This window comes from Pipistrellus kuhlii, unplaced genomic scaffold (genome assembly GCF_014108245.1).
Source record: "Pipistrellus kuhlii isolate mPipKuh1 unplaced genomic scaffold, mPipKuh1.p scaffold_m20_p_7, whole genome shotgun sequence".
NCBI classification, from domain to species: Eukaryota; Metazoa; Chordata; class Mammalia; order Chiroptera; family Vespertilionidae; genus Pipistrellus; species Pipistrellus kuhlii.
Genome location: NW_023425573.1, coordinates 69,806,877 through 69,937,234, shown reverse-complemented (window position 1 = coordinate 69,937,234; position 130,358 = coordinate 69,806,877). Strand labels below are relative to the sequence as shown.

The window sequence follows — 130,358 nt, the reverse complement described above, 5'->3', positions numbered from 1 at the left end:
ACACAAATAAGATTCAAGTTCTTACAGCATCTCCTCAATGTCATAGCAAAATGATGTTGAATTCAACGATGTTTCTTGAGGACTTGCTGCCAAACCACATCTGGGTGATAATAGGTTCATCTGAGTTCTGAAACCAGATCTTATGGAGAAAAAGTCCTAAAGGACAGATTGGATAGAGGAATGTGAAAGAAATAGACAGTCCCATTGTTTTGATTTAATATGGAAGCAGAGCTCCATAAACATATCAGCTTTGGGGATTATATGATGATAGAAGGATATACTTTACACCATCTGGCTTGCTCAACAGCTGCTTTTCTCATTTACCAAATGAATAATATTTATCATTCTTGACTAAACCCAGGATTTTATTGTAGGTTTTATAATAGAAGTAGCATGGAATTTCGCTTCAAGTTCATGACAAAGACATGTCTTGCTGAGGATGTGACAGCTCTGATACTGAGCAGTTTAACTAGAGGAGAAGCTCCACATAACGGCACCTCTGGAAAAACAATCAACTAATCCTGTGATTGTCATGTGGGATTTATCAGCTGAGTAACAAACACGTGTTTGAGTTTCAAAATAACAAAATGCCTTTGGCCTCTGGCAAGTTGTAAAACACACACACACACACACACACACACACACACACACACTAATACAGTCAGAGTAGATAAATAGGAGGAAGGAGGGGAAAAGGAGGGAGGGCGGGAGGGAGAAAAGGAAGGAAGGAAGGAAGGAAGGAAGGAAGGAAGGAAGGAAGGAAGGAAGGAAGGAAGGAAGGAAGGAAGGAAGGGAAGGGTTTCTTTTCTTATTAACAGCTTTATAAACTATATACAAATTAAGTCATTTTTGGTCAAATGCCTTTTCTATGTGTAACAGCTAAGAAACCACGAGTTCATCATGTGAAAAGGAAGACTCTGGCATTACATCTTAAATTATAATAATCTTCCCATGACTATTAGAGAAAAGGTTTTTACATTAGTTTATTTTTATAAAACAGTCTGCTTCATTGACTCTAAGACATCACTTGGATGAACTACACAGAAGCTGAGCAATTGTCCAGGTAGGCCTATATCATTGGTGTTGCTATTCCAAGTTACACTATCTTTTGCATAAAACTTTTCTACTACTTGCTCATTTCTGTCACTGTTTCTTGTTTAGTATATAGGTGTCTGAATCAAATTCCTGAAAAGTATACTTAGGACCTATTTTCAAATGGCTGCTTTTTGTTGTTGTTGTTGTTGTTGTTGTTGTTGTTATTCTTTGTTTGTTGCTATTGTTTATTCTGAGGTTCCCCAAACTCAAAACACTAATGCTTCTCATTATCAACAACAATAATAATAACTATATATTTCCTTAAGTATTGGTAGCTCTTTATGAATGTAAATTCTTCCCTAAAGAATGCAAATAGTTTAGGTTTGATGGATAAAATGTTTTTTAATGTTATATTGCCTTATTCTGAAATTTTTGATTTGGGTACAATTTATAGATTTTATTAAGTGAGTATTTCAGAGAGTTATGATTAGCTTCTAGGAAATTTTTAGCCGGAGAAGCACACAGGAACTTGAAAATATCCCTTGTTAATAAACACCTTTTATTAATAATTTTAGCTTTGAGTTCAAATGTATGATTTATTTGGTGAGCAAGCATTTTATTTATACTACTAGAGGCCCAGTGCATGAAATTCGTGCACAGGGGGGGGGGGGGGGCGTGTGTCCCTCAGCCCAGCTTGTACCCTCTTCAGTCTGGGACCCCTCGAGGGATGTCCAACTGACCATTTAGGCCCAATCCCAGGACATACCTCTCACAATCCAGGACTGCTGACTCCCAACTGCTCGCCTCCTGACTTCCTGATTGCCCCTAACCGCTTCTGCCTGCCAGCCTGATCACCCCCTAACCACTCCCCTGCCAGCCTGATTGATGCCTAACTGCTCCTCTGCCAGCCTGTTTGCCCCTTAACTGCCTCCCCTGTAGATCTGGTCCCCCCCCCCCCAAACTGCTCTCCACTGCAGGCCTAGGTCCTCCCCAACTGCCTTCCCCTGCAGATCCGATTACCCCTAACTTACCTCCTGCCATCCTGGTCACTCTTAACTGCTCTCCTTTGCTGGCCATCTTGTGCTGGCCATCTTGTGTCCACATGGGGGCAGGATCTTTGACCACAAGGGGGCAGCCATATTGTGTGTGGGAGTGATGGTCAATGCATATTACTCTTTTATTAGATAGGACAGAGGTCTGGTGCACAGGTGGGGTCTAGCTGGTTTGCCCTGAAGGATGTCTTGGATCAGGATGGGGTTCCCTTGGGCATGAGGTGGCCTGGGTAAGGGACCTGTGGTGGTTTGCAGGCCAGCCACAGCCCCCAGCGACCCAAGTGGAGGCCCTGGTATCCGGAGTTTATTTTTCTTCTACAATTGAAACTTTGTAGCCTGGAGCGGAGCCAAGCCTTCTGCTTGCTCCATGGCACCAACCATTTCTGTTGAGGTTTATGTATCTTCTATAATTGAAACTTTGTAGCCTTAAGCGGAATTCCTGGGCCAGCCAGGGTGTGCAGAAAGCTTGGCTTCCTCCATTGCCGGGAACAACCCTAGCCTCCCACTCCTTCAAGCTTTGTGGCTGCTGCAATTTCTGTTTGTATTTCTTTATCTTCTATGATTGAAACTTTGTAGCCTTGAGTAGAGGTCTAGGCCTCAAGGGCAGGTGTAAAGCTTGGCTTCCTCGTTGCCTGGAAAAACCCAAGCCTCCCTCCAGCTCTCTGTGGCTGTAGCCATCTTGGTTGAGTTTATTTGCATATCTGCTCCTGATTAGCTGGTTGCCGTGAGTGGTGAATGTGGCTTAGGGTGTAGCAGAGTGATGGTTAATTTGCATATTACTCCTTTTTAAAAAATATATATTTTATTAATTTTACACAAAGAGGAATTGAGAGGGACAGAGAGTTAGAAACGTTGATGAGAGAGAAACATCAACCAGCTGTCTCTTGCACATCCCCAACTGGAGATGTGCCCACAACCAAGGTACATGCCCTTGACTGGAATCGAACCCAGGACCTTTCAGTCCACAGGCTGACACTCTATCCACTGAGCCAAACTGGTCCCGGCATGCATATTACTCTTTTATTAAGTAGGATGTAAAAGTTTTTGTGACATGTTTTTAATTCTTTTGAGTACTTATTTATGAGTGGAATTGCTGAGTCATATGGTAACTCTATATTTAACCTTTTGAGTAACTTTCAGACTGTTTTCCAAAGTGACTGCACTATTTCACATTCCTACTTATAATGTATGAGGGTTCTAATTTCTTTACATCCTCAACAAAATAATTTATTTTTTATTTTTTATTTTAAGAATCTTAGTGGATGTGAAGAATTACCACATTATGATTTTAATTTGCACCTTCCTAGTGACTAATGATCTTGAGCATCCTTTCACATGCTTATTGGTCATTTGCGTATCTTTTTAGGAAAACTATTCAAGATAACTTCTACTTAGCTAAATCAAATCAAACAAAAGCAAAACTACTAAGGTGAACTAAATTGTTAGTGGCAGAGTGGACAGAATTTTACATTTCCTGAGCACCAGTTTTTCTGTGACTTTTTTAATTTTTTTAAAAAATATATATTTTATTGATCTTTTACAGAGAGGAAGGGAGAGGGACAGAGAGCTAGAAACATCAATGAGAGAGACATCAATCAGCTGCCTTCTGCACACCCCCTACCGGGGATGTGCCTGCAACCAAGGTACATGCCCTTGACCGGAATCGAACCTGGGACCTTTCAGTCCGCAGACCGATGCTCTATCCATTGAGCCAAAAACAGTTTTGGCTATCTGTGACTTTTTTAAAAATATAGTTTTTATTGATTTCAGAGAGGAAGGGAGAGGAAGAGAGAAATAGAAAACATTAATGATGAGAGAGAATTATTGATTGACTGACTCATGCAAGCCCCTTTCTGGGGATGAAACCTGGGACCCTTCAGTCCACAGTTCAATGCTCTACCCACTGAGCCAAACCGGCTAGGGCTATCTGTCACCATTGAGAGCTTGTTTGGAGGTTCTAGCAGGGTTGCGCAGCTACTCATACACCCTTAACCAAAGAACGGTCCTCTCCTCTGGAGGGAAGGTCGTCCTCTTCAACCAAGTGTGCAGCTTCGGGAGGGATGCACACATATCAGTGAGGGAAGAGGGGGACACCAGCCTAGCCAGCCAGCTCAACTAAATCAACCCTGGTGATCAATGGGGTGACAGATCGCCCTCATATTCACCTTTGAGATAGAGTAATCTTCTGACAATAGAACAGTTGTCACTTATCTCTGGTCCAGTTGCTCTAGGGTGAAATGATAATCAGATCCAAAATCCTTTACCCAGCAACTCCACTCAACTTTTGTGACAGGTTAGATTTAGAATTCATGTAGAACTGGTTGGTAGTATACCAATCAATCTGTTCCTTGACCTCTCACTCATTGGTCAATTCAAGCATTCAATACAATTATTCCTCCAATGACAAATCAGCAAGAACGAATTGATGAAGTCAACTATGGGGTGGACATTAGAAAGCCATATTGGCTATTTTAGGAGAGGCTGATCATTGCAATCTTAGTTGGTTACATTAAAGCTGTTAGGAGTGAGGGCAATTGTGTTACCTGGAAGAGATAATACTTTAAACCATTTTTATATATCAGTTCCTGTGATTTAGTTTACCAGCTTAGAAAGAACTGTATAATACTAAGCAAAAAAGTTTGGCTGTGTAGTGAAGAAGTAAATAAAAAGTCCTGGAGGACACAGGCTGGAGGCGGGGGAGGAAGGGGAGAGAGAGACATGTGCTGAGAAGTGGAGGTGGCCAGGGAGTGATTAATGGGGGGGAAAGGAGACTTATAAAATACTTTAAACAATAAAGGATTTAAATAAAAATAATGTCCTGGAGTGTTGAGTGGTAGATGAACTCTATTGAGGAAAACATTAGGTTCCTAGAGATGGCATTTAAGTACTTGGGTACATTTCAAGGGAAACAGAGGATGCAGGGGAATTGTGTCCATTGCTGATCCTGTCACCCACCCAGACGGCAGACTACTAGAGGTCTTGTCAGATGATCCCTCACCTTTCTTCTCTAGTTCAGAAAAAAGTAAGTTAGGAAGAAGATTCTTTTAAATAAAGGAGACTTCTGGGATTGATACATCAATAGTTGACAAAGGCTTTATTTGAGGCATATCAATCCAGGAATCCTTCAGTTTGTAACAACCTGCAGATAAAAGTCCTCTAAGATTTTCCCCTGAAGCTGAATTTCTTTGGACCAAGAGAACCTGAGCCTTGGGGCACCTCAACAACCTTGTGAAGAAGACTGGTTTTTCAGTTCATTGGTATTTGTTTTCTCTTCTTAACATAGAGAGTGCAAGAGTGGACACTGAATACACACATCTCTTTAACTGCAACAACAATAACACTGCATTACCACCATTTGCCTACCATCCAGAACTGAAATATCATTGCTGGCATGTACACATAAAGAACTGTTTGACATTGAAATTGGGTCTCAAAAGAACTGGTGGCTCAGAAAGAAGCTCACTACAGACTGATTCATATGTCTTTCAGCATAATGATTATTGCTTGTCTCATTTTTTATTCTTATAAGTATATTTCCAGTAGGACATGATCTCACTCATCTAGGGGAAATGGTGAACAACATAGACTGATGAACAAGAACAGACCCAAAGATAAGGAGCAAAGGGCCAGACTGTTGGACCTCAAAGGGAGGGTGGGGATAAAAGGGAGAGATCAACCAAAGGATTTAGGTGCACACATATGAGCCTAACCAGTGGTCAAGGACAATAGGGGGGTGGGGGCATGAGTGTGTGTGTGTGTTGGGGGGTTGGAATGGAGGGTTGAGAACAAATATGTGATACCTTAATCAATCGATAAATTAATTATAAAAAAAACAATGATAACAGTTGGTTGAAAACTTACAATATTCCAAATATCCCTAGTTTTTTAGGCATTCTTCTCTAGTTAGCTTTCTATTTTTCTATTGATATTTTGAAACCCTTGTCAAAGTAAGAAACATTCAAATCTCTAGAGAACTTTTATTTTATTTATTTTTTTAATTTAAAAAATATATTTTATTGATTTTTTACAGAGAGGAAGAGAGAGGGATAGAGAGTTAGAAATATCAATGAGAGAGAATCATTGATCAGCTGCCTCTTGCACACCCCCTATTGGGGATGTGCCCACAACCAAGGTACATACCCTTGACCAGAATCAAACCCGGGACCTTTCAGTCCGCAAGCCGACGCTCTATCCATTGAGCCAAACCGGTTTTGGCTCTAGATAATTTTTAAAAGAGTTTATTTCAGTCAAACTGACAACATAGGTCAAGGAGCAGGGTCACACATGCTCAGGAAAATAAGTTTTACAGCTTCTTTTATGCATTTGAAATTAAGGAGGGAACATATGGACAATTACATGGAGGTGAAAAAAGTAAAGCAAGGATTGAATTACAGGACAGTTAACAAGATTGTGTGTGTGTGTGTGTGTGTGTGTGTGTGTGTGTGCATAATTGATTTTTGAAGAGAGAGAGAAACGAAAGGAGAGGGAGAGAGAGAAACATTGATCAGCTGACTCCTGAACACCCCCTACTGGGGGTCAACAATCCTGCAACCCAAGCATATGCCCTAACCAGGCATTGAACCTTTCAATGCGCAATACCCATCCAACTGAGCACATATGCCAGGGCAAGAATATGTGCTTTTTTGAGGCTGGTTCAACATTCAAAAATCAGTCATTTGATGAATTCCAATACCCATTCATAATAGAAATTGTCAACAATATGTCATAGAGGGAAGTTTTGTGAATGTGACAAAAAAAATGAAAAATATGGATAACATCATAATAATGAGAAGCTAGAAACTTTCTAAGATCATGAACAAGACAAGGATAATTTTAACATCGTATTGAAATTTCTAGTTAATGTAGTAAGGCAAGAAAAGGAAATAAGTGGTATAGATTGGGAAGAAAGAAACAAAACTGCCTTTGTTCACAGACAACACAATTGTCTGTATAGACAATACAAAAGAATTGACAAAAAACTTCTGGAACTAATAAATGATTATAGCAAAGTCACTCTCAGGGGCTCAGCTGAGCTGGAAGAGAAAGAAAGAGGTCAGCGTAGTCCTTTAAAGTAAGAAAGCCAGAACTCAGAGTTAAGCCTTCAATCACTTCCTGTGACGGTACAAGCAGGAGTCTAAAGTTGGAGAAGTGCAGAGTCCCTCCCTGTCCATTCCCCATGAAGTGGCACTGGAGGTGGATCCATGCAGCTGTGGGAGTCTCCGCAGGTTTATGAGCTCTGCAGTGGGGCAGGGCGTGGGAAAGCTTAGAAGTATAATAGAAAAGTGCTGGGTACTGAGTCAGAGTGGGGAAAGCTACTTCAAGGTTCCTCCCTCTCCCACCCGCTTCATAAGGAGGTAGGTCCTAGCAGAGAAGGAGACCTCTGCCCCAGAGACCTCTCAGATAGAGACCTAGGAATGAAGGCCCAGGTTTGGAGTGTACATATGAGAAAGAGCATGACTGGCCAGGGGGCTCTGAGTCTGGACTGCACCTCCCTTCAGAGACTGGGATGCCCTGGCCGGGAACCAGGTCTGCTTTCTCCCTGAGGTTTACCCGGAAAAGCCTTTGTGACCACCTATGGTCTGGCCTGAAAAGTCTCATGTGAGTTTTTAACTGGGAGCTCAACACTCACCCACATTCTAAACAATAGATAGGAAAAACACATGAGCCGGGACCAGTTTGGCTCAGTGGATAGAGCGTCGGCCTGCGGACTGAAAGGTCCCAGGTTCGATTCCGGGCAAGGGCATGTACCTTGGTTGCCAGCACATCCCCAGTAGAGGTTGTGCAAGAGGCAGCTGATCGATGATTCTCTCTCATCAATGTTTCTAACTCTCTATCTCTCTCTTCCTCTCTGTGAAAAATCAATAAAATATATTAAAAAAGAAAAGAAAAAGAAAAACACATGAAATACATGCTAGATTAGATAGTGGTAAGTACCAACTAACTGACTAAGTACACTAATAAAGCATTTAGGGAGTAAACGAGAGTTTGGGAGAAGGGGTGTGGTAGGAACTTTAGACAAAGGAAGGCAAAGGAGGCCTCACTGAAAAGGTGGCAGTTAGTATAAGACCAGCAATTGAGAAGAGCGGGTCATGCAGGGGGAACAGAAGTTACAGGTTGGCTGAAGTGGCAGCCTATGTGTTGGAGGAGGCCCATTTTCCAGGATTGGAGCAAGCAAAGAAAGAGGAGCAGGGGACAGGGTCATGGGACAGAGAGCTATTGAGAGTCCCCATTCTAAAGGACCTCGTAGCCTCTGTAAGTACTTGGGCTTTTTCTATCTGAGTAAAATGAGAAGTCATGGGGATTTTCAACATGGGAATAACATCATTTGACCCTAGCTACCCATTTAAAAACGGATTTAGGGAAGGGGAGGAAAATATGTTAAGGGCAAAAGCAGAGAGATCTGTTGAGAGGCTACCAGAATTATCTAGGAAACAGATGGTGTTGGTTTGGGCCAGATGGTGAGACTGGAAGTAGGGTGAAATGGTTAGATTTATTTTATTCTAAATACACATTTTCCCTTTATATCATATTTGAACATGTCTAAAATCAGAATGCATCATATAATAGGACTAGAGGCCTAGTGCATGAAATTCATGCATGGGTAGGGCTCCTAGGCCTAGCCTGCAATCAGGGCCAATCTGTGGGGCAATTGGCAGGGTGATCAGGGGATCCCACCGGCTTGGTGCCGCCCACTCACCGGCCCCACCCCCTGATCCCCCACTGTTGCTGGTGGTTTCCTCCTTGGCTGGCCTGGGGCTTGTGGGCTGTGAAAGCTCTTGTGTTGAGCATCTGCCCCCTGGTGGTCAGTGCACTTCATAACAACCAGTCATTCCACCGGTTGTTCTGCCATCAGGTCTATTTGCATATTAGGCTTTTATTATATAGGATGGCATCTTATGACTGCTAGCAGCCAGTGGCAGTCATGAAATAGTTGTTGAGTTAGTTAAAAACCTTCCGGTGATACCCTCTGGTAATTGCCAGCATCAAGCCATAGATACAGATACGTTGTGAAAAATTCTTATTTTAGGCAATTAAATTTAAACATTTTATACCTTTGCTCAGAAACACATCATAAATGTGACTTCTCTCCTTACTAGTAATCAGACTTTATTTGTGGCTCTCATTTTCTTGTACCTCCTTTTGTACTTCCCTCTAGATTTCTCCAGGCTGCTAGTCTCTTGCCTCCAGTATGTATTGCAGACTGGTGCCCAAGTCATGTTCCTGAAAGTCACAGTTGAGTGTGTATTAGTTGCTCAGTGTGTATTAGTGTCTGATACTGCTGTGTGGCTACAGAGTCCATCCCAAACTCTCCAGCTTCATACAAGACACCCACAACCTGCTTCTCACCTATTTCTCCAGCCTTATTCCCCACCACTTCCTAACCTATACTTCCACTGTAAGCCGCACTGAACTCTCAGTTTCCAGTGTAACCAGGACCTGGTCCCAGCTGTACATCTGAGCACCCATTTTCTCAGCTCATCCCTTTTCTCCCTGCCCCTCCTTCAAGCTCCAGCTCAGATGTCACCTCCTTTGTATAACTTTTTTGACTCTTCAACCAGATTTATATATTCATCTTCTCATAAACCATGCTGCATTGATATGCTGATCATCTGTATATCCATCTGTCTATCCTCCGGAGGCTGTGAGCTAGAGATCTCATATTTTCCACACAAAGTCTCTGAACACAGTAATATATTTGGCACTGAACAGGTAAGCAATTAGTGAGAGTCTGTTTTTACTTTATTGGATTTGACAAAGTGTAGGTAATAATAGAACCCACCTTATAATGATGCTTTAGAAGTTTTGAGGATTATGTAAAGTAATGCATATATCAGGTGCAAAGAACAATGTTTGATGCAGAAGTGCTCAATAAATGTCTGCTCTTTTAAAAAAATAAATAGTTTTATTGGTTTCAGAGTAGAAGGGAGATGAGAGAGAGATAGAAACATCAATGATGAGAGAGAATCATTGATCAGCTATCTCCTGCACGCCCCTACACTGGGGATTGAATTTATAATCCGGGCATATGCCCTGACTGAGAATCAAACCATGACCTCCTTGTTTATAAATCGATGCTCAGCCACTGAGCCATGCCATCTATAATCTTTTAAAGATTTATATTACATTTTGAACAATATTACTCTTAACATTTAAAATTATCATATTATATTTTAAACTTTATCTTCAATTTGTAACATCGATTGTTAAGCCTTAGACTTGGATCTGACTCGCCACAGCATCTTCTGGTGTGTTCAACAGAAAAGAAAATAAGCCATGAAAGGAGATGATAACCCCATTTTATTTCTCTCTTGATGACAAAGTGCTGGAATCTTTGATTATTTGAAGATTCTAAATATAGAGCACTGATGACCCAAAAGCTCTCCTCAAATTTCATTTTTCTCTAATAGCTTCTGAAATAACACTCCCAGGAGAATCAGCTCTTAGTGTCCACTTAGGTAGTTTCTGCAATTTACAGCAGAGTGTTGCATTTTATCACGTTGACTCTTTCTCACAGAGTCTATTTATGTCCAGTCTGCTTTGGTCATGATAAATGCATCATTGAGCTACTCAGACTGTGTAATATGAAAATAAGCAATGTGATGCATTGGTTAAGTCACTAAAACAGACATCATTAGATTTCTATTAATTCTAACTAAGATGTATGAATCTGAACACTTTAATGGCTACTTCCTTCTATAACTTAGACATTTTCCTGATTTTGGAATTGATGCTGGTGAATTTTGAATCATGATTATTAGGTTCCCCTAAGAGTTTTAAATAAAATTCTTCAATAAATGCATCTTAATTGTGCATTCTTGCTCTAGGTACTTACAATGGCTGCCCCTTCGTTCTTTTTCTTGTTTGGAATATTGAGAAACTAGAATTTATTGGGTAAGTGAGAATCAACATACACATGCATAATTTTCAAATTAGTGTAATCAACACAAGATATAAAGCATATTTGGGGAATATGTTTTTCTAATCTTCCCCTTCCTTTCTCTCCTTCTTACGATGACCTGGAGTCAGACTTCCTGAGAAATAGAAGCAAGCAGGCACTCTTTCACCTTCCTTCCAGAACATCTGTTTTGCATTCTGCTTCAATAGGAGAACACATCCCCACTCTAAACTTGGTCAACCCTTCCCTTGCACTCTGGGTCTCATCTCCTTTCACCTTCTCAAGGAGTTTAAACTTGCAAATATACCATTCTCCTTTGCAGTATTGATTTTCCCGGTAGTTCAGGTCCCTTGGTGATAATATAGCACCCAGTAGTTTTCCTTTGTAGAAATCAGCACACTTATCGTCTGTATGTATGACTATCTGTTTAAGGTCAATCTTGATCCTTTAGTTTCTAAGATCCCTGAGGCCAGAGATTTTCTGTGTTGTTCAGTATATCCTCATGGCTCAACACAGTATTTTGCACATATTAGGAGCAAGATAAATATATTTATTTATTATTTTTGTACATCTAGATTGTTTTCTATTTTTCACCATTATATGCAATTATAAATGAGCATTCATGTGGCTAAATCTTTGGCGTGTTTTTAATCATGTGCTTAGAAAAATTCCTAGAAATAGAATCACTGATTTTATTGTGACATGCACATTTACAAGGCTTTTGTTACAGTGTGTTAGTCTGCAAAATAGTCACCATTATCTTCTTTCCTCCTGGTACAAGCAAGCCACTCATCCATCAAAAGGTGATATTTCCTTCCTTTATCCTTGGATGACTTGCCTTGACCTTTAAAATGTAGTGAAAGTAAGATTGTCAGATAAAACATAGGATGCCCAGTAAAATTAAAATGTCAAATAGACAGAAAAATTGGATATACTGATACTGAAAAAAAGTTATTTGTTGCTTATCTGACCTTCAAATTTAACTGGGCATTCTAAATTGTTATTTGCTAAATCTGGTAACATTAGGCATGATGGCACTACAGCAGCTCCAGGCCTAGTCTTTGGGAGATCGGGCAGTTTCTACTTTGTCCCTCTGGAAGCCATGGACCATGCTGTAAGGAATTTCGACTGGATCCCCGAATGAAGAGAGGCCACCTAGAGAAGCCCAAGAGGATGAGAAGTCATTTCAAATGTTCAGCCCCAGCTGGGCTCCAGTCCTGGGAGTAGAGGGTCAGACAACATATACCCACATAGATTTCACACCTGCTGTAGACCTGCTTTCCCTGTTGTGGAAAAAAGCGTCTATTGTGGCTTCCTTATCCCTTTCTCAGTATATGCCTGGTTGGGGTGGAAGAGCTGGGGGAAGTTGGGGAGTAGAGGAACAATTCATAGCTTTCCAGGTCCAGAGGGGATACTTCCATACCTGGGACATGATGCGGATTGTGAATATTAAACATGGAGCCTGATGCTTTCATGGACGAGGTTTTGAGGTAACTTGGGAAGTGATCAGGGGTTTTTCTTCTTTCTTTTTCTTTTTCTATGTGTGTGTGTGTGTGTGTGTGTTTTGCAAGTGGAAAGAAAAAAGTAATTTGTGGGCAGAGAGCAGACTGTGATGGATTAAATATGGCCACAAATTATAAGTCTGTTTCCCTCCCATGGAGATTCTGGGCTGGCCTGTGACTTGCTTGGATAAATAATATTTGGTAGTTGTGAAGCTGTGTGACTTCCAGGAAATAGTGTTCTGGAAAGTCAGGGCTTGGAAAAAATATATTTTAAAGCCTCGATCTATAAGATTTGCCCATTCCTATGGTGTCCTTCCACCATGATTGATTTCAAGCTACCAATGTTATATTACTGACCATGAAGCTGGAAAGAGATAGACATACTTGGTCCTCATTAGCCTGTACAAATGGGCTCCTGCATACCACTGCTTCTACATCTAGTCTTTCAGTGGCCTGCCAGCTTCCATGTTTGCTTTCTTGGCATCCAGTGGACATGAAGGATCCTTGGGCTAGGCTCCTGAGCAATGAAAGGCCACATGGAAAGAAAGGCCAACCCCCGCTGGTTTGGCTCAGTAGATAGAGAATTGGCCTGCAGACTGAGGAGTCCCAGGTTCGATTCCGGTCAAGGGCACTTGCCCAGGTTACAGGCTCGATCCCTGGTGAGGCATGCACGAAGCAGCCAATCAATGATTCTCATCACTGATTCCTCTCTCTCTCTCTCTCTCTCTCTCTCTCTCTCTCTCTCTCTCTCTCTCTGTCTCTCTCTCTCTTTCTCCCTCTCCTTTCCTCTCTGAAATCAATAATATACATATATTTTTAAAGAAACAAAGGCCACGTAGAGGAGAAAGGAAAGGAAGCCCCAGGCATTCCATCCTGGCTGAGCTCCCAGCTGAGTGCAGCTGCAGGAGTGGTCCAGCCAACTAATTCCATGGACCATAAGACCACCTCCTAGCCAACTCACAGACATGTGAGGGATGATACATTGTAGATTTAAGCCACGACATTTTGGAATGGTTTATTAGTCAGCAATAGGTAACAACACCCATATTGCCAAGTTCTCATAAAAAAGTTGTCTCAACTTTACTTCCAATGTGTGAGAGTTTTTTGCATATTAGCTCCAATGTATGCATTATCATCACCAAGTTGGTAAGAAAAAAAAAAAAGAAAGAAAGAAAAAAGGAAAAAGTATATTGCAGTTTAATTTACATTCTTTGAAAATGGGTTTAGACATTTTTTTCCTATGCTTATTGGCTATAAATTGGCTATGCTCCCTGCCCATTTTTCTCTTGATTTATAAGAGCTTTTAATATTTTAATAATAGTAACAGCAAATAGGGAATATTTTGAAATATGTGTGACTACAAATTTTGCTTGTATGCTCTTGTATGCTCTTTGGAGTAAAAAGTTTAAACTTCTTGTATAAAAAAATGGTACCTAGCTAGGCAAGTTTATGAGTGTTTCTTATAACATGATCATATCCAGTTTGGGGCTTGTTTATTTTTAGTATTCCTTAAATTATCCTAATATTTTTTATGGATTTTCTTACTAGTAATTTTCTTCTAATAAAATCTTCAATTGAAACCTAATACAAAATACACTCTCTCTAATCCCCTCACCATTTCAATTTGAGCAAAACACTGGCCTAAGCACTGCAGTAGGTTAATTCTTCAGCTAGTTTTGCATTTGGAAAATCTTTGGATAAACAATGCAGTTATATTTCATACCAATTTAAATGTTTCAAATTTTAAACAGCATAACAAAATTTTTATTAGTTTGTACAAATTTCAAATAATGTGAATGCTTCCAGAACTAAAAAGTAATTTAATTGGATTGGATCTGGAACCAAAAAAGAAGCATTAATGGAAAAACCAGTGAAATCTGAATAAAGTCTTTAGTTCAATTAAGAGTATCTTTGTTGGTTTCTTCATATTAATATATACATCATGGAAATATTAGATGTTAACAATAGGGGAAGCTGGATGAGGGGATATACGGAAACTCTCCATATTATCTTTGTGAAACTTTTCTGTAAATCTAAAATTATTTCAAAATAAAGTTGTTGAGTTTTTTGTTTTGTTTTTTTAAAGCATTCCTCCACGAAATGGTCTATAATGTTATAGGCTTATGTGTTCGGAAAATGCTATTCCACTTACATTATATTGATTCCTCTGTGGAAACAAGCTGTCTAGAATATGAAAGTTTTTAAGTAAGTGAGGTTTTTAGGATCTTATCCCATGAATACAATTCATTGCCATGCAAATTGCACATTTGCATCCCATTTAAAAAAAAAAACTGAAAGAGAAAAATGAAGTTTAAACTTAAATCATAAGCCAAAAAGAAATCCCTCCTCCCAATAAAAAACAAAAAATGAAACAAAAGTAAAATCTCCCTCAATAAAAACAAGAAAGGAAACAACATTAAAATCTCTCTCTTCCGGTCTCTGACATCAGCACTATGGCAGTAAAACCTTACACTCTATGTGACCTTTGGACAGGATGTGATTCAAGGCATGGCTGTGTGTGTGGAATCTGGAAACAAGGTCTCCAGGTAGGGCTTTCGTGCTCTCTTCCACCAAGAGTGTCTTGGAGTTAAAGGTTTTAGTTTGTCACCATTTCACAATTCTCTGTAGGTTCATTTACAGATAAAATTTTCCCTTTTATAGGCTTCAATATTGTAAAAGAAATGCCAATCATTTAATTTCAGGATTTACAGTTTCTATTGTTTTCCTCCCTCCTTAAAGCATGCAGAGATGGGCAAAAGTAAGTGCACTGTGCCATTGTGACATTCTTTTTTGTGTTAGTCATGTGATTGCAACAATCAGAACCTGCATGTCTATTTCCGTACAAACAACTGTAAGTGTAGTTTTGCTCACCTCTCTTGAAATCCTATGATACACTCCCCTATGCCTCATTTCTTAGGATAGCCTCTCTCTGATTTTGAATGGCCTTTGGATAAACAGTGCAGTTATATTTCACACCAATTTGAATTAGCAAATTCAAAACACTGAGTAATGAAAAATATTATTAAAGTCTCACTTTATACACAACACATTGAAACAATGTGAGTTCGCCACACTAAAATTTGTTTATTGTGCATTAAAGAATAAGTTTGATATAGGGAATGCATTACAATGGCCCAGGTTTATGTGCACCGAGACTGTGATTTCTTGCATTACATTTATTCTTAAGGGTAAAATCTATCTGGATGTCTCATGCATGTTTTGAATTACGTGAGGTTTCCAGGAGCTATTCCTATCGTGCCTCTCCAGTGGCTTGGATGATCTAACTCCCCTACTGTGAATCTGTTTTATTATTGTTGCTGATGTGATTGCCAATGATAACAGTGATTGATTGCTTAATCCTCTGCCAGGTACTGTGTTGAGTATCTATGTACTCAACAACATGGATTACTCCATTATCTGTGAGGCAGATGTTATTTTAATATTATTTTCATGTGAATGTAGAAATGTCATACTCAGCACATTTAAGTAACTCGTGTCCAAGGGAATATCTTTGGACTTAAGGCTGAATAAAGATTGCTTTCTCTGTCAGTTCCAAGATTTTTGCTAACCAATTCAGTGTAAAATATTTAGTATGCTTCCCGCTGTTATTTTAACCCTGTTGAAAAATAGGTAGGCCTTTCCTTCTGTATGATGGTCTTCCAACGTTAAGTTTTGATTTGTTTCTTGGCTCCTAGAGTAAACCTCTTCACCTCCAGAATTGTTGAATACTAAAAAAGCTGATTAACCTTTTTGGAGGGGTTGGTTTTTTTTGCTTGTTTTTCCTTGTTTCTTTTAATGTTTGAACTTTTCCACATGAATTGAAATTGCTGTCTTTTTCTAAAAGGAGCTGCTTCTTTAAACAGCTGTGTCCTTAAACATTATTTTTCCTTTCCCTAGAAGTGTTTGATATTGTTGGTTATAAGATGAAAACAAATAACTTTTGCATCGGCAATTTTTTTTTTTTTTCTTTTAGGATATTTTAAAATGTATTTTAAAATCTTGAAAAGAAGCAATTTGGCTACAATTTATCTGAGTCATTTCATGGCCTATGATGTGATTTCCTTACCTAAATCTTTCCGTTTAGGGAGGTAGGCTGACCCTGGGGCAGGGAAGAAACTAAATCTTTTCCATGTTTCCCAATCTTTGCATCTGGTTAAACACCTGGAAAGGAGGAAGGTGGGTGGAGCTGGAATTGGGACTTGTATACTTCACTCAGTATTATCATTTCTATCCAGAAAGGGGTGACCACTTTCATAAATTCCTGTTAACCAAAATACTAAAGTCCAGCTCCATTACTGTATTAATCTTTGCAGAACCTTCATTATTAATTTAATCTCTGTCATTCAAATGAAAGCAAGCTTGTCAAAGGTAGGGACTTTGTCATAAAAGATTGCCTAACACATAGCAGAAATTAAGTTTATGTTTAATGAATGGTTGTGGTTCAATAACAGATCTCCTTAAAGTAGCTTCAGATAAATTTAAGGAAGGAGGTAGGGAGCACCAGCGCAGAAGGAGCATAGTGGAGGAGTCTGGGATCTACTTTCAGCTCTACTTTCAGCTGGTGAATTGTGTAACTTTGGGCAAGTCCCTAAACCATGTAAGTCTTTCCCGCTCTAATTAATCTCTTTGGATAGTGACTTTTGCTTTGCTTTACTCTCAGAATAATCTGATTAAATGTTCTTACAGATTTAGGTGATGAAATACTGAGGTAGTGCACTTAAACAGAGATCACACATTAGCATACCAGTATTTCTTAAGTAAAATATTAAGGCTATGACTTATACTATAGACTTAATAACTACTGCATTTTATGCTGTGTCAAATGTTACTTATTAAATAGAATTTAATATATTTTAAAAAATATTTCCCTAAGGCCTTCTATACTTATGTTTGTACCTACGTGTTTACTTCAAATGATCCCACATTGTTCCTTTACTAATTTAAAGGCTGTTCATTTGTGGGAGGTTCATTGTTGTTGGAAGGCTATGCCCAGAGGGAGAGATTCACCCTGCAAATCCAGGATATCAAGGCTGTGCTTCAGACTGCCTATCTGGAATGGGAATTACACCTGTCAAGCAGCCCCAGGGGAGATCATGTCCCTGTTGGGAGTCAGTATTTTCTTATCTTCCTGACACCTGAAAATGCTAAAGGCAAAAGACCAATTGAATCCTGCTGTTTGAGATGCACATAAGTGTTTAACTGCTCTAAATGTCCAGGATGATGATGTAACTGAGACTCTTGATAACTGGAACTCCAGCTATCTTTATCCAATAAGTGCATTCCTAAGAAAGGCAAACACTTAAAGACAAAGAGAAAGCAGTTCTTGAGTGTTCTTTTATTTATATACTAGAAGCCTGGTACACAAAATTTGTGCACTGGGGGGAGTGGGTGTGTGTCCTTCAGCCCAGTCTGCACCCTCTCCCATCTGGAACCCTTCAAGGGAAGTCCGACTGCCTGTTTAGGCTTGATCCCACCTACCGGGATAGGGCCTAAATGAGCAGTCAGACATCCCTCTCACAATCCAGGGCTGCTGGCTCCCAACTGCTCATTTGCTGCCTTCCTGATTGCCCCTAACCACTTCTGCCTGCCAGCCTGATCACTCCCTAACCCCCACTGCTCTCCCCTGCAGGCTTGGGTCTCCCCCAACTGCCCTTCCCTGCAGGCCTGGTCACCCCTAACTTCTCTCCCCTGTAGGCTTAATCTCCCCCAACTGCTCTCTCCTGCTGATCATCTTGTGGCAGCCATCTTGTGTTCACATGGGGGCAGCCATCTTTGACCACATCAGGGCAGCCATCTTGTGTTTTAGAGTGACGGTCAATTTGCATATTACTCTTTTATTAGATAGTATAGAGGCCTGGTGCAGGGTGGGATTTGGCTGGTTTGCCCTGAAGGGTGTCCAGGATCAGTGTGGCGTTTCCCTTGAGACATGGGGTGTCCTGGGTGAGGGGCCTGTGGTGATTTGCAGGCTAGCCAAGCCCTCCAGCAACCCATTCAGAGCCCTGGTATCTGGGATTTATTTATATTCTATAATTGAAACTTTGTACCCTTGAGCAGAGGCCAGGGCTGGCCACAGTGGGCAGGAAGCTTGGATTCCTCCATTGCCAGGGAAACCCAAGCCTCCTGCTCACTCTGTGGCCGCAGCTATCTTGGTTGTATTAATTTGCATACTTGCTTCTGATTAGCTGATAGGCGTGGCTTGTGGATGTAGCAGAGGTACAGTCAATTTGCATGCTTCTCTTTTATTAATGTAGACTAGAGGCCTAGTGCACACATTCATGCATGGGTAGCGTTCCTTAGCCAGGCCAGCGATTGAAGCCTATTGGGGGACCAGCCAGTTGGCCAGGGGGAGGGGCTGCAGGAGGTTGGCAGGCCAGGGAGTGGGACCATGGGAGAGGCTGCTCACTGACCACCAGGGCGCAGCTCCTGCATTGAGCATCTGCCCCCTGGTAGTCAGTGCATGTCATAGTGACTAATGGTTACTTAGGCTTTTATATATATAGATATATATATAGATATATGCAGGCATGCAAACATGAGAGCATGCATGTGCGCATGCACATACACACACTGAAACTGTTTCCTAAAAATGTCTCTACTAACTACAGTTGAGCCATCTGATCTTTTTCTATGTGATTTCATTTTTTAAAAAGTATTAACAATGAGTCACTAAGTTAGTATCATGACCTTCTAATTTCAAAACAAAACAAAACAAAACAAAACACACTGTTTTACATGCTTTCAGGAGATTCAAAGAGAAATTATGGCCCTTGACTAACTAAAAGGCAAACAGTTCAACAAATAATCAACAGAAAGGCAAGCATAATAAATAATATCCTGGGTGCTGGGACCACTAGATATCCATACATTATAAGAATGACTTTTGTTCATATGTGTATGTTTTTATTACTAATTCAACCACTTTATGTGTAATAGATGTGTATTTAATTTATTCTTAATTTTAGTAACTTGTGTTTTTCTAGGAATTTAATAATTTCATCTATGTTTTGTATTTTATTGGCACATAATTGTGCACAGCATTTTACTTATTTCTGTACTGTCATTTGTAATGTCTGCTTTCTCATTCTGGATTTGAATAATTTGAATCTTCTTGTTCTGTCTAGCTAAATATGTGTCCATTTTCTTGAGTTTTTCAAGTAATTGATGTTTCAATTTGTTGATTTTCCCCATCGTTCTTTTATTCTATTTCATGTTTTTCTTTTGTAATCTTTATAACTGCTTAACTTCTGCTTGCTTGGGTTTTAGTTTGATTGCCCTCTTCCCATCTCCTACTCCCAGTTTCCTAAGGTAGACAGATAGGCTTTTTATTTGAGATCTTTTTTTTCTTCTTCATGTAAGTGTTTATAATTATAAATTTCCCTCTGCATACTAGTTTGGCTACATCTCATACATTTTGGTTTATTGTGTTTTCATTGTTATTCATGTCAACATATTTTCTAAATTACTTGTCAGTATTTTTTGATTCATTGGCTAATTGAGTATTTAAAAATATTCACATATTTCTGAATTTTCCAAGTTTTCTTATATAATTGATTTCTAATTTTTTTGCACTGTGTTAAAGAATATGCTTTATGTAGTTTCAATACTTTTAAATTGATGGAGACTTACTTTATGGCCTATCCTGGATAATGTTCCTTTTGCACTTAAGAAGAATGTGTATTCTGCTATTGTGTGGAATGTTCTGTAGATGCCTATTAAGTCTAGCTGCTTTACAGTGTTTTTCAACTCTTCTATCTCCTGTTGATCTTCTGTCTCATTGTTCTACCTATTGTGGATAGTGGGGTATTAAAGTCTCCAACTATTGTTTTTGAATTGTCTATTTGTCCTTTCAGTTCTGCTACATATATATTGGGGCTGTGTTCCTTGGTGCATATATGGTCATCATTGTTATATTTTCTTCTTGATTGACCCTGTTATCATTATAAAATTTTCTTTATCTTTATCCTACAATCTATTGTGTTTGCTTTTAAGGAGGAGAGAATTTTCAGGAACCAATAACCACCATTTCCATTAATGTAATCTCATATTGTTTATTTTTACATTTTTATTTGAGAGAGAGAGAGGGAGCCATCAATTTGTTGTTTCATTTATTTATGCACTAGAGGCCCAGTGAACTAAATTTGTGATTTGAGGGGGGGAGGGGACCTCAGCCCAGCCTGTGCCCTCTCACAGTTCGGGAGCCTTCAGGGGACGTCCATCTGACAGGATGTCCCATGAGGAGCCAGCCTAAACTATCAGTCAGACATCCTTAGCACTTCCATGGAGGCCAGAGAGGCTCCTGCAAGCACCACTGCACTCGCCAGCCATGAGCCCAGCTTCTGGCTGAGCATCGCTCCCCCTATGGTAACACACTAACCACCAGGGGGCAGCTCCTACAATTGAGTGGGATTGGGTCAAAACTGGTTCTCTGAAATCCCCCAAATTTTGAGAGGGTGCAGGCCAGGCTGAGGGACCCCACCAGTGCACAATCGGGACCAGGGATGGATGCAGGAGGTTGGCCAGCCAGGGGGGGCCACAGGAGGGCCCCAGGGAGAGTCCAGCCCATCTCTCTCAATCCGGATTGGCCGGACCCCAGGAGCAAGCTAATCTACTGATCAGAACGTCTGCCCCCTGGTGGTCAGTGCACATCATAGCAAGCAGTTGAGCAGCTTAAGATATTGTTAACATGTTATGCTTTGATTGTTGAAAGGATGACCGGACAACTGGACATTTAGCATATTAGGCTTTTATTATATAGGATTCTTATATGTGCCCTTACAGGGGATGGAACCCACAGCCTTGGGGTATTGAGATGATGCTCTAATCTAGGGGTGTCGAACTCAATCAGAGAAGGGGCCAAAATCTAAAATCCAGCCTAAATCGCGGGCCGAATGGTTTACTGAACAGTCATAAACTGTCATTGTGATGGAAACGCAGCGGAGTGCAGTGATGACAGTGCGGTGCGGGCCACATTGCAAGGCCTGGCGGGACGGATTTGGCCCGCGGGCCTTGTGTTTGACACATGTGCTCTAATCAATTGAGCTGCTCTGCCAGGGCACAAATATTATTATTTGTGTAATATCTTGAGAATTTCTTTAGTTTTGGTGGTAGTATAAAAATATTTTTCTTGCCAAAACCGGTTTGGCTCAGTGGATAGAGCGTCGGTCTGCGGACTGAAAGGTCCCGGGTTCAATTCCGGTCAAGGGCATGTACCTTGGTTGCGGGCACATCCCCAGTAGGGGGTGTGCAAGAGGCAGCTGATTGATGTTTCTCTCTCATTGATGTTTCTAACTCTCTATCCCTCTCTCTTCCTCTCTGTAAAAAATCAATGAAATATATATTTTTTAAAATATTTTTCTTTACTGTTACTAGGTTGTACCTTGGGAACATATCTTAATTTCTTTGAGAGATCTTTTTGATAAACTTTTTTTCTAAATAGATTTTCTGCAAAGATTTTCTTAAGAATAAAATAAAGAACCCAGCAATACACTATTAAATGCTTCAGCTTATAATTTTTGAATATTATTAACTAACTGATACTTGTGTGTTAATATAACTTGAACACCTTATTTAAAATTATAAGTCTCTCTCTAAAATCCTCTGTCTTCCCTGTTTTACACTTTTCCAATTAACTATTTATATTTTACTTACTTATTGTCTGTCTTCCCACACTTCCAGGTAAGGATCATAAAGGTAAGGATTTTTATCTGGTTTTGTTTGCTTACTTTTTCCTGCTTTAGTTTCAAGACCTAGAATTTGGACTGGTTTATAACAGGCACTCAGTAAATGAAACGATGAGATCATTATATTCCCATTTGAGCTGCTCAAGGGCAGAGTCTCCCTTAGATCCACAAACATTTGCTGAAGACTTGTCTGCTAGTCCATGCCCTGACCGCCACGTGGTAAACAGAATTATAATAAGATATTACTAAGGCTCTAATATAGGTCTTTACAAGAAAGAAAGCAAGTGGGGAAAGGAAGGAAGAGTGGCTAGTGTCTGAGAACTTAGTAGAGGAGAAAGGATTAAGATTTCCTCGGTTGGACCTGGTATGTAGGGCCGGGAGAGCAAAAGACCTAAAAGAATAAGCATTTGTATTTAGGACACTGTAATTTGTGTGAAGTTGAATAGAGGGTGGCTCTTTGGATATTGTAAGGAGGTTATAGGGTAAAAAAAAGTCAAAGGTTGAAGGTCTTTGTCTGCCATGTTAGAATTTAATCTCTATATAAAGAGCCAAAGGTACCCATTATTTTTTTTTTGAGGGGAGTGCTGTTTGTATTTATTAATGAAATGGTCAGTCAGATGTGGCCAAATGACAAAACAGAAAACAAAAATAAAAACCCCTAATTTTTTTACCCTCCAAGTCCTAGGAGCAGTAAGCACAGCATGTCATGTAGGGCCAGATGGGAAAAGCCACCAAGTAGTCAGGAAGCAGAAGACAGGAGCAAGGGGAAAGTTCAGGCTACGACCTAGATTGGGGTTTCCAAGGAAAAGGCAAGTCAAGGCAGGTAAACAGTTCAGGACTGGCTAGTCTGAATACTATGAGTGTGCTCTCAGCTGTCAGAGTACTCTCCAGTTACCTGGCACCTAGCCTAGAGATGAGTAAGGAGAGGAGTATTGCCTCCTGGTGCACAGGCCCGACGGAGGAGTCAGGGCTCTGAATTGGTTAGATTGCATTCCAAAGACGTGGTCTCACCTGAGCCCTTTGCTAGCGCTAAGCATGGGTTTGCCCAAGAAAGGGATGTCTCTCCCAACCTGAAAAGTTTTTTACAATGTCAAAACACATGTAAAATTAAAAATACTTAAAATACAGTTTGGTTTTGGTTGCATGAACAATGATGCTTCAGATATACCTTAGGAGATTGGTTAATGATGATTGTTTCTGTTCTATACTTTCACCTGAAATAAAAATAATTGTTTTTGTTTGTTTTTTTGGTTTTTGGTTTTGACTCCAAAAGGAGCTTTGTGCTCCCAAGTCCGTGGAGAATCTTGTAAGTATCAGTTAAGCACAAAAATTATGAGACATGTAAAATGTAAGACGGATTTTAAGCTGACCGATTCTGGTTTTGTGGAAAGAGGCAACCACAAATCACTGCAGCTGTTCAAAATTATTGCAAGTATGTGCTTCAAATCAAAACCTATATGCCTTCTGATAGGAGGAGCAAAAAAGTTTTGGATGGAAAGAACGGTCATTCTCATGCAATAATCCTGAGTATCTGTACCATTTCCTGTAGTTTGAACCGCGTTCAGAGAGCTTTTAAAAAGGCAGGTTACTAACTGGGCGTAGGTAGCACCTGCCTACATCATGAAAGTCATGATGACTGTTCTCATTCACATCCCTGCCATCAGGACCTGTTGGTCAGGTTACTGTCCCCAAGGCAACATTTTACGGGCTCAGAGATTGTACCTGAGCTATATTGCTATTCTTTCTGATGGTACCAGCCCTTCCAGCACTGTTCTTTCCACACCACACTCCTTTGTTTAAATCCATAAAGAAGGAAAAGAGAACACTGGCATCAGTCATCCACCTACTAGCAATAAAAATTAATAGTAGTAAAATAGGAGTTAACGCCGCCAAGTGTGTGCCCTGTGCAATCCTCCTTACAGACCTTACCTTGTGCTCACGAGGCCAGTACCATTCTAATTCTCACATTTTAGAAAACAGAAGCATTGATCCCATGGCCTGGGATAAAAATTTTACTTCTCATTTTTATTCTGTAGAGTGAGAATAACAAAGAAGAAACAGAGTGAGAACAAAAATCTTGAGGCACAGATATGTCCTCTCGGGATCCCTTGTGCAGCACTGGGTTATTTTTTAGCTCAGGAAACAGAGGCAGGAAGCAAGGCCTTGTGTGAATTTCAAGAGCACTCTCCTGTGATAAGTCATTGCCATGGAATGTGCAAATGTTGAAGGAGGAGTGGACCCTGGTCCAATTCCATCACTGAGTAAGGGAAACAAAGTCCCAAGAGGTGCAGGGACTTTTTCAAAATCACATGTCCAATTTGAAAGAAGCTTGGGTTAAAAGAATTCAAATCTCAAATGAGTCAGGTCAACTTTGGAGTTTTGGCGATTAATATAATTATAAAATAAGGGAAAACAACACAGCAGGAAATAGGGGACATAAAAAATACAAAATATACCTTTGCCATGGTCTTTTGGACACAGTCATGGGTTTTGCATTGTCTTAAAATAGAGTTAGAATGGGAATAACACATGTGGATGTTAGGCTAGAATTACTGCCTGAGTACATGGGAACAAGTTAATTTTTTTTATAAAGCAAAATATTCATTGGTGAAAATTTAGAAAATACAGAAATGAAAGCAAAGCTTAAAAGTTGCCTTTAGATCCACTACCTGGATATAAATATTGGTAATATTTTAGTGTCTTTTCATTCAGTCTTTTTTTTAAATATATTTTATTGATTTTTTTTACAGAGAGGGATAAAGAGTTAGAAACATCGATAAGAGAGAATCATCCATCAGCTGCCTCTTGCACATCCCTACTGGGGATGTGCCTGCAACCAAGGCACATGTCCTTGACCAGAATCAAACCTGGAACCCTTCAGTCTGCAGGCCGACACTCTATCCACTGAGCCAAACCGGTTTTAGCTTCATTCAGTCTTTCAGGAGATTTTTTTTTAATACACACACACACACAGATATATATAATTTTAAAATAGTTAGAACCAAGCTATATATGTTATTACTTGTTTTCACCTAACAAAGTAATACTACTACTTTCCTATGTGATAAAGTAATCTTCTAAAATATTAGTTTAATTATCTTGAATATTCAATTATTGTCTAAAGTACCAAAATTTATTTAAATCATTAACCAGTATGAAATATTTGTGTTGCTTAGAATTTTTTGCAAGTGTAAAAAAATGATACACTGAATGTCATTGAACCAAATCTTTGCACACATCCAGTAGTGATTGTTTACTCAGAATAAATTCCTAGAAATAGGTCAAAAGCATATAAATAAGCACAAATAATAATAAAATTCCACAATATATATCAAAATATATAATTATTTTGATATATATTGTGGAATTTTATTCCAGACAGGTTATAGAATTTTACAGTCCCATTAGTAATATAAAAAAGGAAACGTAAAATGTGTTTGTGTGTTTGCATTTATTTCTTTGTGTTTTTTTGTCTATAACGTGTGTGTATATGCATATGTTTCTTCTAGTAGGGTGGACTACTACTTAGCTTAGATAACTACTGTACATTGGAGTAATTCTAGCTGCTATAATAAGTAAAACATAAAATTGCAATGTATTAACATAATAGAATATTATTTCTTGCTCCATGAGGGGTTTCTAGTTGGGAATGGCTTTCCTCCATGGAATGATTTAGGATTCAGACCTTTCATATTGTGGCTAGGAATTTTCAAGTCCTTTACCAAGGTTGTATCCACACAGTGGTTTTATAGGGAAAAGAGAAAGCATGAAGGAGCCACAACTATACATTCCATCACTAAAACTCAGTCATATGGTCAAACTGCAAGGGAATGTGGGACATGAAGTCAGGAAGAGCCGTCACACACAGTGGCCAGAAATGATAGACTTACATAGAACAATACATCAGGTTCATGGAATAAAATAACCCAATGCTAGCTATATTGACAGAAGAGGCCAATTGCAATCGTTAGTGATTTCCTTGCACATGTTGAAATTGACATTTTAAAATTTTAATTAGCTTTATTTAAATTCTCAAAAGACTTTCCATTTTCATATTTGGGTTTTTTTTATACCTAAGAAGGCCTTCACACTCAATATCATTCTGTCAGCTTATTAATTTAGTACATTTATGTGATAATTAAACGATGTTAAATACCTAGTTAAAATAATCATACACAAGCATGGCTTTTCATTTGACAATACTTAATTCAGTTATCTGATGTAGTGTTTAGACTGATAAGCAGGTAAACCTACAGGTTTACCGTGAAGGCCGTCCTTAGATTTCATCGGTGTGTTTCCTTTTGTCCTCTTTTGGAAGACAACCCATTGCTTCACAATGATATATTTAATGTCAATTTGTGGAAGTATAAATGGCTTTATGTTTTTTCTTTCATATTAAGTGAAACTTAAGCAGTTTCTGTCAAGATAATTAAATAATCTCAGACACGTCATTTTGTTGTAGAAGACTGAAGAAACCCAAGCGATGCTTAAAGAAATGGAGTTACACAGCTTTATTATGCTGGCAGTCTCAGCGGAGTCACCTCCAAAATCTGAGCAAACCAATAGGGTGGAAGCCCCTTTTTTATCCCCTTTTGGTGTCTTTCTCCCCCAAATATGGATTATACTTCTGGCCTTTTTTTGGGGCTTTGCAAAAAGCCCTGTAGGTTGGGATGGGGTCTTGAGATCATATCTAAGGGCCTGGCCTGGCGCCAGCACTGATAACCCCCTCCAGGGGCTGTGTCATGGTTTATGGCCTCAGGTCTTGCAAGACCAGATTCTGGGAAAGGGGCAGTGACTTAATTATAGGTTATTAAGAATGTACATTAGATTTTGACATAGATTCAGATTGCAACCATCCTTTCCCCTTTCCACCTCCCCCCCCCCCCAAAAAAAAAAAAAGTCTTATTTTCCCCATTAATTTTAGGAGATTTTTTATAGAACTTGCAAAAAAAAAGTAAAAATAAAACACCCCATCATACCTTCTGTCCTTAGGTATTAGCTGCAGCATGTCTGGTTACATAAAAAGATTTATAAAGAATGGTCTGTGTCGACAGGAGTGGGGACTGGGTCTGGCGCAGAGAGCCCCTCATCCTGGGAAACAGGGTGCTGCCCCCTCGCCTTTCACAGAATGCATGTTTGTGGGGAACTTGGTGCTAAGCCATTTCTGGACGACCTGCTTCTGGGTCAGGATTTCATAGGTAGTAGAGCAGCTCCCTTGCTGCAATCTATTGAAAGTCAGTCCTCTACCCAAGGGTTTGAAGAAGAAGGAGGAGGAGGAGGAGGAGGAGGAGGAGGAGGAGGAGGAGAGGAGAAGGAAGAGGAGGAGGAGAAGGAGGAGAAGAAAGAAGGAGAAGGAGGAGGAGGAGGAGGATATGGAAGAAGAGTCGTTGATGATGATGAGAAGAGGAAAGACTAAAGCGACGAACTGAAGGACGTCGTGACGCCGCCTAAGTCAAGTCCTGAATGCTTCCTCCAACAGTCCGCCTCCCATCCTTACACAGCCAGCTGCCTACGCTGACTTCGCGCTCCCTCCATCCCTCTCTCTCTCCTCTCCGACCTCTCCCACTCACCGCCCTCCCTACCTCCCTCTCAAGAAGAAAGAAAGAAAGAAAGAAAGAGAGAGAATGGAGTATAATTTCAAGGGGTAAAATATTGTTTTTTTCTCCCATAACAATTCTCTTGCTTCACGATTATGTCATTTTTTGTTCCCAGCTGAACTGTGGTAGACAGAGCAAAGACGGTTTAGCCTTCCTTCAAACCTTTTGGTATATCAAAGGGAAGGGGCTACATAAATTCAAAGCATGATTTGAGCATTTTGTGGCAAATAGTAATTTATATGCACTAAAGTCCATGCTGTTGAAATAGGAATTTTTAGGGGTGAAATAGGCAGATTTAGGAAATTTTAAAAATTAAGGGATAATGGAAAAAACATAGGGTTACAGAGCAGAGGTTACATTTCCATAACACAAGGGAGCCAGGTGCAGTTACATTTCCTTAAGACAAGGGAGCAGCAGGAGTTACATTTTCATGAGACAAGGGAACTGGGAGTAGCCAAAAGGTCTATATTTACAAAATAAAGAAGGAGGAAGAAAGCCCAAAGGGAACGGAAAACAATGAGGAAAGAGGGCCTCACATACATAAGGTGACCAGACTGTCCGGCTTTTGGGGGGACAGTCCCGATTTTTAACAATTTGTCCCTCATCCCGCGGCGTTTTAAAAAAAAGTCCCTATGTTTGGAAAGATTCGAGACTTTTTTAAAACGCCGAGAGACGGGGGACAAATTGTTAAAAATCGGGACTGTCCTGCCAAAAGCCGAACGTCTACTCACTTTACCCGTATACCATATGATGTTTAACCTTTGAGCTCAGCAGTTGCTATAGTGACTAAATCAAAGGGAATATTGACCCTATTGGGGGGATATCAGGACACATAGTCTTGTAGCCTTTATAAACTGGGGGGGGAAGGAACTGGGTGAGACCCTTTTCCCTTCTTCACATAGGAGTCGGTGCTGTGAGATTCTTTTCCCTTTCCCATGTGGGAGTCTATACTTGTTTGTCAATAAATTTCCACCTTTGCTGTATCATCTTCCGCTGTGGATTCTTTCTTCCCTCCAATGGACAAAGAACCCGGGGAACCATGCTGCCTGGGGGAACACTGTGTGTTCCATCCAAAAATCCCATATCACTGTTAATGGATGCTTTGTTATAATTTACCTGTTTTTGCTGAACAACAGTGTTTTATAGACAATGAAAGTGTGAAGTAGATAATGAAATAGGCATTAATATTTGTCTTATTGAAAGAAAAGGAGGCTTTGATAAGGAAATATTCAATAGTGTTACTGCTCAACTGTTAAACTAGAGATAAAGAGAAGAGTTGATCCAACTGGAAAAACATGGAACTGATAGTATGTTAATGGAAACAGGAGTCAAATCATTGCTTTCAGGTTTTTAACAAATATGTTCAGCAGCCATAGACCAATAAGCTCAATAAATATAAATAGACAGTAGTCAGAATAAGAAATATAAATGAAAATTAGGTAGATAAGAATATACTAAAATATTTTAAATATATTTTAAGGGATAAATGAGGTTTTTATTTAAAGCATATGTGCCAAAATATTTTTAAAAACAAACAGACAAAAGCCCACTTTTTTAAAAAAAAAAATTTATTTTTATCTTTTTGCCCTGATTGCCCTAATTGCCAGCCTCTGATTCTTTCCCTTGCCTGTGTGACTCAGTTGGTTGAATGTCAACCCATGCACCGAGAGGTTGCTGGTTTGATTCCCAGTCAGGGCACACGCCTAAGTTGTGGGTTGAATCCCCAATAAGGGCATGCATGAGGCAGCTGATAGATGTTTCTCTCTCTCCCTCTCCCTTCTCTCTCTCTAAAATCAATAAAAACATATTTGTAAAAATACTTTATTTCTAGAACTTTCTTTATTTATTTGTTTGTTTGTTTTTTAAAATATATTTTTACTGATTTTTTACAGACAGGAAGGGAGAGAGATAGAGAGCTAGAAACGTCACCGACCAGCTGCCTCTTGCACCTCCCCCGTCCCCCACACCGGGGATGTGCCCGAAACCAACGTACATGCCCACCTGGGACCTTTCAGTCCGCAGACCGACGCTCTACCACTGAGCCAAACCGGTTTCAGTTATTTCTAGAACTTTAAATAAGAGGCTCTTACTACACATAAGTGGCCCATCCCACATCTATTTCAGAAAATTCCTATTTTTACTCAAATCCTTGTCTGTTGCTGCTGTTGCTAATGCAGTGCTACTCTGGGATAGGCATCAGGCTGGATTCTCTTTGAACAGTTGTGTTTGAACTGCTTAGCAGAATTCCTGAAAGCTCAAACTTTTACCTGGAATTACTTGAGTGTTATGTGGGATGGAATAAACATATATTTTAAATACATGTTTTCAACAATTACTCAGTGTATAAAAAAATTATATACTCGGTGTATAAAAAAGTAGTTATACACTGAGCAGAAATGTACTAATAAGAACACATTAACACGATGAAATCCTTTTACTTACTATTGAACTCTTTAATTTCTGAAATTATTTTTTTAATTTATTTAGAATACTTCATGCTTGGTGAAAAATGCCCTAAAGCTCTCCCTTATAAATGCCATGGCTTTCCCTTGGAAATCAATCTTCCCTGTTGATCCAGTCCCTCTTTGTTCTCTTCCAAGCTGTAATTATGCATCCCTCTTTTTAGTGTAATTGCCTGGACCAGTGCTGGAATACAGCATCCCCAAAACTCCCTGTTATTATCATCTCCAAGGCACAAGTTGAGTCTCATATCCTCAGCCTAACCCCCATAATTTCATAATGAACTTCTGCTCACTTTTGATTTCATTTCTTCCTTTATTCAACAAGTATTTATTATCTACTGTGAGACAGACACTATTCTTGGCCTGAGATATAAAGCCAAGAACAAAACAAATCCCTGCTCTCAAGGAGCCTACATTTGAACATAGAGACATAGTAAGCAAACAAATACATAAGAAGGGGGATGGGGAAGGGGGGCAGAGGTGCGCTAGAAGGGGTCAATGGAGGAAAAAGGGAGACATTTGTAATACTTTCAACAATAAATATGTTTTTTAAATGCACACACACACAAAAAGAAATATATAATTTGTCATCTGATTAGAAATGCCAGTGAAGGAAAACAAAGCAGGGGAAAAGGAACCAACCTAGTGCCATGTGGGGAGAGGGTGCTATTTTTCCATAGGCGGTCAGAGAAGGCCTTATGACAAGGAGACATTAGAGTGGTGTGCAAAGAAGTGTGGGAGACGTAGAAATTTGAGATAAAGTATTTCTGCAGAAGGCATGTGAAGGCCTGTATTATCTATCTATTGCTGCAAAACAAGTTATCCCAAAACGAAGTGGCTTAAAATTACAGTAAATATTTTATTATCTCACAGTTTCTGTGGGCCAAGAATTTGAAAGTGACCTAACTGGGTGGTTTTGGCTCAGGGTTTCTTATGAGATTGTAGTTAAGATGTCAGATAGGGCTCTGAAGGCTTGGCATGGGCTGGAGGCTCCAATTCTAAAGAGGTTCACTAGCAGAATGCTGACTCTCAGCAGGAGGCCTCAGAACCTCTCCACATTGATCTTTCCATGGGCTGCTTGGATGTCCTCATGATATAGTGGCTGGCTAGAGTGAGGAAGAAGCCACATGTCTTATATGACCTAACTCAGGAGTTACACATCATTAACTCTGCAAAATCCAATTGTTTCACAGGTGGACAGAAAAAAAATAAATAAATAAACTCACAAGGTCATCTGATCATAAATTCCTAACTGGGCCAGTCATGGTGTTTAGTCACATCCCAGGCACATAACTGTTAGGGTCGCCGAAGGAGGAATGCATGAGGCCAGAGGGGGGCATCTGTATACCAGATGGCTAGATCCCAAAATGGCACCAGTCCCTAGGAACTGGGAACCAGAGATTTTAATCAGGGACTCTATAGGTAGACATTTTCTGGGCAGAGAATTCTCTGGATGGGTGTGGATCCTGGGAAGGTCCAGAGAAGAGAGATAATGGTCTTAGCAAGTGGAATGTGGTTCTAAGTGAAAGGGAATGTCTATTGTGAAGTGGCCTGAAGGTCAGTTCTCAGGGGAGGGGCATCAATTCAATTATTTGACCACACTTAACAATAACATTTTAGTAAAAGATTTATTTGTCTTAAGCAAACTCCTTACATTGTTGCTGTGCATGTAGGTTAAGACACCTTTGGAATAAGTGCCCTCAGGAAAGCACATAATTTTCACCATCCTGTAATCCAAGCATGTCAAACTCAAAGGCTAACACAGGCCAAATAAACAAGGTTTAAGTTTATGTACGTGGGCCGCAAAAAAAAGCAAAAGTTTCAATTTTCATAGAAACGTAGGTTTATTTTGATAGAGACATGCTGGATACAAAGGGCTGAAATAAATGAGTAATAGAACATAAGATAATAGAACATTTTAATGAAAATTAATATTTTTTTCTTGAATGTTAATTTACCACTGAATAACTGCACAAATTAATAAATGTAATGCAAATAAACCTATTTTTCTTGTTTTTCGAAAGCGAAATATGTCCTGTTGCACACACCAAACAAGTCAGTCCAAAACTAATGATGAGGCAATGGGCTGCTAAAATATTTGCTGCTAGTATTATTGGAGAGAAATAGTGTGCCTGTGGGTAAGGCGCATAAGGGAAATAAATGCAACACAATTATATAGTAATCAGTCATTAGCAAACTTTGTAGTTCATTATTAATAATTATGTATAACAGGATATTATAAAAATTAAGTTATGAAATTTTTATTAAAATGTTTTTTACAGCCCAAACTGGTTTGGCTCAGTGGATAGAGCATCGGCCTGTGAACTGAAGGGTCCCAGGTTTTATTCCTGTCAAGGGCATGTACCTTGGTTGCAGGCACATACCTGGTGGGGGGCGTGCAGGAGGCAGCTGATCGATGATTCTCTCTCATCGATGTTCCTAACTCTCTATCCCTCCCTTTTCCTCTCTGTAAAAAATCAATAACATGTATTTTTAAAAAGTGTTTTTTACATACTGTTATATTGGCTGGGCCACAAAAATATTTGTTGTGGGCCACACGTGGCCCTCAGGCCGCGAGTTTGACATGCTTGCTATAATCTAATCCCACCTTGTTTTCTCCCTCTATGTAGTCTTCCTTAAATTTGCTTCTTAATTTCAGTACATGGAAGAAGACTCAAAACTGTTATTCTCTGGAGCATTTGAGATCTTGCTCCATGGCATATGTCTTCAGATTGGCTCAAATAAACTCTTTTAATGTTTCTTAAGTTGACACAAAAATCAACCCTATTCAGTGCAGGAAGGGACTCTGTAAGGACATAAATACCATGAGATGGGCCCATGGGGGATCCTTCTGGAGTCTGACTACAACAGGCTCTGATAAGGAGAAAGGTTGGTAAATTCAAGAAACATGAAGAAGCATAGTGTGATTACAGTGGGATTACGAGGGGGTGCAAAGGAAGATCAGGGTCTGAGGGGGAACAGAAGGCCAAGTCATGTGAGACTTTATAGGTCAATTGTCGCTGAGTGAAAGGAAAGCCATTGGAAGGTGGCAGGATAATTTATTGAATCACTAAATTCTGTTTGTTCTTCCAATATTTTCCCTTCCCTCATCATCCATTTTCTGATTCTGGGCTTACATTGGGCTGAAAGTAGAAACAGCATGAGGCTAAGGAATCCTGCTGATCTGGTAGAAACCCAATGTCAGAGGGGGCTTCTGCTAGGTTTCCTTGAGGAGAAGAGGAGGAAATATTGATTGATGAAGCCCAGGCTGGGGAAAAATGTTCTCTGAGGCACTTCTGCAATCCTGGGCCCTGACCTTGCTGCCTTGTGGCACTGGGATAGCATGGGAAATAGCTTTGTGGGAGGGGAGAACTGAAGCAGAAATGCCACAGGACATGAATGCAGCTTGTGCAGTGAATGAATCAACAATAATTAGTGTGGCACCATGTCAGCCCAGGACTTTTGCATATCTCTCCTTGAGAGCTAGGCCCCCAAAGTCACTGAAGTTGAATTTCTCACCATTCTGGTAAGAGATAGGTTCATAATGATTAGCAAGTTCATTTCAAGGAATGTAGTATTCTGTGCTTGCCTTAGCAGCACATATGCATCAGTCAATCAATCAATCAATCAATCAATAATAAAATGATACAGAGAAGATTAGCATGGCCCCTGAACAAGGATGCCATACAAATCCATAAAATATTCCATAAAAAAAAGAAATGTACTATTCTTAATCACATCACCTCACTTTGTACACTGATAATAATGCATAACATACAGCCAATGTGTTTTACCTAATTCCATCATTGTTAATGTTTGGTGATTGAATGGGAGATAAAGTTCTTGGCTTACCTTTAAAGATATCACATTGGCACAGGAATTTTGAACCCAGCTAGATTCCCACAAGGATAATCCACCTGCTTGATTGCATTGATGTGAGATGCCTAGTCTGCTATTCTTACTTATAGCAGCGGAGTCTCTCCAGCTTGGGTTTCCAGCTGCAGTACTGCAGGTATTACCAGACTAAAGAGGTCTGTTTGCCTACACACATCAAAGCCCAATAAGAAACTAACAGGTGTTTTGAAGCCAAGAAAGTAGGATTTATTAAGGAGATGGCACCATGCCCGGAGTCACAGGTAGCTCATGCTCAAAGACCTGGCTTGCCAATGGCTTTCTGGGGATGGATTACATAGGGAAAACAATCTTTCATCATAGTGACTAAAGGAGTTAGGGTTGTGGTCTCTACTGACTGGTTGGTGTGAGGATGGGGGTGACTCATCATTGCATCTGGTCTTGATGTTGGCCATGGAGTTGTTCTGTCCGACTTTACAAGGATTTGTTTTGTGGGATCATTCCACTTTCCTGGGTCTGGATCTGAAATACAACTGAGACCAAGATATTTTCTTCAGATTGATTGAAAACTCTGTCTCTTAGTCAATAGACCCAGAAACTTGTTCCTAAGACTACTGGATGCTGACCACAGCCTCATTGTCCTGAGAGTTTAATGATTAAACAAGGGAGAGGAAGGTGGGTGAGTCAGGGTGCTGGGTAAGGCCAGTTTGTGTCAAAGGAAAAAAAAAGTGAAAATAAAGGACAGACTAAAGAAAATAATTTTTCTGTGCAGTTACATAGACATTATCTAAAAATTATGTAAGACAAAATGCCAAATTCTGAGCCCTGGCTGGGTAGCTCAGCTGGTTAGAGCATTATCCCAATATACTCAGTTCTGGGTTTGATTCCTGGTCAGGGCACATATAAGAATCAACCGATAGCCTGGCAGGTGTGGCTCAGGGGTTGAGCATTGACCCATGCACCAGGAGGTAACAGGTTCGATTTCCCATCAGGGTACATGGCTGGGTTGAAGGCTCAATGCCCACTAGGGGGTGTGTGAGGGACAGCTAGTTGATGTTGATGTTTCTCTCTCATCAATGTTTCCATCTCTCTCTCCCTTCCTCTCTAAAATCAATAAAACATATTTTGAAAAAAGAATCACCCAATGAATAAATAAATTGAACAACAAATCTTTGCTTGTTCTCTCCCTTTTTCTCTCTCTCTAAAATCAACCAATCAATTTTTTTTTAATGCAGAACTCTGGTTTACATAAAGCTATCCTTGCCAAGATGACTCAATGACCAGACCCACTCTAGAAGGGTATTCTTGGGTCCAAGACAGAGGATTGGTTGCTGTACCGTGCTGTAGTTATACCTTCATTGTTTCAAGCTGGCCAGTGATAGCAGAGGCTCAGCTGTACAATGGCAAAGGCAACTGAGAAAGTAGTTGCTGCTTTTATGGGTCAATGCATGTTCTAGCAAATATTTCCCATATATGTACTGGTGAAGTTTATTGAAGTTGAGCTGCCTGGATTCACCAGTGCTCATGAATGACTTAGATTTGAGAAGAGAAACTTGATGGCTGGCAAGAAAATTTAAGTCTGGCAAGAACTTTCAGAAATGTGGTTGGAAGGGTGACAGAAACAGGTGGCTAGATTGTCTTATTCTATCTAATAAAGAGGGAATATGCTAATTGAACATCACTCTGACACAAAGATGTCTTCACCCACATCTGAGGCCAAGTTCCCATAAGGAGCCTTAACTGGCAATTAGCAGGGACCTGAGGCTACACCTTTTGCCCTTCCCTTCCCCCATGGGGTTTGACAGGGGACCTCAAGGTGCACTTCCCATCCTGGTGCTGGGCTGGGGGACCTCAGGCTGCTTTCCCACCCCAGCGCCAGGCTGGAGGATCTCAGGCCATGCCCCCATCCTGGCACTGGGCCAGGGGACCTGAGGCTATGCTCCCTGTCCAGCAGGGCTTAATAAGGGTGAGACTGGCCAGGTCTGGATCTAGCCCAATGGGGGGAGGGGGGGTGTGCAGCCAGGTCTGGATCTCATACTATTTTGAGGTGCATGTGGGTGGGTGGGGACTTTACTTTAGGTCCCGTGGTGTGCCCCAGACTCTGACAGGAGGAAGGTTTTCATATACATTTTATTAATTTTCTTTCATCTCTGACACTTCTATTATAGAGAAAGGGCAAATAGCAATATTAAATTATTTCCTTTAATTAATCTCCTTTTGATGTGCACAAATTTCATGCAACAGGTCACTAGTTTGACATAAGAACGAATGTGTTGTTTCAGGTTGCATTCCAGAGAAAACACTGGGAATCTGAGGTTTGCATGGAGGAAGTTTATGGTGAGGGTGCGGTGGGGCTATTGTTAGTGTACCACCTATGGGTGAGTGAGGGAAACAGAGATAAGCAGAAGGGAAAGTAAACTGCTTTCCAGTCACAACAAAGAATACAGTCTTCACTTAGGAGCTCTGGTCCTCTATATTGTCCCAATTGAGACAAGGGCAACTTCAGTCCCATCCTCCTCCCAGCCCATCTTTAGATGGAATGGACACCAGCAGCTACTGCTGCTGCCACTGCCATTGTCAGTACCCCAGTACCACATGGTTCCCCACCTCCTCCCTCCTTCCCTCACTGCTCCAGGACAGTGACCTTGGTGTTGATTCTCTCCCAGGAGCTAGAGAGTCAAAGGCTGTGCTCTTGAGAAGATAGTGCTGGGGGAAGGAAGAGATGGATCCTGCAGCACATAGCCACCTCCACTGGTGTTTTTCATACTGGAACGCACAGATAGGAGATGTTTATTCGAGGATTATAAAAATAGGCAATCCAGGAGACAAAGAAGACCTCTAAGCAGCTGATGTACTGACCACATGTAATACCTAACATCATACAGAATCAACAATAATTGTGTTGCCCACTGGGCTTGTGGCCACCTCAGAAGCAGACCCATGACTCCTATTCTTATGACGCCACTCTAATTGAAATTTAGATGTTCTCTTTGTACGTGTCTCCCTCTACTAGGCCTCCATATCAATTGTTTGCTCTCCACTTATTCCAACCGCTCTTCCTTTTGCACTCATATCTTCTTCCTAAGAGAGAATCTATTTGGGTCCATGAATTGCCCACCAAAATAGATTGTCCCAGGTGGATTGATTTTGGGGATAGGGCTGCCTCCACCTATAAACTGGCTGCCTTTGGTCAACAAACCAATTTTTGCTTTATTTCAGCTGTGGCCAAATGACAAAGCAAGTCAAGATATATATTCAAAGACCCTCCTACGGTCATCTGCTCAGAAGGAACCAGGAGCCTGACAGGTATGACTGTTCATACTCTTCTGACAACAAGGGCCTCCAACTTCTCTCTGTGAGGGCAAGTTAAGGTCAGCAAAATAGAAACAGGCACATACTTGCACAAAATTAAGGTGTTGAATTATATAATAAATGCATTTTTAATGATATTTGTGAGGATTATTCATACAAAATAGGGACTAGCTATGCATAAGATGGAATGGAAACACTGAAAATATTATTGTGTAACAATAACTATCCAAAAAATTATTTTAAAAGCAATTTACTCTTTGGAAAGGTAGCAGAAGTAGCAAAAGGCTTAAAGGTTTAGAATATCATAGAAATAATCTATCCCTTAAGGAAAACAATAGGACTCTCTCCCACTCACTGCTCTTCATTCTGTGCTTGTAATCTCTTAGCTGTTTATTTTGTTTGTTACAGATCATAATGTTATTTCTTCATTTATCGATTTTAGACATTATCTGATTTTTATTATGGCATATGGGGATTGAGTTCTCTTAGCTCTTCTTTTGATTGGGGAATTATATTAAATTTAACCATCTGTAAAGAGTTTTGTATTTTTTTTTAGTATTTTTTAAATATATTTTATTGATTTTTTTTACAGAGGCAGGGAGAAAGAGAGTTAGAAACATCAATGAGAGAGAAACATCAATTAGCTGCCTCCTGCACACCCCCTACTAGGGATGTGCCTGCAACCAAGGTACATGCCCTTGACCAGAATCAAACCTGGGACCCTTCAGTCCCCAGGCGGATGCTCTATCTACTGAGCCAAACCGGTTAGGGCAAGAGTTTTGAATATTAACTTACTATTATCCATTAACACTTTAATATGAATAAACCCTTCAAATTTTTCCATGTTTGACAGCTAACTAACAGAAATTTTGGAAAAAGTTTGGTATCTTCACAGAAAAGTAAGCCTGGCAGAGAGACACACAGTGAAGAGAGACATGACAGGAAAATGTGGTGATTTCTACTCAAGCTGATTGTCTTGATGTTTACCTACAAATCTAAATAATCTGCTAAAATCATGGACATAGTTATGAGATCATAACTACCTATAATGGGGGGATGGCAGGAAATACAGCCTTTTAGTGGGTACATTGTCACTGAGAATAAAATATTGGTTCAATTGGAATAAAAGGAGAGAATATATATATATAAAATATATTTTTATTGATTTTTACAGAGAGGAAGAGAGAGGGATAGAGAGTTACAAACATCAATGAGAGAGAAACATTGATCAGCTGCCTCTTGCACACTCTCTACTGGGGATGTGCCACAACCAAGGTACATGCCCCTGACCGGAATCGAACCTGGGACCTTTCAGTCCGCAGACAAATGCTCTATCCACTGAGCCAAACCAGTTTCAGCTAGAGAGAATGTATATTGAATAGTCACTCCTATGTCCATTTAATTTAAAAAAAAATCTATTTTAAAAAATAATGGCATCTGATTTTCTAAAGAAAAATAATGGAGGATATTAAAGAGATTGAGAATGAAGAATAGGCTGTTCTGATAAAAAAAATAAGCTCTAATTTTTTGTTAAGAAAAAAATTTTTGTAGATATTTTTATTGATTTCAAAAAGGGAGAGAGAGAGAGAGAGAGAGAGAGAGAGAGAGAGAGAGAGAGAGAGAGAGAGAGAGAGAGAGAGAAACATCAATGATGAGAAAGAATCATTTTTTTAAAAATATATTTTATTGATTTTTTTTTTTTGCCCCCCTCCAGAGAAAGAATCATTGATCAACTGCCTCCTGTATGCCCCACACTGGGGATCAAGCCTGAAACCTGCCAGGAATCGAATCCTGACCTACTAGTTCATAGATTGACAATCAATCACTGAGCTACACTGGCCTGGCCAGAAAATATTTTATGTATGCAGAATACTACTTCTAGTAATATACTTAAAAAGAACTATAAAGTTTTCACAACATGTTAGAGAACATTATATGAATTGACGTCCCTGAGAGTCCTATGAGTCAGACAGAGATTGTAATCTTTATTACAGAGATCATGAAACCAAGGCACAGAAAGACTAAGTGCCTTCCCCAAGGCCATATGGCTATGAGTTTTAATTTATTTTCTAGTTCTCTTACTTTGGCGTCATATGGAGCCTTGTGGGAAGGAGACTCTTCCATGAAGGGCCTTGGTAGTGTTGAAAGTTGGTGCGTGCAAACAAGGCACCAATGTCAAAGTCATTTAGCTTCTCCTCAAGCTGTTCTTCCTCTGAACCACTGCACATCTGTCAAATGAAGCTGGAACCTTCTATTTGGGACTCCCATTCACTGCAGCGTAGCAATAACTCTTAGCATCAAATCCTGTTGTACAGGTACTGTGTAGATTTTGGATCCTCCATAAGGCACAATATTAATGTGGTAGTTATATAGTTAGTAATGCATAGATGAGTGGCCTGGCCTTTGTGTTTTTATACATAAAGAGAGATCAATAAGAATGGATTATTTATGTTGCAGATTGTCCAATCAATATTAGATATAGTGAATATAAGAGTAAGTAGTTATAGAGTATATTTTAGAGAAACTGAAAATACCATGTGCATTTTACATATTCTGATGTAATGCAATTCCTTCTTTCATTTAGTTATTCATTTGAACTTTGCTTTTATTAAAGACTTTGTGAGAGATCTAAAAGAATGGAAAAAATTAGTCATGGTATTGTGCCTTAAGAAAAGTGGGTTATTATAGAATGTTAATTTTAAACTGAAAAATAGTTGACTGTGTTCCTGAGGTAATTATATCATTAGAGCTATTTAAAAGTAATAATATAGTCAAGCACCCAATTGAGGTTGTATTGTACTAGGTATAGAAAGCACTTTCAGAACATTAAAATGAATGGCAATTGTAGAGAGTGCCTGAGAAGGCACATGGGCATTTCTTTAGTTATTGTCAGCTGAATCCAGTGGCGTTGGCAAAGCCACGTCCTGGAAACACGCTTTGCCAAAAGGCAGAAGTGTTGTCAGCTTGACCTTCAGCCCAGGTTCCAGGGAGTGGGTTTTGTTATTTAAATCCAGCCAAGCACCAGGAATGAATTGGACCAACCAAGAATGCACATAATCTCCTTTGTCTTGACTTTTAGTAAAACTTCCTGTTTTTTGCTGTGTAAAATAAGCACGCTGTATTGGCTTGGGGTTTCTGTTCCTGTCCTTGTCAGAGGACAGTGGTCCCATCCGACCCCAGCCTTTTCCTTCCATCTCTGTGTCTGTCCCTTTCTTTCGTTTTCTCAATCCCCATCCTACTCAGGAACCAGATGGCTCTCTAGCCACACTAGATGTGGAAAAGAGAGAAATATTTACAGACAATATTTCAAATTCACACTGTACATAAAATTGCACATCAGTAATTTAAAAACATTCGAATTTCTCTTTCAAACATCAAATACCTGACTTCCTACCACAATAGTAATTTTTTTACACTCTCTCAATGTCTAATACCAATAAAGATACACCAAATACATAGTACCAGAGGTATTTCTGGTGGTCTTGTCTTTCATACTACAGAAGGGTGTTTTTTTTGTGTGTGTGTTTGTTTTTGGTTTTTTTTGGGAAGGGGGAGCTTAATCTTTATTCTTATGTTTCTTATTTTGGATAATTTCAAACACCTATAAAAATAGAATAACACAATGAACTCTCAGGAACCCATCATCTAGCTCTAGCAATGATAAATTTATGGCTTATCCTGTTTAATTCCCCTCCTCACCCCAATTACTTTGAAGTAAATCCCAGACATCATACCATTCACATGTAAAAACTTTGGTATGTACCTCTGAAAGAGAAAGCATATCCTTTCAAAATATATGTAACCACTGTGGTAGATTACATATAATTTTTACCCCTCCTTCCATTGATAGGTGCAGCCTAATTCCCTTCACCTTGAGTCTCAGCCAGAGGAACTTGTTTGGCCAAGAGAATGTGACAGAAGTATCATTCTGGCATTTCCAAGGACAAGTCCTAAGAAGCCTTGAAGCTTCCATCTGGATCTCTTGAGACAAATTACCTGAGAGCCCTGAGCTGGCCAAGTAAAGTCTGATAACCCTAAAACAGCCACCCTGAAGAGGCCACATGCAAGTGCTTTGGTCAAAAGTCTCAACTGAGCCCAGTCTTTCTTCTCTCCAAAGCATGGACATCTTGGACCCTCTAGATCTGCCCATCTACCAACTGAATTATTTTCGATGGTACCACCCAGAGCAGAAGAATCATACAACTGAGCCTTGCTCAAAATCCTAACCCACAAGGTTTTAAGTTTGCTAAGTTAAGCCACTCACCTTGGGTTATTTACTATGCTGCAACAGAAAAAAGTGAAACAATCACAAAACCATAATCACTTCGAAAATAATTAGCAATGATTACCTAAAATATCAGAGCCAGTGTTTAATTTACAAATAATCTTTATTGTCTCATAATCTCTTTAACATTTGCTTCAATCTGCATCTAAGTAAAGTTCATACATAGCAATTGATTTTTGTATCTCTAAAAATCTTTCAATTTATGTTTTCCTCTTTGTTTTTGTTTATTTGTTTGTTTGTTTTTGTTTAGAAAACTGGATTATTTGCTCAAAGTTTCTTATAATCTGGACTTTAGTATTGTTTAATATGTTCAGCTATCATCTGTGATTTTGAAAATCTGTAGAGGCTTGATCAGTGGCAGGTTTGGTGTGGCAAAGCTGTTTTATAGGTGGTGGCTCCACTCCAGGATACAAAGTTTCAATTGTATAAGATAAATAAATCTCAGATACCAGGACCTCCACTTGGGTCACCAGTGGGTGTGGCTGGCCTACAAACCACCACAGGCCCCTCACCCAGGCCACCCCACACCCCAAGGGAACCCCCACCCTGATCCAGGACACCCTTCAGGGCAAACCAGCTGGACCCCACCCATGCACCAGGCCTCTAGGCTATCTAATAAAAGAGTAATAAGCAGATTGACCATCACTCCAACACACAAGATGGCTGACCCCATGTGGTCAAAGATCCTGCCCCCATGTGGACACAAGATGGCCACCACAAGATGGTCAGAAGGGGAGGGCAGTTGTGGGCAAACAGGTCAGCAGGGAAGTGCAGCTGGGGGGCGGGGGGGGGGGGAGTACCAGGCCTGTAGGGGAGGGCAGTTAGAGGCAAACAGGCTGGCAGGAGAACAGTTAGACATCAATCAGGCTGGAAGGGGAGTGGTTAGGGGTGATCAGGCTGGCAAGCAGAAGCGATCAGGGGCAATCAGGAAGGCAGGCAGACGAGCAGTTGGGGGCCTGTAGTCCTGGATTATGAGAGGGATGTCCGACTGCCCATTTAGGCCCAATAATGGACCAACCCCCTCCCCTGCACAAATTTCATGCACTGGGCCTCTAGTACTTCTACAAAGAGAAATGTGCTAGTCTTTCAAAATATTAGATTCTTAGCATTTAGAAGTTTTAAAAGATTTTTTAAGTTAATTTATGAAGTTCAAATATATTTTGGTATTTCAAAATTTATTGCAATTACTATTCTGATTTTGCTCAACTTGTCCCATCTTTTGCTAGAAGGAGCTCTGTGAAGTTGCTTCTGAGTCCTTTGACATGAACTAATCTCTTACAGCTTCCTTTCTTCTGGTGTGACAGGATGCTCCAGACCTGAAATTGGGCTTTCAACACTTAATTTTATCACATAAACACAGATCTAGAAATGGAGTGTCAACAGCAGTTTATTTTTAGTTGTTGACTAAGTAATTTTGTTAAGAAGAAAACTTATGTATGAAATATGATTTAAAATTTCAAATTGCTTACTATGGTGGTGTGACTGTTTACACTGTATTTCTGAAAAAAAGGCACACCACAGAGAGGGAGGGCTGACTTCAGAGAGAAAAAGGGAGCAAGATCACCACCATGTGTCATGTCAGCTTCATCCCCTCTTCGGTCTGGAACCTGAAGCAACATGACTTCTATGGAGAACTGGAATCACCTTAAAGACAGCTGCTACATCTTTCTTGCAGTCAAATATATTTAATTCATCACTCAATTTAATTCAACAAGTACTAATTGAGCTCTAGCATTGTGTAAAAGCAACCAGCTGGGCGGAGTGGGAAATATAGAAGGAATACATGAGAAAAATAAAATATATTCCCTGATTATACAGTTAAGCTTGAGAGACAAGATGAATGCAGGAAAAACTAGATTATGACCCAGGATAATATGTCATTATGTGTTCAAACAAGTGGTACTAATACTTATTGCTACAGGATTTCAAAGGAAAGAGAGATTAGTTTAGCATGACGGATTTATGGAGGAGTTGTTCCTGGATCCAAACCGTGAACAATGAGTGTTAGTTCCAGGGGCTGGGACAGTTACAAAGGTGAGAGTAGAGATGGCACAAAGGACAGTGGGGAGGTTAGCTACCGGCATGGAGGGCTCAGGCTGGGATGTGGAGCAGATACATTTGGGGCACATGGGCCAGAATCAGTCCCTTGGCAAGTGTGAATGTATGGCTGAAGAGCTCAGATTTCAGAAATGCATCTATGCCCTTCACCTCTGCTGCCAGGGTTTTTGCTGTTAACCAGTTGCTAGCATTTTGTTTCTGGGAAAAAATCCAGACATACAATTTAATTAGAAAAAGAACTATCAGAACTTGAAGTGGTAAAAAAAAAAAAAAAAAAAATGCAGAAGCTTAGACAAATGGCAAGAAAATAAGGTAGTAGCCATAGTTGGTTTGGCTCAGTGGATAGAGCATCGGCCTTTGGATCCCAGGTTCAATTTGGGTCAAGGGCACGTGACGGGGTTGCAGGCTCGATCTCCAGTGGGGTGAGGGGGCATGCAGGAGGCAGCCAAACATCTCATCATTGATGTTTCTATCCCTCTCTCCCTCTCCCTTCCTCTCTGAAATAAGTAAAAATATATTTTTAAAAATAAGGTAGTAAAGTCAAAGAGGGGAGCCTGCCCATTTACTTAACAAACTAGGGGCCTCACTGAGCCACTCACCGCCCCACCTGCCACCACGAGCCGCAAGCTCCCTGCTTCCTGCCAAAAGCCATGAGCCGCCTCTCTGCTGCTGCGAGCCTCTGCTCGTGGGCCGGGGGAGAAGGGGAGGGACCGAGAGGTGGTCAATGCACCTCATGGTGACTGGTCGAACGGTCATTCCGCTTATGGTACCTGGCCTTTTATTATATTGGATATTTATTGGATACATATATGGGCACATCATGCACTGAGGATTGAGAAAAAGGTTGTTCATTAAGGACTTACGAATGGCCTGAATAATTGAAGAAAGAATCAATACCTTGATGTAGGTAACTTAATAATCTAATCATTAAGAATAGCATTTCAGGCCATGTAGTTGTTTAGTGGAGAAGGTATTTTTGTCACAGATGCCTTTTCTGTCATCTTTGATGATCCCATGTGTTTGCACACCTACTCTACCAGCAATGTATAATGCAAGCCTGAGAAGTGAGTGAATCTCCTTCGAGCCATTGATCTTTTCCTCTACCCTCTCATACTTCTAGCCTTTAAGGGCTCCCAGAAGGACAAGGGAACCGTAAAAGCAAGACTTCTGAAAAGCTGAGGAATGTGGCTCTGACTCCATTAAGTGCAGACCAGCCGCTCTGGAGCACGCGGCTTCTTTAAGAAAATGTGTCAGGGAGAATTTGTCATGCATGCATTCCATCAATAAGTAGTAATTTCATTCCTTCTATGCTTAAACACGGATCTAGATTAGCAATATTCAACCTTTTTCATCTCATGGCACACATAAACAACTAAAATTTTGCAGTACACACAAATATATATTTTTTGCCAACCTGACAAAAAATAGCTATAGTTTTGATTTATTCTCACTGGATGGCTATTATTGTGTTGGCTGTTTTTATTTTTTAATTTAACAATCTAAGGGAAAAGAGGTCAGTGTCCCTCACTATATAGTCAGGTATTGCATATATTTTAAAAATTCTTGTGGCACGTTTGTTGAAAATCACTAATCTGGATGCTGGAATGCAGCAGCAAACAAGACATAAAAAGTTCCTGCACTTATGAGGTTGATATTCTGCTAAAAACGAACAAATAAATATACAGTGTGCTTTTGGTTAGTGGTAAGTGCTATGAGAAAAGTTTATACTAGTCAAATAGGAGAATAAAAAGTGGTAAGAGTGCATGTGTATATTGGGGGTGAATGGTAGGCCCATTTACTAAGATGGTTAAAGGTTGGGAGAGGAGAAGATTTGGCACTCATTAAGTATTCATTAAATGATCCAGTGAATCAAATAATCAATGATGCTATAAACTTGGGGTGATGGGGATGATAAGCAGTTGACTTATTGGATATTCAGAGATGATCCTATATAATAAAAGGCCAATATGCAAATTTACCGAATGGCAGAACTACTGGTTGCTATGGTGGGCACTAACCATCAGGGGGCAGACACTCAACACAAGAGCTGCCCCCTGGTGGTCAGTGTGCTCCCATAGTGGGAGTGCCTATCAGCCAGAAGCCCTAAGCTGGGCTCATGGCTGGCAAGTACAATGGGGGTGGTGGGAGCCTCTCCCACCTCCACAGCAGTGCTAAGGATGTCTGACTGATGGCTTAGACCCACTCCCTAAGCCAGCAGCCGGACATCCTCTGAGGGCTCCTGCAAGAGGGTGCAGGCCAGGCTACAGGTGCATGAATTTCATGCACATGGCCTCTAATAAGAATATATAATGGTTCGAAATTACTCCAGCACATGATAGAGTTTTTAGAATTTCAGATGTTGGGGTATAGAAACCTTTGATATTTTGAAAACCTTTGATATTTTGGAGTGCCATAGCAGAAAAAAATTAAACTAATCATCTAAAAGAATTAGCAGAGTATTTTCAGGGCTTGAGATGAGAGACGGAAAAAAAAAAAAAAAAAAAAAAAAAAAAAAAAGAATTAGGCATTTCCCTCTAAGACTTCTGACTTTTACCTCGAACTACCAGTTTAGAAGTTAGAAGAAAAATGGCAAAGTAACATTTTTCTTGATAATGTAGGAATAAGCAATTGGATACTGTTTCTTCAGCTGAAAAACAAAAGTTAGAAAATTTCTTCAAGTTTTATAGGCATCTATCCTAATGTAGCTTTGGCATGTGTTGCCTAATAAGAAACACATGACACTTCCTTAGCTGGCTTAATCCCTCTCACACATGAACCTTGCTGTAGCCACATAAGTAAGTCATATTTATAGCAGGTGGCAAACACATAAGTTTTATTCCAGGAAATGACCATTCACTTTTGTTTTCTGTATGCATTTAAGCAACTGCCAAGCCAAACTTAATTTTCTGTAAATATTTTCTCTCAATATATAATTTTAAATATTTTTCTTTGAAAAATTTAAAGTTATAGAACAATTGCCAAGAATAGTACAATACCCCTTTCTTTGGATTCTCTAATTGTTAGCTTTATTTGCTTTATCACCATCTCTTTATAGCTATATATATACAATGTACACATACACATATTATTATCAATACTATTTATGTTACTGAACCATTTATAAGTAAGTTGCAGATACCATGACTATTTAGTCTTACCTGATGTATCTGCAATGAACAGGAACACTGCCTTGCATAACCACAGAATTATGACCAAATTCAATAAATCTAATGTTGGTACCGTATTGCCATCTAATGTACTGTCTATAGTCAAATTGCACCAGTTGTTCCAATAATAGTCTATTTAGTGTTTTCCTTCTGAACCATTGGATTGTGTTTAGTTGCCATTTTAAAACATATTTGATGCTCCCCTCTCTTCCTATCTCTACATTCAGAGCTTTTATATTAAGATTAGAGGCCCAGTGCACAGATTTGTGCATTGGTGGGATTCCTGGGTGTGGCCTGCGGGGATCCGGTGAAATTGGCCATCCAACGCTGTCTGCTGCTCCCTTCCACTGATCCTGGTCCTGCTGTGCCTGCCAAGGACTCATGCCCAGTCAGTTCTGATTGGGAGAGGCTCAGACCACCGCAGCAGCACTTGCCAGCTGTGAGCTCTGTGTCTGGCACCAGTTGGTCAATTAAGCAGCGCTCCCACTGTGGGAGCACACTGACCACCAGGGGGCAGCTCCTGCATTCAGCATCTGCCGCTAGTGGTCAGTGTGCATCATAATGACCGATCAACCAGTCATTTGGTTACTTAGGCTTTTATATATATAGATATGAATCTTGACCTTTCCTTAAGCCATTAAATACAAATTATTTAGCACCTGTTAAATGGTTAGCATTATATTAGGTCAGGAGAAGACTAAAAAAAAAGTAGAGATGAAATATCCTATTGAGTCATCTCTTGGGATGATAATATTTGTGAAATGACTAGACTATAAGAAAGGTAGAGAAGGAGGCAAGAAGAGAAGGAGGCAGGAAGAGAAGGAGGAAGGAAAGAAGGAAGGAAGGAAGGAAGGAAGGAAGGAAGGAAGGAAGGAAGGAAGGAAGGAAGGAAAAGGAGAAAAAGAGGAAGAGTGAAGGAGGGAGGAAAGGAAGAGGGAGCACTAATGAGCACACTGTAGGGTCAGGGTTAGCCTACAACTCCCTGTGTTGGGCCTGCTTTCTACTGCCTACAAAAGTAAAAGTGCAACCTTGTCACCAAAAGTTTTAAAAACTCCCATGTCTGATGATCCATTGGGTGGAGCATCATCCATGTACCAAAAAGGTTGTGGATTTGATTCTGGGTCAGGGCACATACCCAGGTTGTGGGTTTGATCCCCTGTCAGGATACATTCAGGATGCATACAGAAGGCAGTCCATCAAAGTTTCTCTCTCATATTAGTGTTTCTCTCTCCTTTCCTCTCTCTAAAATCAATAAAAGCATATATTCTGGTGATGATTAAAAATATCGAAAATAGCCAAAACTGGTTTGGCTCAGTGGATAGAGTGTCGACCTGCAGATTGAAAGGTCCCAGGTTCGATTCCGGTCAAGGGCATGTACCTTGGTTGCGGGCACATCCCCAGTATGCAGGAGGAGGCTGCTCGATGATTCTCTCTCATTGATGTTTCTCTCTATCCCTCTCTCTTCCTCTCTGTAAAAAAATCAATAAAATATATTTAAAAAAAAATACTCCCCATGTGGTTCTACGTTGGTCTGTAGGTTGATAATCATTGTACTAGAATCTGAAAACATCACAATAAGCAAAACCAGTTGGCTGGACCTATTACTGTTTGCAACTTTGAGCTGTCTAAATTGACCTAAAATATTTCATTCTAAGTTAGTGTTCCCAGAAGGTGGAATCCTTCAAGGAGGATTCAGTTTACCTATTTAGCAAATCTAGGAGTAATGTATTTCCATTCATTAGACTGTGTTATTGCACCCTCAGGACTGTTGGAGCTTTTGGGCTGGTACAGTTTTTGACACTATTGACATTCTTTGTTAGGGGGCTGTCCTGTGTATTAAAGATGTTTAGCAGCATCCTTTGCTTCTACTCACTAGATGCCAGTAGCACCCCCACCCTTGTTACAACCAAAAAATATCTCCAGATATTGTCAAATGTCCTTTTTGGGGTGTGGTGGGGGGGTGAGGGAGGGAGAAAGCAGTTAAAATCAGGTCATTGAGAATCACCACAGCAGACTGAGCTCCTCAGAGATGGGGCCCATTTCTGATTTATCTATTACTGTGTGGCAAGCAGCATACCTGGCACAGAGCAGGTCTGTGATAAAAAGCAAGTTAATGAATCAAAGCCCTAGATTTCTGCTCATGTGCTCTGTGTCCCTATTATGTTCCTATTGAATCATCTCACAGATAGTCTCAGGAATGGAACACGAAAGGGTTGTTTTGGCTCTACGTAATCTTTATGATGAAGCAACATTTCAATCAAAGGTCAAGGCCCTACCCATGATAAAACACAGATTAATCCAGCATGGTATGCAATTAGTTTTTATAAAATATCTTTTCAATTATTTAAGGAAAAGCATCATTGACAGCTTAAGTCTGACAAGGACAGTGGTGCCATGAAGGCAACCTACATATCTCACTGAATAGAAAAGGCTTTCAGGGATATGGGGAGGGGCTGGGGTATGATCAGCTTGGTCTGTGAGGAACATTGAAGAGTCAATCACACTGAACTACAAGAGACTCTGTCTTCACTGTAATGAATGCACATTGGGAAAAACCATCTTTTAATTGCTTTAATTTTGTTAGGCTTTAATTTTGTTAGACAAAAGAGGCATGGAAAAAGTGTGTACATGTCGCCGAGACTGGTTTGGCTCAATGGATAGAGCGTCGGCTTGGCGACTGAGGGGACCTGGGTTCGATTCCGGTCAATGGCATGTGCCTTGGTTGCGGGCATATCCCCGGTAGGGGGTGTGCAAGAGGCAGCTGATCGATGACTCTCTCTTATCGATGTTTCTGTCTCTCTGTCTCTTTCCTTTCCTCTCTGTACAAAATCAATAAAATATATATATATATATATATATATATATATATATATATATATATATATATTTTTTTTTTTTTTTTTTAAGTGTGTGCATGTAAAATCACCACATTTAAAATGCTATCTTCTGGTGTGGGATGTTGGTAGAGGGGGAGACTGTGGTGGAGAGCAGGGAATATACTTCCCTCTCAGTTTTGCTATGAACCTAAAACTGCTGTTGAAAAAAAAATACTATTTTAACATTTGTTAAAATGTTAATACTAAGCGTAGTGGACTCTAACCATATTTTTCAAAATTTCCTATTTCATGTGTCCTTTTCATACTTAATGACCTCAAAACTCATATTGGTTCAGTGATAACAGCTGCTTCAAGGAAACATTAATGAGGCCAACTCCCTGGCAGGGGGAGAAGCTGAAGTCGAGGTCATTCTAAGACAAGGACTTGCAGAGAGCTTTGGCTGCGTGGTCTCACCACCCGCAAATTTCTGATTTTGAAAGCCCCTAATTTGTATCTTAATTGAACTCCAGTTCAAATCTATTGAAAGCACAATATAGGGGACTTTGAAAGATGCAGCAGAATTTTAGGTATTTTTAATTTTTTAAGGCACTGCTTTTTAAAAATCTACCCTAACAATATCCACATATGCATTAGCTCACTGCTGAAATATATATATATATATATATATATATATATATATATATATATATATATATATATATATGGAGGAAAATCAAGAATGTTTTTAAAAGAATTTATATTTCTGTACTTTCTACAAGGCAGTTTGGGGTTGCTAAACCTTATCAGTAGTTGATTTTTTTTTTTTTTAATCCTCACCTGAGGATATTTCTCTATTGAGTTTTAGAGAGAATAGAAGAGAGAGAGAAAGATGGAGAGACACATCGATTGGTTGCCTCCCACACTTGCCCCAACCAGGGCTGGGGATTAAGTCTCCAATGGAAGTACAAGCCCTTGACTACAGTTGAACCTAGGACCCTTTAGTCTGCAGGCTGATACTCCAACCCCTGAGCCAAACTGGGTAGGGCTGTATTTCTTGTTTGGTTCCTACATTTCTAAATGCTCAACCAGTTTTATTCATCCAACATACATGTGCATGTTTTGAGTACTTTTTAGGCATGAAAGATATGAAGATTGCCTCTGCTTTAGGGATATTTAATACTCTTTCTGTCAATGCCACATCCAATTTATTAGCAAGTTCTATTCTCAAAATTTATCTCAAGTCTGTACATTTCTTTACATTTGTATGACTCCTTAGATCCAAGACATTGTTCTATCTTTTAGGGTTCTCACAATAATCTTCTAATGATTCATTTTCTTCCCTATCTATCCTTCTATTCTTTCTTCATATGAAAGCTTGAGTAATTTAAAAAAAAAATCACCCAGAATATTGTTACTTCCTTGTTTAAAATGGATCAATAGCTTTCCATTGCACTAAGAAGGAAATTCAAACTTTTTACCAAGATGCTTAGGATCCTGCCTATTGTCTGCTGCCTACCTCTCCAATCCTATCTAATACTTCTTGCCCACCAAGGCTTTAGTCACACCTGGTTTTCTATTTAATCCCACCAGTTATGCCCTCCATTGGGCCGCTCTCTCTGCAAATGTTTACATCACTGGCTCAATCTCAGTCTTCAGAACAAAAGTCACCTCTTTAGAGAGGCCTCCTCTAACAGATCCATTGAAAAATGGCCTCTCCTAGTTACTATCACATCTCCATGTTTATTTCTCTTAAAGTATCACAATCTGTATTCACTCATTTTATGTATTTGCTTGCTTATTCATTGTCTATTTCCTTCTCTAGAAAACAAGCTCCAAAATATAAGGGCTTTATTTGTTTTGTTTATTGCTATATCTAGTACCTTGAAGTTAAGGTCATTCTACTAGTAAGATGGTCCAGTGTTGGTCGGGGCATGCGCAGGATGCAACCAGTTGATGTATCTCCCTCACATTCTAGTTTCTTTCTCTCCTCCCCCTCCTTCTGACCTCCCTCCCTTCCAAGCTCTCTGAAAATCAATGGAAAAAAATCCTTGGGTGAGGATTAACAACAACAACAAAAGAGATGGCCCAGTGTCTTGAAGGGAATATGGAATGTAGCAGACACTCAATAAATATTTGCAGAGTCAATTAATTCCCCCACATTGTCTAGCTCTGGTTATACAAAAGAGCATCAATAAATACTTTTTGATCAATTGACATAGAAGGGCCTATGCTAGGAATCAATGCCTTTGCAGAGTTATGTTTTGAGTTATAGTTCTATCACATTTTGTTCTTCAGAGTTACTAGGATTACAGCATTATAAATTTATGGTGTAAAATATATAGACTAGCAATATATATATGCACACATTTTTACAAACCTGTATTGCAACACTTTCTAAAGGATGCCATAGGCCTCCCCCACCTTATTGTCTGTGTCCATGGTTTATACATATACTAGTATGCATATAAGTTCTTTGGTTAATCTCTTCTAAAGCACCCACCCATCCTTGCCTTCCCTCTGAGATTCCATAATCTCTTCCATGCTTCCATGTCTCTGGATCTATTATATTCAACAGCTTATTTTGTTCATTAGATTCCACACATGAGTGAGATCATGTGATATTTGTCTTCCTCTGACTGGCTTATTTCCCTTAACATACTATCCAGATCCTTCCACACTGTCTCAAAGGGCAAGAGATCCTTCTTTTTAATGCTGAACAGTATTTCATGGTGTACATATATCATAGCTTTTTTATCCACTCATCGACTGATGGGCACTTGGACTGTTTCCAGATCTTAGCCATTGTAAATTTTACTGCTATGAACATAGGGGTGCATATATTCTTTCTGATTCATGTTTTGGGTTTCTGAGGATGTATTCCTAGAAGTGGGATCACTAGGTCAAATGGCAGTTCCATATTTAATTTTTTGAGGAAACTCCATACTGTTTTCCATAATGGCTGCACTAGTCTGCATTCCTACCAATGGTGCACTAGGGTTCTTTTTTCTCCATATCCTCGACAGCACTTGTCATTTGTTGATTTGTTGATGATATCCATTCTGTTAGGTATGAGATGGTACCGCATTGTCATTTTAATTTGCATGTCTTTTATGATCAGTGACTGAGCATTTTTCATGTCTCTTGGCCATCTGTATTGTCTTCTTTGGATAAGTGTCTATTTAGGTCCTTTGCCCATTTTTTTAAATTAGATTGTTTGTCTTCCTTTGGTTAAGTTGTATGAGTTCCTTATATATTTTGGATATCAACCCTTTATCAGATATATCATTGCTAAATATGTTCTCATACAGTGGGCTCCCTTTTCACTTTGTTGGTAGTTACTTTTGCTGCACAGAAGCTTTTTATTTTGATGTAGTCCCATTTGTTATTTTCTCAATTTCCTTTGCCTTGGGAGATGTATCAGCAAACATATAGCTACGAAAGATGTCTAATATTTTACTGCCTATGGTTTCTTCTAGGATTTTTATGTTTTCATGCCTTACATGTCTTTTATCCATTTTGATATTATTTTTGTGTATGGTATAAGTTGGTGGTCTAATTTCATTTTTTGTGGTGGTCTAGTTTTACTTTTTGCATGTATCTGTCCAATTTTCTCGACAACATTTATTGAAGAGACTGTTTTGACTCCATTGTATGCTCTTGCCTCCTTTGTCAAATATTACTTGAGCATAATGGCTTAGGTACATTTTTAGAGTCTTTGTTCTGTTTCATTGATTATATACCTATTCTTGTGCAAATACCGGGCTATTTTGATTACAGTGGATTTGTAGTGTAACTTGATAGCTGGTATTGTGATCCCTCCAACTTTGTTCTTTCTCTAGATTTCTGTGGCTATTCAGTGTCTTTTTTGTTTCCACATGAATTTTTGGATATTTGTTCCAGTTCTGCGAAATATGCCATTGGTAATTTAATAAGGATTGCATTAAATCTATAGATTGCTTTGGGTAGTATGGACATTTCATGATGTTGATTCTACTAATCCACTGCCTAGGGTCACCCAGTAGGAGGTACAGAGATATCTTCAGATGGTTGCTACTTGTATTGGGCTTAGAAGTGCCCTAGTAAGGCAGGCTAGGGTTTTAGGCCTCTTATTGATAGGTATGGGGCACTCTGAAGTCAGCTGTTGCTTGTTTAAGAGATTTTAGGCAAGTCTGAAGCCTGAACCAGGACTGGCCATTCATATGGAAAAGCTGCTGCAAACAGCTTTGGTGGGAATCAGGACAAGTGAACAGTGTGAGCCAAGCTATTGGAAACTCAGATATGGCTGCCAGTCAGCTCTGAGACAGGGGAGATATCAGCATAGGAGCAATGACATCTGCAAGCACCCATCTGGGAGGAAGCCACCCTCAAGAGTTCTTGCTCTAATGCCAGATAATCCAGTTCCTCCCCTAATATCCCAGGTTCTTTCAAGCCACCATCCCAGAGTTGGAATTCAGAGAGATTAAGTCTGAGTAAGTCCATGTACAGGCCCTTTTAGGGGAACTCCGTGATTCCAGCAGCTTCTGTGCTACTCAGCCACAATCCCTGTTGCTTTTTACAGCCTGAAGTTATAGGGACTTCTCTTTCCAGTTCTGGAACCTTGGGCTGGGGGATCTGGTGTGGGGTGGGTCCCTTTGCTCCTCACTGGTGGACCCAGAGCCACATAACCCTCCTGATTGAAAAAACAAAACAAAAACAAAACACACACATTGTTGTCAGGCCAGCCCATTCACGCCTCTCCTCCATCCATGCCTCTGCCCTTCCTACTAGTCTCCATGTGCTTTCTTCTTTACTTTTCTGATTGCAGGACTTCCATTCAGAGTATTATCATTTGCATTATTTATAAACATAACAGTATGAGCATATTTATGAATTGAGGCAAAGTAGAGAATAATCATCCTCAAGATTACGTGAACAAATGTGATCAGATTAAAAAATAGAACCTAGTGTTCCTGTTAGATCCTGGGAGTTATTCTTTATGCTATTACTAGAGGCATGGTGCACAGATTCATGCACTGATGGGGTCCCTCAGCCTGGCCTGTGTCTTCTCGAAATTCAGGACCCCTCGGGGATGTTGGATAGCCATTTTGCCTGATCCCTGCAGGCCTGATCCAGACAGGAGGGAGCACAATACTGTGTGCTGAGCGTCTGTCCCCTGGTGGTCAGTGCACATCATAGTGACCGGTCGTTTGGTCACTTAGGCTTTTATATAGAGAGATTTTTTCAGTTTATATATCATAATTGTAACAAAATAATTTAAAAATATTATGAGCCTGACACTAAAGAAAGTTAATGTAATAAAACAGATGCTGAAATAATTTGATTAATGCAATACAACCAAATTTTCCCTAAATAGTAATTCAAGTAGATGATTAAGATTTTTCTATTTTGCATGATAGATTTCTGAATGATTATAGATACTTCATGCTGATAATTTATTGGATTAACCCAAAAAGTCCAGTGGTGTGGTTTTGTCATTTGAATACGAATTCGATTTCAGAAAACCAAGGTTTAAAAGATGATGACAGATGTAAGCAAATTTAATTTCTTCCCATCTGATAAAGATGTTGCAAAAGTTAAGTTACAAAACATTTTTGTCTCGTTTTTGTTTTCTAAATATAAATCAGTATGCTGGCCAAGCCTTATTTCTTGTAGGATAGTCAAAAGATGGTTTTTTAAAAATCTATAGTTAATTACTATCATTTGTGGAGTTCTTACTGTGTGCCACGAATTACCTAAGCCTTTCACATTTGCACACATGTAAGCCTGGAAGGAATATATATAAATAAAATAGATGAGTCAGGTACTATCATTATGCCCACTTCTCAGATGAGGAAACTGAGGGGCAGGGAGGTGAAGGAGCACAACCTCTAATTCCAACAGCTGGGATGCAGTTTACACACAAAAGGTTCCAGAAAGCAAAGATCCTCCCAAGCCACTTTGCCTTTAGGAAAGTTGAGAGTTCCTTGGTGACAGCTCTTGGCCCAAGTCCGGGGTCAAGGGGCACTTCCCTGACCCTACGCTCCGCTCACGTCCACCGGCTCCCCTTTCTCCTTCCACCGCGCCCCACAACCCGTCTTCCTACCTCCGCTCCTCCCCGCACCTCGTCTTCCTGACCCCGCTCCTCCCCGCACCCCGTCTTCCTACCTCCGCTCCTCCCCGCACCCCGTCTTCCTGACCCCGCTCCTCCTCGCACCCCGTCTTCCTGACCCCGCTCCTCCCCGCACCCCGTCTTCCTGACCCCGCTCCTCCCCACCCCGTCTTCCTGACCCCGCTCCTCCCCGCACCCCGTCTTCCTACCTCCGCTCCTCCCCGCACCCCGTCTTCCTGACCCCGCTCCTCCTCGCATCCCGTCTTCCTGACCCCGCTCCTCCCCCACCCCGTCTTCCTGACCCCGCTCCTCCCCGCACCCCGTCTTCCTGACCCCGCTCCTCCCCCACCCCGTCTTCCTGACCCCGCTCTTCCCCGCACCCCGTCTTCCTGACCCCGCTCCTCCCCGCACCCCATCTTCCTGACCCCGCTCCTCCCCGCACCCCGTCTTCCTACCTCCGCTCCTCCCCGCACCCCGTCTTCCTGACCCCGCTCCTCCCCCACCCCGTCTTCCTGACCCCGCTCCTCCCCGCACCCCGTCTTCCTACCTCCACTCCTCCCCGCACCCCGTCTTCCTGGCCCCGCTCCTCCCCGCACCCTGTCTTCCGTCTTCCTAACCCGCTCCTCCTGGGCGGCAGCACCACGTCTAAGTGCCGCACAGAGCCCGGCTCGGCGCCGCCACTCCCCGGGACACGCCCCTGGCCGTGACGTCATCACGCGCCGACGGCGGGGGCGGGGGCGGGGCGCGAGGGCCGGGTCGGCGGGGGTGGGGTCGACGCAGGGTCCAGCTCCGGCTCCGCGGCCATCGCTGCCTGCGTGGTCCGCTCGCTGGCCGCTCCCCGCCCTCCCGGGCCCGTGGCGCTGGGCGGCGTCGCGGCCTCGCTCGGAGGGGCTCCGCGGCTTCAGGGGCTGGGCCTCCGGCGCGGCGCCATGGAGGGCGCCGCCGCCGCGCTGTGAGTCCGAGGCCGGGGCCGTGGCGCGGGGCGGCGGCGGGGCCGGTCCGGTCCGCTCATGGTGCCGCCACGACGCCTCCGCTGGGCAGGGAGGCCAGGTAGGCGGGCAGGGCCCACGCCGGGCCCGCGGACCCAGGAACAGCCCAGGAGCTGGGCCTGGGCGGCGGCGGCGCGCGTTAACGGTCTGCGGGGCGGCCTGCGGGGAGACCGGCCGGCGGGCTGGCGGGCGGGCGGGCGGGCGCGACTCCGCAGCCGAGGAAGCTGCCGAGGCCGCCGCCTCGGGACGTGGCCGCTCCGGGAAGCGTCCCGGCCCCCCACTCGTTCCTCCCCAAGGAGGGGGCTCCCCGCAGCAGCTGTTTCCTCTGCCCCGTGAACTGCCCTTTCGGTCTGACACACCCGGATACGGTGACAGGCTGGTGGAGGGTCCTTTCCCTTCACCCCGCGAGCGCCCGGACACGCGCCCCAGCACTCACAGCAGTGACTCCCTCTCGCCGAACCCGCTCTGGATGGGGCAGCGAAGACGCTCAGAGACCGCGCGTGGGGAGACCCGGGCCCGGGGTGGGCTCCCCTGCAGAGGGGGCCGGGTTGTGTGCGCGGTGCGGAGAAGCTCTTTGCCAGGAGTCCGCTGCTATTCTCTGTGCGGTGTGGGGCATATTGCTTTATTTTTTTATTTTTTCTGTCCCGTGTCATGTCATTCTCTGATTATAATTGAAGTCTGGAGAGAAGCGCCCATTATGTGTAACAAACACACCGGTATTTTCTTTCATTTGCGTTCGTTTTAAAGACGGGTGCAAAAGACGTGAGGAATCTCACTTGAAGCTCTTCACCCCCATCAGGTGCGTTGAGTTCTTCACCGCCGTTTAGACTCCCATCCGCCAAGTTTGCAGGCATTGCTCTTGAAGATCTCAGAAAGGCCTTGAAAATAAGGTAAATCAAACACCTTTAAAAAAATTTTTTTTTATTGTTTGAAGCATTACAAATAGTAGTACATATGTCTCCTTTTACCCCCCTTGACCTCCCCCCAGCCTCCCCTACCCGCCCCCCCCCTCCTCATATACCTACACCTGCGCTCCCCCAGTGTCTTGTATCCATTGGTTATGTTTATATGCATGCATACAAGTCTTTCGGTTGATCTCTTAACAGCCGTCCTCCCCCCCCCCCCCCCCCAACCTCCCTTGCCTTCCCACTGTAGTTTGACAGTCTGTTCAATGGTTCTTTATAACTATCCCCCCTCCCCATTTCTTTTCTTTAAAAAATCTTGCAACTGCAGACTAGAAATAAACGTATAATATAAAAAAAACATTTGAGTCTCAATTTCAATGTCCAACAGTTCTGAGACCCAGTTTCAATATCAAATAGTTCCTTATGTGTAGCTGTCAGCAATGATGTCTGGATGATGGACAGATGGTGGCAATGCAGGTCCGACTCCCTCTGGTTTGGTCAAACACCTTTTAATGACTGTGTGACTTTAAAACTGAGGATTGGAACACATGCCGATGTTTCTGTCCTCATTTTCTTTTTTTTATGTGGTTATTATTATTTTTTAAAAAGAATCCTTTCTCTTTTCTAAACAGACTGCAAATGGTGTGTGTATTTATCATGAACCGAATGAACGCTCAGAGCAGTGGTTTCACTCAGCGCAAGCGCATGGCTCTTGGGATTGTTATTCTCCTGCTTGTGGATGTGATATGGGTCGCGTCCTCAGAACTCACTTCCGTACGTAGTGCTTGTCCTGGAATGATGCTCCATTATATTATAATAACATCCCTCTTCATCTGTCCTATCACTCTCTAGTCATTACTCTCTCTCATGCTTACTGAAAGCAGTGTTTTGAATATTGTTGAATTATTTATGTTTTCTTTGATATTGAATTAGAGTGAAGTTGAAACTGAAAGGATACTCTTTGTTGTTTCATGCAAATTTCTTGTATCTTTCAGGAGTTATTTAGAAAGTGAGCATATGCATATTTAATATTTGAAGGTGTTTCTTTCTCTGTGTTTTTTTTTTTTCCCCTAAGTTAATTTTCTTTCTCTGTAAATGCTATTTTTAGGAGAACAGCCATCTAGGATGCAAAACCATTTGTCACAATTTAGTAGAATGTAGGCATGCTTTTGGACATATGAGTGAAAATCATCAGAGTTGTACAGTACACTGTTATGCACATGCATGATGGTTGCATGTACACTTATCTGCTGATTCAGACATTACTCCTATCAAGTACAGTGGTTGCCTTTAGTTAAATTTAAAAAATATATATTTTATTGATTTCAGAGAGGAAGGGAGAGGGAGAGATAGAAACATCATTGATGAGAGAGAATCATTGATTAGCTTCTACCTGCTGGAGATGGAGTCTGCAACCTGGGCATGTGCCCTTGACTGGAATCAAACCCGGGGCCCTCCAGTCCATAGGCTGATGGATGCTCTATCCAGGAGCCAAAGCAGCTATGGTTGTATTTTTTTATTTAATTTAATTGATGACCTGTTGGCATTATCATGGTATTTTGAATTCACAAGCTAGTTTTTCTACTTGTGCAGTTACTTTATTCTGTTTGGCTAGTGGTCTCTATAAAAAGACAATTTTATTTTCAGAATTTACTGTATTTAAACTTGCATGTTGCAGTCATAAGGCTAATATACAAAAATAAACTAGCACTTATAAAATGGCCTGAAATGTCAGAAGAAGCCATTTGATACTGCTGGTCATCTCACATCATAGCTAAGTAAACAGTTTCCATTGACATTGTATCTAAAGAATAAATAAATTTTTAGTCTGTTTGGAATTAGGCTCTGGAGTAAAACAGGCCATTTATTTTAACTCTTCTATAACCTTTTTTTTTTTTAGATTAACATTATGTTAAAAAGTCTCTTTAATGTTGACAGAGAAATAAGCCTATCTTTAAACTTTTATTTTAGTTTTAAATTGTTTTTTTTAATCAGGCAAGAAAATTTACAGCAAAAAAGCACCTGATTAAATTATAATTTAACAATCCATATCTAAGCAAAGTAAAAAAACAAACATAAAAAACTTGTCCCTATTTTTTTGTGTGTGTATATGTCCCTATTTTTAAAAAGTAAAATCTGTTACTAAGAGGATATTTTATAATTTTTTATTATCCAAGAGCATATGTAATGTGTCTAATTCTTTGGTACAAATATGCCAATCAAACTTTTGAAATTAAAAAATATGTATTAAAAAAAAAATCAGCCTGACTAGAGTGACTCAGTGGTTGAGCGTTGACCTCTGAACCCGGAGGTCACAGTTCTATTCCCGGTCAGTCACATGCCCGGGTTGTGGCTGATCCCCAGTGTGGGGCATGAAAAGGGGCAGCCGATCAATGATTCTTTCTTAGCATTGATGTTTCTAACTCTTCTTCTCCCTTACTCTCTGAAATCAATAAACATACATTTTTTAAAAAGAAAATCTATTTTTATTATGGAAAACATCTAATATATAGAAAGTAGAGAGTAGTATAATGAATTTTCATGTGCCCATCATTTACTTTTAACAATTGTCAAATTTTGCTAATCTTATTACCTTCTGATTTCTTGTAAAAATTCTTTTATATTCATCTCAAACTGAAAATGACTTAATTTTAAAAAATATAATCACCATGCTATGACATACCTAACAAAACATATCAATTTCTTTGGTTATGACAAGGACATCTTTTTAGTTTAAGATCTAAACAAGCCGGGACCAGTTGGCTCAGTGGTAGAGCGTTGGCCTGTGGACTGAAAGGTCCCGGGTTCAATTCCGGGCAAGAGCATGTACCTTGGTTGTGGGCACATCCCTGGTAGGGGGTGTGCAAGAGGCAACTGGTCGTTATTTTTAACTCTTTTCCTCTCTCTCCCTCTCTGTGAAAAATCAATGAAATATATTAAAAAAAAAAAAAAATAAGATCTATACAAAAGATCACACATTTCATTTGTTATAATTCTTAAGTCACTTTTATTCTTTAACTGTATTCCCCTGCCCCCCTCCCTTTATCATGCCATTGATTTGTTGGAGAAACTATCCTTTTTCCTGTAGGATGTATCACACTGCCTTAGTCTGTTTCGGGTGCTTTGGCAGAACCACCATAGGCTGTGGCTCAAGCAACAAACATTTCCTTCTCACAGTTATGAGGATCAAAGGACCATGGTCAAGATGCAGGCAGATTCTGCCTGGTGTGGAGCTGCTTCCGAGTTCTTAGGTGGCAGTTTTCTCACCGTGCCCTCACAAGGCAGAGCTCTTTAGATTCTTTTATATGTGGAACTAATTTCATTCATCAAGACTCTACTCACTATATTGGAGGTTAGTTAGGATTTTAACATTAATTTTGGGGAGACCCAAGCATTTAGTCCATAACACATTCTGGATTTGACTGATTGCTTCCTTAGGGTGTCATTTAGGAATGACTCCTCTTTTTTATCCTATATAATAAAAGCCTAATATGCTAAATGTCCAACCGTTCTACCATTCAACCAGTCGCTTTGACGCACGCTGACTACCAGGGGGCAGACATTCTGACCTGTAGGTTAGCTTGCTGGGGTCCGGCCAATCGGGACTGGGTGAGTTGGGCCTGACTTACCCTGAAGCCCTCCCGTGGTCCCTTCCCGGCCCCGATCATGCACTGGCCTGCACCCTTTTGCAATCTAGGACCCTACAGGTTGTTGGAGAGCTGATTTCAGTCCCATCCCCGCAGGCCAGGCTGAGGGACCCCACTGCTGCACGAATCCATACACTGGGCCTCTAGTTTCCTATAAAATGGTAGATTGGTGTACAGTCTTGATTTGATTCAGTTTCAGTATTTAGGAAAAAAATACCTTGGTGGTACCAGGCACTTTCTTTCATATCTCTTTCATATCACAACACAAGACACATAATGGCTGCAAGTCTTACCATGGGTAATGCCAATATGAGAACTATAAAGTTCCTTATCAACCTGTGACTAATAGTTGAATATTCTTATGATTATTGCCCAGATAGAGTATTTCATTAGAAATGGTAAAATGGTGATTTTTCTAAGGATCATTCCTTCTGCATTTATTAGCTGGAATTCCTTAACCTGTTAACCATACGGGACCTATAAATATGTCAAACGTAAACAATATCGGGAATGGGTAGGACGTATGAATACATCCTTGAAATATATGTTGTGCCCCAAGAGAAATGGTATATATTTTTTGTAATCTTTTTAAAAAAATATATTTTATTGATTTTTTACAGAGAGGAAGGAAAGGGGAGGGATAGAGAATTAGAAATATCGATGAGATGAGAGAGAAACATCGATCAGCTGCCTCTTGCACACCCCCCACTGGTGATGTGCCGGCAACCAAGGGACATGCCCTTGACCAGAATCGAACCCGGGACCTTTAGGTCTGAAGGCCGACGTTCTATCCACTGAGCTATTTTTTTTTGTAATCTTTATCATTGTTTGTAAAATTTATAATTTTTTAATTCAATATGTCCATTTTTTTTTTTTGTCGGTATTCTTTTCTATTTTTTTTTTTTTGTAATTTTGTATTTTCCTTTGTGCTTTATATATATAGATCACATGTGTCAAACACAAGGCCCGCGGGCCAAATCCGGCCCGCCAGGCCTTGCAATGTGGCCCGCACCGCGCTGTCATCACTGCACTCCGCTGCGTTTCCATCACAATGACAGTTTATGACTGTTCAGTAAACCATTCGGCCCGCGATTTAGGCTGGATTTTAGATTTTGGCCCCTTCTCTGATTGAGTTCGACACCCCTAATATAGATAAACGAAAATATATATATATTTCATTTATTTTCATTAAGTATAAATAAAAAAAATAATATGAAATTACATCCTCCGGGCGTGACATACAGGCACGTCCTAGTGAAAAAGTACGCGCCCGTTACAGGTTGCCTCATTAAAAAGGGAACTCCCCGGTTAACAGGTTAAAGAAGACTTTTTCATAACTACTGTTTGGTTATCCTGGAACATAGATTCTTTTCCTTTAGCCATTTTAAAATAATGTTGCCTAACAACTTCCAGTAGTAACCATTGAGGGGTTTTTGAATATCATTATACATTCATGGACTTTTGTTTGAAACGATGTTGTAGTTATTTCTTTTGACACTTAAATTTCCTATCTTTGACCATTGGGAGCCCCTTCATATTGTCTCTAATACCCTTTTAACATGATTTCTTTAATCTTTGACATCCTAGCTGCTTTCTGGAACAAGACATCCCAAGCTCATCTGGTACATTTCCTGCCCTATCCATGGGTGTAGTCATTGCTTCAATAACCCATAGTTCAGATCACTATCTGGATTCTAGAGGTGCCCATTCCTCCAGGGTTGTCATTTTTTCTGGGTCTTTCAGTGCAAGTAAATAAAACTTTTTTTTAGGAAAGAAAACATCATGAGTTCATACTGATAATTTCTAATTTAAACGAAAATTATATATTTTGTATAATTTCCTAATAACTTTAAATTTCATACAGTTTACTTGATACACCATTCCATTTCATTTCCTGTTACTTTGGGCTAACTGTTCAGGCAGCGCAAGAATAGTTTCTTTTAGGAAACTTCCATAACCTTTAAAATGGCCCGTCTCCCTTTGCTACTACCGTGTTTCCCCGAAAATAAAACAGTGTCTTATATTAATTTTTTTCTCCCAAAGTTGCACTAGGTCTTATTTTCAGGGGATGTCTTATCTTTCCATGCGCTAGGTCTTATTTTCGGAGGATGTCTTATTTTCGGGGAAACACGGTACTCCCCTGTCATGGTTTATAGCACATGATGTGTACTCTCCTTTCAGGAAAGCTTGTCTTATTTTTCCTTAGCTTCTAGCATAAATACTACTGCATAGTAAGTTTTCATTGAATGTTGAACAGAACTTATCGTTAGTGCTTTGTTTAGGTATATTACGTATTCTTTTTTTTCAAGGCAAATATAAATTCAGAAATGAATCTAAAACACTTTTATATTCCCTTTAGAGTTTTTCTTTCCAAATGAACTTTTAGAGTTAAAAATCATGTAATGGCTTTGTTTTATTGGAGATAAGAAATTTGGTTTAAAGTCATCTCATAATTTATGTACCTTTTTTCTCTCTAGTATGTTTTTACTCAGTACAACAAACCATTCTTCAGCACCTTTGCAAAAACATCGATGTTTGTTCTGTACCTTTTGGGTTTTATTGTTTGGAAGCCATGGAGACAACAGTGTACAAGAGGATTTCGAGGAAAGCATGCTGCTTTTGTAAGTTTTCAATTTTAAATGTTTGTTTAGATATAGTTTTTTAAAGTTTAAAGATGTATTAGTTTCTTGAAGGACAGTTCAATTTTAAGTTGTTCAGTTAAGTGAGTGAACGTAGCATATTATAAGAAAGACTTTTGTCCAAAACTTTAAAGGTATTCTTTTAATCACCTTCCTATCAGAATATCTTGTGATAAATCAAAAGTATATAATCACCCTCTTTTCTTTATCTCATGACATCCTCTGAGTTGTTAAACATTTTTGAACTAGCCTAAATCATTTAATGTGGAGATGATGATGAAAGTAAGGAAGAAGAAAAATATCTGGATCTCTGATCTTTTGTAGACTGGATGATTATCATCTAATTGGTTATAATGCTGATTTTAAAAGCAAAATTTAAGGTTTATTTGTTTAAATGAAAATAGCATATTTCAGGGCATGTTTCAGATGTTTGGCTAATCAAATTATGTTCTTTCAATGATGTAATACAACATGCTTATTTTTAAAAATGGAAACTGTATAAAGAATATAAAACTGTCTCAATCCTTTTTTATTCTCTGCCCCCCCCTTTTTAAAATTGTGGTAAAATATACACAGCATCAAATTTATCACTTTAACCATTTTTTTCTTTTTCCCATTTTTTTTGTGGGCAATATATGTAACAAAAGTTCCTATTTGAAACATTTTTATTTTATTTTAAAAATGTATTTTTGTTGATTTCAGAGAGTAACGGAGTGGGAGAGAGACATAGAAACATCAGATATGAGAAAGAGTCATTGACTGGCTGCCTCCTGCATGCCCCTTATTGATGATTGAGCCCGCAACCTGGGCATGTGCCCTTTACTGGAATCGAACCTGGGACCCTTCAGTCTGCAGGCTGACACTATCCTTTGAGCCAAAGCAGCTGGGGCAATTTGAAACCTTTAAAAAAGTATATAGTTTCGTGGCAGTAAGTATTTTGCTGTGCAAACATCACCACTATCCACTCCAGAACTTTTTCATCATTCCAAACAGAAACACATTAAACAAATCCATGTCCCTCCTCCCTTCTTTCCCTGGTAAGTACTGTTTTACTTTCTGTCTCTGTCACTCCTATTCTTTTGTCTACTATTTTTTGTGTAGGTTAAAATACTATTATATCTTATCTGATGAGTGCATTCTTGAGAAATGGCAGTCATTTGATTTTTGTCAGGGGCTTTTCAGTAACTTTTTAAGGTAAAGCCTGGAAGTATACACTTATATGTCCACAAATATTTAACTTATGAAAAATATGTGTGTGTATGTATATTATTTTTAAGAGGAATATATAGACACAGAATGTATATATGTTGTAGTATTACATGTAGAAATGTTATATGTATATGAATACATGTATATTGTCAAAAATTTAGAAAATAAAGACAAAAATAATAAATTCTACCATTCAGCCGAGACTTGTTTGGCTCAGTGGATAGAGCGTCGACCTGCAGACTGAAGTGTCCCAGGTTCGATTACGGTCAAGGGCATGTACCATGGTTGCGGGCACATCCCCAGTGGGAAGTGTGCAGGAGGCAGCTGATCAATGTTTCTCTCTCATCGATGTTTCTAACTCTCTATCCCTCTTCTTTCTTCTCTGTAAAAAATCAATAAAATGTATTTAAAAAAATAAAAAAATAAATAAAAATAAATTCTACCATTCAAGGAACGACCATTGACAGTTTTTTGGCATGTATCCTGCATTTTTTTTTTTCATGTGTGTATTTGTTTCATTACCAAAATCCTAACATTTGCCAGCTTGTTAAGTGATCAGTGGCATCTTATTTAATATGCATGGCTTGGGTTACTCTTTCATATATTTATTGCATAATAGAATGCTTTTGTCAGTTGTCTATATATCTTGTCCATTCTTCTACATTGACTTTTTCTTATTGATATTCAAGCATTCTTAATAGCATGGGTTATGTATTTGAATCTTGTTCTGTCACTGATGATGGTGTGACCTAGGGCAAGTTATTTAACCTCTAGAGATTAAACAAGGATAATGATAGGGTAGCTGTGGGTATGAATAAAAGCATGCTTATACACCACTAGCACCGTGGTTCTCAGAGCATGGTCCAGCCCCTGAGGTCCATTTAGAGAGTTCTTGGTTAATACTGTTATCAGGATAATACAAAGATGTTATTTGTCTTTTTCATTAACCACTCACTCTTTCCTTTCCCTGCTAATCTAAAATTTATAATAGTATTGTGAAAGGAGCATACATTTTGGAGTTAGACTAACTTGGGTTTAATCCTAACTCTATGTTATTTAGATAAAGTCTCTCAGTCTCAGTTTCTATAAAATGAAGGTAATACCAATCTTGCATGGTTGAGTACTTGGCATTATTCATAATAGTTATATTCTTATAGATTTACTCTGGATTTTTTAGTCTATTCTTTTAAGCTGTTACTGACACTAGTCCTACATTATCACCAGTTTAATTTGTCCTGTTATCTGTAGTTTGCAGATGCTGAAGGTTATTTTGCTGCTTGCACCACAGATACAACTATGAATAGCTCTTTGGTAAGTGTTTCTTGTCAGGAATGGAGCAGATGGAGGTGAGCTTTAGAACTGAATAGCTTTGATAACATCAAAGCTACATTAGAATATATATATAAATATTGGGTGCCCTCCATGATTATTTTAGCTTGGTACTCTTTGTTTAGAAATACCAGAGGCCAGAAAATAAGCAATTCAACTACTAGAGGGGAGAGAGTGGGAGGGAAATAGTTAAGAAGTGAAAATAATGATGAGAGGCTCTTTGTCCTTCGTTTCTTTTTTTTTTTTTTTTCCTCTTTTTTTTTTCTTTTTCATTTTATCGATTTTTCACAGAGAGGAAGAGAGAGGGATAGAGAGTTAGAAACATCGATGAGAGAGAAACATTGATTAGCTGCCTCTTGCACACCCCCTACTGGGGTCGTGCCCGCAACCAAGGTACATGCCCTTGACTGAAATCGAACCTGGGACTCTTCAGTCTACAGGCCGACGCTCTATCCACTGAGCCAAACCGGTTTCGGCATGTCCTACGTTTCTTAAAAGCTTTGTCACTTCATGTTTATTATTATGCTAGTGGCCCAGTGCATGAAATTCCTGCACTTGGGGGAAGGGGGGTGTGCCTCAGCCTGGGAGCCCTTGGGGGATATTCGACTGATGGCTTGGGCATGCTCCCCAAGGGAAACAGGGGGAAGCTCCTGCATTGAGCATCTGCCCCCCTGGTGGTCAGTGCTCATCATAGCGACCGATTGTTCTGCCATTCAGTTGATTTGCATATTAGCCTTTTATTATATAGGATTATTATCACTTAGATACACATATATTTGGTTGACACTGAGAATTTATAAGCATATTTTTCATTTTTCCCATAAGTTTTTAAAGAGTGCTTAATCTTTTTTAAGTACTTGTTTTTACTTTGGAAATATAGTTTATATTCTAGTAGTGAGTCACACATTTGGGAAGGAGAAGGAGACATAATAAGCAGATAAAGTAATGCATTTACTTATATTAAGCATTTATAATCTCATTGGAGAGATAATATATTAAAATATTTATTTAGACCATCACTAAAACATTTTTTTAAAGTATTGTTCAAAATGTGGCATTTTGTCTGAAAAGAATTTTAAAGTTGCTCTAAAGTTTAATACAAATTTATATGCATTAGCTTGGTTTTTTGTTTGTCCAGCTTCTAAAACTACATTTGTATTCAGGGTAGGTTACCAGATGCTGTGAAGAGTTTATGAAGCTTAGGGAAAATGTCACCTCATTTCTCTGGGATCATAAGCATCAACAGAGAGTATTATCAGTTGTCTCTTTCAGTGTAGAAACCGGAGCTAAGATGGCAGCCTACTCTTCTAACTACTTTTCTACTAATTTTTGCTATTATCTTTAAGATTGATAGGTCAAAATCATTCTAGGCTGAATGCTGTAATGAAAAATTCAGTATAACAAGAGACTACATCTATTTCCAGATTCTTTAGTCTCTTCATTTACTGAATATTTTTTATTGGTGGAGTTCTATACCAGGAGTTAAAAGAAAAATCAAAGATATAAAACACAATTTTATGTGAATTTAAAAAACAGCAGGGTTGGAGAATTATTTTTTTAAATATGGATTATCTGAACAGTATTTGCAAAAAACAGTTGAGGAATTTAAAACCATTTAAAAATATAGACCTTTAGAACATGTTAGACAAACCTGGCTTAATTTTATTGTCTGCCACTGTGTTATTATATCTCAGCTTCTAGAAAAATTCTTTAAAAATACAATTTTATAAACTTGTTGCAAGGGCTAATGAGAAATGTATGTTTAACCTCTTTGGACTTGGTATCTGGTACATAGCAAGAACTGGTAAGAGGTAGCTTCTTTTTTTTTTCTTATCTATTAATGCTAAAAAAGTTTTCAGGAATTTTTGGTTTTAGTTGAATCTTAAGTTATAAGAGAAAACAACTTGGCAAATATATATACATATTATATAGGTGATTATCTGTTCACTGTCTGCCTTCCCCTTTGGGCTACATGATCACTGAAGAGACTTCATGCACTCTTATATTCTCAGGAAGTAAGATAGCGCCTGACATAGTGGGACTCAACATATATTTATTATAATAACTAGAGGCCTGGTGCACAAATTTAGTGCATGGGGGAGGGTGTCCCTCAGCCGAGCTTGCACCCTCTCCAATCTGGGATCCCTCAGGGGATGTCCAACTGCCAGTTTAAGCCCAATCCCACAGAACATATCTTTCACAATCTGGGACTGCTGGTCCTAACCACTCGCCTGCCTGCCTGCCTGATTGTCCCTAACCACTTCTGCTTGCCAGCCTAATCACCCCCTAACCACTCCCCTGCCAGCCTGATTGACAGCCTAACTGCTCCCCTGCCGGCCCAATTGCTGGTCACCCCCAACTACTCTTCCCTGCAGGCCTGGTCACCCACAACTGCCCTTTCCTGCAGTCCTGGTCCGCCCCAACAGTCCTCTCCTGCAGGCCTGGTTTCTCCCCCCCCCTCCCCAACTGCCTCCTTCCCCTGCAGGCCCAGTTAACCCCAACTGCCCACCTCTGCTGGCCTGATTGCCCACAATTGCCCTCTTCTGCCGGCCATCTTGTGACCACATGGGGGTGGCCATCTTGTGCAAGGGTGTGACTGTCAGTTTGCATATTACCTTTTATATAGGATGAGTGAAAAATAATGGGAGATAATTTGTTAATTGAGAGATAGGTCTGCTTTTATGACATTTAAATGTTAAATGTCGTAAGGTATCAATGAGGTATTATTACACTTACAAACTTGAAATTGGTTCTTTTCTGTCATTGTACCTATGTGCATCATTTGAGTTTCTCCTTTAAGTCTTGAAAATGCATTTTGAAAAAATTATGCTGTAAAAACATGGTGGTGAACAGCCATGTTTTGAGTGGTATCTGTGCCTACAAACCATCCTTTTAAATTTTATCCACTATTATCAGCTATTACATGTTTGTTTATATTTGTTTCTGTTTCTGGTATGTTTCAGAGCGAACCTTTGTATGTTCCTGTGAAATTTCATGATCTTCCCAGTGAAAAACCTGAGAGCACAAATATAGATACTGAAAAAAGTAAGCAAAACTTAGAATTTCATAACTTAGATATGGGTGGAAATCTTAGCTTCATTCAAGCCATTACAAAACTTAGTGATTTTTTTAGATCACTTGGCAGTTGTCCTGTTCACATGATATTGGCTTGGCCTGTAGTCTTCCAGAAGTATGACTAGAGTTTTTATTAATTCAACTAGAAGTAATTTCCAAATACCAGAAATCTCGTTGCTATATATATATATATATATATATATATATATATATATATATACTTTTTTTCCTAATGAACAATATTATCTTCAACTTTGCCATAAAAAAACTTGATAGCCAATTGTAGGAATTTTGCTGATTCTGTGAATTTAATAAAGAATATCAGCCAGCTTCAACATGAGGCTGTATTTATCCATAATCATCTTTTGCAATGTATGGACCTAAAGAGGAATATTCTGTATTCTTGAATGGAAACTAATTTACATAAATTGATTATCTATGAGGAAAAATCAAAAGTTTTACTATAAATGCTAAAGTAATAATCAAACTGTAATCCTGAACTAGGCAGTTGTGTATACTGTGTATACAGTTGCAGAAATCTTGTTTGAATATTGGTCGTACCTTAAATCTTTAAAACATTTTTATAGATGTAAACATTTTTTCTGTTAACTTTTTTGAATGAGCAAAGCTGCCTCAGTTAATGATATAACTGGTTTTTCTTTGTTCAAGTCTGATTATAGATGGATTAAATAATATGCATTTATTGGTAAATTAAAATGTGGCTTTAGTTGGATGTGAGGAGAAACATTTAATGATTTGTACTATACTTCTTCCTTCAAGCTCCCAAAAAGTCTCGTGTAAGGTTCAGTAATATCATGGAGATTCGACAGCTTCCATCAAGCCATGCACTGGAAGCTAAGTTGTCTCGCATGTCACATCCAACTGTGAAAGAACAAGAATCCTTACTCAAAACTGTGGGGAAACTTACTGCAACTCAAGTAGCAAAAATTAGCTTTTTTTTTTGCTTTGTGGTAGGTCTTCTCTTTATTTTACTTTTATTATATATTTGGACCTTGAATTTTAAGATAATGTACATACCAAATATACTATTGAAGTGTAAAACTTTTAGATTGCTTAATCATGGCATTAAACTCTGCTATCTGACATCATTGAGGAATTAGAGTATTGAACTTAAATGCTTGTCACATCTCAAAGAATTTAATACTTTAACACTAAAACTACTTATGTTCAGAATTGCTATTGCCTCATGGTCAGAGTAATGAATAGAGTTATTTTACACTGTACTATGAATGTGGGCTAGTAAATATCCAGCTAAGAGTTTATTGTATATATTGATCTCTTCAAATAGGGGTTCAACAATTTTATATTAAATTCATGTAAATATGGTCAAATTTATTGGGATGACATCTATATATATAAAAGCCTAAGTGACCCTCACGACTGAATGATGGAATGACTAGTTGACCAGTTGCTATGACATGCTTTGACCACCACCGACTGAGAAGATGCTCAACATAGAAGCTGCCCTCTGGTGGTCAGTGCATTCCCACAGCCAACCTCCCACGGCAGACCAACTGCCCATGATCCCTCCCTCCCAGCTGGCTGGCCCAATTGCCCTGATAGGGACTGGGCAAGATGGCCCCAATCAACCCCAGTTGCTGGTCAGGCTGAGGGACCTCATCTGTGCATGAGTTCATGCACTGGGCCTCTAGTTAGTTAGTAAGTTCATAGTGGTTTCAAGTGTACATTTCTATGCTATAATACATGACCTGCATATTGCATTGTGTGCCCACCACCCATAGTCAAATCGTCTTCTATCACCAATACTTGTTATTACCTGTCTTGTTGATGTTAAGCATTTTAAAAGGTGTGAGGTATTATCTTATTGTAGTTTTGGTTTGCATTTCCCCCATAGCTAGTGAAGTTGAACATTTTTTTTATATATCTGTTGGACTTTTATATGTCTTCTTGGGAGAGGTGTCTGTTTATGTCCTCTGCCCATTTTATTATTGAGGATTGTTTGTTTGGTGTTGAGTTGTGTGAATGCAATATATATATATATGGCTTCTATATATATTACACACACACACACACACACACACATACTAGAGGCCGAACGTGCGATTAAAATCATGTGAGGAGGCACCCCGTGGGGGGCCAGGGCCTGTGCCTGACTTGCAGCATCCTCCGGCCCCCCTGCCTGTGTCTGCTCCAAGGTCACCTAAGCCACCGAGCCAGCTCTGACAGTCCCCCCTGCCTCTGTCTCCTTCTCTGCTCTGGGTCTCACCTGCATGTGCAACCTCCTCCTGTCTGGTCATGACCCGTTATGGAGTCCTGGCCTAATTTGCATATTACCTCTGTTTTTTAAAATTTTTATTTATTTATTTATTTATTTATTTATTTATTTATTTATTTATTTATTGTATATGTGTGTGTAAGTGTGTGTGTGAATGTATATATGTATTTTGGATATCCCTATTGGAGATGTTGTTTGCAAATATCATCTCCCATTTGGTTGGTTGCATTTTGTTTTGTTGGCAGTTTCTTTTCTTGTGCAGAAACTTTTGCTCTTCCCTTGCCTTTGGGATCAAATTTATATCGATAAAATGTTCTCTAAGACCCCCTTAAGTTTAGTACCTATGTTTTCTTCTATGTAACTTATTGTTTCAAGTCTTATATTTAGGTCTTTGGATGCCTTTTATTTATTTCTTTTGCCTGATTGCTCTGGCAAGGACTTTCAGAAATACACACATACACACACACACTAGAGGCCTAGTGCATGAATTCGTTAATGGGTGGATTGGGGCTGGACCTGTCAGGAGGAGGAGACGGTGGGAGGTTGGCCGGTTGGCCCACCCTGATCAGGGCCCAATTAGGGCTGGGCTGACTTGGGGGAGGGCCTGAGGGTGATTGGCTAGTTGGCCCTGCCCCCAGTTGAGGTGGGTGGCCGGTTGGGGCAGGGCCAGCCATAGGGAGGGGCTGTGGACAGTGGGCCAGCTGGCCCCACCCCCAAATGGGGTGGTGGGAGCCCATCAGAGGCAGGGCTGGCCAGGGGGCGGGGGGTACAGGTGGTTGACTGGGGTTGGGGGACCAATCTGGGGTAGGTCTGGGCAGGAGGAGAAGCTGCAGGAGGTTGACCGGATGATCTCTGGTTATATATATATAAAAGGCTAATATGCTAACAGTCTGTCCAACTGTTAGCTGTTATGTACACTGACTACCAGGAAGCAGACGCTCAATGCAGGTGTTGTTGAGCTGGAGTGACTTGGCAGCATTGGTTCTTGGGTGACACACTCAGAAACCAGAGAGGAGGGAGCCTGATTCCTCGTGGTGCTGTGCGATTCCACCTTTAGCTGTGGGTTATGTTGTTCTTGGGGCACTGTCTGTACCAAATCTAGTTTACTGCACACTTGTGTTTATGTATGACGGCAACTTTACAGAGTGCCCTCTCATCACAATCTGTGACCCCTCAGGGAATGTTGGACAGTTTTTCAGCCCCAGAGGCCAGGCTGAGGGATCCCACCTGCTAGAGGGATCCTGCTCACTCCCCAGATTCCCTTTGAAGCATGGTGCCACCCCAGGTGCAGCCAGCCAGGAAAGGACCATGGGAGGTTGGCTCCAGGGCATGTCCAGCCCATCTTGCCCAGTCCCACCCCACCAGCCACCTTCTAATTCATTTCCTTTCAATGTGCACACATTTGTGCACTGGGTCACTAGCGTTGAATAAGAGTGGTGAGAGTGAGCATCCTTGTCTTTTTTCTGATTTTAGAGGAAAAACATTCAATTTTTCATCATTGAGTTTGATATTGGCTGAGGGTTTGTGATACATGGCCTTTATTATGTTGAGCTACTTTCCTAATATACCCATTTTATTGAGTGTTTTAATCATAAATAGATGTATCTTATCAAAGCTTTTTCTGCACCTAGTAATAAGATCATATGATTTTTATTCTTTATTTTGTTAAGTTAGAGTATTATATTGATTGATTTGTGTGTGTTGAACCATCCTTATGTCCCTGGAATGAACCCCAGTTGATCATGATATATTATTTTTTTAATATATTGTTGTATTCCTTTTGTTAGTGTTTTGTTTAGGATTTTTGCCTGAGTGTTCATCAGAGATTTTGGTTTGTAATGTCCCTTTTCTGTTATCCATGCCAGGTTTTGGTTCAGAGTTATGTTGGCTTTATAAAATATGTTAGGAAGGATTGCCTTTTCTTTCGTTTTTTGGAAGAGTTTGAGAAGCTAGGATCTTCTTTGAATGTTTGATAGAATTCACTAGTGAAGCCATTCGATCCTGCATTTTTATTTTTGGGGGAGGTTTTTGATGGTTCCAATTTCCTCACTGTTGATCAGTATATTTAGATTTTTCAATTCTTCATGATTCAGTCTAGGAAGGTTATATATATCTAGGAACTTATCCATTGCTTATAAATTACTGAATTTGGTGGCAGATAGTCTTTTATAGTATTCTAGTGTGTTCCTTTGTATATCTGTTTATGCCTGTGGTAACTTATCTTTCATTTCTGAATTTGTTAATATGAGTTCTCTTTTTTCTTAGTGAATAGAGCCAGAAGCTTGTTAACTTTAATAATATTTTTTAAAGAATCAGATCTTTATTGTATTAATTTTTCATATAGTCTTTTGTTCAATTTCATTCAATTCTCTAGTTTTCATTTCTTCTACTGCTACCATTTAGCAGTGCTCTAAAAGCATGTGTCTATGTTAGAAATGAAATGTAAATGCTAATAATTATACTGCTCACATAAGTTTTGAGACACATTAGGAGATGGCTCTCTAGTTAATGTGTAACAGTGATGCCAAAAAGCAGTCAAGTAGTGAGTTATTGTTGAGCAATCTGCTTCTTAGTATATATTTTAGTGACATATATATATGTGTGTGTGTGTGTGTGTGTGTGTGTGTGTTTGTGCGCGCGCGCGCACGCGCCTCAGGAGTCATACACTAGAATGTTCATAGCAACATTGTTTGAAATAGTCAAAAAGTGTCCATTAACAGGAAAATGGATGAGTTGTGGTAATATGCAGCCTTCATCAAAAGAGGTTTCATTTCTTATTTTCTAAATCAAAGTAGCCACAGGGTTGGGAATATAAGAATATCTTAGCCTAGATGAGTAAAAGGAAAGAAAGAAGAAAAAAAATTCTCCGAGCTGGAAAACTTATTTTATTATGTCTAAATTGTGAGAATTCTGTATTGTTTTCTCAAACTGAGAATCAGAAAAACAATTACAATTAGCCAGTACATTCACCATTTTCTTGGACATTTTTAAATTTCTGAAGTGAATATAGCATTTCATCTAGCAATCTAGCTAGCTAGTTCCATCCATCTTCATAGGCATCATCTTGTTCATTTCTCAGCCTGCTATGCTCGTTTGTACATTCTCTAATGTTTGAGAATTTCCCCCAGCTTAAATTTGGTTTATATAAATTTAATAGAGTTCTAGCAGTGCTTGGATAAAGAAAATTTTAAAGTTGAGTTGATATTAAATTTTATCTTCGTTTTAAAAAAGACCTGAACAATAATTTTTAACCAATTATTAATAATTTTTGGAGGGAAAATATCTTAGGTCTGATTATAATTTTTCTCTTTTTGGGCCTGTGATTTTTTCAATACAAAGCAGATTTTAAAACCTCTCATGTTAATGTTTATGGGAAGAAAAAAAAGGGTCAATCATAAATTGTAATGGCAAATATAAACACACCATTCAGTAGGTTTCACTTTGTTTTCTATTTCTTCAGTGGTTTTTGGCAAATTTGTCATATCAAGAAGCACTTTCTGACACACAAGTTGCCATTGTTAACATTTTGTCCTCAACTTCTGGTAAGAAATGTATCTTTAAAATCTGCATTATGAATCAAGATATATTTCTAATATGCATATATACACACTTTTTTATCTTGTTATAAATTATGTCATTTGTTCTTATTACATAAGTATATTGTAACTATTTCTTAATCTTTATAGTTTTATGCCATAGCCTTGTGCTATTTATATTTCTAACAAATACTTTACACTATTTTGTATACCAATATTATTGTATTATTGTTGCCCTATCTTTCACATATTCTTTGCAAAGATCTTATTCTAGGTCCTTTGGCTAAATGTAATTGCTTATCTTAGAACTATATTTGCCCTATGAAAGGTGTTTTTATTTTTAAAATTGAATCACCTTTCAAATCTAGAAGATAACAAAAGTGTTTTGAAGTTATAAAAATAACTTTAACATACAAGTTTGATTATGATGATGTCAGAATATTATTCTGAATGTTCAGTTTAACTCTTTTATTAGTTTTTTTTAAAGGACTCTATTTGATCTATACTGTTGAAATAAACATAGGTTAGAGGTTGGTTTTTTGAGTGTATTAGTTTGGTTGTAGTCAGTACTCACCCAAGGATATTTTTCCAATGATTTTTAGAGAGTGTAAGGAAGAGGGAGAGACAGATAGAAACATTGATTGGTTGTTTCCCACATATGCTCTGACCAGGACTGGAGATCAAGTCTGCAACTGAGGTACATGTCCTTGACCAGAATCGAATCTGGGACCCTTCAGTCCGCAGGCCAATGCTCTACCACTGAGCCAAACCAGCTAGGCCTAGAGGCTGTTTTTGTGTATGAACATTTCAACCTAGGTAACTGCAGTCTTATTTTTAGTCTTTTTTTGTTTTTTGTCTTTTTTAAAGAGAGGATGGGAGAGGGAGAGAGAGAGAAACATCAATGATGAGAGAGGATCATTGATTGGCTGCCTCCTACATTTCCCACATTGGGATTGACCCCATAGCTCAGGAATTGAACTGTGACCTCCTAGTTCATAGGTCAAGACACAACCACTGAGCCATGCCGGCCAGGCTTATTCTTAGTTATTTAAAAAATGACAAAAATTAGTTTAAAATTTAGGTGTATAATTTATTTATGTTAATTATTAAATTTATAGTAAATAATTTTGACAGTATTTAAGCCAATGTGTCTTTTTTCATCTTTTTCTCTCCATAGGACTTTTTACCTTAATCCTTGCTGCAGTATTTCCAAGTAACAGTGGAGATAGATTTACTCTTTCTAAATTATTAGCTGTAATTTTAAGGTAAGAATGTAGTGTAATAGCTTATTTACTCTGTTTAAAAATACTATATATGAAATTTTTCTGGTTGTGAGAGAGGATAATTTATGTTACCATATACTGTATAAGTAAAGAAAGATGAGGATAGCAGAAAGTTTTAAATGGACATTATGCTACTTAGCCGTGTCTTATCCTAGACTAGTTTTCTAAACCTCCCTGGAGAGGGTAACCTGAGGGAAGGACCTAAATGACATGTTGGTTGCCATTCATGTGACTGCAAACTTACTAAGTATTGTACTGATGTTCACATTTAAGGTAATGTGACAACGTGATATTTATAATCTTCCAAATTTCCATTTTCTTTTCTTACAACAGTTCCCCTTTTTGTTTGGGTTTTAGCCTTTATTTCTCCCACTTTGAGAAATCTAACATGCAGTCTTCTCTGATTGCCTCAGCCTCAATCTTTCATTTATTTTTTATTTGGCATCTTTATATTATTGGGTAGCATCAATATTGTCCATAACTATGTTTTAATCTTTTATTTTTATTTAACTTTGTGAATGTTTATCTTGTCTTCTCTATGAGATTGTAAGCCCCTGAAAGTCAAAACCTTTGTGCCACCGAAAGCCTAGATAGAGCTTTGCTCACGGACAGGACTCAAAAAAGATGTGTTGGTTTGATTAAGCTATTGTTTTTGTGAGAGAAAATTAAAAATCAGAGAAAGTAGCAGGATGATTTAATGGAGAGACTGGTATTAGCTGTCAGAGTTAGGTTTGAGTTATAACTCTGCTCTGTATCCCTGAGCACTTCCCTTGGACTCTGGAAGAACTTCCTAGATCTCAGCTATATGATTTTGGTCAAGTACTTCCTTCCTTTGTGCTTAGTTTTCTCACGTGTAAAATGGTAATGGTAATAACAATAACACCTTTGTATAAGGTAATATTGTACATTTTGTGTGGGTTAAATTAGTTAATACTATAGCTCTTATACTAGATATTATCCTGACTGCTGGCTCATTTGATTGGAGCATTGTTCTGTAGACCAAAAGGTTGTGAGTTCAGTTCCTGGTCAGGGCACATGTCTAGGTTGCAGGTTTGGTCCTCGGGAGGCAATCCATCTAGGTTTCCTTCTCACAGCAATCTTTCTCTCAAATCAATAAATATATCCTTGAGTAAGAATTTTAAAAATTGTTAGCTATTAATTAAATCACAAATTATTTGACAGTTTTATCCCAAAATTAGTCTTGATCATTTATAAATAATTTTCATCTTTATGATTAGTCCTTTAAAGGGATTTGTTATTTTGCTCATCAGTAACAACTGTTATTCTCATAGCATTGGAGGTGTTGTGCTGGTAAACCTGTCGGGGTCTGAAAAATCTGCTGGAAGGAATACAATAGGTAAGTTTCTGTTAGAGTATACAAGAAAATTTTGTGCATATCATCACATTCCCACACAGAGGATGGGCACTAACTGGAGCTCTTTTTAAAAAACTTTCTTAAAGGTAATGTTAAAAACATTCAAAAATATTTCATAGAATTCTCATGTAGCCTTCATCCAGATTCTTTGTTAACTATGTACATAGCTACAAAATATAGTTATAAAAATCAGGAGTAAACATTGATTAGAATTTATTACCTAATCGCTATAGTCCCTTTCCAGCTTCACCATTTTTTTCACTAATATTCTTTTTCTAATCCAGGATCACTTGTTGCATTAACTTGTCATGTCTCCTCTGTTTCCTTCAATCTGGAACTACCCCTCAGTCTTCTTTTTGTCTTTTATAACCTTAACACTTTTGAAGTTTTCTGTCCTTTTGTTTTGTAGAATGTTCCTCACTTTGGGTTTGTCTGATATTTCTTTATGGTTAAATTTATGTTGTACCTTTTTGGAAAAAATACATGAAAGCGGTATTATGTTCTGTGAGAATGAGTTATTACATTAAAGAGAATCAATATTTATTATATACAGTGAGCCCTGCATTATGTTAGATATTTTGGGACAGTAAAAAGTATACATTAAGTATTTGCAGTTTTCAAGGAATTCTTGATTATAATCAGTAGCTAAGATTTACAAAGTGAAGCCCCTAGAGAATAAAATTAGATGACATTTAACTACAGTGAATATTAAATTGCCCTAAATAGAAGACAGGTAGGACGGAAATACAGCAGAGGAGAGAGGATGCTTTGTGGCAGACGTGGGACTTTAACAGGCCCTTAAAATTGGTAGTGGAATATATATTAAAAATGACACATGTGCCCTACCTGTTTGGCTCAGTGGATAGAGTGTTGGCCTGTGGACAGAAGGGTTCTGGATTTGATTCTGGTCAAAAGCACATATCTTGGTTGCAGGCTCGAATCCCAGTTCCAGTTGGGGTGCATGCGGGAGGCAACCAATCAATGTCTCTCTCTCACATCAATATTTCTCTATGTCACTCCCCCCTTCCACTCTCTCTAAAAACCAATGGAAAAATATCCTCTGGTGAGGATTAACAGAAAAAATAAAAGTGACAAGTGATAGGGAAAGAAGCATTGTTAAAGTTGGACCGTGTCAGGTGGCAAATTGTTTATGGAAGGGAAATAGAAAGTGTGCATTTCAAAATTTAAAAAACGAAGTGTTACTTATATGAATTTTAGTATTATAATATGTGTGTTTGGTTTGATCAGTGGTCGGCAAACTCATTAATCAACAGAGCCAAATATCAACAGTATAACAATTGAAATTTCTTTTGAGAGTCAAATTTTTTAAACTTAAACTTCTTCTAACGCCACTTCTTCAAAATAGACTTGCCCAGGCCATGGTATTTTGTGGAAGAGCCGCACTCAAGGGGGCAAAAAGCCACATGTGGCTCGCAAGCTACAATTTGCTGACCAGGGGGTTAGATCATTGAGGTGAATGTTTTGCGTTTATTTGTTTACACTTTAAACTCTTTCCATACCCCTGGAGATAAAGATAGGGTGGGCTGTACTTTATCTTTTCACATTCGTACACTCATTTCTTGAAATAGGATCCAACCCATTGTTAGATTTTAAATAAGTGTGTGTTGAATGAGTTAATGAACAAATGCTTTAAATCATTATGTGGATCTTTACAGGTTCCATTTGGTCTCTTGCTGGAGCCATGCTCTATGCTGTCTATATTGTTATGATTAAGAGAAAAGTAGACAGAGAAGATAAGTTGGATATTCCGATGTTCTTTGGTAAGAATATGTTTAATTTGTGAGGCAATTTACTCTGAATTACCACTTTAGGGAGGAACAGGAAGGTATGTAGGCCAAATTCTGGGGGGTCTGGAGGTCCATCAGATTTTAAAGATTATGAAGTCCAATCTCAATGTTTTTCTCTTATTCTGCATAGTTGTGTACCTATGAAGGATAGCTCCTTTAACGCCTTTTAAAAAAATAGTCATAGCAAACATTCATTGAGTGTGTACCAAGTAACAAGCTTTATTCTAAGCCCCTATGCATATTAGCTCTTTAATTGTCTGAACAACCCTATGAGAGTATTACCCCCCACTGACAGGTTTTGTATTAATGTCTTCAGCCTATGAACCAGATAGTTTTCTCATTGATATGACAAAATCATCTATATGTAAAAGCCTAATATGCTAAGTGTTGACCGTTCGACTGGTTGCTATGATGAGCACTGACCATCAGGAACAAATGCTCTGACTGGTAGGTTAACTTGATGCTGAGGTCTGGCCAATTGGGACTGGGCAAGATGAGGCTGGACCCGCCCTGGACCCTCCCTCAGTCCCTCCCTATCTGGCAACCTCCCTCAGGGATTGGCCCTGATCACTGGCCAGGAGGAGGGGCCCTACCCGTGCACGAATTCGTGCACTATTATAAGCAAGTGAGAGTATACTTGTATTATACATTTTGCCATTTTTGAGTTGTTGAAAGCATAGGATTGGGGAAACTGTCCCCAAAAGATATATATAATACCGTTCTGGTCTAGATACTTATTTTCATTAAAAATTGTGGGTCATTTAAGGTTTTTCCATTTGCATTTTATCTTTTAGAGTCAGACTCTTTTATGACATGTATTTTTCAAATTACCCAATTATAGTTCCTGGCATCTGTTTTTAATTTTTGTAAATAAAATACCTGATATGATTTATAAATTCTCTTTTGCCAAAAATCAGCTCAGTAAAAAAACGAGTGTTATCTGTGTATATCTTTCAAAAGATATCGTAAATCCAATAGATAAAGAAGTCTGGTGATGACGGTTCAAAGTGCAGTTTACAGGGAACCAGGAGACCTGGAATATATAGTTATTATAACTTCATTTATCTCATGCTCATCTGAAAAATGAGGAAATTGGACTGATGGGTAGTTTCCAAGCTGATTTACAAAGGATCCTGGGAAGGTTGGTAGGACGTAGAGTTGTATGTGGGGTCTGTTTCAGCTGGAACAACACTGTTTTGTTAGGTCTTTTGCATTATTATTTAAATTGTAGAACAGATGTTGATACTAAAAGCAGTTTGAATATCTTTACTTAATTGACTAAAAGGTTTGAAAAGCCACCAAACTGAGTGATCAATCAAGTTCCTTTTAAGTATAGAATCCAATAAATATACCTTAAATATGAAGATCATTTTAGTCATCTTATTTTAGAGCCATAGAAAATTCTATCTGTAATGGAGAAAAATGCTATTTTTTATTTATTTTTTTAAGATTGGCAGCCTTCAAGAAACATTGCTTAATTTAATAGAATATACAGACATATAACTTGATTGGTCTTCTTCATATGTGATGTGATAAGGAAAATATTGATTTGACCTGAGTTTTAGAATAGATGGGATTATAAGAGAAGTTATGGCTGAATGTGGAGGGTGCGTTAGGCATAAGGAAGTGAGCATGGTAGGGAACAGTGAGTAGATCTGTGTGATTGTGCTGAAGCCTTCACTTTAGGTAGAACAGTAAGGCATGTGGGCCAAATTCTTGAGGGTCTGGAGAATAGAGGAAATTATTTGTAGGTCCAGACATTGTTAATTAATATGGGATTTCATAGACTTGATAGTTCAGGGACCAGAAAATAAATTTGGTTCTTGGCATTTTAATGACAACTTTTTAATGTTATGCAAGATCATTAGTCCTTTCTGTACATGTATCGTTGTTTTTTATTTTTTTATTTTTTTTATTACTAAATGTCTTAAATTGGGTTCCTTAGATGCAAAATAGGAGACAGGGCTTTAGTGTGGGTTATTTATTGAGGTCCTCTGGAGGAAGAACTGGCAAGGGAGTGAGAAGCAGAATGGAGAAGCAGGTGTGGGAGGCAGCAGGTAATGTCTAGGCACTTCTTGGAGATGTCAGGCCTTGAGCCATTAGGATTCCCGCCACAGGGGTCGGCCTTGTGAGTGAGTGCAGTCATTGGCTGCAAAGGCTATAGAGTAGGCAGGGATGGGAACTCCCTGGGCAGAGCATGCTGTTTGATGTCCAAGACAGTTCTGTAGATAAGCTTCGGATAGAGAGTGGGTGCTCCTGTCTTGTTTCTATTTAACTGGCCAGCCTAAGTTCTAGTTTATTGTTTAGTAGCCAATATAAAATACATATCTACTGTAATTTAACTTTTTAGATGAAAGTTCTTATTTTTACCTTATGGATTTTATTATGAATCCTTGATGCTAAACTATATAGAAAGTGCAATAAAATTATAATAATTTCTCTCTGTAGTCTTTACTACATACTATTTGCATGTATATAGTCATATGCAAACTTTAACTTTTATAATAACAGTAGTCTTTATTAACTGTTTACTCTTTGCTAGGTACTGTGCTATATTTTATGTTTTATCTAATCTTTCCAATAACCTAAGTAAATATTGTTTTATACTTAGACTAGAAAACAGGCTTAAAAGAGGTTCTGCTCTTGCCTCAGGTTTACATTACTAGTAAATAATAGAGTTAGAATCAAAACCCAGGGCAATCTGACTGCTCAAACTCTAACCACTGATCATTGCAGCCTTCCTTATAAGTAATCTGTGCTCATACCTTGAATAGGTATTTGCATATATGTGTTATCACACCAATTAGCTAATGAGCTTTGGGAAGGCAGGAACCAAGAATTTTATCTTTTTTTGGATCCTTCCTCCATTATTCCTAATATAGCATTGGAGCTTTAAACATAACTATGAGTTGAATCAGAGAACAAACCATCCATTTCCTTATACTTAAGGGAAAATATACAAACACACACGAGTTATTCATTTAACTTTCAAGATAATACAGTGTAGGGCAAAGGTAGGCTTACATTTTGCATACTGTACTCATTACTGTAAACCTACTTTTGCCTCACCTTGTAATTATTAGTAGCTAAAGTTAACCCTTCTTTTTTAATTGTTTTTAGTGATTTATTCTGTAGTAGCTGGTCCATGCACTGTGGGCTTGATACAGTTGCTTGATACAGTTTTTCCTGGTGTTGAGTTATCCGTAGGACTGGCTTTAACCAAAGAAACAAGTTCCAGTTAAGGAAATCTTTTGGAGCCCTTTGTATAAGATCGGTTTTATAAGTATAGAGTTATAAGTTTGGAAAATTTAAATAAATCTGAGAAACTAACATTTGTCTCTTTATACATGTTTAGGTTTTGTAGGCCTGTTTAATCTGCTGCTCTTATGGCCAGGTTTCTTTTTACTTCATTATACTGGATTTGAGGACTTTGAATTTCCCAATAAAGTAGTATTAATGTGCATTATCATTAATGGCCTTATTGGAACAGTTCTCTCAGAGTTCCTGTGGTTGTGGTATGTACTGTTTATTACCTCTGATTTATTAGTTATCAGTTTATGGACTTTTGGGTAGTTTAGCATTTATGTTTTTTTGGTCTTCTGATGGCCCTTTCTGTGCACCTTCTCATCTCACATTTAACAATTCAATAAAGTAACTCCATTACAGCCGGAACTTTGTGTTCTGTTATTTATTTAATTTCTAATTATCCATCAAATAGAGTAATGTTTTGAACATAAAAGGACCTCAGTAAATATTGAATGAATGAATATGAATGACCTAAATTTGTAGTGTTTTTGGCAGTAGTGTGATACAAATGAAACGTGGTATCTAATGGATATCCTACGTTACAAGATGTGTTTCCTACATATCAATGACACAAGTTCTTAGACTCTGAGGACTCTGCTTGTCTAAGAGCCTTTGCTTATTTTAGAGACTTTGTCTCTTTTGTTTATTCTCAGGAATTTTCACGTGGATGAGTTACATATGTAAGCCCTAAACTCTGATTATACATGTTAACATACTTTGAAATGTTATAATATAAAATATGTTGATATTTAATGATATTCCTAAAATATTATAGTTGGAAGACAATATCATGTATGGAATTTAAGAAACCTTTCAAATATAGAGCTTGATATTTAATCCTGCTTCCACCTAATAAGAACTGAAAAAGAAACACAAATTGTACTTAAACTGTTAAATGAATTTTTATTATATGGCATTTAAGATTGCTGCCTAGTTTCCCTTGCAAAAGGCTGTGACAAAAATAGCCTTTAGCAAGAAGTCTTTCTTTATGCTCTGCCTATACTTCTTCCTCTTCCCTAGTTAAGAGAATAGCTCTTACTTTCTTGATATCCTCAACACTCACTCTCTTTCATGTAGTACTTAAAGGTTTGCTTTGTATTGTAGTGATTTATGTTCCCATCTTAAATTCCTTTGCTAATCTAAAACTCTTATCTCAGAATTCATTTACTCATTTATTTTTCCATCTTTCTTTACATGCATTTTAGATGCTCACTTTTTTAACCTAAAAGAGCTACGTACTTTATTTTATACATTAATATATAATCATATATCTCTTGTTATCTTATCACTTCTTTTGTTCTATCATTTCTCTTGTCTCTCTTCACTCTGGGTTCTGAGCAGATAAAACTATTTGCTGGTTGTGTTTTGATTTAACATAGTAGGATCATAAAGAATTGTTGATCTTCAGCCCTTTTTGACTACAGTTTTATATAGTTCAACCCAATGAACCATATGCTTTAAATAATTATGTATTCATTGTATTTTAATACAAGCTCATATTTTCTGGTTTCCTAAGTTAAGTTTAAATTGGGAAATTTCAAAGCAGAGCACTTATTTTTACATATCTGAAAGAAATAATAAAGTTTTTCTTTAGATATTAGACTAAAGAAAGGTATAGTTTGGTCCTTATTACTTGATCATTACATTGAGACTCATAGTAAACATGGACTGTGCCACCTATAGATATTAAACTGCTCATTCGTTATTGAACGCTTTATTTTTATTTTTTAAATATATTTTTATTGATTTTTATACAGAGAAGAAGGGAGAGGAATAGAGAGTTCGAAACATCGATCAGCTGCCTTATGCACACCCCCTACCGGGGATGTGCCCACAACCAATGTACATGCCCTTGACCGGAATCAAATCGGGGACCTTTCAAGTCCGCAGGCCGACGCTCTATCCACTGTGCCAAACCAGTTTTGGCAACGCTTTATTTTTTAATAATAAACATATGCAAAAGATTTTCATTATATTCAGCAGAATTTAATGTAGGCTTTGGGGACAATAAAATATGAGTTGTGATGTATAATCTTTCCATTATGTGAGGTTTTGTAGTTTGTTTCCTTGGAAAATTTTACATTTAAAGAAATAAATAGCATGTTTTACAATATTCTTTTTTATTTAACTTTTAAAAAGTAAAAGAATGTACAAAAGGGTTCACAATGAAAATTGAAATCTCCCTTCTACCCCAAATACCTATTCCTTTTTCTCAAAGGCAACCACTATTTAACATCTAAACCTTCTATAATATTTTTTATACATATAAAATTATGTTTCATCCTCTTAATTTTCCTTTCAATTTGTTTTATTCTCAACATACAAATGGGAGCATACTATGGATATTGTTCTATACTTTTTTTCACAAATTGTCTTTCAATCTTCACATAACAGCACTTAGGTTCATTTTTTTAAAGGCTGTATTTTAAAATGCTATATTCTAATCAATTTTATTATGTAATGGGTAGAACATGTCTTACCATTTTCTCATGGAGAGACATTTTAAGTTTGCAGTCTTTTGCTTTGTAAATAATATAGCATTGAGTATTCTTATATGTATCTTTGCATATATATGTTAGCATTCTATTGGATAAATGCCTCTTAAGTGGAAAAGACTGAGTCAGACATATAGACTTTAAATTTTGATACAGAATTGCAAAATCATTCTTCATAGGGGGAACACAATTTCTATTCCTTATTGTGTATTTGTGAGTGTTTATTATTGAATAGTTAAACTGGACACTGAAATTTATATATTATGATGAAAGCTATATTTATCCTTACCTAGGATGGATTTTTCAGGATCTCAAGGTTTATTTTTCAGATGCACCTCTATATTCAAGTGTTTATGAGTACTTACAATAAAAACTCAGTAACAATAAAGTGAATAAGTAATGAAACAAACATATCCCTAAATTCTAGTGTTGGTAACTCAAAATAACCATAACAAGCATATCAGAATTTTTATGATTGTACTTAGCATTATAAATATCTAAGAACATATTTCATAGAGCAGCTTATGAATAGTGGAAACACTAGTACTTGAGTTCTCTTTATTGCAGCAATAAGAACGGATTGACCAGCCTCTGTTGAATATTTCAGATGACACTTTCAAGACATAGCCTCTTTTATAACAAGACAGCATTACAAATTCTAACTTATACTTAGAACTTGCTTGCCTATAATTTCCATGGGTCTATATTCCTAATGATATACATTACGGTTTTATCTTGGCCTATTATTTATTATCTTTTTAGATATACCAAATTATTAGTCTTTATAAATGGCTCACTTGTTTGGTATAATGGTTTCTTTTTTTCTTCAACTAAACAAAATTATATGCAAATTGATATTTTAAAATTTGATACCAATATTTATAGTTTAAGATAAACATAAAACAAATGATAGTTCAAGGTGAAAATAATACAGGCTTTGGTTAGGACAATTGCTAGACAAGTGGAAAACAAGGACATACCCTTTTAAAATATCCAGATTTGTTTTCTTTTCAATGCTGAACCACACTAGAAGAGCAGTATACATCTAAAGACTTAGTTCTCATGAGGGTGAGATATTTTTTGTTTGATGACAGATGCACATATTGGCTTATCACTTTCTTAAAGTCTATGTTGTAAGGTATTGCCTTACAATTTTAATAAAGCTACCTGCTTTGTTAGCTAAGTATCATTATCACAACTCTTTTAAAAATATATATATTTTTACTGATTTCAGAGAGTAAGGGAGAGGGAGAGAGGGATAGAAATATTAATGATGAAAGAGAAGCATTTTGGCTGCCTCCTACACATTCCCCCACTGGAGATTGAGCCCACAACCCAGGCATGTACCCTGACCGGGAATTGAACTATGACATCCTAGTTCATAGGTCGATGCTCTATCACAACTCTTTTGACAGTTTTGTTAAGGAAATGTAAGTTATGCATTTAAAGTTGAACAATGTCTGTAAGCAGATCTTGAAAATAGCATAAAATGCCTCAAAATACCTATACTTATATATTTGGATTTTTAATATTTGAAGATAAACTTTTGGAATTATCTTAGTAATTCTGTTATTTATTATGTCTCAGTCCATCCTGAGCTTTCATTTTTGCTTTTGATTTCTCACATCTATATTTTAGGGTAGGTAGACATTGATCATTGTTTTTCTTTGGTTCTTTTTACTTTTTTAATATGGAAATGTATGTTTTGTTTTTCCTTTTTAGGGGCTGCTTTCTTACCTCATCATTGATAGGCACACTTGCACTAAGCCTTACGATACCTCTGTCCATAATAGCTGACATGTGTATGCAAAAGGTAAGACAAGCTATTTATTAGATAAAAGCTATTTATTAGATATTTTATGTATATTATTAAAAACAGAGCTAATGAAGGTTTAGGGATGTGACTAAATTATAAGGATATAACCATGAGTAATACTTGATGCCTTCTCTCCCAAGGTGCTTTACTACATAGAGATGTAAAAAGTACTGAAAGTGCCCAAGCTGGTTTAGCTCAGTGGATAGAGCGTTGACCTCCTGGGTTTGATTCCAGTCAAGGGCACATACTTCAGTTGTAGGCTCCTCCACTGCCGGGGCCCGGATCAGGGCTCCTGCAGGAGGCATCCAATCAATGTTTTTCTCTAACATCGATGTTTCTAAGTGTCTTTTCCTCTTTTTCATGCTCTCTAAAACGTAAAAAATAAAATAAAAAATCAATGTAAAAATATCCTCTGGTGAGGATTAAAGAAAAGTGCTGACTGAAAGAAATGGATAATCTCTTGATTTTTTAGTTTTTCAATTTTTTATCTTAAGAGTAGTATCTTTATATGTAGCTTTTCATCTAGTAGTAGATATGTTCCATATGCTCTTTGTTAAGTCAGTGGTATGGAGTAGGGATATATTTTATCATTTAAGTAGTAGTGTTTTAATTTCTAAGATAAAATCCTTAGCACTGTGGTAATCCTATACAGTATAATAAAAAGTTAATATGCAAATTGACCATCATTCCAACACATAAGATGGTTGCCGCCATATGGACATAAGATGGTTGTCACAAGATGGCCGGCAGGGGAGGGCAGTTGTCTGCAATCAGGCAAGCAGGAGAGGGAAGTTGGAGTGATTAGGCCTGCAGGGGAGGAGAGTTAGGTGTGACTGGGGTAGCAGAGGAGAGAAATTGTGGGGGACCAGGCCTGTAGGGGAGGGCAGTTAGGAGCAATCGGGCTGGCAGAGGAACAGTTAGGCATCAATCAGGCTTGCAGGCAGAAGCTGTTAGGGGCAATCAGGCAGGCAAACAAGTGAGTGGTTGGGAGCCAGCAGTCCTGGATTGTGAGAGGGATGTCCCAGATTGGAGAGAGTGCAGGCTGGGCTCAGGGACACACATACCCCTCCTCTTGTGCACAAATTTCATGCATCAGGCCTCTAGTACTACTATAAATCTGAGAGGTATAAGAGCAGTGTTATTTCTCAGCAAATGCTCATTTCTTTCTGAACTAGCAGGGCAGGGGCCTTCTGCCTCTTCTATGAAGTCCTGGTCTGAATATGGGAATCTTGTGATAAGTACTGGCAATATTGCAGAAAAGAGAATCTGTGTCTCTCCCAACAGCCTGAAGGGGGAAGTTTCTTTAGTACTCCTAAGGGTTAACAAGGAGAAAAGAGATGTGCCATTGGCTAATGCTAAAAGATGTAATGTAGCATGGACCACTCAGTTCAGTATTTGTAAGCTTTTAAGTCAGCGTTTTTCAACCGCTGTTGTGCCGCGAGATGTTGCCTGGTGTGCCGTAGGTGCAGACAAGACAAGAATTTTATAATTTTTCACTATTTTGTTTACTTAATATTTCATAATAAAGTAATTATAAAATACTTTCTTTGTGTTTATTTGATTCCTATTCAAGAGAATTACTTTATATATAGTCAATATAGGCACAGAGTTAAATTTTTTTAACATTTTCTAATGGTGGTGTGCCTCGTGATTTTTTTCATGAAACAAGTGTGCCTTTGCCCAAAAAAGGTTGAAAAACACTGTTTTAAGTAACAAAATGGTATGCCTGTGTGCATGCTATGTGTGGGGGGAGGAGAGGGAGAGGGTGGAGTGTTGGTTTAATATAATTGGAAGAGGAAATACTTGAAAGCCCAAAGGCTTATACTGTGTAGAACTTATAATCAGATTTTGAAAGCTAATTTTCTTTAGATTGTGCACTTTTTAGGATAAAGACAAAATACTCTTAATGATATCTATCTTTTTTATTTTTAAAAAATCTATACTGGTATTTAACATTGTTTTGTGGTTTAGTAAATTCTTATTTGTCATAGTTAAAAATGGAAATCTCCTTAATTGAGAATGAATTATCTTACATAGCATGCATTTTCAAAGAATGTCAAAATTGTAAAATATATATAATACTAAAGTTATGCTTATTAGATTCTTTTTATACATTTAAATAATATCCAGGTCCTTTACATCTCAGGGTAATAATCTTGAATATGAACCAAAATTGTTATAGTGAAACTGGGGAAGTAAGGATTTTGGTAGACCACTGTTCAATTGAACTTTAATGTTATGATATTTTGAAAACATCAGCTTTTGTACATATGAAAAATGAAATTGAAGGTTAATTTTAGGGAATTAAAAAAAAAGAAATGTCACAGGGGATCTCATTTATTAAATGACTAGAGGCCTGGTGCATGGACTTCCTGCACGGTGTAGGTGTTTTATTCAAAGTAATGTCCATCGCTAGCTACCCATTTCCCTTATCTTTCAATAGAACTTCTCTTGTTTTGAGGCAAACCATTCAGAGACCCAATTTTCTACTTCTTCGTATGTTTTGAAGTGCTGCTCAGAAAGTGCATATGCCATGGATGGGAACAAGTGGTAATCTGAAGGAGCAAGATTTGGTGAATACAGCGAGTGGGTTAATACTTCCTAGGCAGGATCTTTTAACGTGTCTTTAGTTGGTTTTGAAGTGTGTGATGGTGCGTTATCATGAAGCAAAATTACTTTGCTGTGTCTTCTGGCACAATCTGGTCATTTCACGATCAAAGCATGGTTCATATTGGTTATTTGTTGTAAGTAGCGATCAGTATTAATACTTTCATTTGTTTTAGAAGCTTATAATACACTACACCTTCCTGATCCCACCAAACACAGAGCATTGTCTTCTTTCTGAAGCGATTTGGCCTTGCAGTCTATGTTGTGGTTGACCTGTATTAACCCATAATTTTGTGCATTTGGGATTCTCAAAATAAATCCACTTTTCATCACCAGTCACAATTCAGTGCAAAAAGGACTTTCTTTCATGCCATTGAAGCAACATTTTACTGATGACTTTTTGGTTTTCCATTTGTCTTTCGTTCAGATGATGTGACTCCCATTTTCCTTCCTTTAAAATCTTTTCCATTGCTTGTAAATGATCAGAAATTGTTTGCTGAGCAACGTTTAAGATTTCTGCAAGTTGTTTTTGAGTTTGACACGCATCTTAATCCAATAATGTTTGTAGTTGTTGATCTTCAAACTTTTTTGGTTGACCTGGACTTTCTTTGTCTTTCACATAAAAATCACTTTTAAAGCGTTTTAAAAGCAGTGTTCACAAGTATATCTTGAGATGGAGCATGTACACCATAAGCTTCTCGATGTATACGATAACTTTCAGCAGCACTTTCCTTCATAATAAAGAAATGAATTAAAACTTCCCACAAATGCTCTTTCTTTGGCACAAAATTTGACATTTTAAAAAATATATATATTTATTAATTTTTTACAGAAAAGAAGGGAGAGATTTAGAGAGTCAGAAACATCAATTAGCTGCCTCCTGCACACCCATTACTGGTGATGTGCCTGCAACCAATGTACATGCCTTTGACCCGAATCGAACCTGGGACCCTTTAGTCTGCAGGCCAACGCTTTATCCACTGAACCAAACCAACCAGGGCTCGACATTTTTAAACATAAAAACATCTATGATGTTAACACCTTAGCAAATTTGACATACGAAGTTTTGAAGCTTGCTGTCAATACAACAAAATAACATACATATCAAATCGAATATATAACAACATAGTGTAACTCCATCTATTAAAAAAATTTGCATTATTAACTAGTACACCTAGTATATTTAGATTTATTATCATATATATTTAGGGATTATATATTTTTTATATAGACGTTTTCTTTGTTAATAGATGTCTTCATTTTTAAAAATTATATTTCTAGCTTCTTGGAAATCAAATAGTTTTATAGTATGTGGCAACATGCAACTGCATTGTTAAAAGTGAACTTTCCTTTAAACATCATCTAGGGTTTAACCTACATTTATAAAGTTTGCATTAATTCATTTATAGGGTTTTTAGTTGAATATTCATGAAATCATTCTATAACTGGCAGTCGGACATCCCCCAAGGGGTCCCGGATTGGAGAGGATCCAGGCTGGACAGAGGGGACTCCCTTCCCCCGTGCACAAATTTTGTGCACCGGGCCTCTAGTTGTTAGTAAAAGGTTTATAGAAGTTGAAGTTAAGAGTTTAATCTGTTTTTAATACTATCTTAACTGTAACAACACAGCATATCACAACTAGAACATAACATACTTTTTTAAAATTTGAGATTTTAAGATGACTTCAGAAACTGAAGGACAGGATCAACTTGAGATAAGTAGTAATTAGTGAAGGGGAAATGGGCAACTTAAAGTTTCATAATTTTGTTCTCAGCCAAGCTGTGTCTAATAAATAAAAAGCATGCCTTCCTGGCTTTCCTTTAGGCTGTTTCCCAAGTGAGAAATATTTTTGTTGGTAATTTAAGCAAGTGGTTAGGATGTTGAAGTTCTGAATCCTTTTTAATAATAATAAACTTACTAATGTGTTATCAGTACTTAGTATTACTAGTATTTTTTAGTCTGTTAACTTATTCCCATAACTTTTCATAAATGGAAAACTTACATTAAGGGGAAAATTGTCTTCCTAATAATTACAGTGTGTTTTTTCTACCTTTTATTTTTAGGTGCAGTTTTCTTGGTTATTTTTTGCAGGCGCTATCCCTGTATTTTTTTCATTTTTTATTGTAACTCTCCTATGCCATTATAATAATTGGGATCCTGTGATGGTGGGAATCAGAAGAATTTTTGCCTTTATATGCAGAAAACATCGAATTCAGAGGTAGATTTAGCTACAATATAATTTTTAAACAAATTGTTTGCTAAAAAAAAAACTGGTAATTATATCATGCTGGCCTAGATTTTAGAGATTTTGTGAAGAATTATTGAAAGATTATAATTGTACTAGAGGCCCAGTGCACGAAATTTATGCACTCGGTGGGGGGGGAGGAAGAGGATCCCTCAACCCAGCCTGCACCCTCTTGCAGCCTGGGAGCTTTCAGGGAATGTCTGAAGCAGATGTCTGAAGCCAGCAATCAGGCATCCTTAATCCTTAGCGCTGCCCTGGAGGTGGGAGAGGCTCCAGCCACCACAGCTGTGAGCTCAGCTTCTGGCTGAACCATGTTCCCCCTGTGAGAGCACACTGACCACCAGGGCAGCTCCTGCATTGAGCATCTGCCCTCTGGTGGTCAGTGTGCGTCATAGCAACTGGCCATTCAGTGGATTTGCATATTAGCCTTTTATTATTTAGGATATGTACTATGCCAGGTAAAATTAAAGTAATTTGTTCAAATCCGTAGGTTATGATAGTTTCTTCACAACTACTTTTAAAAAATGTTTTGATTCACAGGTAAAATTTTAAAATAGTAAAAGTTCTTACTATTTTGTTATAACACATTTAAATGTAGAGAACTCTTATTGGTTTGAATAAAATCCATAATAAAATATGATAACATTGCCTCAAAATTTTTTTCAATTTTTTTAAACAGAGAAAGCTTTCATATTCTATTATAGAAAAAACTTGAGACAAGTTGTTGAGAAATTTTGCCCTAGTCTTAGTTCTGACCACACAGCTTCAGCTATCTGTATGGATCATTTTTAAGGGTTCCTTTTAGTTCTAAAGCTTTCTTTAACTATTGCCTTTTTTTAAAGGGTTCCAGAAGACAATGAACAGTGTGAGAGTCTTATTCCTATGCACAGTGTTGCTCAGGAGGATGGAGCTAGCTAGCTGTTGTCAGTCGTCAGGTTTGTATGTTAGCTGGCTTTAGCATTGACTAGTTCTAATTCTTGTATTGCTTATATTCAAAATTTAATTTCCATAATTAGTTGTTTGAGAGGCAATACATCCAAGAGGCTAATGGAGTCAAACTGCCTGGGTTTCATTCATTTCCAAAAACTGTTTTCCAATTTTTACATGTACTAGCTTTGTGACCTTAAACAATATTCATAACCTCTCTGTGTCTCAGTTGTGGAAAAGGGGTTATAATTGAAACTCCCTCATTATTAAGGGAGTTTTAAACACTTCATAAGTTTGAAGTACATACAGTATTAGTGCCTGACTAAAACTAAGTGATTTCAAGCTTTAACTATTACTTTTATTCGTGTCCACCATCATTATTTTATTTATGATATACTTTAGAAACATGTTTTTTTCTCTAAGTATAACATTCAGAAAAAAAGCAATACTTGGGTATATATTTAGTCTTTTCGTTATTTATGTGTTACTATAACCGGCCCAGTATATAACAATTTTGAAGAACATTTCTCCAGTTTTTAAAAACTTTAAGAAATATTATCTTTTATATTTCTTATATGAATGAAAAAGTACATTACATTTTATATTTTGCTGAATGAATGTTTACAATATATCTTACATATATCTTTGTCAGGTACAAAAGTGATAATTTATTTAGAATGAAGGATCATATAAGTTACTAAAATTCTGGGCGTGCAGGCTCTTTTTTTCTGAGATAAATTTAGGCAACTTAGATTGAAATGTGTCCTAATTGCAACTGGGTTTCCCTCCTCACATAGAACATTGAGCAACTCCTGTCAACCCCTGTGATCACATAGACCTTGAAACTTAAGTAAATTCCTCATGGTAAATTCATACACAAACTAAAGCCTTGGTTTTGTGTTTTTCTGTGATTGGTCATTTTCCTTTTGTTATGATGGTTATACATGCCCATATTAGTTCAAGAGTTAGAGTTCTACATGACATCTTACACAAAGCAGCTCTCCCTGCTCTGCACCATCTTTCCTGTGTTCACTCTTTTCCCATTCTCAGGAATCACATTAAACTCTTAAGTGGAGTCTTTGGTATTTTCCTCCCTGGCGCTCTTTTTTTTTTTTTTTTTTTTTAAATTTATTAATTTTTTTACAGAGAGGAAGGGAGAGGGATAGAGAGCTAGAAATATCGAAGAGAGAGAAACATCGACCAGCTGCCTCCTACACACCCCCTACCAGGGATGTGCCCGCAACCAATGTACATGCCCTTGACCGGAATCGAACCTGGGACCTTTCAGTCCACAGGCCGATGCTCTATCCACTGAGCAAAACTGGTTTCAGCCTTCCTGGCACTCTTAATTACCATGCCTATACTTCTGTTTCTTGCTTTCTCGGTTGTGGGCATATTCAGTTGATTTTCCCACTATGGTAAATGAGGATAGGTTACTTTCAAGTGCCTCCTTCCTATTCTCACCCCACTTGCCTGTTTGCCAACCCTATGTCACTCCTTCCTTCTTATCAGCCCAGTATCATTATTGCATACTTTTGGGTAGATCTATAGTCAACTTTCACATTGTTATGGCTCTACAAATGCTGCTTCTGTCTGAGCCACATAGGATGGTGCTTGGCATCTCCCCGATCCAGAGACCCTCTGTTAGTGCTTTTTTTTTTTTTTTTAGGAATAAGCCTCTTCTGGGATACAGCAGAGGCACCCACTGTGAAAAGTAAGAGGAGGACATCTGGGTTTCTAACTGCTTTTCTATAAAATTTGCACCAATCTGCTTGTTTTCAGTCGTGTCTTCATTTTAGAGAGAGAGCTTGTAGATTTCTCCATTGCTAGCCAAGAGTTAGCCTTTATTTTCTTGTCTCTGCTCTTCTCTTTATCCACATGGTTTATTCCTTTTAAAAAGTCCCTTTATTGTCTTTTTACTGAGATTTTTAAGGACAGTGAAATTAATATGTGTTTATTTGCCATCTTTAAATTTAAAAAGTTATTCTTCAAATCTTTTTATTGCTATGACATGCATTTCCCCTCCCTAAGATGCTGTGCATTTTTCCATACTCACACTCATGTCCACCACCCCCCCCCCCCCCGACCTAAGTTTCAATAATTTTGGAAGTGAGAGCTGGATAAAGGGGAGATGGTGAAGACAAAAGAAAATGAGCTACAATAAAGCAATAAAATAGGACAGTTTGTGCAGGAGTCTGTCTCAATGCAGTTAATGGTGGAATACACCATGATTAAACATACTACATGATCTTTAAGTAGTGTTGGGTGTCAGCCTTTGACACTGCTATAGTGTTCATGTGTCCCCAGGACTCACCTCAAGTACATATACCCAATTATATACACTACATATCGATAGATTGTGTTTGATGTATATTTCAATGTTAAGACAATTTGCATTTTAAAATATAAGCTATAGAAAATTAAAGCTATGATAGGCTGTTATCTAAATGATTTTGTGTTTGCTTTTATTTTCAGCTTGACAATGGAACATCATATAGCGAAGAGACAATCTCTGGCAAGATTTTGGAGAAAAATGTTTCAGTGCCTAGTCTGAAAAATAACATTTTCAGTTCTTTGGAACTCTAAAATATATTTTCCTCATATTGTTGTTCTTCATTTTCATAATGAAGTACTTGCTATGTCGCTGAGTACATCCCTACAGTTATAGGAAGTTTCAGCCTGCAATCTGTCTAAAGGACCACCTGCCTTACACATCTCAAGGAATTCAGTTGATGAAATAATCTGAACTAATCAAGGAATAAAATCCTAATGTCTGGAAACTTTATCTTCACCTATTATTTGTTAAATGCTGGACTGTGTTATGAAAATGTTTTCAAGAAATTGTTTAGTATATAGATCAGTGTTTGTACAGGTAAAATGCTAAATTAAGCTACCTATAATAGGTATAGATTATATTTCTGAGTTTTGTAGAATATTGCAAATTAACACAAAAATGTTTAATTTATATGACAAGTATATTTACACAAATTTGGTTAGACTTCAGAAAAAATATTTGAGAAAAGATTTGGTTCACTTACACTACATATACTGTGTTATACTTTCATAGCATTAGGTGCCTTGTATTTTAAATCTGTGACAAACCATGACAAATTTTTAAAGGGGATATATTGTAAAATGAAGAATCATGTATAATATTTCTAAAACCTGTATTGCTGTAAATTTAATCGATAAAGCTCTGCTTAATTTAGAGTTTTGAAGAAATATTCTCTCTTCAATTAAGACATTTTCATAATGGAATGATTTAAATTGAAGTGATAAAAGAGTATTATTAAAATAAAATGTTTATATATATGTGTGTATTATAGATCTATCAGTTGGTTTCTGATTTTTTTTCACATAAAAATGTGCCACATTACTATGGAACTGGGTGCTGCTTCTTTCTATAATTCTAGGTATTTTTAAAAATAATTTTTAATGGATTAAATACCAAAGAAGGAAAGCAAGAAGAAATTCTACTTAAATTACATTTAAATCGAATCTACCAAGTTTAAATTAAATATAAAATAACTTCTAATTTTGACTCCTATACTTAGGTCTTATATATCCATATTGTCCAACTGTTTCTGGATTCTCATCACTGTTGACATTGGGAATGAAGTATGTCTTGGAATTCATCCAGGCTTTTTTTTTATTTTTTATTTTTTATTATGGTCTCACATAATTGTCCTTATTCCCCCATTCCCATCCCAAACCCCTCCCTAGATATGCCCCTCTCCCCCCCCCCCTCCCGTTGTCCATGGCCACTGGCTAGGCCCATATGCATGCACACAAGTCCTTTGGTTGATCTCTTCCCCTTACCCCCATCCACCCTTACTTTCTCTCTGAGGTTTGAGAGTCTGATCACTGGTTCTCTTTCTCTGGGTCTGTTTGTGTTGTTCATTGTTTCCTCTAGATGAGTGAGATCATGTGATCCAAGAAATACCCTTGTAAGAACCTAAACTGCAAAAAGCCATTAATCAGAACTAGTTTTCAAGTTCATTACTCTTCAAAATTTCTTATCAATATTTTAAAAATTCCCTTTGCTATGTTTAGCTTCAGTTTGTGTTATTCACATTCTTTTAAAAATAAATCTTTATTGTTGAACATATTACATATATCCCCTTTTTTCTCAATTGACCCCTTTTATCCCACCCCACTTCCTACCCCTTAACCTCCCCCCCCCCCAGGCCTTCATCATCCTATTATCTGTATCCATGGGTTATGCATATATGCACACAAGTTCTTTGGTTGATCACTCCCACCCACCCACCTTCCCATACCTTCCATCTGAGATTTCTCAATCTTTTACACGCTCCCATGTCTCTGGATCCACTCTGTTCTTAAAAGTGCTTTAGTGATACCATAAGTCTATAATGAAGTTTAGCCATCTTTCTGCCTGTTCTGAGAACTCATATTAATTTAAAAGATTGTGTATGATACCACATTTTTAAAACAGATGGCTGCTTTCCTATTTGGTACCACCAATAATTCTTGTTAAGCTAACAGTAATACTGATTTTGTTAACTTGACACAAGGTTAAAGCATGCAAAGAGTGGGGACTTCTAAGGAACTTTCTCCTAAAAAAAATAAATAAATAAATAAAAAATTAGAATTTTTGGGAACATATAGGTAAAATTGTATACTTAACTAGTGCTCTCTAAGACAGATTTTATATACAGAGCACTAAGTTAGGTATGCAATTTTACCTATATGTTCTCAAAAATTCTAGTTTAGCACTTCTTAGTTGGGATTCAGGAATCTGTTTTAACAACTCCACCAGGTGATTCTCATCATGAGAGAAGGTTGGGAAACACTGCTTTAGAGGGTAAGTAGTTGAAACAGAGGAAGTAACATTAAATTTTTATTTATTTAGATAGGAAAAGAGGTTGAATTTAGAATTTTTGGTTCTTTATGTGGCCTATGTTCACGTCTTACAGATCGCGTGTTATCACTCAGGATTCGGGGAGTAGTAAGCCCTTAACGTGCTGGATAGATCTTGAGGAGGACTTCTTGTGGGCAGGTAGGTATTCAGCTGTTTTATGATTGAAGAACAACTGTAGACGGAAGCACCATTAAATTGCTTAACTGAAGTAAGAATTACTGCTGCTTTCCTTGACCACCTGTTGTTTTTTCTCTCATGTTTTACTTATCTGACTGATTTTAGTATTTGGTTATTGTACCTAGAGAGAGCAACTTCGGACGACTTTCTGCACCTTTGTAGTTAAGGGTTAATCTTCTCGAGAGAAAGTTGTGATGGAGTACTTGCGCTCTGCGGTTCCCCAGAAATCTAGGCATCAAGCCCTAGGATCATCGCAGCCACGTGGCAGGCCTCTGGAAATGCTGGGAGATACCATCCTCTTTGAGCAGTGTTGGCTCGTGTTTATGTTTTTCCAAACCTAAAGATACAAAGAGAGATTTCTAATACCTTGTTGCAGTCTTCTTCCCATACATAATTTAAATCTCATTATTATATAATGCTTCAAATTATGCCCTTGACTGAAGGAAGTTTGCTGTTTTCTCAGAAAGACTTTCTGTTACTGAATATCAGAATCTACTAAAACAAAACTGAAAGAAAAGGCAGCCTTGGAATTTCTTAGACAAATGCTTTTTGGAGCTTAGAAAGGCTATTTAGATTTCTTTAAGTAAATTTTGATTTTTTTAAAATTGAAATATTGGCTTCTATTAGCCTGACTTAATTATAAAGTAAACCAGTTTTCCATCTGGAAGCAGATGAATAAAGTTCATTGTTGCTATAGATGTGAGCTCATGGGTTAAATGTGGACATTCTCAAAGGTATGAGGCTTGTTTCAGGAAGAATGTTAATGCTACCTTTGCAATCAGTCATGCAGAGCCCAATTTGGGGTTGCAGAATATGACTTCAGTGGAAGCCAAGGCTTTTCATAATGCACTATGGTCAGGTATAATACGAATTCTCCGTGTGCTGGTTGAAGAAACAAAATATATTTAAAGAATAAACTAGGAATTAATTAGAAATGTGTTTTTTTCATAATCATACTAGCAAATAAAATGTTATTTTAAGTATTTCCAGTTATAATCCTGCTTCATTTTTCTCTGCTTTTGAGATATTCATTATTACTAAATACTATTTTAGGAAAAATTCACAGAAATAACAGATGAATATTATCTGTGATATCTGCAGATTTAACTTATATAGCTAACATTGTGTGCTGGTTTTTTAATGATGACTTGACATATATGAGCGTCTCAGTTTACAGAATTTGAAGTTCTACTTTAATATTTGTTAAGTATCCAAACTTCCATTTAGATAACTGAGGTACCTTTTTAGAATTACAATAGTCAGGCCCGCATTTCATTTTTTTAATGGCATTGGCCTCATACATTTGTACAAAAATTAATAATACAGTGTTTCATAGTTTGTGTACTGAGATATTTACTATATTAACATTTTATAGTATATTCTTAATCTCCTTTGGCTAGTGAATTAAAGCTGAATTTGTCTAATATCAGCATACTGTGATTTGTATCTATATATATAAAAGCCGAAGTGACCATTAGGACCAGACAACCGGACGACCGAACGGTAGTTATGACATGCACTGACCACCAGAAGACAATGCAGGAGCTACCCCCTGGTGGTCATTGTGCTTCCACAGCTAACTGGTGGCTAGCCAAGTACAACTTCCCAATTGGGGCAACCAGCCAATCTCCCGCAGTCCCTCCCCCGCAGCCGACCGGCCCCAATTGGCCCGATTGCTGGCCAGGCCGAGGGACCCCACACATGCATGAATTCATGCACCGGGCCTCTAGTGTTTACATAAAATGAGAAGTCATCGTTCTGATCAAGTTGCAGTATTGAAACTATCTTATGGGTCTATGTTGAGTAATCAGCCCTGTGTGCAAACACTCCCAGAGAAGTTGTAGTATAGAAATTATATAAAAGTTCCAATACCAGACCCAGCAGGCCAGAGGTAAGGGAAAGTACTTGAGAAAGATTAAATATTTATGATAAATTAAGGAAATAGTCTTAGATATAGTCTCCTTGGTGTGGATAATTTAATGCAGATTTTTACCTCAAGTTTGTTACTAAACCTGATAATTTTATTCTTCCATCTATTTAATAAAAAAATATTTTCAGATCCTGGAGTATTTAAAATTTAAACATAAAATTAATTTTTATTTCTGCTAATGTTACAAATTCTGTTATAATTTGGGGTCAAAACTGTCCCGTTTTGGGAGGCAATTTGAAACATTGATTATTCATACACTATGTAATTCAGGAAATTTATAATGTAAAATATGCATGATTTATTTTAATGTATTATTTGTGTAAAATCATTTGCATATTCTATTATAGTATTTTCTAATCTTAGTAGAAATACACAAGCCCAGATCCATCTTTTTACAAGCCAGTATTTGATTTCTAGTTTCCTTTATTAAAATATTTCCTCTTATTCTTTCATGCCTTAATGTCTAAGATGAAACTCAGGTACCTGATAAGTTAGACTTTCCTGTGAACAACATGGTCAGCTTTGAGACAGATATGCTCAGTGAGTTGCGTCTTTCGCATGTAAAAGTATAAAGCAAACGGAAAAGGTGAAGTTCTGGAATAATCTATTCTTAGGAAGGTTTCCTGGAGAAGATCCATATTCCATTTTGTGATAAGGCCCCTCCAATGAGTTTTCCTCTAAGTTGGAATAGCTCACTCTTTTACTGAGTATTGTAGCACTCAGGGTTCTACCAAGAAAAGAAAAAGTACTTGAGGATTTTAAACAGAGAATTTAAGCAATTGATTGCTCAGCATTAAAAAAGCTGAGAGGACAAGCAGAAGACTGAGGTCACTCAGAAATTAGTAACAGCAGGAAGCCAGTTCTGTCCCAAGGCTAATTGGACAAAGGAAGGAAGTGAGGCAAAGCTCAAGGCCAGGGTCACGCAGAGGAAGCTGAACCCTAGCAGAGAAGATCAGGGCCTTAGAGGTAATGCAGCTGATGGCAAAGCAGTACTCTGGCTTCTCTTCCTTCTGCATTGACTCTGGTTATGGCCCCAGGAGCTTGGGAAGTGTGGCCTGTAGGTGTCAGAGAGCCAGAATCCACAGCCCAGACCTGGCCCAGGCACTGAGGACCTGACTTCACTGGGAGGCCAGGTTGTGTAGAAAACACATATCCTTAAGGAATAGAATCAATAGGTGAAGGTGACACAGTAGAAGAAATACTCTGGAAGCAAGATTGGCTTTTTCTGTCTCAAGTCCACTCCAATAGAGGATTTGGGGGAAATGTCTGCCCTGGACTTCCATTTCTCATTCATATCCCTCCTCCACTACTTCCCACTCTCTCCTTTCCCTGTTCCTCCTCCCCCAAAACAGGGCTAGTGGGAAATGTGAGCAACAGTATTGCTTTTTAAAAATCAAACATGAAAATAATGGGAAGTGCCTGATAGGAAAAGAGCTACAGCATTCAGGATACTACAGTCATGGAAGTGTTAGGAAAGAGGAAGCAATTTCTTAAATGACTTGTGAAGATAGAAAATAAAACTTTAAGGAATTAGTGTCCTCAAAAGCTTACTGTATTTAGAACTTCATCTACCTAATTACTTAGAACAGTCGCTTAATCTTACATCATCCCTCACCTTTAGAGAAAAAAGTATAAACCTGTTCACAAATTATAGGATCACTGTTTACCACTGGAAGCAACTCCACAGACTGACTAGTGACAGAATTAGGGTGACCATGTGTCTCCCTAAGGACAGTGCCAGTTTACATCTTCCTAGTATAATTATTAATAGTGCCTCATTTCACTAAAAACTGTCATAATTTAGATAAAAAGTTATATGACCATCTGACTACCCTAATATACCTGTTTCTGACAGCTGGGCCTAACAAATTTCACCCTTTCTGGACTCCAATAGCTTGTTCTTTGCACTAGACCTGAGTGCTTGCTTAAAGGAAGCAATTCTAGCTAACAGTTAGGCTGGGGCTCTTTCTCAGGCTGCTGAGTCCTACCTGGAATCGTTTTCCCCCTGAAGTGGAATGCTAAGCAAGGAACCAGATTATTCATACCAATTATCCGCTAGATTGTTGACCCAAATTTTTCTTCCTAAAGCCATAAACCAGTTATTGGCAAGAAATAAGAATTAACAAATATGTATTTTTATTTTTCAGGAATAATTGAAGAAATAAATTGTAACATATTTAAATTGTACAATGTGGTGATTTGATATTTATATTCATTGTGAAAGCATTCCCACCATTAAGTGAATTAACACGACCATCACCTCACACACTAACCTTTTTTTGTGTGAGAACTTTTAAGATCTAGTCTTATCAAATTTCAATTATACAATGAAGTATTATCAACTATACTCACCATGCTATACTAGACCCTTAGAACCTTTTCATTTTATAAATGAAAGTCTGTACCTTCTAGAAGACTTTATCAACTTCTACTTATTTCCCCCCACTTTCCAGCCCTTAATTCTCTATTTCTATGAGTTTGACTTTATTTTTATTTCCCACATATAAGTGATAGAATACAGTAATTGTCTTTCTTCTGTCTTATTTATTTCACTTAGCATAATGCTCTTTAGGTTCATCTATGTCACAATATTATTTAAGTCTGAATAATGTGTGCGCACACACACACACACACACACACACACACACACACACATCTTTATCCATTCATCCATCAACAGATATTTAAGTTGCTTTCCTACCTTGGCTATTGCAAATTTGCAATGGACATGGGAGTACAGATAGCTCTTTGAGGCAGTGACTTTATTTCTCTAGATGTATATCCAGGAGTGACATTGCTGATTTATACGGTATCTGTATGTTTAATTTCTTGAGAAAACTCCTTACTGTTTTCCATGTGGCTGTATCAGATTACATTCCCACCAAGGGTCTTCTCTATATATACTCACCAGCTTTTATCTTTTTAAAAAATATATATTTTTTATTTACTTCAGGAAGGGAGAGAGAAAAGAAATATCAATGATGAGATAGAATCACTGATCGGCTGTCTTCTGCATGCCCCACACTGGAAATCGAGCCCAAAACCCAGGCATGTGCCCTGACTGGGAATGGAACCTCAAATTCCTGGTTCATAGGTTGATGCTCAACCATAGCGCCATGTCATCAGTGTTAATCTTCTGTCTTTTCAGTAATAATCATCCTAACAGGTGTGAGGGAAAATTCATTGTGGTTTCAATTTGCATTTTCCTGATTATTAGTGATGTTGAACATCTTTCATATATCCATTTATACTTCTCCTTTGGAAAAATGTTTGTCCAGGTCCTTTGCTTGTATTTAAATCAGGTTATTTGTTTTTGTTTTGTTTTGTTGTTGAGTTGTATTAGTTCCTTATGTATTTTGGATATTAACTTCTAATTGAACATATGGTTTGGACATATTTTCTCAGATGCCCTTACTTTGCTAAGATTTTCTTTGCTGTGCAAAAGCTTTTTAGTTTAATATGGTCCCACTTGTTTGTTTTTGCTTATGGTATTAAACCAAAAAGTCATTGTCCAGGCCCATTTCAATCCTACCTGGAATCGATTTATTTTAGTTTTTTTGTAGTTTCAGGTCTTATATTCAAGTCCTTAGTCAATTCTGAGTTGAATTTTTGAGTATTGTAAGATAGTTGGGGATTTCATTCTGTTGCGTGTGGATGTCCAGTGTTCCCAGCAGCACTGATGGAAGAGACTATCCTTTACCTCTTCTGTATTCTGGATACCTTTGCCAAAAATTAGTTTACCATATATGTGTAAGTTTATTTCTGGGCTCCATTTTGTTTCATTATCTATGTGTGTGTGTTTATGCCAATACATGCTGTTTGATTACTGTAGCTTTGTAATATTGTTTGAAATCAGGGAATGTAATAACTCTAACTTTGCTGTTCTTGCTTAACATTTCTTTGGCTATTTTTGGAGTCTTTTGTGGTTCCACAGGAATTTTAGGATTTTTTTTTCTATTACTGAGAAGAATGTCATTGGAATTTTGATAGCAATTGTATTGGATCAGTAGATCATTTGGGGTAGCGTGGACAATTCTTTCAATCCATGAATACAGAATATCTTTTAATTTATTTGTATCTTCTTCAATTTCTTTAATCACCATCTTAGAGTTTTTAGTGTATAGGTCATTCACCTCTTCAGTCAAATTTATTTCTAAATGTTTTATTTTTGATGCTATTATATCAATAAATGGAATTGTTTTCCTATTTTTTTTTTTTTTTAGAATTTTATTGTTAGTGTTTAGAAACACACCTAATTTTTGTACAGTGCTGTCTTGTTTAGCGTGTTTCTGCAAGACTCCTGAATGGTGAGTCCTGTTGGATGTCAGAGGTTGGGGACTGTGGGCCTGTCCCTTATGTAGCAGCCATAAAAGTCAGGGTGCTATATGTGTGGTCCAAATGCTTTGCTCTCCAGGGACAAGCTGGGAGTTTTGGGTTCCCTCCTAACTATAAGGTGCTGTGCTGGGCATGAGGTTTGTGGTGAGAGTGTATCTCAGCCTTTCCTGCCCATTTTGGTGTGTTTTCTCAATCATAATGTGCCTTCGCAGTTGGGTTCAGGATCTGAAGGAGGGGCCGACACACAAATGAAAATGCTGTACAAGAAATATGAATTTAGAAGGCATTGGGGCCAAGTGGAACCTTTTTCTTAAAGAGACACACCGAGACCTGGGCTTATCGGCTTTTTATTCAGTTTTAGATACACATCTTGCACTCAGTAAAGCAGGGCAAACAGGTAGCAGACAGACCATCTCTAAGGTCAGTAAAGATCCAGTAAACATTTACTTGGAGGCTATCAGGTCAGGGAATTGCTTCAAGCCACCACTATCTTAGCACAAACAATTGGTGCTTAGCGTCAGCCCTGCTAACGCTCAAGGTCCATCCATCTTTAGTGTTCCTTGGTGCACTCTCACGGTATTATTGGAAATGGTGGCTTCCCGCCATAATGTGCAGGGCATATTGAGTGTAGGGCTCACTCAACTAGTTCTGGATTTCACTCACAAGGAATTGATTCACGTGTGACTGTATACTTTCCCTCCCAAAGGGGAGGAAAAGTGATGAGCCTTCTGTCCAACCATCTTGGGGAGGTCCTCGGCATGACATTCTTAAGTGGCAATATCTTCTTTGGGCCACACAGGCCTTCCTCTTGTCTGAGCAGCCCCATTTGAGTCTTGCTGAACACCACAAGTATTTGGTTTTAAATTGGCATTGAAGAGAAACACCTACAATCAAATCTAGCCACATTGACCCAAATCACCTGCTGAGGAAATTTAAAATATGCAGTGGATACTGTTTTCATAGTAAGGAAAAAGCCTTGACAGATAAACCACTGTACCTTCAACAGAAAATGGCAGGAAACATGCTTTTGTTAAATGACCAGCCACTGCACCATCTCTAATCCTAGGAATACCTGAAACCTAATCAAGATGGCGAGTCCTAAAAACAGGTGGGTGCATTTTAACATTGCTGTAATGAGGGAGCAGCTGTCACTTCCTGGAACTACCAGGAAACATTTCTGGCATATACCTGGAAAGAATGCAAATAGTTAGGCCTATGAAGGGAATATAAACTATGTGAGCTAAGGGAAAGAAAGACTACAAGAAAGGTCCTATATAAATGATGACTCCCCAAAGGGGACGAAGTCCAATTTTTAGTTTTCTTCAAACTTATTTGATCACTGATCTCCCAATAAGGCCTTTCTTTGTTGCTAAACATTTATCCATATACCAGAGGCCTGGTGCACAAAATTCATGCATGAGGGTTGAGGGTGGTGGTGTCCTTCAGCCAAGCCTGCACCCTCTCCAATCTGGGACCCCTCAAGGGATGTCAGACTGTCCATTTAGGCCTGATCCCAATGGGCAGGCGAACATCCCTCTCACAATCCAGGACTGCTGGCTCCCAACTGCTCTCCTGCCTGCCTTCCTGATTGCCCCTAACTGCTTCTGCCTGCCAGCCTGATCACCACCTAACTATTCCCATGCCAGCCTGATTGATGTCTAATTGCTCCCCTGCCAGCCTGTTTCCCCCCAACTTCCCTCCTCTGACGGCCTGGTCACCCCTAACTGCCCTTCCCTGCAGGGTTGATTGCCTCCAACTGCCCTCCCTTGCAGACCTGGTCCCTCTCAACTACCCTCCCTTGCAGGTCTGGTCCCTCCCAACTGCCCTCCCCTGCTGGCCATCTGTGGTGGCCCTCTTGTGTTCACATGGGGGCAGCCATCTTGTGTGTGGGAGTGATGGTCAGTCTGCATATTATTCTATTCGATAGAATAGAGGCCTGGTGCACTGGTGGGGGCCAGCTGGTTTGTTCTGAAGGATGTCTTGGAGCAGGGTGAGAGTTTTCTTGGGGCATGGGGCAGCCTGGGTGAGGGGCCTGTGGTAGTTTGCAGGCCAGCCACATCCCCTGGTGACCCAAGTGGAGGCCCTGGTATCTGGAATTTATTTTCCTTCTACAATTGAAACTTTGTAGCCTGGATCAGAGCCAGGTCCCCTGCTCACTCTGTGGCTGCGCCATTTCTGTTTGGATTTGTTTACCTTCTATAATTGAAACTTTGCAGCCCAGAGTGGAGGCTTAGGCTGGCCAGGCCTGCAGAAGCTTGCCTTCCTCTATTGCTGGGGAAACCCAAGTCTCACTCCTGCTCTCTGTGGCCTCAGCCATCTTGGTTGGGGTTAATCTATTGTACATACTTGCTCTGATTGGCTGGTGGGTGTGGCTGGTGGGTGTAGCCGAGTGGTGATTAATTTGCATATTACTCTTTTATTAGGTAGGATAGAGAGATGCTTTTGTTCCACAAAATATGATTTAGAAAATGCTGACATCAAAGATGGCAAATGGCTGACAAAAGATCAGAAATCTTTATGTATTTTTGTATCAATTTGAGTTTGGGATAGAAGAAATGTGTCCTTTCCGGAGATAATGATAAGGCTGAATGAATGGCATTTTTTCTTGGCACAGATGTCTGGTTTTGGGTGCCCTGGCAAGCAACTTTGCATCCCTAATAAATATAAAGTACTTTCACCTTCAGCATGTAGTAAAACATCACACAGCATAAGATTGATAAATAGTTCAAAAATATCTCTGATTCCTATAAAATTAGATTTAGAAAAACCTGAAGAAGCTTTGCAATTATTGCCAAAATGTTTCAGAGGGCGTTGGATTAAAGGAAGCTGGAAGAGGGCAGGAAAAGAGATAGGTGACCCCTTCTAACTCTCCTCCCACCCTGCCCTAGGCCTTCACCACCCTATTGTCTGTGTCCATAGGTTATGCATATATGCATATAGGTTCTTTTGTTTCTTTCCACCCACCCACTAATTTCCACCCCCCTCACCCCCCCACTTTCCCCCATCTACCTCCAGGCTTCCCAACAGGAACAATAACTATGAAATTCAGAACTTTATAATACATTGTTTTCTTTGGTGAAGTTTTGCTGTAAGATCTGTTGGGCTTAGTAAGGGAGACAAAGGGATAAAGGTCAGGACCTGGGGGAGGCATGCTGTTTGTTTGTTTACAGATGATTACAACTCACACACATAGGTTAAACTTTCAGCTATATTTTGTTCAGCAGGAATCTTAGCTATTGAAAATAATTCAACTTGTATCTTAGTTTTGCTTGCTCAACAAATATGTTAAGCATTCTTTTATTTTATTTTATTATTTTATTTTATTTTATTTTATTTTATTCTGTCAAGAGTGGGATTCAAACACACGCCTCCATAGGAGATGTTAGGCATTCTTTAAAATCTGCCTTTAGCCCTGGCAGGTGTGTTCTCAGTGGTTAGAGCGTTGGCTCATGCACTGAAGGGTTTTGGGTTTGATTCAGGTCAAGGGCACATACCTGGGTTGCAAGTTTGATCCCCCCCACCCTGGTCGGGATATGTGTGGGAGGCAGGAATTGATGTGTCTCTCTCACATTGATGTTTCTCTCTCACTACCCCCTCTCTCCTCTTCCACTCTCTTTAAAAATCAATGGAAAAGATATTCTCATGAGGATTAACAACAACAACAAAAAAATCAAATCTAATTCAATAAATACTTATATGGATAACTACTATTTGTATTTCAGTGAATACATTCATGAATAAGTTTGTCTGTAATCTCAAGGAGTTTATGATCTTTGGGGGGAAAATGATAAGAAAAAGTGTTAAAAAAAAAAAAAAACACCCACAATAAAAATAAACAAGTTACAGTAGTTGCCTATTAGAGAGGATTGAAAGGAAAGGGTGTCCTAACGTTTGGGGGTGAGGAAAGGCTTTCACAGAAGTGGCATTTGAGATGGACTTCGAAGGTTAAGGTCAGATTTTGAGAGGTGTGGTTGATATGCAGGAAACAGAAAGCAAACAACTGCATAGAGTTTGAAAAACTTGTGAGTGAGGAAAAGCAAGTCATCCAGTTTGGCAGGAAGTGGAGTAGGTGGTAGGGAGCAGTGTGAGATAGAGTTAGAAAAGCAAATTGTGAAGTAGGGGCTGCAGCACCGGGCTGCAGGATAAACGGGTCTCCACATCACAATCCCACCACAAGCTACTTCTCACCTACATCTCGTTTCCACTGTGGGTTGTGTGCACAGCTCTGCTCCTGCACGGCCCCGGCTGAAGCAGCAGCCCCTCTGGGACACCATCAGTTCTGGCTGTGGGAAGAATACGCAGAACTGTGCAAAAGCTCTCACAGCGTCTGTGTGAATGGGGCAGGCATCGCTTCGGCTAACGTAAGTCATGTGGCCAAGCCTGCCATCAGTGGGGTAGGGCTATAAAGGAAGGCACAGCAGATATTTTGAACAATTTTCAAAAGCTTTGAAAACCAGTTTGATTCCTTTTCACTTAATTCTTTAGATGGTTGATAGCTATGGCTAGTTTCTACAAAAGCAAATAGTTTGGTTAAAAAAAAAAACAACAGGGTGGATTTTAGTCTGTATGTGTGTATAAATGCAGGCTCCAGGATCCTGGAGGTCTGATTCAGGGTGCCCAGGAATCTGCACTTTAGCAAGCAACCAATTGAGTAGTATGTAGGTGGTCCATGGACCTCCTTTATGAAAGCCTGGGTTAAGGAAAGAATGGGAGATGAACAGGTGCAGAGAGATGGGGCAGTGAGCGAGGAAATGGTAGGCTGTCTGTGGGTCCAAGGTCAAGATGCAATGTAGGCACAGAGTCGGTGGCCAATACAGAGAGAAACACTGGCAGAGGAAGGAGAACAGGTAAAACTGGAACAGGTAAATGGAAGGATGGCAGAAACAACTGGGAAACCACAGTGAAAGGGGCAAGCCTCCTTTGGAGGTGAGATGAAGACTATCAAGGAATATTGATCTTCACTGAGAAGTAGGAGGCGAGCCTATCTGATGCAAGTAGCTCGCCGTGAACTTTAAGAGAGCAAAGGTAATGATCAGGAAGTCATAGGCAATGCAAGGAACACAGGCCAGTAGTTAACAAAAAAGTGTTGACTGAAACCTACCACATAAATTAGTTCTAGCATTGGAACAGCAGGGGGCGCTATGGTCTCACATACGCTGGTTATTTGGACTCAGCTTCCTAGACTGGTAACGCTAGCTAGCTCTTGTCGAGTAAGATTATTATTAACCCAATCTAAGTGCAATATTTTGGGAGCTTCCTTATTACTTTTATAGTTGTGAATCTTCATAGAAAGAACTGTTAAGGTTTCTCTTTAGTTATTAAGGCATGTAGGTTTTTTATGGGTTTTTTTTTTTTTTGACTGTCAGTTCTTATAGTCAAAAGAAATTAATTTGTAGAGTTTAATGGAATTATAACCCATTCATTGATTTCAGTGAGGCACAGAGTGGAGATTGGAATAGAGAGGAAAAAGACAGGAAGTGCCTCGGTAGCATGACTCCTAGAAGGACGCTCCGGGCCTGGGGACACGGGCATTGCACATGTTGTTCTGTGCTATCTGCTTGTCCTCCAGGGAGACGGGCCCAGTGTACTTCTGCAGCAATAATGCATGAGGGTCTTATTTCTTACCACTTCTGAAAGCCCACCTACATGTAAGCTTTTTAACATTAGCTACTCAGACAGGGAAAAATGTAGAATTTTGAGGTGGTTTTAACTTGCATTTTTCCCTTGTGGGGGAAAACTTAGATTAAAGGCAAACTTACTTTTGTCCCCCTGTGAACTATATTTTCATGTATATTTTCCCCTCTAATGTGTTACTGGTCTTTTCCTTATTGATTGATAGGAGCTCTTTTTTATGAGGTCAGTCGCAGACTCCGTTCACAGTGAATGGGATTAACAAATGGTGCTTTTCCATGGAGGAATGGATGGCGAGTGATGAATGGCCTTCAAAGAACCCCCTCCCTTAGGTGCACACTTGACTCACTAACCACATAACTTATTGGCATGTGTCTAAAAGGTCTGTTTTAAATCACCTTTGGACAGTATGCTACGTAGATACACGTGCCTCGAGAGTGCCAACGTTCTCTCATTTTATAGTTCATCTCAATATGGAGAAAAGCCACGAGGTACAGGGTGACCAGCCAGGTGAAGGTGGTGGTTGGTGCATTTTACTGGTACAATTGCCAAATGGCAGGTGGTGGTCTCAGGGTCCCGGGGCTCCAAATGGGGCTTTTTCAGAAATGTTTTCTGTGTGTTAGACTGTAGTGACCATCAAGATTCAGTAGGCTCTCGAGTTAGGGCAATCATGAGAGTCCAGTGTTGATCCTCCACCACTACCAGGCACTCACTCCTCAGTAATTACATTTGTTTAGTAAGAGTTTGGGATATAATTAATATACTACACAACTCACTAATTTAGAGCATAAAATCCAACAGATTTTAGTGCATTCACAGCACTGTGCAAGCATCACCACAGTCACTTTTTCGTCCCAATTTTCATCCACATCCTTCGCTGTTACCCCAATCTCCCCTTCTTCCCCAGCCCTAAGCAACCACTAATATATTTTCTGTCTCTATATGTTTGCCTGTTTGGGAAATTTTATATAAATGGAATCTATAATATGTGGCCTTCCAGGCTTCATTCTGGATGTCCTTCAGGATGAAGCTGTGGCAGCGGTGGCTGAGGCAGAGGTGGTTAGGGGCAATCAGGCAGGCAGGTGAGTGGTTAGGGGTAATTAGGCAGGCAGGTGAGTGGTTAGGAGCCAGCAGTCCCAGATTGCAAGGAGGATGTCCCCGGGGTCCCATTGTGAGAGGGTGCAGGCCAGGCTGAGGGACCCACCGGGCCTCTAGTGAGGCCATAAAAAAGAATGAAGCTGTCTATGTGCTAATTCGGAAGCCTCTGGAAAAAACACACACCAAGGTTTAGGACAAAATACTTTTATGTGTAGAACAATTGGGACAATAAATATCTGTATACATACTTCTTATATATGTATGAAGAAGCTCTGAAAGGATTCATAAGTAATAAAATATAGTAGACTACTGTGGGCAGCTGGACCCTGGGTATAAAAGTCAAGTGGGGGGTGTTTCTGTGTACATTTGATTTACTGTGGTTAAAACATAGAAATGTATCACCAAAGATAGGATAAATATATGTTAAAATTTAAAAAGTATCTTCTGAATAAAAAAAAGTGAGGCATACTTTATTGTGCACATTAACTCCCCCCCCACCCCAGTTGAAGCACAAGATTTTCTTTTTTCTTTTTCTTTTTTTTAAATATATTTTATTGAGTTTTTTACAGAGAGAAAGAGAGAGAGGGATAGAGAGCTAGAAACATTGATCAGCTGCCTCCTGCACACCCCCCACTGGGGATGCGCCCACAACCAAGGTACATGCCCTTGACCGGAATCAAACCCAGGACCTTTCAGTCTGCAGGCCAATGCTCTATCCACTGAGCCAAACCAGTTTTGGCCACAAGTATTTTCTTTACTGTTTTTTTTGTGACTACTAACCTACTAAATACAGTCTCATCATAGCGACCTGAGGTGAGGGTTGTGGTTTGTGATATGGAACAGAGTAGCAAACTGGTCCCCAAGATGCTGAACTAATGGCCCTGTCCTCATTTACTATGTCACACAGAAGGTTTACACAGTGAGGCTTCTAAAGGGAAGGCTGTTCTAGAACCTCTCTCACCGGAGGAACATAGACCTGTGTGAACACAATCTTCATTGTTCTACAAATGTGGAGCTGGACACTAAATTTCCTACATTCTTATCCCTAGTCAAGGGTACAGGTGTCCTGGAAGAATGGCCCTTGCACATCCGTAGCTGTCCTTTAGCCTCTGATATTCCACCCAGGCTCACTCGAATGGCGATTTTGGCGAGCTTGCTCTTGTGTTTAAACATTTCTAAGGTTGTCTCTTGGCAGTTTCTCCTCAATGCTTTGAAAAACAGTTGTGGTTGTAGCCTGTTTTTTGCTGAAAGAGTGCTCACCTCTCCAATGTAACAGTCTCCAGTGAAAATACATTTCCCCTTTCTGGCTCCTGTGGTTAGCACTGTAACGGGAGCAAAACTGGTCCCAGACACATGAACTTGAGGCAGGAAACCTAAAAACACACAGTGGTCCCATGCACCTTTGACCCCTTTCAGTGGGCACTAGACCAGAAGACCTGGGCTCACATGCAGTGCTGAGTGGTACCCATATGGGATTGGCTTTCTGAAAATAAATGTCATACGTTCAAAAGACGGAGGCTCACAGTGTGAGGAGGCGATCTACATTCTTCGGTTTTTATCCTCCTCTGAGTATGAACCAAAAATATTGACTCCAGAAGGGGACAACATGAAGAACACAGTCCTTGGGGACATGGTTGAGGAAGGGGGTTTGGGGTGGGGAGAAGGAAACATCAGTGTAATGAAACCAAACTTGGGAAAGCAAAATATCCAGCAAAAAGAGAGAAACTGGTCTTAGAAATACAATAAAGACATTTTTTGTAGAAAGCTTGAAAGGGAGATTAAAGGAACTCCAGTTTAACCTTTTCCTTGCTGCTGGCTTCCTCTTATAGTTCAATAAGAAACCACCAGCCTCTTTTTAAAAATCCCTAACTCTGTGCACTCACCTCTGCCAAAGGGATGTCCAGTTCCTTGTTGGAAAGTGCTTTTTAGAAGCTCTTTTAGAATTTGCTCTTTAGAAGCTTAGGGGTACCCCGCTGAGCAAGGCCGGTACCTTCTCATGCTAGCCCTTCTGAGACAGAGCATGGCTCTCATCTTCCATCCACCATGGCAGCTGCTTGCAGTCTGCACAGTCGTGCCTTTTCCCAGGATTGTGGCCCCATCGACCCTGCTGGTCGTCAAGCTGCGGTCCCACCTGCGGTCGGTCTTGTACCTTGCTGCTAGATTACTCAAAAGCAGTTTTAACTTTGTCAATCACCTGTTTGGCAGGTGAATCTCCACAGGTCCTTGTTTTGTTAAAACCAATTTCAAGCCAATGCTTTTCCCTCAACCGGTCCTAATTGGCCTATGAAACCTCGCATTTGATAGATCCTCCTTTCCTCCAGTTGATGGACAGATGTAAACCCCACTTGCAGCCAGACATTCCTGAGCACTGAACCGCCAAATACCCTAAGCCAGCGTTTTTCAACCGCTGTTCCGCGGCACACTAGATGTTGCCTGGTGTGCCGTAGGTGCAGACAAGACAAGAATTTTATAATTTTTCACTATTTTGTTTACTTAATATTTCATAATAAAGTAATTATAAAATACTTTCTTTGTGTTTATTTGATTCCTATTCAAGAGAATTACTTTATATATAGTCAATATAGGCACAGAGTTAAATTTTTTAACATTTTCTAATGGTGGTGTGCCTCGTGATTTTTTTCATGAAACAAGTGTGCCTTTGCCCAAAAAAGGTTGAAAAACACTGCCCTAAGCCCCCGATTCCTAAGTCCCTAGGTCCCTAATCACCAATCAGCATGTGTGAGTGCCCTAAGCCCCGCCCCCTACCCTCCCCTTCAAAGTACATGGACGCCTGGCCCTCTTCCGCTCTCTCTCTCTGGAAGCAGCCGGCAGTGGTACTCTTCTCTCCAATAAAGCCTGTGTCCTGGGCCCCCTACTCTATTTCATCTTTCAGCATTTCTATTTCCCCAGTGAAGCCATTGGCTTTGGTTAGGCCAACCTTGGCAATGGTCTCCTCACCCACTTCGCACACCTAGGCTTCCAAGCTTACTTAGGCTGCCTGTGGTTTTTTATCGGGCAAGCTTAAATTGGTTTCTCCAAAATCATAAATAACTCTACGTGGCCTTAGATCGTCACTCTGCAGTCCATGGGCTGCGGGCATTCTTGTCCCTCTGTTCCCGTCAACCTGTACATGGACTTCTGTTGTCAATGTACCTAGTGATACAGTTGCTGAATTCTAGTTATACGTATGCTTAGTTCGAATAGATATTGCCAGGTAATCTTCCAAAGTGGTTTTACCAATTTCTAATCAACCAGCAGTTCTAATGGTTTTATATCCTTACCATGTGCTTTTATCTGTCTCTTTCATTTTAGCCATTCTGGTGGGTGATCTGGTTTTAATTTGAGTTCTCCTGATAACTAATGAGGCTGAAACATTCCTTTAATGCTCATTGGGACTATCCCCAAAAGTCTGCTAAAGTTTTTTGCCCACTTTTATGTTGTCTGGGCAAAGGCTTCTTTATGGTATGATGTCATCAATTTATATGTATATGTAATATACATATAAATATATAAATTTATTAAATATAATATATATATATAAAGAGAGAGATGTTCATGATATAATAAGAGAAAAATAAAGATTACAATGGTTATAATAAAGCTAGATTATAAAAAATAACTTTTTATTTTTAATTATATAAACTTGAAGGGTAATACTCTAAAATATAAGCCAAATCTCTCTTTGGTTAGGAAGATTATGAATAATTTTAACTTTCTATTTTACAGCTACCTTTTTAAAAAAATATATTTTATTGATTTTTTACAGAGAGGAAGGGAAAAGGATAGAGAGTTAGAAACATCGATGAGAGAGAAACATCGACCAGCTGCCTCCTGCACACCCCCTACTGCAGATGTGCCTGCAACCAATGTATATGCCCTTGACCGGAATCGAACCTGGGACCTTTCAGTCCGCAGGCCGACACTCTATCCACTGAGCCAAACCGGTTTCGGCTACCCTTATTTGTTTTTTACTAAATTTGATAACAAGCATAGATTACCTTTATAATCTGGAAAAAGAATGAAGCTCCTTTCCGTTGGAAATAACAATCAAAACCCAAAGTGAAGCAAAAGCTTTTGAGCACGTGCCGGTTTGGCCCAGCCTCTGCATCTGGGACACGGATGGGCAGGGAAGAAAACGTCCTCTCGGCACGCTCTGCACGTCTGTGTTAGCAGAGAGTATAAAAATGAAGAACAGCTTTTACTGCGGAGCAGCCATGTGCTACTCGCACCCTGGGGAGCTGGGGAGATGGTCCTGCCGAAAAGACTGAGCTAATTACTGAAATTGCCTTTCTTTCGGGAGGGATCCTTCCCAGCCCCACTGACTAGTTTATTGGTCTGATTGCAGGAGCCCTGCTGGTAGCTGGGATGAGGAGAGCACATGATTACACTGTGCAGATGTAATGTCTTTGTTTACACTTTGTGAGGCAGATAGCGACTTCCAGTCTGTGGACTTCTACAAAAAACATGACTGGGAACCTGTGACACCTACCTACCTTTTCTTCATCCTTTCCTACTTCCTTTGGTTAGTCCTACTAGGCCATCAACCAAAACCTACCTACGTATTAACTTAGAACTTAACATTTTTTTGAAACAATTTCAAGTTTATAGAAAATTTTTGAGAATACTACAAAAGTCCCCCCTCCCACCGCTATTTGAGGTTAAATGGAGATTCTCCATCACTCCAAATATTTTCAGAGTTTCTATAAAAAGCATTCTCCTATATTCACAATACACAAATACAATCATTAAAACTGGAAAATTAACATTTCATGTTAATATATCCAAATTCAGGTTTCCTCAACCATCCAAATCATTTCCTTTATAGCACTGCCCTGGGATGGGCCCTTGCCATCACATTGTTCAAGGGTCAACTGTATTTTCAAATAATAAAGAATGAAAATATGATAGATTTTGTCCTTCTGCCTGCCCCTTAAAATGACATTTTTAGGGGTAAGAAGCACCAAGGAACATCTTGGTTTTGTTTGGTTGTTACTATGTATTGTTTTTTAAAGTAAGTGTGATATATAAATAAGATTTTTAAAATGAAGACAATATAAGAAACTATACAGAGCAAGTCTTGTTCTTCACCTCCCTACCTCCCAATAGATAACTTGCAATAGTTCCCTGGTTTTCCTAAGGGAGAAATTTTGAAGGGAACAGAAGACTTTAATAAAATTGTGGAAAAATATGAAACTAAAAAGAGGGGAGTGAAGAAGAAAGTAGAAGGGACGGGTGGGGAGGAGGGGACCGGGTGACAGTGGTAGAAGAGCATGGAGAAGATAAAAAGGTGAGACTGGGGAGTGTTATGCGGGGCTTCGTAGGCATTCTCTGGGTGCCATCCCTGTCCCAAGAGTTATTCTCTAGCCCACATCCTTGTGTCCACCCTGCCTATTTGCTGGGATAGTACAGTGGCCCTCTTCTCTGTGCCCCTCAGAAGCATACACAGCCTCTGCCTGCAGCCCCTTCCCTGTGGGGACCGTGTGGGAGCTTTGGGGTGGGGAGAGACACACGGGTGAGACAAGAGCAACTGGCCAACAGCTGATCAGACTTTGAAGAGGTATGTGTTTTCAGTATAATCATTAGAACCTCTGATGGTGTCTGTTGAAGAAGAAAAGGTTTAAAATTTGTGGAAGTGGAATTTCTCAATATTTTTTGTGGATTATAATTTCTGTGTCAAATCTAAGAATGTTTTGCTGAACCCAAAGCCACAAAGATTTCCTCCTATGTTTTCTTTTTAGAAGTTTTATAGTTTTAGCCCTACATTGAAGTATACTGTCATTTTAAGTTAATTTTTGTGTATAGTTTAAGGTAAGGGTCCAAATTCATTTAGTTGCTTATGTATATTCAATTGTATTAGCACTATTTGTTGAAAACCTATCTTTTCTACAGTAGATTGTCTTGGAATCTTTGTTGTAACTGAATTGTCCATTAATGCAAGAGTATATTTCTGTAGTCTTATTCTATTCCATTGATCAATTTGTCTATCCTTGTACTAATAATCACACTTTCTTCATTACTGTAAGTAGGTCTTTTGCATTTTCATATATATTTTAGAATTAATTTGCTAGTTTATTAATTTAAAAAATATTTTCAATTACCTTTGGCATACAATATTATACTAGTTTCAGGTGTACAATATAGTAATTAGACATTTCTATAACTTATGAGGTGATCAACCCAATAATTCTAGTAACCATTTAATAGCAGACATAATAATGTGCTAGTTTCTACAAAAATAATCCTGCTTGAATTTTGACAAGAATTGCCTTTGAATCTAACGATCAATTTGAGTACAATTGCCATCTTAAGAATATTGAGTTTTCCAACCTATGAACATGGTATGTTTCTTCATTTACTCAGATCTTTTAAAACTATTGTTTTAAAAATCTGTAAGTCTTACACTTATTTTGTTAATATTTCCCTAAGTGTTTTTATCACTATCACAATTGGACTCCTTTTCTTAATTTTATTTGTAGATTGGATGTTTGTAGCAAATGGAAAGTCTATTGATTTTATATATTGGTCTTGTATCCTATAAGCTTGATAAACTTATTCATTATTTCTAGTAGATTTTTTGTAGGTTTCATAATAATTTCTTCACACATCTGTGAATAAGTACAGTTTTACTTCTTCCTGTTCAGTCTGGATTCCTTTTCTTATTTTAGCCTATTGGTGGTGAGAATGGACATCCTTGTTTTGTTCCTGATCTTAGGGGGGAAACTTTCAGTCTTTTACCATTAAGTGTAACATGGCTGTTGGTGTTTTTAGAAGCTCTTTATCAGGTTAAAGAAGTTCTGATTTTAGTCTATTTTGTGGAGTCTACTTCTTTTTGTGTGTGTGTTTTTAAAAATCAAATGTTTTTTTCTGTATCTGTTGAGATGATCATGTGATTTTTTGTCCTTTATTCTATTAATATAGTATATAATATTTATTTTCAGATGTAAAACCTGTCTTCGTTTCCTGAGATAGTTTCCACTTGGTCATCCTATATAACAAAAGCCTAAAATGCAAATTGTTTGACAGAGAGTTCGACTGCTCGCTATGATGTGCACTGACCACCAGGGGGTGGTGCGAAACATGGCGGGCATCAGCAACACAGCGCTAGCAGCGAGCAGCAGTGGAGGCGCTGCTGGCCCTGAAGGGCCTGACGAGAGTGGGGCCATGGCCGGGATGATGGAGCATGTGAGCGGCAGTGCCAGGCCAAGGCTGGTGTGAACGGGGCCTGATCACCCCTCCAAAGGCCACCAGTGTTGGTGACAGGAGGCGGGACCACCACCTGACTCCCAAGCACTGAGGGAGCCAGGCAAGGAGCCCAGCCCTGGTCTATTGCCCCACAGGCAGGATGGTGGAGCAAGTGAGGGGGCGGTGCCAGGAGGGACTGAGGGGCTGTGGGGCTGTGGGGCTGTGGGGCTGTGAGGCTGGGGTGCAAGCTGGGGCCAAATCCCTGCAAGCCACCCTATGGGATCACACCCATGCACAAATTTGTGCACCAGGCCTTTAGTCATAAATAATTTTTCAAAAGCATATATTCAATTTGCTAATGTTATTTAACATTTTTTTATGCTTTTGTCTTACTTTGGTGTCTGGGTGATAATACTGGCCTCATAGATGAGTCTGGAAATACATGCTCCTCCCCTATCATTATGGATTGAATTGTGTGCCTCCCTCAAATTCATATGTTGAAGTACTAACCCACCTCAGTATGTGACCTTATTTGGAATAGGGTATTATAGAGGCAGTGAACTTAAAATGAGATCATGAGATTAAACAGTAACACAACATAACCGATGACCTTATAAGAAGATAAAATTTGGACACAGACACAGGGGGAAGATGGTGTGAAGAAGGCACAGGGAGAAAACAGCCATTTACAAGGCAAAAGGTGAGGCCTGGAACAGACACTTCCTTCACAAGAAACCAGTTCTGCTCACACCTTGGTCTCAGACTTGTAGCCTCCAGAAATGGGAGACTACACTGCTGTTTAAGCCATTTTCATTTTGGGGCACTTGTTATGGCAGCCCCAGCAAACTAATACCCATATTTTCCCAAAGGAGTTTGTGGAAGATTGGTAATGTTTTTTTCTTAAATATCTGGTAAAATTTATCAGTAGAGGCATCTGGGCCTGTGTTTTTCTATCTATCTATCTATCTATCTATCTATCTATCTATCTACCTACCTACCTGAGGATATGTTTATTGATTTGAGAGAGAGAGAAAGATTGATGTGAGAGAGAAACACTGACTGATTGCCTCCTATGTGCGCCCTGACTGGAGGTCAAACCTGCAACATTTGGTGTATGGGATGACACTCACACCAACTGAGCCATCCAGTCAGGGCCTGTTTTTTTCTTTGTAGGAAGATTTCAAATTAGTTACTTAATTACTTATTTTTCATTGATATTTTAGATTTTTAAATTCTTATTGATTCAGTTTTGGTAATTTTTGTCTTTCTAGAAATTTATTCATTTTATCTAAGTTGTATAATATGCTGGAATTAAGTGGTTGATAATATTTCTTTATAATCCTCTCAGTTTGTAAGATCAATACTATATTCCTTTTTCATTTATAATTCTGGTAATTTATGTTTTATCTCTTTTTTGTCAGTCTATTGAAAATTTTATCAATTTTATTCATTTTTTAAATAAACAATGTTTGATTTTGTTGATATCTTTCCCCTATTGTTTTTATCTTATTGACTTTTCACTTTGACCTTTATTGTTTTCTTCTATGTACTTGCTTTTGGTTTGATTTTCTCTTCTTTTTCTACCTTCTTGAGGATCAAGTTTGGTTATTGGTTACAGGTCTTTCTGACTTCTAATTTATGTATGTAAAGCTATAAATTTCTTCTAAGCATTACATTAATTGCACTCACAAATTTTAGTAAGTTTGTTTTTGTTTTCACACAGTCTGAAATATTTTCTAAATTAACTCTGTTATTTAGAGGTATGCTTTTAAAATTTTTGCCTTGCTGTTGTAGCTCAGTGGTTGAATGTTGACCTATGCACTAAGAGGTCCCTGGTTCAATTCCTGGTCATGGCACATACCCAGGTTGTGGGCTCTATCCCCAGTAGGGGGCGTGCAGGAGGGTGTGATCAATGTTTCTATCTCTCCCTTCCTTCCTCTCTCTTTAAAGATAAATAAAAAACATAATTAAAAATATTAAAAATATTTTTGAGGGTTTTCCAAATTTCTGTTGTGATTTCCAATTTTGCAGAATATGGAAATTATTTCTGATAATGGTTGGATAATATATTTTGTATGATTTAAATTTATCGAGATTTTTATTTTATTTAATATAATCTATCCTGGAATATGTTCTATGTGCACTGGAAACCATTGTGTAACTGCTATTGTTAGAGGAAGTGTTCCAGTATATATGTTATAATAGTTAGGCACAGTTAGCTGATAGTTGTTCAAGTTTTCTATATTCTTATCAATTTTGTTTCTAGTTGACTTGCTGAGAGAAGAGACTTGAAATCTCCAACTATAATTACTAAGTTGCTAATTTCAATTCTGATCACTTCAGGTATTCAGCCCTTTGTTATTAGGTGCCTCTATAGTTATAATTGTTACAAGTTCCTGATGGTTTGATCCTTTTATCATTACATAATACCCTTTTTATCTCTGTCAATATTTCTTAAATTCTTTTTTTCCCTGACATTAACATAGGTATATCAGCTATTTATGATAACAGTTTGCATTTGTCTACTTTCAATGTATTAGTGTCTTTAAATAAAAAGTGTTTTTCTTTGAGACAACGTTTACTTGCAACTTACTTTTTAACCCAGGTTGACAGAGATTGCCCTCTGATTGAAGTGTTTAATCCATTCACTTGTAATTTAATAATTGATGGGATTGGATTTATGGATGCCATTTTTCTGTTTATTTTCTGAATGACTCATGTCTTCTCTGTTTCTATATTCCTCTTTTGCTGCCCTTTTTTTGTGCTAAACGAATATTTTTAGTATGCCATTTCAGTTCCTATGTTGTTTTATGAACTATTTTTTAAAAGTAATTTTCTTAGTGGTACTCTAGGTTACAATCTATATTTAAACTTATAGGCTGTTTCAGTTTAATAATAATAATTCTGGTAAAATATAGCAGCTTTCTTCCAATATAGCTCTATTTCTTTCTCCCTATTCTGTGCTATTATTGCCATATATTATATAATGTATCTACGTAAGTCATAAATCCAGCACTACAGCATTGTAATTATTGTTTTATGCAATCAGTTTAAAAGATTCAGAGAGGAAAAGAGAGCAATACCTATTTATGTAGTCTTTTATGTTTACTCACATATTTATCATTTCCAGTGCTCTTCATTTCTTTCTGAGAATTCAAGTTACTATCTGGTATCAGTTGTTCTTATTTTATCAGCCTGAAAGCCTTCCGTTAGAATTTCTTGTGGGCCAATTCTGAATGCTACAAATCCTCTCTGTTTTTATCTTTGAATGACTTTGTTTTGCCTTCATTTTTGAAACATAGTTTTGCTAGATGAATTAACAGTCTTTTGCTTTCAACTCTTGGAATATGTCATTCTACTGCCTCCTGCCCCCCCCCCTTTTTTTTTTTATGAAAAGTCAGCTTATATATAAATTGTTGTTCTGTATATGGTAGTCATTTTTCTCCATGGCAGTAGAGATTTTCTCACTGTCTTTGGCTTTTAGCAGTTTGACTCTGATGTGTGAATCTCTTTGCACTATCCTATTTAGGTTTATTGAAGTCCCTCCTTGAACCTGCCGATCAATGTTTTTCAGCACATTTGGAAAGTTTGTAGGAATTATTACTTCAAATTTTTTTCTACCCCCTTTTCTCTTCTCTCCTTCGGGACTCCCATTATATGTATGTTGATATTCTTCATGTTGCTCGAAGGGTCTCTGTGGGCCTGCTCATTTTTGTTCAATCTGTTTCTCTGTGTATGGATAGTTTATTTTAATCTTCTTCAAGTGTATGGATTTTCTTTCTCTGTCATCTCACATCTATTCTCAAGTTCATTTTTCATTTTGTTACATTTTACAACTCTAGTTTTCACTTGGATCTTGTTATAGTTTACATTTCTGTATTAAGTTCCCTATTTACCATGGTTATAGTATTTTTCTTTAAATTTTTAACAATTTTCTTTAATTCTTTGTGTGCACTTAGAATAGATGTATAAATGTCAGTACAGCCAAACCTGTAGAAACTTTTATATAAGAGTTTATCAGAGCCAAACGGAGGACATGCCTGGAAGCAAGATGGAAACTCTGAGGAAAATGCTTTCTAGAATGACAGTTTGCAGTTTCTTTTATGAATTTGGAATTAAGGAAGATCAAATAAAGGTGGGAGAAAATGAAGTGGGGATTGTATTACAGGATAGTTAACCAGATTATGTGCTCTCTTGAGGGTGGTTCCACTTCAGGGGTCTGAAAAAGAGGAGACCATTGCCAAGGTTGGCCTAACCAAAGCCAATGGCTTCACTGGGGAAATAGAAATGCAGAAAGATGAAATAGAGTAGGGGGCCCAGGACACAGGCTTTATTGGAGAGAAGAGTACCACTGCTGGCTGCTTCCAGAGAGAGAGAGCGGAAGAGGCCGAGGGCCAGGCGTCCATGTACTTTGAAGGGGAGGATAGGCGTTTCAAAGGTAGATGCTCAAGAACAATGGGCAGGACTTACTTAAGGCAAAGATAAACCTTTTACTAAAAAGCTATATGCCTCCAGCTAGTGTGGCTGAGCGTCAACCCATCAACCGTGAGGTCAAGGTCTGATTCCTGTTCAGGGTACAAGCCGGGGTTGTGGGCTCCATCCCCGGTGTGAGATGTGCAGGAAGCAGCGGACCACTGATCCTCTCTCACCATTGATGTTTCTATATCTCTCTCCCTCTCCTTTTCTCTCTCTGCAATCAATAAAAATAAACATACTTTTGAGAAGTTATATGCCTTGGCCACCCACCCTGCCCTGCCCAGTTGGGAATTTATGGCGGGATCTCTCTGGAAGGCTACTTTCCATCACTGGAGCTCCTTTTTCTCCACGGCTGCTTTGATGTCTTTGTGTGCTACCCCCAACACCTGGGCAGGACCAGAAAAGATCAGAACTAATTTCTGCTTTTACTCCCGAATATGATCACACTTTCCTAGCACTTTATGTCTCATAATTTTTGTTAAAAATTGATGTTTTAAGTACTGTATTATTGAACTCCAGACTCTGATTCTTCTCTCTCAAGTTCTCTTTTATTTCTTTCTTGCTGGTAACTTTCCTGTGCTTACACAGTAGAATCTGTCTCCTTTGTGGTATGTGGTCACTGATGTCTTTGCTCAGTTTTTCTACACTGATTTATTTATTTATTTATTTAGCCTAACTTCCTAGGGGTCACTGCGGTCTTTGCATAGCTTAGTGATCAACCAATGATTTAGGCAAAAGTTATGCCCAAGTATCTTGAGTTGGTGAAAGTTCCACCCTTTGCTGCTGGTCTGTGTGTGAGCCGAGGAGTGCATTCAGAGTTCAGCCAGTTCCACCTCTGCTGGGCTTTCTGTTACAGCAGGCCTCTCAAGTCGCTCCTACACGCGGGAGTGGCTTCCCAGGCAGCCCAGGAAGTGCGGTGCGTTTTCCTAGTCCTTCTATAGATCTCGCATGTCCAGGGTCTCTTCATACATTCCTAGTGGTCTGCCATTTGCCCCAGAAGGGACCACAACCTCATGTTAGCAGAGCTACAGGTTTTCCAATGCCTTTTGTACTGGCTTTACTACTTTAACTAACGACATTACCAATCAGAGCTTTTGCTCTCTGCCCCTTGGCAACAAGGCTGGTGATTTTCTTAGCCAGCTCTGCCCTAGTGGTAAAACCTGCTGTCATTGCCAACTGAGCTGGAGGGCAGGGGGAAATCAAAGCTCCCCAGGCAAGAAGCCTCAGACTTCTACTGTTCTTTTTCTTTTTCCTTAAGTGATGTATATAGTTTATTTTAGAGAGGGAGAGAGAGATAATAACATCAATGATGAGAGAGAATCATTGATCATCTGCTTCCTGCATGACCCACTCTGGGGATTGAACCACTGCATTCCCCACGCTGGGAATCGAACTGTCATAGGTTGACACTCAACAACTGTGCCACACCAGCCAGCTCTGCTGTTCTTATAGGAAGTTTAAGTAGGTTTTCATGAATAAAAACTTTTCAGTTAATTGTATTTTGGAAGAGAGGATTTCCAACTTTTTCAGGACACCATAGCTAGGGGTTCATCTCTAGTATGTTTATAGTTTTTATATTTAAACCTTTAATCATCTTGGAATTTTATTTTTGTTTATAGTTTGAGATACAGAGATAACTTTATTTTTTCTTCAAATGAATAACAATTTTCCAAACTCTTGGCTGATGGAACCCATACCCAGTGTCTGTTGGTTTGTATATAATTTTTAAATGAGACTAATGTTTGAGTCGGTGTATGTTGGTGCAACTATGGGAAAAATAGCACACAGGTCCTCAAAATAAACTGAATCACCTCAATATGTCAAGATATGGTATAAGAATCTGTATATGATAGAGGAAATTAATCTGCAGAAAACTTCTCAGAAATTATGAATGTTTACAGTGGATTTGGTGCTGTTTCATGTCCGAGACTGACCTATTTATGACTCTTTGTACTTGGCTTTTACATCTGTCTACATCTTTTCCTGCTTCTAACATCAGTCCAATTTTTGGTTTTAGCTCTTCTACTATCTTGGGATACTTTTGACAGCAGTGCAAGGTCCTTAGCATGAGTGGATCCAAACACTTAATCTCAGCTGGTTGAGTGATGGGTTATTTGCTCAAGCAGAGGAATCAGATGGAGCCCAGTCTTGATGCTTGGGTGGCACTGGGCTGCCTCTACTCTTGGATCAGCATGATCAAATGTTTCCATATACATGTTTCTAAGGTCCCTGCCAGGGTTCATTTTCCCAGCCTTTCAAAGGGTTCAGCATTCTGGTGATGTGGCTGTGCATAGATGATTACGAAGGAGTCCAAGGACGAAAGATAGTTTTGAAAGGCATTGTGGGGTCAGAGGAGCTTCCAGCTGAAGGAGCTAGAAGACTCTCCTGTCTCAGGACCCTGTGCTTTTATTCAACACAATTTGTCCCAAGGCAAGGTGGAAATGTACACTTCAAAGGATAAGGTACCAAATGGTATTATACAGAAGCATTATCAGTTTGGGGAATAGCTTACAGCTATTCAGGTGTTTGGCCAAAAAGAGACAATAAATGCCCTGAGCTGTCTGGCAGTTAATCCCATTCAGGTTTGAGGGAGATGCCCGTTAGCCATTTTTAACAGGTAAACTACATGTGACTCAACCCTGTTGAGCTCTCTGAGCTTCACCAACATTTTGGTAAAAGTTTTGTAATTATTACATGCTGGAATTGTTCTCAGCAGGATCCAGAGCCAGAACTTGGAAATGCTTTTTCTCTAGACAGGATAGAAGGATGACTGGCACCTTCACTCTTCTTCAGTTAGCCATATTTTAGAACCAATGGCTTCTACAAGCAGTGCCTCGTTCACCTCTTTGTCGTGATCTTGCCTCACAGAGCCATCCTAAAGAGGCTAAAGACTGCAAAAGAGTGGGTGGCTTTTGAGGCACTTTCCTAATAAGTTCTTGCCTCTTTTTTTTTTTTTTTTTTTTTTTTCCTGACACTGGTATTGGTTGTTGATGTGGATGAAAATGAGAGGTTGGTACCATTGTATGGTAAGATGAAATAACTCCCTTGGCCTAACACACTGTATTATCCCCAAAATACAAGGACAAAAAATTGTCAAAATCAAGCTGCAATAGATGAGACTGCTTAAGTTTTCTCAGAGGTAACACATGATGAGATTTTTAAATATGTCTTTACATGACAACACGTATCAGTATATGATTTCTCAAAATCTCACCAGATTGTTAGACATTATAGCATAAAGAGCATATATAATATAAAGCTATTAAGGAATACCAAAAAATACCTGAAAAATTAGTCTGGATTTGAGTACTGATTATATCACCAGTTCTGATTTTACACTAAGCCTTTCAGATGCTGACATTATAACTTACATAAGGAAAACCAACTTTTGGCAATGGTCTTTCACTACAGGATATTCAGCAGGAAGGGTAGAATGAGGTAAGACCCTCCCTTCCTTCTGTAACAATTCCCTGTTGATATTCTTCAGGATATTCTTAAGCACTATGATTCAACATGAAGATGTTTCCTGCATGGAAAATGGGGTTTGTTTCTTAGCCAAGTAGGTTTGTCTCCACAGTAATTGAAGACAATAGACATAAAGCACATATACTCAATATATAACATATACTCAATCCTACATGATAAAAGGCTATTAAGCAAATACACTGAACAGTGGAACAACTGAACAACCAGTCACTATAACGTGCATTGACCACCAGGGGGTGTGAGCAGAATATGGCGGGTGTCCACCACAGCGGGATGGTGGAGCAGGTGAGCAGGCCTCCAGACTAAGGTGGGGTGCTGGTCACTGTCATCAAGACAGGCTTCTGATGGTTACTGAAAATTCTTTGTTCCCTCATGCCATGGTCCCCCCTGGTGCTCACACCTGCTATTGGTGCCAGCCCCACTCTCACTAGCTGCCAGTGCCCGGTGCTGGCCCAGATTGCTCAGCGCCATCAGTGGGTGCAAGTGGTGGCTGCTGGCCCTGATTGCCCCTGAGGGCTTCTCCACCTCTCCTTGCTCCTGAGGGGTGATTGGAGCTGGCAGCTGCCTCTTGCACCTGCTGACTGCACTGGCCCCACTCACACCTGCTGCTGGCACTGGCCCCAATTGCTCCACACAGTCAGCGGGTGCAAGTGGGGCCAGTGCCATTAGTGCATGGGAGCAGCGGTGGCAGGAGCAGGGCTGCTGGCAGACAGGAGACTGGGGGCCATGGTGGGAGGGGCTGGGCAGGGGCATGAAGGATGGACTAAGACCTGCTCCTGTGCCCACCTCAGCCTCGTGGCCCACAGTTCCTTTCAAGGTGCATGAATTTGTGCACTGGGCCTCTACTAAATGATAATGATCAATATCATCATCATAATGATTATATGATTACTAGAAGCTCGGTGCACAAAATTCATGTACTTGGGGGGGGGGGGTCCCTCAGTCTGGTCTATGCCTTTTCACAGTCCGCAGTTGATGAGACCTTGGGAGATGTCTAACTGATAGCTCCCACCACCACTGCTGCATGCATCAGCCATGAGCCTGGCTTCTGGCTGAGCAGTGCTCCTCCTGTGGGAGCGCACTGACCACCAGGGGGCAGCTCCTGCACTGAGTCTGCCCCCTGGTGGTCAATGTGTATCATAGCAACCAGTCATTCTGCTGTTTGGTCAATTTGTATATTAGCCTTTTATTATATAGGATTATTTTGTGATATGGCTCATTTGAATTAATTTTTATGAACATGAGCCACCCCTAAATGAAACCTGATAGGATCATGTTTTTTTACTCTGATAAGCTAAGACCCAGACAGACACTAATGCAAAGTCACCTCACTTGGGATCACTAAACTGAGAGCTACTTAGAAGCACAGCTGACTTACTAGCTGCACTGCAGTGGGGACAATGGCCTCATGCTGTGAAGGGTTCCGTAGGCTTGCTGAGGGGGTGCCTAGGATGCTGTATGTTTGGGTTGGAAGAGCATCCACGGCTTATACATGGGCAACATTACAGGCTTTGAGATTTAGACCCAGTCCCACCAATTTCCAGCTTGTGAACTTAGCAAGTTGCTTAATTTGTCAGAGAGCCATGTCTCTCATCTGTAAAACGGATGATGATACCTTGCAAGATTTTTGTTAAGATTGGAGATGACATATAGGAAGTACTCCATACACGGTAATATATAATGCTATTTTTAATTTTTAAAAATTGATCTTTATTGTTGAAAGTACTATAGACGTTCCTCCCTTGTTCCCCCATTGACCCTGTCTATCCTGTGTAATGCTGTTTTTTGAACACTTATGCAACATCCATTAATGATCCCTATCTGAGAGGTTTTATGTGAGGAGGAAGGGGAGAAAAGATATATGTAAAGGACCTAGTACGTAACAGACCCTTAAAAATTGGCAGACTTTTATGTAAATTCCAAGGAATGCGTTATTTAATGGGCCCCTTATGTGTAACACTCAATTTGTTGTTGAGACGTGCTAGTTTTGGCTCTAGTGCTAATTAGCTGTGTGCTCTTGGACCTCAGTTTTTTTCACTCAAAATTTAGATATTTAGATAAATGAGGAACCAAAATGTCCCTTTTTTATATACACCAAAAAGGATACTCCTTCATGCCATATAAGGAAGGAGCTTTGGAATATAGGCAACATTGCAAAGGCCCAGCTAACACTAACAAATTAGGATCATTAACTTTCCAACATGAGCACATTCATTACAATTGAAAATGGAAGCCAAATGCTTTATGCAGCACCACGTTAACTCACTGTGATGTGTTTGCTGTGCACCTGAGTCCAGGAGAAAATTGCACTGGGCTCTCTGAGCTCCTTCAAAGGAGGTTTTTGAGGGAGTCTTTCATGTTTTGCTTCCTTCTCACATCAACACACTTTAAATTTCCAAGCAGTCTTTCCTCCCGGTGTTAAAGAGCCAGTGAACACATCACTTCAGCCTTCTTTCTAACAATATCAGAGAGCAGTCCAAACCCACCTGCCAATTTCATTTCTTTATTTAAAAAATTGTGTATTTGCTGGTCAAAGGATCAAGTTTGCCTTGAAGGAACCTTTTGTTTTAATTGGAAAGCTATTAATGACATCCTCTTCAAAGCATTTCTTTAAATTAAATATTGGTCAGGGGTGGTGGTAAATGAGAAAGTTTTTCTGCTTTGGGATATTGAAACAAATGCTATGAATAATGGATTACTTAGGAGCCTTACCCAGCACATACATGCTTCATGATTCATTTATTCATTTTGGCAAGCCTAGTTTCTGGCATGTAGTAGCTCCTGAAATGTTTGTTGAATAAACAAATGAATAAAATAAATATGTTGTTATGGTCTCTAAAGAGAATAGCAAAAATTATCTTTTATGTATTAGTGATAGGTCCTGTTTTTCCTAGAAATTAACTGGTCAGGGCACCTGGGCTTTGGAAAATTGGGTTTAGGAATAGTTAGGGAAGGGGAGGGACTGACATGGCACCTCCTGGGCCTCTCCCTTTAGATGGAGGAGTGTGGGTGAGGAGTGTGGAGGGAGGAGTATAGAGAGAGGAGTGTGGAGGGAGGAGTATAGAGAGAGGAGTGTGGAGGGAGGAGTGTGGATGAGGAGTGAGGAGGGAGGAGTGTGGATGAGGAGTGAGGAGGGAAGAGTGTGGAGGGAGGAGTGTGGGTGAGGAGTGAGGAGGGAGGAGTGTGAATGAGGAGTGAGGAGGGAGGAGTGTGGAGGGAGGAGTGTGGGTGAGGAGTGAGGAGGGAGGAGTGTGGATGAGGAGTGAGGAGGGAGGAGTGTGGAGGGAGGAGTATGGATGAGGAGTGTGGAGGGAGGAGTGTGGAGAAGAGGGTACAACCCACAGCTGTGGGCTTTAGCATTCAACCTCCAGCCAGCAGAGGCATGTGGCCTCCATCAGTGCTTTGGTATTGGGTGTGACATGCTGAGGGAGCCAAGTACAAACCTGTGAGCCCTGCCTGAGCTTTGGGAGGAAGCAGTGGCTGCTAAAGGAACAAGTCTGAAGCAAAGAATGATTTTATATTCTAAGAGTCTCACTTAGGAGTGGATCTGCTCTGTGCTGGTGACTTTCCTAGAAGGGAGGCAACCCCTTCCCTCTAGGGGACCATTAGCTTCACTTTATCCCTGACGATGTGCACCGCTCACGGCAGCACCACAGAACCAGGCCCTGGTGCAGGAAGGGGAAGGGAAGTATTGGACTAGAAGTCATGGTCTACTGGTGAGCTGTTTGGCTTTAGGCAAATTGTTTAACCTCTCTGGGCCTCTGTCACATTTGTGAGGTGAGGAGTTTGGATTAGGCAATTTTTATTTACTTTTTTTTTTTTTTTTTAGCAACATACACTGTGCCAGGGACTGGGCACTAGAGGCACAGAGTGCAGTTGAGGCACATATAGTCCTGCTTTGCATTCTGGCT

General features: G+C 39.1%; 1 protein-coding gene, 1 long non-coding RNA gene and 1 pseudogene across 29 annotated transcripts; all 3 read left to right on the top strand.

Annotated features, from left to right (window-relative positions):
• Positions 1-33,855: 33,855 nt before the first annotated feature.
• On the top strand, positions 33,856-33,938 carry LOC118710100 (annotated as a pseudogene).
• A 22,606-nt stretch (positions 33,939-56,544) lies between these two features.
• Positions 56,545-96,626, top strand: SLC35F5 (solute carrier family 35 member F5). Of its 28 annotated transcripts, none has more exons than XM_045575204.1 (16): positions 56,547-56,852; positions 57,591-57,681; positions 58,329-58,470; positions 63,821-63,964; positions 66,440-66,502; positions 69,484-69,565; positions 70,376-70,566; positions 75,313-75,394; positions 76,566-76,653; positions 77,943-78,028; positions 79,723-79,827; positions 83,210-83,369; positions 87,378-87,468; positions 92,142-92,296; positions 93,166-93,256; positions 95,723-96,626. In XM_045575204.1, exons 1-15 carry the CDS (start codon positions 56,813-56,815, stop codon positions 93,239-93,241), a joined length of 1,596 nt encoding a protein of 531 aa, XP_045431160.1. In that variant the 5' UTR covers positions 56,547-56,812; the 3' UTR covers positions 93,242-93,256; positions 95,723-96,626. The 28 variants fall into 28 exon arrangements, 20 of the variants coding, with proteins under 20 accessions (XP_045431164.1, XP_045431166.1, XP_045431169.1 ...); XM_045575205.1 differs by having other exon boundaries at positions 93,166-93,258; positions 95,726-96,626; XM_036421223.2 differs by having other exon boundaries at positions 56,548-56,852; positions 77,964-78,028.
• Positions 96,627-98,067: 1,441 nt separating this feature from the next.
• On the top strand, positions 98,068-99,738 carry LOC118709279. The gene is made up of 2 exons (XR_004984891.2): positions 98,068-98,340; positions 98,435-99,738. It is a non-coding gene; the product is annotated as an uncharacterized LOC118709279 (long non-coding RNA).
• The last annotated feature ends 30,620 nt before the right edge of the window (positions 99,739-130,358 follow it).

What these genes read in the sequence shown, in the direction of transcription:
- SLC35F5 (XM_045575203.1), top strand. Translation starts at nt 56,813, where the DNA reads ATGGTGCCGCCACGACGCCTCCGCTGGGCAGGGAGGCCAG. An exon ending in TTATTAGCTGTAATTTTAAG is followed by an intron (nt 76,654 to 77,942) that starts GTAAGAATGTAG and finishes TTTGCTCATCAG; the next exon opens with TAACAACTGTTATTCTCATA. An exon ending in TCAGAGTTCCTGTGGTTGTG is followed by an intron (nt 83,370 to 87,377) that starts GTATGTACTGTT and finishes TTTCCTTTTTAG; the next exon opens with GGGCTGCTTTCTTACCTCAT.